Source organism: Sebastes fasciatus, chromosome 1 (assembly GCF_043250625.1).
Source record: "Sebastes fasciatus isolate fSebFas1 chromosome 1, fSebFas1.pri, whole genome shotgun sequence".
Taxonomy (NCBI): Eukaryota; Metazoa; Chordata; class Actinopteri; order Perciformes; family Sebastidae; genus Sebastes; species Sebastes fasciatus.
Window position 1 is genome coordinate 44884909 of NC_133795.1, and position 144179 is coordinate 45029087.

At 44.9% G+C, this 144179-nt stretch overlaps 2 protein-coding genes and 1 long non-coding RNA gene across 4 annotated transcripts; all 3 read right to left on the minus strand.

Moving 5' to 3' along the window:
- Nucleotides 1-9843: 9843 nt before the first annotated feature.
- Nucleotides 9844-22365, minus strand: LOC141771737 (uncharacterized). Its single transcript, XM_074642623.1, has 15 exons — nt 21750-22365; nt 21307-21532; nt 17587-17690; nt 17225-17497; nt 16980-17073; nt 16726-16793; nt 16513-16578; nt 16161-16313; nt 15990-16055; nt 15747-15878; nt 15528-15590; nt 15265-15345; nt 15061-15150; nt 13658-14867; nt 9844-9881 (listed from the first exon to the last, which is right to left on the minus strand). The coding sequence occupies exons 1-15, from the start codon at nt 21825-21827 to the stop codon at nt 9844-9846; spliced, it is 2742 nt and encodes a 913-aa protein (XP_074498724.1). The 5' UTR covers nt 21828-22365.
- Nucleotides 22366-22669: 304 nt separating this feature from the next.
- On the minus strand, nt 22670-87458 carry LOC141776075 (uncharacterized). 2 transcript variants are annotated; one of them, XM_074649706.1, is made up of 7 exons: nt 87172-87458; nt 86948-87051; nt 86586-86858; nt 86341-86434; nt 86087-86154; nt 85874-85939; nt 22670-22890 (listed from the first exon to the last, which is right to left on the minus strand). In XM_074649706.1, the coding sequence occupies exons 1-7, from the start codon at nt 87278-87280 to the stop codon at nt 22876-22878; spliced, it is 729 nt and encodes a 242-aa protein (XP_074505807.1). In that variant the 5' UTR covers nt 87281-87458; the 3' UTR covers nt 22670-22875. The 2 variants fall into 2 exon arrangements, with proteins under 2 accessions (XP_074505807.1, XP_074505806.1); XM_074649705.1 differs by having other exon boundaries at nt 22670-22922.
- Nucleotides 87459-110162: 22704 nt separating this feature from the next.
- Nucleotides 110163-111895, minus strand: LOC141778260 (uncharacterized). The gene is made up of 3 exons (XR_012596027.1): nt 111680-111895; nt 110450-110558; nt 110163-110329 (listed from the first exon to the last, which is right to left on the minus strand). It is a non-coding gene; the product is annotated as an uncharacterized LOC141778260 (long non-coding RNA).
- Nucleotides 111896-144179: the final 32284 nt, after the last annotated feature.

The window sequence follows — 144179 nt, forward strand, 5'->3', positions numbered from 1 at the left end:
GGCTATGAGTATATTTTTTCATATACATGTCATCAGTACTGGAGCAACATCATACCTGAGAGATTTGGGGCAGATCGGACTATGTACAGTTGAGTTACAATAACTGGCGAATGGCTCAAAATGGCCGCCACGCCACGGTCCGCTCGTTAAGTGAACGCTCACCATTTTAATAACTTTTCATCCTCAAGGTCTTGAGATGGTCCTGACCAAATATCAACTCGATATGATCAAATCTGTAGGAGGAGTTCGTTAGAGTACGCGGCCAATAAAACGCAAAAATTGGGAAAATCGTACATAAAATCCAATATGGCCGACTTCTGGGTGAGCGGGGCTAATGAAACCCAATGAGGAATATGTTTCAAATGATAATTTGGGGCAGATCGAACTCTGTACAGTTGAGTTAGGGTTAACCCACTCTCTGCTGAGTGATATGACACATCCCACAAGACTCTACTATAAACGGTTCATGAGATATGAAAGGGGGCGGGGCTAACGTCTTGGGGCGGGGCTATGAGTATATTTTTTCATATACATGTCATCAGTACTGGAGCAACATCATACCTGAGAGATTTGGGGCAGATCGGACTATGTACAGTTGAGTTACAATAACTGGCGAATGGCTCAAAATGGCCGCCACGCCACGGTCCGCTCGTTAAGTGAACGCTCACCATTTTAATAACTTTTCATCCTCAAGGTCTTGAGATGGTCCTGACCAAATATCAACTCGATCTGATCAAATCTGTAGGAGGAGTTCGTTAAAGTACGCGGCCAATAAAACGCAAAAATTACATAAAAATCCAATATGGCCGACTTCTGGGTGGGCGGGGCTAATGAAACCCAATGAGGAATATGTTTCAAATGATGAGTGGGATATGCATACCAAATTTCATGAATATCGGATCAACTTTGACAAAGTTAAAATTTCAACGCGTTAGGGGGCGCTATAGAGCCGAATAAAAACACACTGGGCCTAATGGCTATGCAGTTACATAAAGTTCACAGGTGTCTATCATTTTGCCAAATTTTATGAGATTCCGAGTACCTAAAGGTATGTTCAAAATCTGAAAGACATAAGGGGGCGCTAGAGAGCCAACATGCCACGCCCAAGCAAAATTTCACCACTAAAATTAAGTAATTACTAGTTTGGATGTGTGTGTAAAGTTTCATAAATTTTTGTGCATCCTAAAGTCTTCAAATATGCGTTCGTAAATTCTAAAATCACGCAGGAAGTCCAACATGGCTGACTTCCTGTTTGCCGGAGAAATCTCAAAATCATTTAATCCAGGTATGAGGGCGTGAGCAATGACATACTTGAATTTCGTGAAGATCGAAGAAACTTTCTCGGAAAAACTGCGTACGTTAGGGGGCGCTATGGAGCCCCCTGGAGACACCCGAGCCCAGTCACTCCAGAACATTGAATTTCCCACCAGTTCTGACGCATACTCCACTTTTCGTGAGTTTTGGGGATGGCTAAGGTCGTCAAAAACGCGTTCTTGCAGCGGAAAAAGAATAACGAGAGCTGCACGCAGCTATGAAAGGGCCCTCGCCCCTGCTCGCGGGTCGGGGTTGCTGGCGGGACGCCGACCGACGCGGCCGGGCACCGCGAAACCAAAACTCTGACGAGCGCCACGACGCCTGCCGCAAGGCTCTACGACAAGCGGTTCACGAGTTATGAAGGGGGGCGTGGCTAATGTGTAGGGGGCGGGCATAACTTTCACCAATGAAACAGGCACTCTCTGCTGAGTGATATGACACTTCCCACAAGACTCTACGACAAACGGATCATGAGTTATGAAAGGGGGCGGGGCTAATGTGTAGGGGGCGGGCATAACTTTCACCAATGAAACAGGCACTCTCTGCTGAGTGATATGACACTTCCCACAAGACTCTACTACAAACGGATCATGAGATATGAAAGGGGGCGGGGCTAATGTGTAGGGGGCGGGCATAACTTTCACCAATGAAACAGGCACTCTCTGCTGAGTGATATGACACTTCCCACAAGACTCTACTACAAACGGATCATGAGATATGAAAGGGGGCGGGGCTAATGTGTAGGGGGCGCGGCTACCCTTAACAAATAAAACAGGAACTCTCTGCTGAGTGATATGACACATCCCACAAGACTCTACTATAAACGGTTCATGAGATATGAAAGGGGGCGGGGCTAACGTCTTAGGGCGGGGCTATGAGTATAATTTTTCATATACATATCCTCAAGACTGTACCACCATCATACCTGAGAAATCTGGGGCAGATCGGACTATGTACAGTTGAGTTACAATAACTCCCTGTTTCATGGCGAATGGCTCAAAATGGCCGCCACGCCACGGTCCGCTCGTTAAGTGAACGCTCACCATTTTAATAACTTTTCATCCTCGAGGTCTTGAGATGGTCCTGACCAAATATCAACTCGATCTGATCAAATCTGTAGGAGGAGTTTGTTAAAGTACGCGGTCAATAAAACGCAAAAATGGCATAAAAATCCAATATGGCCGACTTCTGGGTGGGCGGAGCTAATGAAACCCAATGAGGAATATGTTTCAAATGATGACTGGGATATGCATGCCAAATTTCATGAATATCGGATCAACTTTGACAAAGTTAAAATTTCAACGCGTTAGGGGGCGCTATAGAGCCGAATAAAAACACACTGAGCCTAATGGCTATGCAGTTACATAAAGTTCACAGGTGTCTATCATTTTGCCAAATTTTATGAGATTCCGAGCACCTAAAGGTATGTTCAAAATCTGAAAGACATAAGGGGGCGCTAGAGAGCCAACATGCCACGCCCAAGCAAAATTTCGCCACTAAAATTAAGTAATTACTAGTTTGGATGTGTGTGTAAAGTTTCATAAATTTTTGTGCATCCTAAAGTCTTCAAATATGCGTTCGTAAATTCTAAAATCACGCAGGAAGTCCAACATGGCTGACTTCCTGTTTGCCGAAGAAATCTCAAAATCATTTAATCCAGGTATGAGGGCGTGAGCAACGACATACTTGAATTTCGTGAAGATCGAAGAAACTTTCTCGGAAAAACTGCGTACGTTAGGGGGCGCTATGGAGCCCCCTGGAGACACCCGAGCCCAGTCACTCCAGAACATTGAATTTCCCACCAGTTCTGACGCATACTCCACTTTTCGTGAGTTTTGGGGATGGCTAAGGTCGTCAAAAACGCATTCTTGCAGCGGAAAAATAATAATAACGAGAGCTGCACGCAGCTATGAAAGGGCCCTCGCCCCTGCTCGCGGGTCGGGGTTGCTGGCGGGACGCCGACCGACGCGAAACCGAAACTCTGACGAGCGCCACGACGCCTGCCGCAAGGCTCTACGACAAGCGGTTCGCGAGTTATGAAGGGGGGCGTGGCTAATGTGTAGGGGGCGGGCATAACATTCACCAATGAAACAGGCACTCTCTGCTGAGTGATATGACACTTCCCACAAGACTCTACTACAAACGGTTCATGAGATATGAAAGGGGGCGGGGCTAATGTGTAGGGGGCGGGCATAACATTTACCAATGAAACATGAACTCTCTGCTGAGTGATATGACACTTCCCACAAGACTCTACTACAAACGGATCATGAGTTATGAAGGGGGGCGTGGCTAATGTTGGGGAATTTGGGGAAGATTGGACAATGTATCGTCAATTTACAACAACTTCCTGTTTTCTGTGGGCGCTATGTCAGTAGTATCTTAAGTCCTTTGTGATGAAAAGTTATCCAAAGAAATGTGTTGTTTGGGAAGTGTAGGATGAGCCTTAACAATAAACAAGGACACTGTAGGGAGTCGAACCCCATCCCTGTAAACAGAGAGTCCATCACCAGTGTCTTTTGCTTTTTGTGGCTAAATTGTTAGAAAAAGCAAAACCTGCATTACATTTATCAATGTTTAGCGTTTTTAAAATTCTTTTTAGAATGCACAATAGGCATGGGATCGAAAATAATTTGACTTATAGACAAGCTATTGTAATGCAGGACAATACATAAAGTAGATGTGTTAATTTGTTAGAATACTAACTATGTGATTGTAGTTGGACTAGCTCTATTTGTTATGTTTGTAAGTGAACATATGTGTAAAGTGCTTTACAGAAACATTGGGACAAAATGCAAAAGAACATTAAGAAATAATTAACAGTTATAAAAACATTAAAGATTAGAAAATAAAAACATGCTAAAAATAAAAGCTAGGATAGTAGCTAAAACAGATCATTATCTGGTTTAATTAAAGGTTTCTGGGAGCTTGTTCCAGATATTGAACATTCATGAGTCATAGAAACTGAATGTATTCATTATGTAAATCCTATAATATGTTGCGGATTAGAAATCCAGACAACAGTTGTGCATCAACTCGACAGGGATGAAGGCAACATTTGCATGTCGCCTCTTCCTATTTCAACTGTCAATACACAACTAAAATTACCTCTCCCTTTCTCAACCGTCTAAATATAACCCAAATTATTGGACACCATCTTACTCCTATAATATGTTGCGGATTAGAAATCCAGACAACAGTTATGCATCAACTCGACAGGGATGAAGGCAACATTTGCATGTCGCCTCTTCCTATTTCAACTGTCAATACACAACTAAAATTACCTCTCCCTTTCTCAACCGTCTAAATATAACCCAAATTATTGGACACCATCTTACTCCTATAATATGTTGCGGATTAGAAATCCAGACAACAGTTATGCATCAACTCGACAGGGATGAAGGCAACATTTGCATGTCGCCTCTTCCTATTTCAACTGTCAATACACAACTAAAATTACCTCTCCCTTTCTCAACCGTCTAAATATAACCCAAATTATTGGACACCATCTTACTCCTATAATATGTTGCGGATTAGAAATCCAGACAACAGTTATGCATCAACTCGACAGGGATGAAGGCAACATTTGCATGTCGCCTCTTCCTATTTCAACTGTCAATACACAACTAAAATTACCTCTCCCTTTCTCAACCGTCTAAATATAACCCAAATTATTGGACACCATCTTACTCCTATAATATGTTGCGGATTAGAAATCCAGACAACAGTTATGCATCAACTCGACAGGGATGAAGGCAACATTTGCATGTCGCCTCTTCCTATTTCAACTGTCAATACACAACCAAAATTACCTCTCCCTTTCTCAACCGTCTAAATATAACCCAAATTATTGGACACCATCTTACTCCTATAATATGTTGCGGATTAGAAATCCAGACAACAGTTATGCATCAACTCGACAGGGATGAAGGCAACATTTGCATGTCGCCTCTTCCTATTTCAACTGTCAATACACAACTAAAATTACCTCTCCCTTTCTCAACCGTCTAAATATAACCCAAATTATTGGACACCATCTTACTCCTATAATATGTTGCGGATTAGAAATCCAGACAACAGTTATGCATCAACTCGACAGGGATGAAGGCAACATTTGCATGTCGCCTCTTCCTATTTCAACTGTCAATACACAACTAAAATTACCTCTCCCTTTCTCAACCGTCTAAATATAACCCAAATTATTGGACACCATCTTACTCCTATAATATGTTGCGGATTAGAAATCCAGACAACAGTTATGCATCAACTCGACAGGGATGAAGGCAACATTTGCATGTCGCCTCTTCCTATTTCAACTGTCAATACACAACTAAAATTACCTCTCCCTTTCTCAACCGTCTAAATATAACCCAAATTATTGGACACCATCTTACTCCTATAATATGTTGCGGATTAGAAATCCAGACAACAGTTATGCATCAACTCGACAGGGATGAAGGCAACATTTGCATGTCGCCTCTTCCTATTTCAACTGTCAATACACAACTAAAATTACCTCTCCCTTTCTCAACCGTCTAAATATAACCCAAATTATTGGACACCATCTTACTCCTATAATATGTTGCGGATTAGAAATCCAGACAACAGTTATGCATCAACTCGACAGGGATGAAGGCAACATTTGCATGTCGCCTCTTCCTATTTCAACTGTCAATACACAACCAAAATTACCTCTCCCTTTCTCAACCGTCTAAATATAACCCAAATTATTGGACACCATCTTACTCCTATAATATGTTGCGGATTAGAAATCCAGACAACAGTTATGCATCAACTCGACAGGGATGAAGGCAACATTTGCATGTCGCCTCTTCCTATTTCAACTGTCAATACACAACTAAAATTACCTCTCCCTTTCTCAACCGTCTAAATATAACCCAAATTATTGGACACCATCTTACTCCTATAATATGTTGCGGATTAGAAATCCAGACAACAGTTATGCATCAACTCGACAGGGATGAAGGCAACATTTGCATGTCGCCTCTTCCTATTTCAACTGTCAATACACAACTAAAATTACCTCTCCCTTTCTCAACCGTCTAAATATAACCCAAATTATTGGACACCATCTTACTCCTATAATATGTTGCGGATTAGAAATCCAGACAACAGTTATGCATCAACTCGACAGGGATGAAGGCAACATTTGCATGTCGCCTCTTCCTATTTCAACTGTCAATACACAACTAAAATTACCTCTCCCTTTCTCAACCGTCTAAATATAACCCAAATTATTGGACACCATCTTACTCCTATAATATGTTGCGGATTAGAAATCCAGACAACAGTTATGCATCAACTCGACAGGGATGAAGGCAACATTTGCATGTCGCCTCTTCCTATTTCAACTGTCAATACACAACTAAAATTACCTCTCCCTTTCTCAACCGTCTAAATATAACCCAAATTATTGGACACCATCTTACTCCTATAATATGTTGCGGATTAGAAATCCAGACAACAGTTATGCATCAACTCGACAGGGATGAAGGCAACATTTGCATGTCGCCTCTTCCTATTTCAACTGTCAATACACAACCAAAATTACCTCTCCCTTTCTCAACCGTCTAAATATAACCCAAATTATTGGACACCATCTTACTCCTATAATATGTTGCGGATTAGAAATCCAGACAACAGTTATGCATCAACTCAACAGGGATGAAGGCAACATTTGCATGTCGCCTCTTCCTATTTCAACTGTCAATACGCAACTAAAATTACCTCTCCCTATCCTAAGTTAAAGGTCAGTCATGTTTGTGAAATGTACAATGAATGGCTTCATGTGTACTGAAATAAATAGGCACAACCTGTGTGTCACTATTATAATGGCTTGTGAATTTTATGTAGACATGATCAATCAATGTTCCACATTCTGTAGTGGGTTCTGTGACTGTCTGCATGTATCCTAAACTTGCCATGAAAGTTGACATTGACAATGACTTCAGTTCGTCGTGGTTGAAGTCTCCCAAAATTACAACATTGTCAGATGTCGAATGCAGAATGTCGCACAGCTGTTTCACATTCTTTTTGAATAAAGACAGCGGATATGTGGGTGGCCGGTAAAGCACCGCTACAATCATGTCTTCTCTGATGAAATGACAGCATATGCATTCTAGATTAACATTTGGTGTAGCAATGATTTTGTACTCCAAATGTTCCAGACAATAAATGCCAACACCTCCATGTTGCATTTCTTTGAATGATTTCAAAGTAGTGTCGTCTGTGTTGTATGCATAGCAACGTGGAGCGCTATGGAAAGTATACTTTTCAATAACAGTTTGGCTATCTGGTACACTTGCAGGTAGCCAAGTTTCTGTCACTGCAATACAACTGACACTACACGGCTGGACTGAAACTCTTAAGTCAGGCAAATGTCCACGTAAACTTTGCACATTGACTAGGAATGCTGTCAATAATTGACCTTTGTTTGCTAGCGTATTAGCTGAGGAAACAAATTTTGGCATTTGTGTAATGGAACTGTGAATGTTGTCTCTGCAATAAATTGCTTTCGCTGCAAAATCTTGGATGGTCAACCCAGTTAGTGTTTTGACACGGCTTAAAGCAACATATGCCTGACCTGCAGCAAAAATCTTCTTAAGCGAAACCACAGCTTCATCAACAGTTAAACCCTGCACTTTGTGTACTGTGCAAGCCCATGCTAATTTTAATGGGAATTGCCTACGTGACCCTCCCTTACTGCTAACCCTTTCTGTCTCCATATAAATTGGAGTAGCCAACCTATTTTCACTAGGTACTCGTTTAGACTGCCTTCTTTTTCGGCCTACATTTTCCTCATCAAAGTGCACTAACACAGCGCCGGCAACGGCATTGTTAACATTTGTGACAAGGTCGACTACAACCCCACAAACTCCATTAACCAATCCGTCAGACACATCGATGTTCTTCACCAACATCACACGTGCACCCTTTCCTAACATCAATTTTTGGGGTAAACAAGAACTGTACACCTTTGAGAAGTGCCCCCTTTTCAGCTCGAGACGTCCCGACGATTTATTCTTCTCAAAGTCCTGAGCCTCTAGACAAATGAGGTCTGGGCAGCACACATCCAACTGTTTGATATTGTGCTCATCCACTTGTGCATTTGTGGGGAAAATATGCAATGCAGAAGAGCCAACCCCAGTTTCACATTTTCTCAGCAAGTCAACATCACTAGCTTCAAGCAATGTGCCCTTAGCATGTGTACGCAACCTGTTGAGAAGTTCTGCGAAAGTAGAATTTTGCTGACGAACAATAGTCGTCAACTCAACGACAGCAAAATTGCCATTCCACAAATCAGTGGGAGTATTCTCCAAATACAATGGCTTTCCCCTTACCGGGCTCAGTTGGAAGAAGTCTCCTACTGCTATGATGCATACCTTACCAAAAGGCGAATGGTCACCAGTCTGCTTAATCTGTCTAAGCCTACCGTGAACATAAGCCAGCAAGTTATGGTCTACCATGGAAATCTCGTCAATTACCAATATCTGCAAATCAGATAAAGAAGCACGTATGGTATTGACTTTTTCCTCCCCTAAAGGCGTGTACGGTAGCTTCACATCTATTCCTATCGAGAAAGTGCTGTGGATTGTGCCAGCTCCTAAATTATATGCAGCAATCCCAGTTGGAGCAGTCAACAACATAGTGACTCTGTCCGGTGCACTCGCTACTTGCGACAGCAACCTAGTTGCTTCATAGTGAATAGCCCTAATCAGATGCGTCTTGCCTGTCCCAGCACCTCCTGTAATAAATACACGGAAAGGTTCTGGCTTCTGGCCACCGACTTTCTGAAGGCACCACTGTCTGACTTGATAAAAAACATCCCGTTGCTCGTCATTGAGAGATCGGAGTAGATTTAGTGCATCAGATCTGGGCATAACACAAACATGTGCCTCATACTGATTGAACTTATCACTACTCACGGCCAAGTCTGGAATAACATCAACATGTTCATTATCCACTTCTGGTTGCTCTCGAATTTCCTGTGCACATTCCAACTGCTCTAGCTGTTGCTCAGGGCACATTTCACACCACGCATCCTCAAGACCACCTGTGCCATTGAATACATTCTCAGCATGAGCAATGTCTTCGCCTTCCTTTTCGTACTTTTGCCTGTTGACATCAACTACAGCCTTAACATTTTCAACAATGCCATTGAATGTACACTGACCATTGTGATAATATTGTTCAAAAGTTTGATAGGCTGTTGGTTTCAAGTCAACATCCAAACGATAAGGTAGGAAAAGTTGCAAAATGCTTTGGAAGTATTTCTCAGAGTCGGAGTCTGGTTTGAAGCGCGCATATCGCACAACTGCTGGCTGCGTCTTCGTCCTCTTCCTAACAAAACCTAAATCCTTCCCCAGCTGGATTTTTTCTGTCGCCTTCTCCGTCTTGGCTAAAACCCGATACTCTGACACAAAAGTAGCTAAACACATCTCATTGAAGACGTTCTCCTCCGGCCTGGCTTTATAACGATCAACATGACTCGTCATCCACATATCCTGCTCACTGAGGTCCTTTGTCTGTGCTTTCTGCTGAAGTACCTTCAGGGGCAAACTCAAACGCGTAGAATTGTCTCCCGTAGGTATAAACATAACCTTACGAGAACATTCCTTGAGATGCATATTTGTCACCCTGTATACTGCCTCTTGTGCACACACATCGCGGTTGTGTAAATACACACTGCCCAACTTTTTCAAAGTGGCTTTGGCATCTGTATTACCTTGCTTAACCTCATTCTGAGCATTACTTAACAATAAGCCCATCTGACGTTCAGCTTTGGATATGTACGAAATAATGTACACAATGCAAGCATATGCGTCTACAATATATTGTATGTCCATGTTTGCATTCCAAGCCTTAAGCAGGTCTCTGTTGTATGGATTTACCCACACATCGGTAACTTCGCGTTTCAACACAACCTCAGATTTCTTAACTATGCATTCATATGCCGATTCAAACTTCTGCTGGTCAATACCTAGACTGTCAAACAACTGTGACACTGTAGTAAAGGCAGACTTTTCATCAGTTAATGCACATTTAACTGAAGACATTAGTTTACGAGCCTGCTCTTTGGTCAATTTCTCATGTTGTACAGAACAAGAACATGCATTGTCTGTACAATCACAAGTTTTCCCTGCAACATCTGCATCACTGACTCTGGGAATAAATGTGCGCTCACTAGGTGGTCTTGGGAAATTGAATCGGCATACCGTATTCTTCTTCCTGCACGTCTTTGAATGTCTCCTGCTATGCATTTGTACAGTTGAGACTATTTCAAGAAGTTCCTCATCATCATGTGGTAGTTCACATGTGATATATTTGTCAACAAATGTAACTACATCCTCATCACTCTGTCTATCAACTTGAGGGCTGTTTTCTATCCAGAAAATGGCATGAATGTGAGGACTCCCTCTCTGCTGAAACTCAACACGATAGAAATAATCTACCACTTTCCCTATTGGTTGACTAGGTGAAAATATGACATCCTTCAAAAAGGTATGCCATCTGTAGTCAAACATGCGAGCAGCAGTAACAGGGTTGCGTCGCAAAAGATCACATTTGGCTGCCCAGTCTAAATCTGCAGGATTCTCAATTCTACCCTCTTGATGCAACATACAACTTAACAAATTCCCCCATCTCATATCAGCTGATGAGAAAGAACAGAAGAAAGTAGGCAGACCGATCTGTCTTACCATTGCAAACAAATCCTTTTGGATCCCAGACCAAAAAGCAGGGGTGCCTCGAATTGGCTTCATAAACCTATATCCCTCATCATTCTGAAAGAATTGTTGCAAAGACTGGTTGTTATTCAGCATGGCAGCTGAGACTTTAGATGTACTATTCAAACTATGCCCCTTGCGTAAAGCTATTGAAATGTTGGATGAAACCTGATCCACTTCACTCATGTATTGGGCGTAGAAAATATATTCCAAATTTGTACCAAACCTGCCGTCGGCATTCAAGATGCGATTATTAACATAGCGTGACAAAGTCAATCTATTGTTACGGAAGTCATGATACGTAGGACTTCCCAACGGGAATAAAGTTGGGAAACTTTTTGCCTCATTAGTTTTATCTTGGAGGACTTGAACAGGGTTGTTACCCTCAGCAGGTGCAACATTTAAATTGTTGTCAAAGTGATCTAATATCTCCTGCCCTATGTCTATTGGCTGAAGGCATGTATCCATGAACATGCCATGTGATTGGCGATCATGTAAATTGTCTGCTTCAGCACTTGCCTCCCCTTCAGCATCCACATGCACAGCTTCATCGTTGTCTTGTTCAAAATCATTTAGCCAATCATTATTGAATGCTATATCTGCATAATATGGATTGGTCTTCTGCAAGTACAGCAAAGCTTGTCTAACATGATCTATATTGACATATTGATATTCGTAGTGTCCTTTATATGTCAATTTGCGTTTCAACTTCACACGCAAGAGAGAAACATCTGCGTCAGTCCTTGGTAAAACATCCGTTGTGCTAACAATATTGGATGGAACACAAGTGACTGGTCCATGAACGCCATTTTGTGCACCTTTAGGCAAGGCCAACATCTTCATAAAAGGAATGTGTAACGCAATCAAATGCTGTTCTAAACTATTAAGACAACTCAGCTCTGGAGGAATAGGATACAAATGCAAGTTATTAGCAATGCTCTCTGCTGGCATTGCACCTCGACGCAACTTAACATTGCAACAATGACAAATCCATAACTGACCTCTTGATGATTCTAACCACTTGCAAGGTACCTCACAATTAGTACACTTGTGCAAATAATCTTCTGTAATACACCTCTTGGCTACCGAAGAACTCTCCTTCTGCTGCAAGTAACTATCCTTGATACAAAGTCGTACTTGGTGCTGGAAAAGCAACCTATGACAAACGCAACATACATAGTCCGGACCACTTCTTACCTTCTCCTGAAACTCTCGCAACACAAAATCAAAGCTTTTCTTTCTCTCTTTGATTTCAATCGATTTCCGCCTATTAGCTGTTTTCAATGACAATCTGTGTTGCTCATCTACAGCATATTTATTAATGCTGGCTTTACGAAGAGACAACCTGTGCTCCTCATTCACAGCATATTTGTTGATGCTGGCTTTACGAGCAGACAACCTGTGCTTCTCATTAATAGCATATTTGTGGACGCTGGCTTTACGAGCAGACAACCTGTGCTTCTCATTAATAGCATATTTGTGGACGCTTGCTTTACGTGTAGACAACCTGTGCTTCTCATTAATAGCATATTTGTGGACGCTTGCTTTACGTGTAGACAACCTGTGCTTCTCATTAATAGCATATTTGTGGACGCTTGCTTTACGTGTAGACAACCTGTGCTTCTCATTAATAGCATATTTGTGGACGCTTGCTTTACGTGTAGACAACCTGTGCTTCTCATTAATAGCATATTTGTGGACGCTTGCTTTACATTTAGCCAATTTATGCTCCTCATCTACAGCATATTTCTGTGTACTGCTTTCCCTTAACTTCAAACCGTATGCGTCATTATCATAATATCTTTTTTTACATGCTTTTTGTTGCTTCTCTTTGTTAGATGCATCACGTTTATATTGCACCTTTATAGTTAAACGTTTCTTTGTAATAATATACTTAGATTTCTGGTAATAAGTAGATGGCTTTTTATCTGAATGAAAACTCTTTCTGTCTGTGGTCGCTAAATCAGACATACTGCCAATGTTGCTACAAGAGTCCAAATGTCTCCTTTTGCTTCCATATGTGTCCTCCCATTCATCTAAATCAGCAACATGCTTCCGTTTTGATGACATTCCACTGCCCTGATCAGCAACTGAACCTTCACTGAGGTCAATCATTTCAACACAACTGCTTCTATCACTCCTGGTTTGCATTGGTTTGAGCTGTTCTCGAATCGTACACAGATTATAGCAACCGGAATGCTGTTTTACACACACAACTGATTCATAATGATTCTGATTCTGATGCAGTAAATAAATTCCCTGCTCAGAAACTTGCTTGCCCATACATCTGTACTTCAACCACTTGCCACTAGAGTGTGTGTAGATATCTACACCCAGAAGGTTTGCTGCAGCCTGGATTTCCACCTCAGTTGCCCAGCTACCAACAAAATTCATTCTGGACTTGTTGATATAATCTGTCAACGAGCTGTAGTCCCTTCTTATCAAACTACCAAACAACAATTCGTTTTGCACCATGTGCTTCACGATTGCAAGCCTAAACTTGCGATGGGGTTTCTGGTTGCCACACACCGCTTGTGACAGAGCCCTAAAAAAACAATTGCCATCACCAACAATTTTGTCTGTACTGCATGGCTCACCCAAAGCACCGTATGATCCAGAGGGTACTTCACCTTGTTTCTCAAACGCAACATTTAACTGTTTGCACAATGTCTGAGAAACGTCTTTGGATAACACATTAAATTGAAAGCCTGTCATTGGGAATCCAATAACAGAACTGTCAACACAACAGACATCATCATCATCACTGACATCAACACTGACATCAACTACACCAGCATCAGATTCAGACTTGAATGTAAATGTGCTGTTAGATGAGGCCAATTGCTGCCTGTCCACCATGTCATCACTGACAACTACACCAGCATCAGATTCAAACTTGAATGTAAATGTGTTGCTAGATGAGGCCAATTGCTGCCTGTCCACCATGTCATCACTGAAATCAAGTACACCAGCATCAGATTCAAACTTGAATGTAAATGTGTTGCTAGATGAGGCCAATTGCTGCCTGTCCACCATGTCACCACTGACATCAAGTACACCAGCATCAGATTCAAACTCCACCATTGGATTCACAACAAGTCCTGTAATTTCAAATGGCCTCATGTCTGTGACTGCTTGTTTGCAAGGAGTCCAACTGTAGATAAGGGCACACACAGCATCTACTGTGGGGCGGTAGAAAACACTACTTTTGCCAGAATCGGTGGCCATGCCGAATGTGTTTCGTGCATGCGAGTCAAAAACAATATACTGTCCATCTTGACAAAAAATAGCACACGTCTTCCCATGTGCTGTAAAGAAACAGCGATCGTGTGATGCAAATACTTTCTTCAGGCCATCACTTAAGCTATAAGCAAATCCCTGGGTGAGAAGACTTCCTTCGTGAACATTCAAGTCTCCAGCTATAGGTTCACTGTATCGCAAGCCATATGGACGTCCTCTGTATGTGCATTTTTCTGGCAAGTCAGTTATCATGAGATATCCATTCTCTGACTTGTCAGATATCATGTCTTGTGTGTCAAGGAAAGAGTACAAATAGTTCCCTGCAATAACAACTTTGTCCAGCAGTTGAGAAGTCCATGTCACAACATTTTTCCCTTCATGCATGATCATAGCCGCCAAAGACATTGCTACACATTGCGTTCCTGCATTTTTACCAAAGCGAACATCTCCTTGATGGAAAGACCCTTTAACAAAACGATAATGATCTGTTTTTGCGTTTTCAACACCATCGCTCTTACCTTTGACGGATCTTGGTGTGCGCCGCATACGAACACCCGTCTCCGGCATCTACAATAAATGGGAAAAGATATATTCAGCAAAATAACATTGAAGTGTTGTTTTAAATTAGAATTTAAAGTACATTAACAATGACAAAGAAATAGCTTTGCATGGACCATTAAAAAAATAAAAATTCAAAAATTAAAAAAAATTGACATTTTTTATATTATTATTATTTATTATTCACACAAAGAGCATCTACCTCCTCAGGCTCAGGCTCAGGCTCAGGCTCAGGCACAGGCACGGCAGGGGATCGCCTTGCAGACACCTCCACGCTGGGTGTTGCCTTCACCTAGAAAAATACAGCAAAAGAAAAACAATTAAAGAATTGAATTTATACTACATTAACAATGGCAATGACATAGCTTTGAATGCACCATTAAAAACAAAAACATTTGTGATATACCTCGTCCGGAACCACCGCTTGGAGAGAACTGGTAGATGCGATCCTGGAAGGCACCTCCACAAAACTCGTTGCTGCCTCAACCTAGGCAAAAAAAAAAATTCAATGAACTTCACAAACAAAATATAACCATGTACCATTCATTGTTTCAGTTTACTATATACTACAAACGTATGCAAAAACATTGTCGCTGTTCTGCGACTCAAATTGTACAAGAAACAATTCCAAACAACACATACTGTATATGCATAGCAAAAAACACAAACCTGACGCTTTGCCAGGGTTCTCTGGGAGGCAGCAGCCCTCTGCTGATGTCCCACAGTCGGTTTCTAATGTAAGAAAAACAAGATTAGCTTTATGAAGCCATATTTGGGGTATAGCTCCATTTACACAACATAAACAGTCTTGACTCTTATTAATTTAGGAACAAGGAAACACTTTATAATTAGGCCTCAACCAACTGACAGAATTTGCATGCAAATTACCTTTTTGGGTTGTGGAACAGTACCCTCCACAGGGCTGGGAAGATGCGATGGAACAAGTTTGTCCATCGCATCCAACATGGCACTGCTAAACCTGACGGGTGTTAGCGGGATGAAACAGTCCCTCAGAACTGCCTGTGAAATAAAAATGCAGAAAGACTACTGTAGACAATTTGTCTTGTCAAAAAGCAACAATCAAACATATCCTAATCATTTAAGTTAAAGCATAATACAAATGTAACAAACCTGCTGCTGGACCATCCTCTTTCTGGGTGCACCATGTGATGGCTCAAGAAGCCCAGGTTGGCTCCTCTGTAATGACAAATAGCATAGATTGTATTAAAACAGGTACCCTTTGATCATTACTACGGTAAACTCTTTAGGAAATATCACTCCTTTCAAAAAGTCTCAACATACCTTCCCGCCCTGTCCAACAAGTGTCCAATCGTAAGGGTTCAGTCGACGTGGAACCTTGACCTCCCCCTTCACGACGACAGTTGGAGTGAACCTTGGCGGCGATGGTCTGGGAGAAACCTGTGGTGCGGGTGCTGGTGCTGGGCAGCACAGTTGCTGATAACAACAAAAATAATAATTGTATTTATGTAGCAGGTATTAAAAACATTTACAATGTGCTTCACATATACAAGAAAACACACACATACAATAAAACTGTACCTACATAACACAAGATACATAGACAAGAATAAAAGCACACTATCAAGATATACAAAAGGAGAGGCAAATAGAGAGCATTTATAAAAAGGCTAACCTTGTAAGCAGCACCCCACAGTACATCCACAAGGATCTCCATTCCACCACGATCACTCAGGTGAATCTACAAAAACAAGCGCTAATTAATTTACAAAACAGATATTTTGCTCTCAATATGTATCTGCCATGAACTGAACTTGTAATATCAACTACAAAGAAGTGTACATAAAACTTTTACATTCGCCATGTCACAACAACATATTCTACTTACGCCATCTCCAGCCCACAGGTCAAGGCGGTGTAACGGAAAGTACTCGACCATGGAATAGTACTTCATGCCTAAAAAAAAAAGAAAACATCAGGAATTATTGAAATATCCGTACACAAATCTTAACTCTGTTTTTTGAAAATTACAAAACCACAATGACTTTTATGGAAATCATATGTATTCAATCAGTTTTTCTAAGAAGATATAACCCCTTACACATGTAACTGTACTTAAACTAAAATCTTTCATTAACATACCCATCCGTGCCGCCACGCGACGAAACTCCTGACGCATGAAGTCCTGCAGGGCCACCTCGACGTTAAGACGTGGAGGGAAGTCCAGAACAAAAACCTGGTACAAAGCAATCATTACATTATTATTATTTTTGACCAAATGTCAAACCCATTAAAACAAATAAACATTATTCTACAACAGCTCATACAACCACATTAATCCTAGTATCAGATACAATAATAATAAATGCAATGAAAAATAAGCCTACGTTAGGACAGCGCTCGGAGACAGTGGCCAGGAGCTTGCCAAAGTCTGCCCCTGCCTCCTCGATAGTCCGGCTCGAGGTGAGGTTGTTGCTGGGAGCCATGACACAGACTGCGTCGGGTGTCCGAGGCAGAACAGTATGCACCACCTCGGTCCTCAACACAGCCGCACAGGCCCCGGGCGTGGACATGGCACCGAAGGAGAGCCCTCCCTCCGGCATCTTCACAAACCCATCTACGATGGCACGTAGATGGGATGCTCCAACAAGCAGAACAAACTGGAACAACAGAAGGGATTTGTTTAGAATGAAAATCAAATTCCTCAGATCAAAGCATTTGTTCATAAAGTCAAAATTAATAATTCTACCTTCTTGTCTGGAGACTTGGCTGGAATGACCAATTTGTGCTTCCGCCCAGTGAAGGGGGAAATTGGCCACTTGAGCACAGCGTGACGGTAACCTGTACCGCGGCCTATTTATAAACAGACAAAGACACCAAGATAAAAGTTAATGGACCTTTAAAAATCATAAATTATCATGCAACGACAATAGACACCTTAAACATTTAACGAAAAAATGTTTGGCTACTTACGTGCTGGACTGGCGGTGCCAGGCTCCTGAGGTGGGAAAGCCACAGTGCGTCGCTCGGCCATCCGCATCTTGGCAGCCTCAGAACGCCGGTACGACTTGCCGCGAGGCATCTAAAAGTATGTAGGCACAACTGATTAATAATGACATTACAAGAAACTTTTAGCCTACAATTATATCTTTAGACACCAACTATAGCTAAGCAATAAATCATTTTTGAACACAAGTATACTCAAATTTGATGCATCAACCAAGAAAACCGTATTGCAGGCTGAAAAAAGCAAATATACACAACCAGGCCTTCAGTTAACAACACAGGCAGCGCCGTGTCTGCTAAGCTAACGCTAAGCTAGCGGTAGCTTAGCATCACATTCTGAATGCAACAGCTTACAAAAAGCAAATATACACAACCAGGCCTTCAACACAACCAGGCCTTCAGTTAACAACACAGGCAGCGCCGTGTCTGCTAAGCTAACGCTAAGCTAGCGGTAGCTTAGCATCACATTCTGAATGCAACAGCTTACAAAAAGCAAATATACACAACCAGGCCTTCAACACAACCAGGCCTTCAGTTAACAACACAGGCAGCGCCGTGTCTGCTAAGCTAACGCTAAGCTAGCGGTAGCTTAGCATCACATTCTGAATGCAACAGCTTACAAAAAGCAAATATACACAACCAGGCCTTCAACACAACCAGGCCTTCAGTTAACAACACAGGCAGCGTCGTGTCTGCTAAGCTAACGTTAAGCTAGCGGTAGCTTAGCATCACATTCTGAATGCAACAGCTTACAAAAAGCAAATATACACAACCAGGCCTTCAACACAACCAGGCCTTCAGTTAACAACACAGGCAGCGCCGTGTCTGCTAAGCTAACGCTAAGCTAGCGGTAGCTTAGCATCACATTCTGAATGCAACAGCTTACAAAAAGCAAATATACACAACCAGGCCTTCACAGCTAACAACACAGATGCTAACGTAGCACAGATGCTAACGTAGCACAAACACTGTAGAAAAAACGCAGAACCGTGGCTGCTAAGCGCTAAGCTAACGCTAAGCTAACGCTAAGCTAGCGAGGCAAAACTGTCGGTTAAGTTGAGAAAACTTTTCTTTTAACTCTAAACTATGAAAGAAGTACTTTAACCGCTTTAACTCTACATGTTGACTGTAATAATGCATTACTCTGAATAAAAACTCTGTTGTAAGTCTCCATACAGGTTCAGGTTTGAAAGCTGAGAGCAGCAGCCAACGGCGTGAAAACGCTCGTCCAATCAGGAGCCGAGTTCTTTGTTTAGCTAAGTTAGCTCTTAGCTCCGTTTAGCAAACAGGCCTCCTGGCTAACAGCTAACTAACGTTATAGTAACAGCACGACGAGACGTGCGAAGCAATAGTTGTTTACATACATACATACATACATACATATACAACTTTACATAACTTTACATGCACATTTTGTTACAGAAATACAGAAGTTAGCATGCTAACAAGCTAGCCACGGCATCATAACTTACCGTAGTACAGACGTCGGAAAGGAGCTAAATTAGCTCAGGGGTCAGTCGGTCAAAAGTCGGTCAAAAGTCGGTCTCTCACTTTCACTCGTTCAGTCTTTCACTCGTTCACTCTTTCAGTCTTACACTCGTGTAGTCTCAGTCTCTCTCTGTGTCTCTCGTTCTCTCTCTGTCTCGATAGATAGCTGTTTCTGGAAGTATGTCTCTGTCTCTGTCTCTCTCTCTCTGGTCTCTGGTCTCTGCACTGAGCAAATGGGACGAAGCAAATTCCGCGGCCTCTTTTTATACTAGAGCCGGATTCTGCCCGCAAGCGGAAGTTGTCAAAATAAAAGTCATTTCCGGTTGCGGTTCAGTACATGGAATCCTGTGATTTATTAATGGATTTAATTATAAAGGATTAACTGCATTTGAATGTATGTAATAACTCGTAAATAACTCAAAGGCAGTGATTACAGACAAAAATACTAAAATAAACAAAACCTAGCTCTTAAACCTACGTACCCCTCTTAGTGTCAGGCTGCTTCACTGACGGTGTGAGAAGGAGAGATACTGCAGGTCCCTTCTGCTGCTGCTCAGAGCTACAGTTAACACAGATTATAACTAGATGGTGAATCAGAAGACAACTAAACTATAAAACCTTTAATCTGTGATCTGTTTTCACTCCGGTATAAAACTCCAGTGATGCTGAGAGGTAAAGTTATCAGATCAGTCTGATCGGCAGCAGCGTCCAATCAGTAACTGATATCCAATAAGGGGGCGTGTCGGTCGGCAAGATAGACTTCCCAGGAGTGCCCACTGTTTTTACTGTCTACTCGGTTTGTAGCTTAGTATTTGGAGCTACAGAGAGCGCACCTATAGTTGTTGACAATGTTCACATTATTGCAGCAACACTTTGTTTTATGAGTCAAAAGGAAACCACACCCTCAAAAGTCCAGTCTCCAGAGTAATCAATGCTACATACTGCCACCTAGTGACATTAAAAAAACACAACAGCACATAAAATTTGCTGCCTAAGGATGCAAATACATTTCAGTCTAAACTGACAATAAAGTTGTATAGTATCATTTAAGATGAACAGCCTGAACCCTGCCAGAGGTAAAATTTAACTCATAAAATAATTTTTTTGTGGCTGTCACAGTACTGTCAATAAAATCATCACTGAAATTAGATAAGTTTATTACCGTTGGTGTACCAAAGCCAGCGATCATGTCGTATTAACTCTAGGTGGAGAACATCAATACATGATATGAAATCATACTTTTTGTCTGCGTGTATGCTGTTTACTGTGCAACTGTCTGACTCTTGCAGCCAAAATCACTATCTGCTGATATTTCTGAAGATGTAGAGAAATAGCATCTCAAATGTGTGGTAGACGATTTCTGGACATACAGCATGATGCTAGCTTTGGGAAGAAATCCATCTGTTATTTACAATATATAATGTACATAATGTTCAATAACTATTACTTCTCTCTGTATCTTCCTCCTCCCTTTTATTATAAAGTATGGAAACGCTTAATCCATGGAGAAATACACCCAGCCTGCATTCAGAAACTGTGCCTTTGAAGACAACAAAAAAAACACATGAAACAAATGAACAACATAAAAAATTTATTAACAAATATCGAAAAAAACAATTTAAAATTTATTCTCCTTCTTCTCCTTCTTCTCCCCCTCCTTCTCCTCCTCCTCTTCCTCCTCCTTCTCCTCCTCCTCCTCCTCTTCCTCCTCCTCCTCCATCTGTACAGACGCATCTGCCACTTCTGCACAAACGTAGACAAAAATACAAACACATTAAATGTGACATTGCCTTTTTTTCAAATTATTTGATAACACAATCAAACACAAAATATATTGACACTTTTTCTGGGGTGCAGCTCAAAAACAAATCAGATTAACACTGTAATATTATTACACAACCATAACGTTAGTTATATCTTTGACAACATGCAAACTAAAACTAAACATCAACTTACTAAACATCTATTTACTTACCGTCGCGCTCGAAGCAGGCCGAGGCCTGCGCCACCTCTGACTCCAGGAGGGAGCTCGCCAGTTTGGCCTTCGTGGCCTTGAGCTCCCTCTGGAGCAGCGACGCCTTGCGGTCCGCCGACCGCAACCGACGGACTTTCCGCACCAGGACCTCCATGGTCTGCGCATTGATGCGCAGGCTCTCCCTACGGAGGTCCTGGCGCGTCACCGCCGGATCTCCACATTTGTACTGTAAACAAAAGAATAAATGTACATATCAATCACATGAACAACTATTAGGCTTAAAATGCAAATTTCCTGCTTAAAAAGGTCAGAACAAATCATCATTACCACTCCTACATTAGTTAAAATTACCACAAATTAAATAGTGACATTCTTATACATGTGACATAAACGTATAAAAGACGAGTAATAACAACACAAATACCACTACATGTAATACTTACTGTGAAAAGTTGGAGGGCCTGCCTCACGGCCTCCACCTCTGGGTCATTTATTGTTGGGAATTTTGTGGGGCTGTCCATTTTCTGAAGAACAAAATTACACAGTACACAGTCAATCAACTAAACACAACCTTCAGCCAGGTCAGCCATCAGGAATTATGGGCAGGGAGACAGACTTTCCAAATTGGGCTAATGCTACTATTCCATCATACACTGATCTTAATTATTGTGTATTTGAATGAGTTTGCCTGCCTGATTTTAAACATGTAGCTAGTGAATTCTTGTAAAGTAGAATCAGGCTTCTAGTGTGTTATAGCCCACACAGTCTGTAATAGTTATTAATATTTAAAACCACGTCTATTCCTGACAGATCAGAACTTTTCTAATTTAGAGTCATAGACTTTATTTATTTTCTATTTATTGACACCTTCACTGTGGTTTATCAAGACATGCCACAATGATGGTTGCACTTTAGCTAGCTAATCCTAAAAGTGCAATGTCATCCTTTGTCATAATGGCATTATAGCAGATGAATAGATGTCTGACCCACGGTGAAATATAGTCTGGTCCGTGGGATAAAACACAGGACCGCGTGTAAAAACACACGCTATAAAACACTATAGAAAAAAATTGCTAGCTAGCTAACTAGTGTGTTTTTCACAGGACCTTATGTAAAAAACCCACTAGTTAGCTAGCACGGTACTTCGTGTGTTGTTAGCATCTGTGCTACGTTAGCATCTGTGCTACGTTAGCATCTGTGCTACATTAGCATCTGTGTTGTTGACTGTGAAGGCCTGTTTGTGTATATTTGCTTTTTTTAAGCTGGTGCTAGCGTGCTAGCTAGTGTGTTTTTCGCAGGACCGCATGTAAAAAAAACACTAGCTAGCTAGCTAGCTAGTTAATCCTACCATTATCTGTATGTGCATCCCTAATAAATGCATTCCTGAAACTGGCAGTAACACAGTGGGAAAACAAAGCCATAATCTCTTAACAACAACAACAAACACATAATAAAAATATAAACTAGTATAAAAACAATATACTCACGAATTCTGTGAAGCTCTGTCTTCTGTTGGTCATCTGCTATGATCTGTCTGGACCAACTCGCCACACCCAACCTTGACTGACGTCACCTGCAGCGCCCCTTGTGGATTGCAGTCGATATGACTGATATTGCTGTTTTGAACAACTATTTGATTAAGTCTATATAAATATGTATTTCATTTAAAAAAAATAATCTGATCTGTCATGTTTGTTTTGTATCATAATGTCATTGGTGTCACTGCAGTGTAATTGCATAGCTAACTTGCATCTTTATATCCTGAAATCAACTGTATTTCTTTCTGGATGATGCATCATTTTTGGCTGTTGTATCAGTTTTCATCAGTTACCATAACTATCTATAACGGAGCTTATAGTACATTTATATTTAGTTTAACTTTCATATATTACACATCCTACAACCACCAGCAATCTACAGTTGTAAACTTCAGGGTTACTAACCAATTCCAAAGTTGAGCCTATCTGACCATCTGAGTGCTTAAGATTCTGTAAAAAGTCTGTGTTGTGCCACGCCCCCTTTCATAACTCATGAACGGTTATTCCTACAGTCTTCTGGGAGGTGTCATATCACTCAGCAGAGAGTCCCTGTTTCATTGGTGAAGGTTATCACCGCCCCCTACACATTAGCTACGACAAACGGTTCACGAGTTATGAAGGGGGGCGTGGCTAATGTGTAGGGGGCGGGCATAACATTTACCAATGAAACAGGCACTCTCTGCTGAGTGATATGACACCTCCCGCAAGACTCTACGACAAACGGTTCCTGAGTTATGAAAGGGGGCGGGGCTAATGTGTAGGGGGCGGGCATAACATTTACCAATGAAACATGAACTCTCTGCTGAGTGATATGACACTTCCCACAAGACTCTACGACAAACGGATCATGAGTTATGAAAGGGGGCGGGGCTAATGTGTAGGGGGCGTGCATAACATTCACCAATGAAACAGGAACTCTCTGCTGAGTGATATGACACTTCCCACAAGACTCTACTACAAATGGTTCATGAGATATGAAAGGGGGCGGGGCTAATGTGTAGGGGGCGGGCATAACATTTACCAATGAAACATGAACTCTCTGCTGAGTGATATGATACTTCCCTCAAGACTCTACTACAAACGGTTCATGAGATATGAAAGGGGGCGGGGCTAATGTGTAGGGGGCGGGCATAACATTTACCAATGAAACAGGCACTCTCTGCTGAGTGATATGACACCTCCCGCAAGACTCTACGACAAACGGTTCATGAGTTATGAAAGGGGGCGGGGCTAATGTGTAGGGGGCGGGGCTGCCCTTAACGAATAAAACAGGAACTCTCTGCTGAGTGATATGACACCTCCCATAAGCCTGTACGACAAACGGTTCATGAGTTATGAAAGGGGGCGGGGCTAACGTCTTAGGGCGGGGCTATGAGTATAATTTTTCATATACATGTCCTCAAGACTGTACCACCATCATACCTGAGAAATCTGGGGCAGATCGGACTATGTACAGTTGAGTTACAATAACTCCCTGTTTCATGGCGAATGGCTCAAAATGGCCGCCACGCCACGGTCCGCTCGTTAAGTGAACACTCACCATTTTAATAACTTTTCATCTTCAAGGTCTTGAGATGGTCCTGACCAAATTTCAAATCGATATGATCAAATCTGTAGGAGGAGTTCGTTAAAGTACGCGGCCAATAAAACGCAAAAATGACATCAAAATCCAATATGGCCGACTTCTGGGTGGGCGGGGCTAATGAAACCCAATGAGGAATATGTTTCAAATGATGAGTGGGATATGCATACCAAATTTCATGAATATCGGATCAACTTTGTCAAAGTTAAAATTTCAACGCGTTAGGGGGCGCTATAGAGCCGTATAAAAACAAACTGAGCCTAATGGCTATGCAGTTACATAAAGTTCACAGGTGTCTATCATTTTGCCAAATTTTATGAGATTCCGAGTACCTAAAGGTATGTTCAAAATCTGAAAGACATAAGGGGGCGCTAGAGAGCCAACATGCCACGCCCAAGGAAAATTTCACCACTAAAATTAAGTAATTACTAGTTTGGATGTGTGTGTAAAGTTTCATAAATTTTTGTGCATCCTAAAGTCTTCAAATATGCGTTCGTAAATTCTAAAATCACGCAGGAAGTCCAACATGGCTGACTTCCTGTTTGCCGGAGAAATCTCAAAATCATTTAATCCAGGTATGAGGGCGTGAGCAATGACATACTTGAATTTCGTGAAGATCGAAGAAACTTTCTCTGAAAAACTGCGTACTCTAGGGGGCGCTATGGAGCCCCCTGGAGACACCCGAGCCCAGTCACTCCAGAACATTGAATTTCCCACCAGTTCTGACGCATACTCCACTTTTCGTGAGTTTTGGGGATGGCTAAGGTCGTCAAAAACGCGATCTAGTGGCAGAAAAAGAATAATAACGAGAGCTGCACGCAGCTATGAAAGGGCCCTCGCCCCTGCTCGCGGGTCGGGGTTGCTGGCGGGACGCCGACCGACGCGAAACCAAAACTCTGACGAGCGCCACGACGCCTGCCGCAAGGCTCTACGACAAGCGGTTCACGAGTTATGAAGGGGGGCGTGGCTAATGTGTAGGGGGCGGGCATAACATTCACCAATGAAACAGGAACTCTCTGCTGAGTTATATGACACTTCCCACAAGACTCTACGACAAACGGATCACGAGTTATGAAAGGGGGCGGGGCTAATGTGTAGGGGGCGGGCATAACCTTCACCAATGAAACAGGCACTCTCTGCTGAGTGATATGACACATCCCACAAGACTTTACTACAAACGGTTCATGAGATATGAAAGGGGGCGGGGCTAATGTGTAGGGGGCGGGCATAACATTTACCAATGAAACATGAACTCTCTGCTGAGTGATATGACACTTCCCACAAGACTCTACGACAAACGGATCATGAGTTATGAAAGGGGGCGGGGCTAATGTGTAGGGGGCGTGCATAACATTCACCAATGAAACAGGAACTCTCTGCTGAGTGATATGACACTTCCCACAAGACTCTACTACAAATGGTTCATGAGATATGAAAGGGGGCGGGGCTAATGTGTAGGGGGCGGGCATAACATTTACCAATGAAACATGAACTCTCTGCTGAGTGATATGACACTTCCCTCAAGACTCTACTACAAACGGTTCATGAGATATGAAAGGGGGCGGGGCTAATGTGTAGGGGGCGGGCATAACATTTACCAATGAAACAGGCACTCTCTGCTGAGTGATATGACACCTCCCGCAAGACTCTACGACAAACGGTTCATGAGTTATGAAAGGGGGCGGGGCTAATGTGTAGGGGGCGGGGCTGCCCTTAACGAATAAAACAGGAACTCTCTGCTGAGTGATATGACACCTCCCATAAGCCTGTACGACAAACGGTTCATGAGTTATGAAAGGGGGCGGGGCTAACGTCTTAGGGCGGGGCTATGAGTATAATTTTTCATATACATGTCCTCAAGACTGTACCACCATCATACCTGAGAAATCTGGGGCAGATCGGACTATGTACAGTTGAGTTACAATAACTCCCTGTTTCATGGCGAATGGCTCAAAATGGCCGCCACGCCACGGTCCGCTCGTTAAGTGAACACTCACCATTTTAATAACTTTTCATCTTCAAGGTCTTGAGATGGTCCTGACCAAATTTCAAATCGATATGATCAAATCTGTAGGAGGAGTTCGTTAAAGTACGCGGCCAATAAAACGCAAAAATGACATCAAAATCCAATATGGCCGACTTCTGGGTGGGCGGGGCTAATGAAACCCAATGAGGAATATGTTTCAAATGATGAGTGGGATATGCATACCAAATTTCATGAATATCGGATCAACTTTGACAAAGTTAAAATTTCAACGCGTTAGGGGGCGCTATAGAGCCGTATAAAAACAAACTGAGCCTAATGGCTATGCAGTTACATAAAGTTCACAGGTGTCTATCATTTTGCCAAATTTTATGAGATTCCGAGTACCTAAAGGTATGTTCAAAATCTGAAAGACATAAGGGGGCGCTAGAGAGCCAACATGCCACGCCCAAGGAAAATTTCACCACTAAAATTAAGTAATTACTAGTTTGGATGTGTGTGTAAAGTTTCATAAATTTTTGTGCATCCTAAAGTCTTCAAATATGCGTTCGTAAATTCTAAAATCACGCAGGAAGTCCAACATGGCTGACTTCCTGTTTGCCGGAGAAATCTCAAAATCATTTAATCCAGGTATGAGGGCGTGAGCAATGACATACTTGAATTTCGTGAAGATCGAAGAAACTTTCTCTGAAAAACTGCGTACTCTAGGGGGCGCTATGGAGCCCCCTGGAGACACCCGAGCCCAGTCACTCCAGAACATTGAATTTCCCACCAGTTCTGACGCATACTCCACTTTTCGTGAGTTTTGGGGATGGCTAAGGTCGTCAAAAACGCGATCTAGTGGCAGAAAAAGAATAATAACGAGAGCTGCACGCAGCTATGAAAGGGCCCTCGCCCCTGCGTGCATGTCGGGGGAATGCGCACGTCCGAGAACCCGCTGTCGTGCATTCCCATGAAAGTCGGAAACTGCACGCAACAGTTAGAGTGAATTTTCTGCTTGGAGCGTGTGGCGCTGTAAATGACGGTTCACGAGTTATGAAGGGGGGCGTGGCTAATGTGTAGGGGGCGGGCATAACATTTACCAATGAAACAGGCACTCTCTGCTGAGTGATATGACACTTCCCACAAGACTCTACTACAAACGGTTCATGAGATATGAAAGGGGGCGGGGCTAATGTGTAGGGGGCGGGCATAACATTTACCAATGAAACATGAACTCTCTGCTGAGTGATATGACACTTCCCACAAGACTCTACTACAAACGGTTCATGAGATATGAAAGGGGGCGGGGCTAATGTGTAGGGGGCGGGCATAACATTTACCAATGAAACATGAACTCTCTGCTGAGTGATATGACACTTCCCACAAGACTCTACTACAAACGGATCATGAGTTATGAAAGGGGGCGGGGCTAATGTGTAGGGGGCGGGCATAACATTTACCAATGAAACAGGCACTCTCTGCTGAGTGATATGACACCTCCCGCAAGACTCTACGACAAACGGTTCATGAGATATGAAAGGGGGCGGGGCTAACGTCTTGGGGCGGGGCTATGAGTATAATTTTTCATATACATGTCCTCAAGACTGTACCACCATCATACCTGAGAAATCTGGGGCAGATCGGACTATGTACAGTTGAGTTACAATAACTCCCTGTTTCATGGCGAATGGCTCAAAATGGCCGCCACGCCACGGTCCGCTCGTTAAGTGAACACTCACCATTTTAATAACTTTTCATCTTCAAGGTCTTGAGATGGTCCTGACCAAATTTCAAATCGATATGATCAAATCTGTAGGAGGAGTTCGTTAAAGTACGCGGCCAATAAAACGCAAAAATGACATCAAAATCCAATATGGCCGACTTCTGGGTGGGCGGGGCTAATGAAACCCAATGAGGAATATGTTTCAAATGATGAGTGGGATATGCATACCAAATTTCATGAATATCGGATCAACTTTGACAAAGTTAAAATTTCAACGCGTTAGGGGGCGCTATAGAGCCGTATAAAAACAAACTGAGCCTAATGGCTATGCAGTTACATAAAGTTCACAGGTGTCTATCATTTTGCCAAATTTTATGAGATTCCGAGTACCTAAAGGTATGTTCAAAATCTGAAAGACATAAGGGGGCGCTAGAGAGCCAACATGCCACGCCCAAGGAAAATTTCACCACTAAAATTAAGTAATTACTAGTTTGGATGTGTGTGTAAAGTTTCATAAATTTTTGTGCATCCTAAAGTCTTCAAATATGCGTTCGTAAATTCTAAAATCACGCAGGAAGTCCAACATGGCTGACTTCCTGTTTGCCGGAGAAATCTCAAAATCATTTAATCCAGGTATGAGGGCGTGAGCAATGACATACTTGAATTTCGTGAAGATCGAAGAAACTTTCTCTGAAAAACTGCGTACTCTAGGGGGCGCTATGGAGCCCCCTGGAGACACCCGAGCCCAGTCACTCCAGAACATTGAATTTCCCACCAGTTCTGACGCATACTCCACTTTTCGTGAGTTTTGGGGATGGCTAAGGTCGTCAAAAACGCGATCTAGTGGCAGAAAAAGAATAATAATAATAATAATAATAATAATCTGCAGAAAAACAATAGGTTCCTTGCACTTCGTGCCAGGACACCGTTGGGTCCTGGCACTTTCGTGCTCGGGCCCTAATAATCTGCAGAAAAACAATAGGTTCCTTGCACTTCGTGCCAGGACACCGTTGGGTCCTGGCACTTTCGTGCTCGGGCCCTAATAATAATAATAATAATAATCTGCAGAAAAACAATAGGTTCCTTGCACTTCGTGCCAGGACACCGTTGGGTCCTGGCACTTTCGTGCTCGGGCCCTAACGAGAGCTGCACGCAGCTATGAAAGGGCCCTCGCCCCTGCTCGCGGGTCGGGGTTGCTGGCGGGACGCCGACCGACGCGGCCGGGCACCGCGAAACCGAAACTCTGACGAGCGCCACGACGCCTGCCGCAAGGCTCTACGACAAGCGGTTCGCGAGTTATGAAGGGGGGCGTGGCTAATGTGTAGGGGGCGGGCATAACATTCACCAATGAAACATGAACTCTCTGCTGAGTGATATGACACTTCCCTCAAGACTCTACTACAAACGGTTCATGAGTTATGAAAGGGGGCGGAGCTAATGTGTAGGGGGCGGGGCTACCCTTAACCAATAAAACAGGAACTCTCTATTGAGTGATATGACACCTCCCGCAAGACTCTACGACAAACGGTTCATGAGTTATGAAAGGGGGCGGGGATAATGTGTAGGGGGCGGGGCTACCCTTAACCAATAAAACAAGAACTCTCTGCTGAGTGATATGACACATCCCACAAGACTCTACGACAAACGGTTCATGAGTTATGAAAGGGGGCGGGGCTAATGTGTAGGGGGTGGGGCTACCCTTAACGAATAAAACAGGAACTCTCTGCTGAGTGATATGACACCTCTCGCAAGACTCTACGACAAACGGTTCATGAGTTATGAAAGGGGGCGGGGCTAACGTCTTAGGGCGGGGCTATGAGTATAATTTTTCATATACATGTCCTCAAGACTGTACCACCATCATACCTGAGAAATCTGGGGCAGATCGGACTATGTACAGTTGAGTTAGGGTTTACCCACTCTCTGCTGAGTGATATGACACATCCCACAAGACTCTACTATAAACGGTTCATGAGATATGAAAGGGGGCGGGGCTAACGTCTTGGGGCGGGGCTATGAGTATATTTTTTCATATACATGTCATCAGTACTGGAGCAACATCATACCTGAGAGATTTGGGGCAGATCGGACTATGTACAGTTGAGTTACAATAACTGGCGAATGGCTCAAAATGGCCGCCACGCCACGGTCCGCTCATTAAGTGAACGCTCACCATTTTAATAACTTTTCATCCTCAAGGTCTTGAGATGGTCCTGACCAAATATCAACTCGATCTGATCAAATCTGTAGGAGGAGTTCGTTAAAGTACGCGGCCAATAAAACGCAAAAATGACATCAAAATCCAATATGGCCGACTTCTGGGTGGGCGGGGCTAATGAAACCCAATGAGGAATATGTTTCAAATGATGAGTGGGATATGCATACCAAATTTCATGAATATCGGATCAACTTTGACAAAGTTAAAATTTCAACGCGTTAGGGGGCGCTATAGAGCCGTATAAAAACAAACTGAGCCTAATGGCTATGCAGTTACATAAAGTTCACAGGTGTCTATCATGTTGCCAAATTTCATGCGTCTACGAGTATGCCAAGGTATACGAATGGATGTTCAAAGGCAAAAAGGACATAAGGGGGCGCTAGAGAGCCAACATGCCACGCCCAAAAAAAATTTCACCACTGAATCAAAGGGATTACCTGTTTGGATGTGCGTGTAAAGTTTCATGAGATTTGGTGCATCCTAAAGTCCTCAAAAATGTGTTCGTAAATTTTAAAATCACGCAGGAAGTCCAACGTGGCTGACTTCCTGTTGGCCGAAAAAATCTCAAAAATATTTAATGTGCCATTGAAGATGTGAGCAATGACATACTTAAATTTCGTGAAGATCGAAGTAACTTTTTCTGGAAACCTGCTTTCTATAGGGGGCGCTATCGAGCCCGCTGGTGCACCCGAGCCCAATCACTACAGAATATTGCAATTTTCGCCACTTCTGACGCATATTCCAATTCTGGTGAGTTTTGGGGATGGCTAAGGTCGTCAAAAACGCGTTCTTGCAGCAGAAAAAGAATAATAACGAGAGCTGCACGCAGCTATGAAAGGGCCCTCGCCCCTGCTCGCGGGTCGGGGTTGCTGGCGGGACGCCGACCGACGCGAAACCGAAACTCTGACGAGCGCCACGACACCTGCCGCAAGGCTCTACGACAAGCGGTTCACGAGTTATGAAGGGGGGCGTGGCTAATGTGTAGGGGGCGGGCATAACATTCACCAATGAAACAGGCACTCTCTGCTGAGTGATATGACACCTCCCATAAGCCTGTACGACAAACGGTTCATGAGATATGAAAGGGGGCGGGGCTAATGTGTAGGGGGCGGGCATAACATTTACCAATGAAACATGAACTCTCTGCTGAGTGATATGACACTTCCCTCAAGACTCTACTACAAACGGTTCATGAGTTATGAAAGGGGGCGGAGCTAATGTGTAGGGGGCGGGGCTACCCTTAACCAATAAAACAGGAACTCTCTGCTGAGTGATATGACACCTCCCGCAAGACTCTACGACAAACGGTTCATGAGTTATGAAAGGGGGCGGGGCTAATGTGTAGGGGGCGGGGCTACCCTTAACAAATAAAACAGGAACTCTCTGCTGAGTGATATGACACATCCCATAAGCCTGTACGACAAACGGTTCATGAGATATGAAAGGGGGCGGGGCTAACGTCTTGGGGCGGGGCTATGAGTATATTTTTTCATATACATGTCATCAGTACTGGAGCAACATCATACCTGAGAGATTTGGGGCAGATCGGACTATGTACAGTTGAGTTACAATAACTGGCGAATGGCTCAAAATGGCCGCCACGCCACGGTCCGCTCGTTAAGTGAACGCTCACCATTTTAATAACTTTTCATCCTCAAGGTCTTGAGATGGTCCTGACCAAATATCAACTCGATATGATCAAATCTGTAGGAGGAGTTCGTTAGAGTACGCGGCCAATAAAACTCAAAAATTGGGAAAATCGTACATAAAATCCAATATGGCCGACTTCTGGGTGGGCGGAGCTAATGAAACCCAATGAGGAATATGTTTCAAATGATAATTTGGGGCAGATCGAACTATGTACAGTTGAGTTAGGGTTAACCCACTCTCTGCTGAGTGATATGACACATCCCACAAGACTCTACTATAAACGGTTCATGAGATATGAAAGGGGGCGGGGCTAACGTCTTGGGGCGGGGCTATGAGTATAATTTTTCATATACATGTCCTCAAGACTGTACCACCATCATACCTGAGAAATCTGGGTCAGATCGGACTATGTACAGTTGAGTTACAATAACTCCCTGTTTCATGGCGAATGGCTCAAAATGGCCGCCACGCCACGGTCCGCTCGTTAACTGAACGCTCACCATTTTAATAACTTTTCATCCTCAAGGTATTAAGATGGTCCTGACCAAATTTCAAATCGTTATGATCAAATCTGTAGGAGGAGTTCGTTAAAGTACGCGGCCAATAAAACGCAAAAATGACATAAAAATCCAATATGGCCGACTTCTGGGTGGGCGGAGCTAATGAAACCCAATTTGGAATATGTTTCAAATGATGAGTGGGATATGCATACCAAATTTCATGAGTATCGGATGAACTTTGACAAAGTTACGATTTCAACGCGCTAGGGGGCGCTATGGAGCCAGCTGGCGACGCCCGTTCCGAAACACTACAGAACATTGCAATTTTCGCCACTCCCGACGCATGTTCCAATTTTCGTGAGTTTTTGGGGATGGGAAAGGCCTCAAAAACGCGATCTCGCAGCAGAAAAATAATAATAACGAGAGCTGCACGCAGCTATGAAAGGGCCCTCGCCCCTGCTCGCGGGTCGGGGTTGCTGGCGGGACGCCGACCGACGCGAAACCGAAACTCTGACGAGCGCCACGACGCCTGCCGCAAGGCTCTACGACAAGCGGTTCACGAGTTATGAAGGGGGGCGTGGCTAATGTGTAGGGGGCGGGCATAACATTCACCAATGAAACAGGAACTCTCTGCTGAGTTATATGACACTTCCCACAAGACTCTACGACAAACGGATCATGAGTTATGAAAGGGGGCGGGGCTAATGTGTAGGGGGCGGGCATAACCTTCACCAATGAAACAGGCACTCTCTGCTGAGTGATATGACACCTCCCGCAAGACTCTACGACAAACGGTTCATGAGTTATGAAAGGGGGCGGGGCTAATGTGTAGGGGGCGGGCATAACATTTACCAATGAAACAGGCACTCTCTGCTGAGTGATATGACACCTCCCGCAAGACTCTACTACAAACGGTTCATGAGTTATGAAAGGGGGCGGAGCTAATGTGTAGGGGGCGGGGCTACCCTTAACCAATAAAACAGGAACTCTCTGCTGAGTGATATGACACCTCCCGCAAGACTCTACGACAAACGGTTCATGAGTTATGAAAGGGGGCGGGGCTAATGTGTAGGGGGCGGGGCTACCCTTAACCAATAAAACATGAACTCTCTGCTGAGTGATATGACACATCCCACAAGACTCTACGACAAACGGTTCATGAGTTATGAAAGGGGGCGGGGCTAATGTGTAGGGGGTGGGGCTACCCTTAACGAATAAAACAGGAACTCTCTGCTGAGTGATATGACATCTCCCGCAAGACTCTACGACAAACGGTTCATGAGTTATGAAAGGGGGCGGGGCTAATGTGTAGGGGGCGGGCATAACTTTCACCAATGAAACAGGCACTCTCTGCTGAGTGATATGACACCTCCCATAAGCCTGTACGACAAACGGTTCATGAGTTATGAAAGGGGGCGGGGCTAACGTCTTAGGGCGGGGCTATGAGTATAATTTTTCATATACATGTCTTCAAGACTGTACCACCATCATACCTGAGAAATCTGGGGCAGATCGGACTATGTACAGTTGAGTTAGGGTTTACCCACTCTCTGCTGAGTGATATAACACATCCCACAAGACTCTACTATAAACGGTTCATGAGATATGAAAGGGGGCGGGGCTAACATCTTGGGGCGGGGCTATGAGTATATTTTTTCATATACATGTCATCAGTACTGGAGCAACATCATACCTGAGAGATTTGGGGCAGATCGGACTATGTACAGTTGAGTTACAATAACTGGCGAATGGCTCAAAATGGCCGCCACGCCACGGTCCGCTCGTTAAGTGAACACTCACCATTTTAATAACTTTTCATCCTCGAGGTCTTGAGATGGTCCTGACCAAATTTCAAATCGATATGATCAAATCTGTAGGAGGAGTTCGTTAAAGTACGCGGCCAATAAAACGAAAAAATTGGGAAAATCGTACATAAAATCCAATATGGCCGACTTCTGGGTGGGCGGGGCTAATGAAACCCAATGAGGAATATGTTTCAAATGATGAGTGGGATATGCATACCAAATTTCGTGAATATCGGATCAACTTTGACAAAGTTAAAATTTCAACGCGTTAGGGGGCGCTATAGAGCCGTATAAAAACAAACTGAGCCTAATGGCTATGCAGTTACATAAAGTTCACAGGTGTCTATCATGTTGCCAAATTTCATGCGTCTACGAGTATGCCAAGGTATACGAATGGATGTTCAAAGGCAAAAAGGACATAAGAGGGCGCTAGAGAGCCAACATGCCACGCCCAAAAAAAATTTCACCACTGAATCAAAGGGATTACCTGTTTGGATGTGCGTGTAAAGTTTCATGAGATTTGGTGCATCCTAAAGTCCTCAAAAATGTGTTCGTAAATTTTAAAATCACGCAGGAAGTCCAACGTGGCTGACTTCCTGTTGGCCGAAAAAATCTCAAAAATATTTAATGTGCCATTGAAGATGTGAGCAATGACATACTTAAATTTCGTGAAGATCGAAGTAACTTTTTCTGGAAACCTGCTTTCTATAGGGGGCGCTATCGAGCCCGCTGGTGCACCCGAGCCCAATCACTACAGAATATTGCAATTTTCGCCACTTCTGACGCATATTCCAATTCTGGTGAGTTTTGGGGATGGCTAAGGTCGTCAAAAACGCGTTCTTGCAGCAGAAAAAGAATAATAACGAGAGCTGCACGCAGCTATGAAAGGGCCCTCGCCCCTGCTCGCGGGTCGGGGTTGCTGGCGGGACGCCGACCGACGCGGCCGGGCACCGCGAAACCGAAACTCTGACGAGCGCCACGACGCCTGCCGCAAGGCTCTACGACAAGCGGTTCACGAGTTATGAAGGGGGGCGTGGCTAATGTGTAGGGGGCGGGCATAACATTCACCAATGAAACAGGAACTCTCTGCTGAGTTATATGACACTTCCCACAAGACTCTACGACAAACGGATCATAAGTTATGAAAGGGGGCGGGGCTAATGTGTAGGGGGCGGGCATAACCTTAACCAATGAAACAGGCACTCTCTGCTGAGTGATATGACACTTCCCACAAGACTCTACTACAAACGGATCATGAGTTATGAAAGGGGGCGGGGCTAATGTGTAGGGGGCGGGCATAACATTTACCGATGAAACAGGCACTCTCTGCTGAGTGATATGACACCTCCCGCAAGACTCTACGACAAACGGTTCATGAGTTATGAAAGGGGGCGGGGCTAATGTGTAGGGGGCGGGGCTACCCTTAACAAATAAAACAGGAACTCTCTGCTGAGTGATATGACACATCCCACAAGACTCTACTATAAACGGTTCATGAGATATGAAAGGGGGCGGGGCTAACGTCTTAGGGCGGGGCTATGAGTATAATTTTTCATATACATATCCTCAAGACTGTACCACCATCATACCTGAGAAATCTGGGGCAGATCGGACTATGTACAGTTGAGTTACAATAACTCCCTGTTTCATGGCGAATGGCTCAAAATGGCCGCCACGCCACGGTCCGCTCGTTAAGTGAACGCTCACCATTTTAATAACTTTTCATCCTCGAGGTCTTGAGATGGTCCTGACCAAATATCAACTCGATCTGATCAAATCTGTAGGAGGAGTTTGTTAAAGTACGCGGCCAATAAAACGCAAAAATGACATAAAAATCCAATATGGCCGACTTCTGGGTGGGCGGAGCTAATGAAACCCAATGAGGAATATGTTTCAAATGATGACTGGGATATGCATACCAAATTTCATGAATATCGGATCAACTTTGACAAAGTTAAAATTTCAACGCGTTAGGGGGCGCTATAGAGCCGAATAAAAACACACTGAGCCTAATGGCTATGCAGTTACATAAAGTTCACAGGTGTCTATCATTTTGCCAAATTTTATGAGATTCCGAGTACCTAAAGGTATGTTCAAAATCTGAAAGACATAAGGGGGCGCTAGAGAGCCAACATGCCACGCCCAAGCAAAATTTCGCCACTAAAATTAAGTAATTACTAGTTTGGATGTGTGTGTAAAGTTTCATAAATTTTTGTGCATCCTAAAGTCTTCAAATATGCGTTCGTAAATTCTAAAATCACGCAGGAAGTCCAACATGGCTGACTTCCTGTTTGCCGAAGAAATCTCAAAATCATTTAATCCAGGTATGAGGGCGTGAGCAACGACATACTTGAATTTCGTGAAGATCGAAGAAACTTTCTCGGAAAAACTGCGTACGTTAGGGGGCGCTATGGAGCCCCCTGGAGACACCCGAGCCCAGTCACTCCAGAACATTGAATTTCCCACCAGTTCTGACGCATACTCCACTTTTCGTGAGTTTTGGGGATGGCTAAGGTCGTCAAAAACGCGTTCTTGCAGCGGAAAAATAATAATAACGAGAGCTGCACGCAGCTATGAAAGGGCCCTCGCCCCTGCTCGCGGGTCGGGGTTGCTGGCGGGACGCCGACCGACGCGAAACCGAAACTCTGACGAGCGCCACGACGCCTGCCGCAAGGCTCTACGACAAGCGGTTCACGAGTTATGAAGGGGGGCGTGGCTAATGTGTAGGGGGCGGGCATAACATTCACCAATGAAACAGGAACTCTCTGCTGAGTTATATGACACTTCCCACAAGACTCTACGACAAACGGATCATGAGTTATGAAAGGGGGCGGGGCTAATGTGGAGGGGGCGGGGCTACCCGTAAGCAATGAAACAGGCACTCTCTGCTGAGTGATATGACACCTCCCGCAAGACTCTACGACAAACGGTTCATGAGTTATGAAAGGGGGCGGGGCTAATGTGTAGGGGGCGGGGCTACCCTTAACCAATGAAACAGGCACTCTCTGCTGAGTGATATGACACCTCCCGCAAGACTCTACGACAAACGGTTCATGAGTTATGAAAGGGGGCGGGGCTAATGTGTAGGGGGCGGGGCTGCCCTTAACGAATAAAACAGGAACTCTCTGCTGAGTGATATGACACCTCCCATAAGCCTGTACGACAAACGGTTCATGAGATATGAAAGGGGGCGGGGCTACCGTCTTAGGGCGGGGCTATGAGTATAATTTTTCATATACATGTCCTCAAGACTGTACCACCATCATACCTGAGAAATCTGGGGCAGATCGGACTATGTACAGTTGAGTTACAATAACTCCCTGTTTCATGGCGAATGGCTCAAAATGGCCGCCACGCCACGGTCCGCTCGTTAAGTGAACACTCACCATTTTAATAACTTTTCATCCTCAAGGTCTTGAGATGGTCCTGACCAAATTTCAAATCGATATGATCAAATCTGTAGGAGGAGTTCGTTAGAGTACGCGGCCAATAAAACGCAAAAATTGGGAAAATCGTACATAAAATCCAATATGGCCGACTTCTGGGTGGGCGGAGCTCATTGAGTATGAGTATATTTTTTCATATACATGTCATCAGTACTGGAGCAACATCATACCTGAGAGATTTGGGGCAGATCGGACTATGTACAGTTGAGTTACAATAACTGGCGAATGGCTCAAAATGGCCGCCACGCCACGGTCCGCTCGTTAAGTGAACGCTCACCATTTTAATAACTTTTCATCCTCAAGGTCTTGAGATGGTCCTGACCAAATATCAACTCGATCTGATCAAATCTGTAGGAGGAGTTCGTTAAAGTACGCGGCCAATAAAACGCAAAAATGACATAAAAATCCAATATGGCCGACTTCTGGGTGGGCGGGGCTAATGAAACCCAATGAGGAATATGTTTCAAATGATGAGTGGGATATGCATACCAAATTTCATGAATATCGGATCAACTTTGACAAAGTTAAAATTTCAACGCGTTAGGGGGCGCTAGAGAGCCGAATAAAAACACACTGATCCTAATGGCTATGCAGTTACATAAAGTTCACAGGTGTCTATCATTTTGCCAAATTTTATGAGATTCCGAGTACCTAAAGGTATGTTCAAAATCTGAAAGACATAAGGGGGCGCTAGAGAGCCAACATGCCACGCCCAAGCAAAATTTCACCACTAAAATTAAGTAATTACTAGTTTGGATGTGTGTGTAAAGTTTCATAAATTTTTGTGCATCCTAAAGTCTTCAAATATGCGTTCGTAAATTCTAAAATCACGCAGGAAGTCCAACATGGCTGACTTCCTGTTTGCCGGAGAAATCTCAAAATCATTTAATCCAGGTATGAGGGCGCGAGCAACGACATACTTGAATTTCGTGAAGATCGAAGAAACTTTCTCGGAAAAACTGCGTACGTTAGGGGGCGCTATGGAGCCCCCTGGAGACACCCGAGCCCGGTCACTCCAGAACATTGAATTTCCCACCAGTTCTGACGCATACTCCACTTTTCGTGAGTTTTGGGGATGGCTAAGGTCGTCAAAAACGCGATCTTGCAGCGGAAAAATAATAATAACGAGAGCTGCACGCAGCTATGAAAGGGCCCTCGCCCCTGCTCGCGGGTCGGGGTTGCTGGCGGGACGCCGACCGACGCGAAACCAAAACTCTGACGAGCGCCACGACGCCTGCCGCAAGGCTCTACGACAAGCGGTTCACGAGTTATGAAGGGGGGCGTGGCTAATGTGTAGGGGGCGGGCATAACATTCACCAATGAAACAGGAACTCTCTGCTGAGTTATATGACACTTCCCACAAGACTCTACGACAAACGGATCACGAGTTATGAAAGGGGGCGGGGCTAATGTGTAGGGGGCGGGCATAACCTTCACCAATGAAACAGGCACTCTCTGCTGAGTGATATGACACATCCCACAAGACTCTACTACAAACGGTTCATGAGATATGAAAGGGGGCGGGGCTAATGTGTAGGGGGCGGGCATAACATTTACCAATGAAACATGAACTCTCTGCTGAGTGATATGACACTTCCCACAAGACTCTACGACAAACGGATCATGAGTTATGAAAGGGGGCGGGGCTAATGTGTAGGGGGCGTGCATAACATTCACCAATGAAACAGGAACTCTCTGCTGAGTGATATGACACTTCCCACAAGACTCTACTACAAATGGTTCATGAGATATGAAAGGGGGCGGGGCTAATGTGTAGGGGGCGGGCATAACATTTACCAATGAAACATGAACTCTCTGCTGAGTGATATGACACTTCCCTCAAGACTCTACTACAAACGGTTCATGAGATATGAAAGGGGGCGGGGCTAATGTGTAGGGGGCGGGCATAACATTTACCAATGAAACAGGCACTCTCTGCTGAGTGATATGACACCTCCCGCAAGACTCTACGACAAACGGTTCATGAGTTATGAAAGGGGGCGGGGCTAATGTGTAGGGGGCGGGGCTGCCCTTAACGAATAAAACAGGAACTCTCTGCTGAGTGATATGACACCTCCCATAAGCCTGTACGACAAACGGTTCATGAGTTATGAAAGGGGGCGGGGCTAACGTCTTAGGGCGGGGCTATGAGTATAATTTTTCATATACATGTCCTCAAGACTGTACCACCATCATACCTGAGAAATCTGGGGCAGATCGGACTATGTACAGTTGAGTTACAATAACTCCCTGTTTCATGGCGAATGGCTCAAAATGGCCGCCACGCCACGGTCCGCTCGTTAAGTGAACACTCACCATTTTAATAACTTTTCATCTTCAAGGTCTTGAGATGGTCCTGACCAAATTTCAAATCGATATGATCAAATCTGTAGGAGGAGTTCGTTAAAGTACGCGGCCAATAAAACGCAAAAATGACATCAAAATCCAATATGGCCGACTTCTGGGTGGGCGGGGCTAATGAAACCCAATGAGGAATATGTTTCAAATGATGAGTGGGATATGCATACCAAATTTCATGAATATCGGATCAACTTTGACAAAGTTAAAATTTCAACGCGTTAGGGGGCGCTAGAGAGCCGAATAAAAACACACCGAGCCTAATGGCTATGCAGTTACATAAAGTTCACAGGTGTCTATCATTTTACCAAATTTTATGAGATTCCGAGTACCTAAAGGTATGTTCAAAATCTGAAAGACATAAGGGGGCGCTAGAGAGCCAACATGCCACGCCCAAGCAAAATTTCACCACTAAAATTAAGTAATTACTAGTTTGGATGTGTGTGTAAAGTTTCATAAATTTTTGTGCATCCTAAAGTCTTCAAATATACGTTCGTAAATTCTAAAATCACGCAGGAAGTCCAACATGGCTGACTTCCTGTTTGCCGGAGAAATCTCAAAATCATTTAATCCAGGTATGAGGGCGTGAGCAACGACATACTTGAATTTCGTGAAGATCGAAGAAACTTTCTCTGAAAAACTGCGTACTCTAGGGGGCGCTATGGAGCCCCCTGGAGACACCCGAGCCCAGTCACTCCAGAACATTGAATTTCCCACCAGTTCTGACGCATACTCCACTTTTCGTGAGTTTTGGGGATGGCTAAGGTCGTCAAAAACGCGTTCTTGCAGCGGAAAAATAATAATAATAATAATAATAATAATAATAATCTGCAGAAAAACAATAGGTTCCTTGCACTTCGTGCCAGGACACCGTTGGGTCCTGGCACTTTCGTGCTCGGGCCCTAATAATACTGACAAAAACAATAGGTTCCTTGCACTTCGTGCCAGGACACCGTTGGGTCCTGGCACTTTCGTGCTCGGGCCCTAATAATAATAATCTGCAGAAAAACAATAGGTTCCTTGCACTTCGTGCCAGGACACCGTTGGGTCCTGGCACTTTCGTGCTCGGGCCCTAATAATAATAATCTGCAGAAAAACAATAGGTTCCTTGCACTTCGTGCCAGGACACCGTTGGGTCCTGGCACTTTCGTGCTCGGGCCCTAACGAGAGCTGCACGCAGCTATGAAAGGGCCCTCGCCCCTGCTCGCGGGTCGGGGTTGCTGGCGGGACGCCGACCGACGCGAAACCAAAACTCTGACGAGAGCCACGACGCCTGCCGCAAGGCTCTACGACAAGCGGTTCACGAGTTATGAAGGGGGGCGTGGCTAATGTGTAGGGGGCGGGCATAACATTCACCAATGAAACAGGAACTCTCTGCTGAGTTATATGACACTTCCCACAAGACTCTACGACAAACGGATCATGAGTGATGAAAGGGGGCGGGGCTAATGTGTAGGGGGCGGGCATAACCTTCACCAATGAAACATGAACTCTCTGCTGAGTGATATGACACCTCCCGCAAGACTCTACTACAAACGGTTCATGAGTTATGAAAGGGGGCGGGGCTAATGTGTAGGGGGCGGGCATAACATTCACCAATGAAACAGGCACTCTCTGCTGAGTGATATGACACTTCCCGCAAGACTCTACTACAAACGGATCATGAGTTATGAAAGGGGGCGGGGCTAATGTGTAGGGGGCGGGCATAACATTTACCAATGAAACAGGCACTCTCTGCTGAGTGATATGACACTTCCCACAAGACTCTACGACAAACGGATCATGAGATATGAAAGGGGGCGGGGCTAATGTGTAGGGGGCGGGCATAACATTTACCAATGAAACATGAACTCTCTGCTGAGTGATATGACACTTCCCACAAGACTCTACTATAAACGGTTCATGAGATATAAAAGGGGGCGGGGCTAACGTCTTAGGGTGGGGCTATGAGTATAATTTTTCATATACATGCCATCAGTACTGGAGCACCATCATACCTGAGAAATCTGGGGCAGATCGAACTATGTACAGTTGAGTTAGGGTTAACCCACTCTCTGCTGAGTGATATGACACATCCCACAAGACTCTACTATAAACGGTTCATGAGATATGAAAGGGGGCGGGGCTAACGTCTTAGGGCGGGGCTATGAGTATAATTTTTCATATACATGTCCTCAAGACTGTACCACCATCATACCTGAGAAATCTGGGGCAGATCGGACTATGTACAGTTGAGTTACAATAACTCCCTGTTTCATGGCGAATGGCTCAAAATGGCCGCCACGCCACGGTCCGCTCGTTAAGTGAACACTCACCATTTTAATAACTTTTCATCTTCAAGGTCTTGAGATGGTCCTGACCAAATTTCAAATCGATATGATCAAATCTGTAGGAGGAGTTCGTTAAAGTACGCGGCCAATAAAACGCAAAAATGACATCAAAATCCAATATGGCCGACTTCTGGGTGGGCGGGGCTAATGAAACCCAATGAGGAATATGTTTCAAATGATGAGTGGGATATGCATACCAAATTTCATGAATATCGGATCAACTTTGACAAAGTTAAAATTTCAACGCGTTAGGGGGCGCTATAGAGCCGTATAAAAACAAACTGAGCCTAATGGCTATGCAGTTACATAAAGTTCACAGGTGTCTATCATTTTGCCAAATTTTATGAGATTCCGAGTACCTAAAGGTATGTTCAAAATCTGAAAGACATAAGGGGGCGCTAGAGAGCCAACATGCCACGCCCAAGGAAAATTTCACCACTAAAATTAAGTAATTACTAGTTTGGATGTGTGTGTAAAGTTTCATAAATTTTTGTGCATCCTAAAGTCTTCAAATATGCGTTCGTAAATTCTAAAATCACGCAGGAAGTCCAACATGGCTGACTTCCTGTTTGCCGGAGAAATCTCAAAATCATTTAATCCAGGTATGAGGGCGTGAGCAATGACATACTTGAATTTCGTGAAGATCGAAGAAACTTTCTCTGAAAAACTGCGTACTCTAGGGGGCGCTATGGAGCCCCCTGGAGACACCCGAGCCCAGTCACTCCAGAACATTGAATTTCCCACCAGTTCTGACGCATACTCCACTTTTCGTGAGTTTTGGGGATGGCTAAGGTCGTCAAAAACGCGATCTAGTGGCAGAAAAAGAATAATAACGAGAGCTGCAAGCAGCTATGAAAGGGCCCTCGCCCCTGCTCGCGGGTCGGGGTTGCTGGCGGGACGCCGACCGACGCGAAACCGAAACTCTGACGAGCGCCACGACGCCTGCCGCAAGGCTCTACGACAAGCGGTTCACGAGTTATGAAGGGGGGCGTGGCTAATGTGTAGGGGGCGGGCATAACATTCACCAATGAAACAGGCACTCTCTGCTGATTGATATGACACTTCCCACAAGACTCTACGACAAACGGATCATGAGTTATGAAAGGGGGCGGGGCTAATGTGTAGGGGGCGGGCATAACCTTCACCAATGAAACAGGCACTCTCTGCTGAGTGATATGACACATCCCACAAGACTCTACTACAAACGGTTCATGAGATATGAAAGGGGGCGGGGCTAATGTGTAGGCGGCGGGCATAACATTTACCAATGAAACAGGAACTCTCTGCTGAGTGATATGACACTTCCCACAAGACTCTACTACAAACGGATCATGAGTTATGAAAGGGGGCGGGGCTAATGTGTAGGGGGCGGGCATAACATTCACCAATGAAACAGGCACTCTCTGCTGAGTGATATGACACTTCCCACAAGACTCTACTACAAACGGATCATGAGTTATGAAAGGGGGCGGGGCTAACGTGTAGGGGGCGGGCATAACATTCACCAATGAAACAGGCACTCTCTGCTGAGTGATATGACACCTCCCGCAAGACTCTACGACAAACGGTTCATGAGATATGAAAGGGGGCGGGGCTAACGTCTTGGGGCGGGGCTATGAGTATAATTTTTCATATACATGTCCTCAAGACTGTACCACCATCATACCTGAGAAATCTGGGGCAGATCGGACTATGTACAGTTGAGTTACAATAACTCCCTGTTTCATGGCGAATGGCTCAAAATGGCCGCCACGCCACGGTCCGCTCGTTAAGTGAACACTCACCATTTTAATAACTTTTCATCTTCAAGGTCTTGAGATGGTCCTGACCAAATTTCAAATCGATATGATCAAATCTGTAGGAGGAGTTCGTTAAAGTACGCGGCCAATAAAACGAAAAAATTGGGAAAATCGTACATAAAATCCAAAATGGCCGACTTCTGGGTGGGCGGGGCTAATGAAACCCAATGAGGAATATGTTTCAAATGATGAGTGGGATATGCATACCAAATTTCGTGAATATCGGATCAACTTTGACAAAGTTAAAATTTCAACGCGTTAGGGGGCGCTATAGAGCCGTATAAAAACAAACTGAGCCTAATGGCTATGCAGTTACATAAAGTTCACAGGTGTCTATCATGTTGCCAAATTTCATGCGTCTACGAGTATGCCAAGGTATACGAATGGATGTTCAAAGGCAAAAAGGACATAAGGGGGCGCTAGAGAGCCAACATGCCACGCCCAAAAAAAATTTCACCACTGAATCAAAGGGATTACCTGTTTGGATGTGCGTGTAAAGTTTCATGAGATTTGGTGCATCCTAAAGTCCTCAAAAATGTGTTCGTAAATTTTAAAATCACGCAGGAAGTCCAACGTGGCTGACTTCCTGTTGGCCGAAAAAATCTCAAAAATATTTAATGTGCCATTGAAGATGTGAGCAATGACATACTTAAATTTCGTGAAGATCGAAGTAACTTTTTCTGGAAACCTGCTTTCTATAGGGGGCGCTATCGAGCCCGCTGGTGCACCCGAGCCCAATCACTACAGAATATTGCAATTTTCGCCACTTCTGACGCATATTCCAATTTTCATGAGTTTTTGGGGATGGAAAAGGTCCCAAAAACGCGATCTCGCAGCAGAAAAAGAATAATAACGAGAGCTGCACGCAGCTATGAAAGGGCCCTCGCCCCTGCTCGCGGGTCGGGGTTGCTGGCGGGACGCCGACCGACGCGAAACCGAAACTCTGACGAGCGCCACGACGCCTGCCGCAAGGCTCTACGACAAGCGGTTCACGAGTTATGAAGGGGGGCGTGGCTAATGTGTAGGGGGCGGGCATAACATTCACCAATGAAACAGGAACTCTCTGCTGAGTTATATGACACTTCCCACAAGACTCTACGACAAACGGATCATGAGTTATGAAAGGGGGCGGGGCTAATGTGTAGGGGGCGGGCATAACCTTCACCAATGAAACAGGCACTCTCTGCTGAGTGATATGACACATCCCACAAGACTCTACTACAAACGGTTCATGAGATATGAAAGGGGGCGGGGCTAATGTGTAGGGGGCGGGCATAACATTTACCAATGAAACATGAACTCTCTGCTGAGTGATATGACACTTCCCACAAGACTCTACTACAAACGGTTCATGAGATATGAAAGGGGGCGGGGCTAATGTGTAGGGGGCGGGGCTACCCTTAACGAATAAAACAGGAACTCTCTGCTGAGTGATATGACACCTCCCATAAGCCTGTACGACAAACGGTTCATGAGATATGAAAGGGGGCGGGGCTAATGTGTAGGGGGCGGGCATAACATTTACCAATGAATCATGAACTCTCTGCTGAGTGATATGACACTTCCCACAAGACTCTACTATAAACGGTTCATGAGATATAAAAGGGGGCGGGGCTAACGTCTTAGGGTGGGGCTATGAGTATAATTTTTCATATACATGCCATCAGTACTGGAGCACCATCATACCTGAGAAATCTGGGGCAGATCGAACTATGTACAGTTGAGTTAGGGTTAACCCACTCTCTGCTGAGTGATATGACACATCCCACAAGACTCTACTATAAACGGTTCATGAGATATGAAAGGGGGCGGGGCTAACGTCTTAGGGCGGGGCTATGAGTATAATTTTTCATATACATGTCCTCAAGACTGTACCACCATCATACCTGAGAAATCTGGGGCAGATCGGACTATGTACAGTTGAGTTACAATAACTGGCGAATGGCTCAAAATGGCCGCCACGCCACGGTCCGCTCGTTAAGTGAACGCTCACCATTTTAATAACTTTTCATCCTCGAGGTCTTGAGATGGTCCTGACCAAATATCAACTCGATCTGATCAAATCTGTAGGAGGAGTTCGTTAAAGTACGCGGCCAATAAAACGCAAAAATGACATCAAAATCCAATATGGCCGACTTCTGGGTGGGCGGGGCTAATGAAACCCAATGAGGAATATGTTTCAAATGATGAGTGGGATATGCATACCAAATTTCATGAATATCGGATCAACTTTGACAAAGTTAAAATTTCAACGCGTTAGGGGGCGCTATAGAGCCGTATAAAAACAAACTGAGCCTAATGGCTATGCAGTTACATAAAGTTCACAGGTGTCTATCATTTTGCCAAATTTTATGAGATTCCGAGTACCTAAAGGTATGTTCAAAATCTGAAAGACATAAGGGGGCGCTAGAGAGCCAACATGCCACGCCCAAGCAAAATTTCACCACTAAAATTAAGTAATTACTAGTTTGGATGTGTGTGTAAAGTTTCATACATTTTTGTGCATCCTAAAGTCTTCAAATATGCGTTCGTACATTTTAAAAAAACGCAGGAAGTCCAACATGGCTGACTTCCTGTTTGCCGGAGAAATCTCAAAATCATTTAATCCAGGTATGAGGGCGTGAGCAACGACATACTTGAATTTCGTGAAGATCGAAGAAACTTTCTCGGAAAAACTGCGTACGTTAGGGGGCGCTATGGAGCCCCCTGGAGACACCCGAGCCCAGTCACTCCAGAACATTGAATTTCCCACCAGTTCTGACGCATACTCCACTTTTCGTGAGTTTTGGGGATGGCTAAGGTCGTCAAAAACGCGATCTTGCAGCGGAAAAATAATAATAACGAGAGCTGCACGCAGCTATGAAAGGGCCCTCGCCCCTGCTCGCGGGTCGGGGTTGCTGGCGGGACGCCGACCGACGCGAAACCGAAACTCTGACGAGCGCCACGACGCCTGCCGCAAGGCTCTACGACAAGCGGTTCGCGAGTTATGAAGGGGGGCGTGGCTAATGTGTAGGGGGCGGGCATAACATTCACCAATGAAACAGGAACTCTCTGCTGAGTTATATGACACTTCCCACAAGACTCTACGACAAACCGATCATGAGTTATGAAAGGGGGCGGGGCTAATGTGTAGGGGGCGGGCATAACCTTCACCAATGAAACAGGCACTCTCTGCTGAGTGATATGACACATCCCACAAGACTCTACTACAAACGGTTCATGAGATATGAAAGGGGGCGGGGCTAATGTGTAGGGGGCGGGCATAACATTTACCAATGAAACAGGAACTCTCTGCTGAGTGATATGACACTTCCCACAAGACTCTACGACAAACGGTTCATGAGATATGAAAGGGGGCGGGGCTAACGTCTTGGGGCGGGGCTATGAGTATAATTTTTCATATACATGTCCTCAAGACTGTACCACCATCATACCTGAGAAATCTGGGGCAGATCGGACTATGTACAGTTGAGTTACAATAACTCCCTGTTTCATGGCGAATGGCTCAAAATGGCCGCCACGCCACGGTCCGCTCGTTAAGTGAACACTCACCATTTTAATAACTTTTCATCTTCAAGGTCTTGAGATGGTCCTGACCAAATTTCAAATCGATATGATCAAATCTGTAGGAGGAGTTCGTTAAAGTACGCGGCCAATAAAACGCAAAAATGACATAAAAATCCAATATGGCCGACTTCTGGGTGGGCGGGGCTAATGAAACCCAATGAGGAATATGTTTCAAATGATGAGTGGGATATGCATACCAAATTTCATGAATATCGGATCAACTTTGACAAAGTTAAAATTTCAACGCGTTAGGGGGCGCTAGAGAGCCAAATAAAAACACACTGAGCCTAATGGCTATGCAGTTACATAAAGTTCACAGGTGTCTATCATTTTGCCAAATTTTATGAGATTCCGAGTACCTAAAGGTATGTTCAAAATCTGAAAGACATAAGGGGGCGCTAGAGAGCCAACATGCCACGCCCAAGCAAAATTTCACCACTAAAATTAAGTAATTACTAGTTTGGATGTGTGTGTAAAGTTTCATAAATTTTTGGGCATCCTAAAGTCTTCAAATATGCGTTCGTAAATTCTAAAATCACGCAGGAAGTCCAACATGGCTGACTTCCTGTTTGCCGAAGAAATCTCAAAATCATTTAATCCAGGTATGAGGGCGTGAGCAACGACATACTTGAATTTCGTGAAGATCGAAGAAACTTTCTCGGAAAAACTGCGTACGTTAGGGGGCGCTATGGAGCCCCCTGGAGACACCCGAGCCCAGTCACTCCAGAACATTGAATTTCCCACCAGTTCTGACGCATACTCCACTTTTCGTGAGTTTTGGGGATGGCTAAGGTCGTCAAAAACGCGTTCTTGCAGCGGAAAAATAATAATAACGAGAGCTGCACGCAGCTATGAAAGGGCCCTCGCCCCTGCTCGCGGGTCGGGGTTGCTGGCGGGACGCCGACCGACGCGAAACCAAAACTCTGACGAGCGCCACGACGCCTGCCGCAAGGCTCTACGACAAGCGGTTCACGAGTTATGAAGGGGGGCGTGGCTAATGTGTAGGGGGCGGGCATAACATTCACCAATGAAACAGGAACTCTCTGCTGAGTTATATGACACTTCCCACAAGACTCTACGACAAACGGATCACGAGTTATGAAAGGGGGCGGGGCTAATGTGTAGGGGGCGGGCATAACCTTCACCAATGAAACAGGCACTCTCTGCTGAGTGATATGACACATCCCACAAGACTCTACTACAAACGGTTCATGAGATATGAAAGGGGGCGGGGCTAATGTGTAGGGGGCGGGCATAACATTTACCAATGAAACATGAACTCTCTGCTGAGTGATATGACACTTCCCACAAGACTCTACGACAAACGGATCATGAGTTATGAAAGGGGGCGGGGCTAATGTGTAGGGGGCGTGCATAACATTCACCAATGAAACAGGAACTCTCTGCTGAGTGATATGACACTTCCCACAAGACTCTACTACAAATGGTTCATGAGATATGAAAGGGGGCGGGGCTAATGTGTAGGGGGCGGGCATAACATTTACCAATGAAACATGAACTCTCTGCTGAGTGATATGACACTTCCCTCAAGACTCTACTACAAACGGTTCATGAGATATGAAAGGGGGCGGGGCTAATGTGTAGGGGGCGGGCATAACATTTACCAATGAAACAGGCACTCTCTGCTGAGTGATATGACACCTCCCGCAAGACTCTACGACAAACGGTTCATGAGTTATGAAAGGGGGCGGGGCTAATGTGTAGGGGGCGGGGCTGCCCTTAACGAATAAAACAGGAACTCTCTGCTGAGTGATATGACACCTCCCATAAGCCTGTACGACAAACGGTTCATGAGTTATGAAAGGGGGCGGGGCTAACGTCTTAGGGCGGGGCTATGAGTATAATTTTTCATATACATGTCCTCAAGACTGTACCACCATCATACCTGAGAAATCTGGGGCAGATCGGACTATGTACAGTTGAGTTACAATAACTCCCTGTTTCATGGCGAATGGCTCAAAATGGCCGCCACGCCACGGTCCGCTCGTTAAGTGAACACTCACCATTTTAATAACTTTTCATCTTCAAGGTCTTGAGATGGTCCTGACCAAATTTCAAATCGATATGATCAAATCTGTAGGAGGAGTTCGTTAAAGTACGCGGCCAATAAAACGCAAAAATGACATCAAAATCCAATATGGCCGACTTCTGGGTGGGCGGGGCTAATGAAACCCAATGAGGAATATGTTTCAAATGATGAGTGGGATATGCATACCAAATTTCATGAATATCGGATCAACTTTGACAAAGTTAAAATTTCAACGCGTTAGGGGGCGCTATAGAGCCGTATAAAAACAAACTGAGCCTAATGGCTATGCAGTTACATAAAGTTCACAGGTGTCTATCATTTTGCCAAATTTTATGAGATTCCGAGTACCTAAAGGTATGTTCAAAATCTGAAAGACATAAGGGGGCGCTAGAGAGCCAACATGCCACGCCCAAGGAAAATTTCACCACTAAAATTAAGTAATTACTAGTTTGGATGTGTGTGTAAAGTTTCATAAATTTTTGTGCATCCTAAAGTCTTCAAATATGCGTTCGTAAATTCTAAAATCACGCAGGAAGTCCAACATGGCTGACTTCCTGTTTGCCGGAGAAATCTCAAAATCATTTAATCCAGGTATGAGGGCGTGAGCAATGACATACTTGAATTTCGTGAAGATCGAAGAAACTTTCTCTGAAAAACTGCGTACTCTAGGGGGCGCTATGGAGCCCCCTGGAGACACCCGAGCCCAGTCACTCCAGAACATTGAATTTCCCACCAGTTCTGACGCATACTCCACTTTTCGTGAGTTTTGGGGATGGCTAAGGTCGTCAAAAACGCGATCTAGTGGCAGAAAAAGAATAATAATAATAACGAGAGCTGCACGCAGCTATGAAAGGGCCCTCGCCCCTGCTCGCGGGTCGGGGTTGCTGGCGGGACGCCGACCGACGCGAAACTGAAACTCTGACGAGCGCCACGACGCCTGCCGCAAGGCTCTACGACAAGCGGTTCGCGAGTTATGAAGGGGGGCGTGGCTAATGTGTAGGGGGCGGGCATAACATTCACCAATGAAACAGGAACTCTCTGCTGAGTTATATGACACTTCCCACAAGACTCTACGACAAACGGTTCATGAGATATGAAAGGGGGCGGGGCTAATGTGTAGGGGGCGGGCATAACCTTCACCAATGAAACAGGAACTCTCTGCTGAGTGATATGACACTTCCCACAAGACTCTACGACAAATGGTTCATGAGTTATAAAAGGGGGCGGGGCTAATGTGTAGGGGGCGGGGCTACCCTTAACCAATAAAACAGGAACTCTCTGCTGAGTAATATGACACATCCCACAAGACTCTACTACAAACGGATCATGAGTTATGAAAGGGGGCGGGGCTAATGTGTAGGGGGCGGGCATAACATTTACCAATGAAACATGAACTCTCTGCTGAGTGATATGACACTTCCCTCAAGACTCTACTACAAACGGTTCATGAGATATGAAAGGGGGCGGGGCTAATGTGTAGGGGGCGGGCATAACATTTACCAATGAAACATGAACTCTCTGCTGAGTGATATGACACTTCCCACAAGACTCTACTACAAACGGATCATTAGTTATGAAAGGGGGCGGGGCTAATGTGTAGGGGGTGGGCATAACATTTACCAATGAAACAGGCACTCTCTGCTGAGTGATATGACACCTCCCGCAAGACTCTACGACAAACGGTTCATGAGTTATGAAAGGGGGCGGGGCTAATGTGTAGGGGGCGGGGCTACCCTTAACAAATAAAACAGGAACTCTCTGCTGAGTGATATGACACTTCCCACAAGACTCTACTATAAACGGTTCATGAGATATGAAAGGGGGCGGGGCTAACGTCTTAGGGCGGGGCTATGAGTATAATTTTTAATATACATGTCCTCAAGACTGTACCACCATCATACCTGAGAAATCTGGGGCAGATCGGACTATGTACAGTTGAGTTAGGGTTAACCCACTCTCTGCTGAGTGATATGACACATCCCACAAGACTCTACTATAAACGGTTCATGAGATATGAAAGGGGGCGGGGCTAACGTCTTAGGGCGGGGCTATGAGTATAATTTTTCATATACATGTCCTCAAGACTGTACCACCATCATACCTGAGAAATCTGGGGCAGATCGGACTATGAACAGTTGAGTTACAATAACTGGCGAATGGCTCAAAATGGCCGCCACGCCACGGTCCGCTCGTTAAGTGAACACTCACCATTTTAATAACTTTTCATCTTCAAGGTCTTGAGATGGTCCTGACCAAATTTCAAATCGATATGATCAAATCTGTAGGAGGAGTTCGTTAAAGTACGCGGCCAATAAAACGCAAAAATGACATCAAAATCCAATATGGCCGACTTCTGGGTGGGCGGAGCTCATTGAGTATGAGTATATTTTTTCATATACATGTCATCAGTACTGGAGCAACATCATACCTGAGAGATTTGGGGCAGATCGGACTATGTACAGTTGAGTTACAATAACTGGCGAATGGCTCAAAATGGCCGCCACGCCACGGTCCGCTCGTTAAGTGAACGCTCACCATTTTAATAACTTTTCATCCTCGAGGTCTTGAGATGGTCCTGACCAAATATCAACTCGATATGATCAAATCTGTAGGAGGAGTTCGTTAAAGTACGCGTCCAATAAAACGCAAAAATGACATAAAAATCCAATATGGCCGACTTCTGGGTGGGCGGAGCTAATGAAACCCAATGAGGAATATGTTTCAAATGATGAGTGGGATATGCATACCAAATTTCATGAATATCGGATCAACTTTGACAAAGTTAAAATTTCAACGCGTTAGGGGGCGCTATAGAGCCGAATAAAAACACACTGAGCCTAATGGCTATGCAGTTACATAAAGTTCACAGGTGTCTATCATTTTGCCAAATTTTATGAGATTCCGAGTACCTAAAGGTATGTTCAAAATCTGAAAGACATAAGGGGGCGCTAGAGAGCCAACATGCCACGCCCAAGCAAAATTTCACCACTAAAATTAAGTAATTACTAGTTTGGATTTGTGTGTAAAGTTTCATAAATTTTTGTGCATCCTAAAGTCTTCAAATATGCGTTCGTAAATTCTAAAATCACGCAGGAAGTCCAACATGGCTGACTTCCTGTTTGCCGGAGAAATCTCAAAATCATTTAATCCAGGTATGAGGGCGTGAGCAACGACATACTTGAATTTCGTGAAGATCGAAGAAACTTTCTCTGAAAAACTGCGTACTCTAGGGGGCGCTATGGAGCCCCCTGGAGACACCCGAGCCCAGTCACTCCAGAACATTGAATTTCCCACCAGTTCTGACGCATACTCCACTTTTCGTGAGTTTTGGGGATGGCTAAGGTCGTCAAAAACGCGATCTAGTGGCAGAAAAAGAATAATAATAATAATAATAATAATAATCTGCAGAAAAACAATAGGTTCCTTGCACTTCGTGCCAGGACACCGTTGGGTCCTGGCACTTTCGTGCTCGGGCCCTAATAATAATAATAATCTGCAGAAAAACAATAGGTTCCTTGCACTTCGTGCCAGGACACCGTTGGGTCCTGGCACTTTCGTGCTCGGGCCCTAATAATAATAATAATCTGCAGAAAAACAATAGGTTCCTTGCACTTCGTGCCAGGACACCGTTGGGTCCTGGCACTTTCGTGCTCGGGCCCTAATAATCTGCAGAAAAACAATAGGTTCCTTGCACTTCGTGCCAGGACACCGTTGGGTCCTGGCACTTTCGTGCTCGGGCCCTAATAATAATAATAATAATCTGCAGAAAAACAATAGGTTCCTTGCACTTCGTGCCAGGACACCGTTGGGTCCTGGCACTTTCGTGCTCGGGCCCTAATAACGAGAGCTGCACGCAGCTATGAAAGGGCCCTCGCCCCTGCTCGCGGGTCGGGGTTGCTGGCGGGACGCCGACCGACGCGGCCGGGCACCGCGAAACCGAAACTCTGACGAGCGCCACGACACCTCCCGCAAGACTCTACTACAAACGGTTCATGAGATATGAAAGGGGGCGGAGCTAATGTGTAGGGGGCGGGCATAACATTCACCAATGAAACAGGAACTCTCTGCTGAGTTATATGACACTTCCCACAAGACTCTACGACAAACGGATCATGAGTTATGAAAGGGGGCGTGGCTAATGTGTAGGGGGCGGGCATAACATTCACCAATGAAACAGGAACTCTCTGCTGAGTTATATGACACTTCCCACAAGACTCTACGACAAACGGATCATGAGTTATGAAAGGGGGCGGGGCTAATGTGTAGGAGGCGGGCATAACCTTCACCAATGAAACAGGCACTCTCTGCTGAGTGATATGACACATCCCACAAGACTCTACTACAAACGGTTCATGAGATATGAAAGGGGGCGGGGCTAATGTGTAGGGGGCGGGCATAACATTTACCAATGAAACAGGCACTCTCTGCTGAGTGATATGACACCTCCCGCAAGACTCTACGACAAACGGTTCATGAGTTATGAAAGGGGGCGGGGCTAATGTGTAGGGGGCGGGGCTACCATTAACGAATAAAAGAGGAACTCTCTGCTGAGTGATATGACACCTCCCATAAGCCTGTACGACAAACGGTTCATGAGATATGAAAGGGGGCGGGGCTAACGTCTTGGGGCGGGGCTATGAGTATATTTTTTCATATACATGTCATCAGTACTGGAGCAACATCATACCTGAGAGATTTGGGGCAGATCGGACTATGTACAGTTGAGTTACAATAACTGGCGAATGGCTCAAAATGGCCGCCACGCCACGGTCCGCTCGTTAAGTGAACGCTCACCATTTTAATAACTTTTCATCCTCGAGGTCTTGAGATGGTCCTGACCAAATATCAACTCGATCTGATCAAATCTGTAGGAGGAGTTCGTTAAAGTACGCGGCCAATAAAACGCAAAAATGACATAAAAATCCAATATGGCCGACTTCTGGGTGGGCGGGGCTAATGAAACCCAATGAGGAATATGTTTCAAATGATGAGTGGGATATGCATACCAAATTTCATGAATATCGGATCAACTTTGACAAAGTTAAAATTTCAACACGTTAGGGGGCGCTATAGAGCCGAATAAAAACACACTGGGCCTAATGGCTATGCAGTTACATAAAGTTCACAGGTGTCTATCATTTTGCCAAATTTTATGAGATTCCGAGTACCTAAAGGTATGTTCAAAATCTGAAAGACATAAGGGGGCGCTAGAGAGCCAACATGCCACGCCCAAGCAAAATTTCACCACTAAAATTAAGTAATTACTAGTTTGGATGTGTGTGTAAAGTTTCATAAATTTTTGTGCATCCTAAAGTCTTCAAATATGCGTTCGTAAATTCTAAAATCACGCAGGAAGTCCAACATGGCTGACTTCCTGTTTGCCGAAGAAATCTCAAAATCATTTAATCCAGGTATGAGGGCGTGAGCAACGACATACTTGAATTTCGTGAAGATCGAAGAAACTTTCTCGGAAAAACTGCGTACGTTAGGGGGCGCTATGGAGCCCCCTGGAGACACCCGAGCCCAGTCACTCCAGAACATTGAATTTCCCACCAGTTCTGACGCATACTCCACTTTTCGTGAGTTTTGGGGATGGCTAAGGTCGTCAAAAACGCGATCTAGTGGCAGAAAAAGAATAATAATAATAATAATAATAATAATCTGCAGAAAAACAATAGGTTCCTTGCACTTCGTGCCAGGACACCGTTGGGTCCTGGCACTTTCGTGCTCGGGCCCTAATAATAATAATAATCTGCAGAAAAACAATAGGTTCCTTGCACTTCGTGCCAGGACACCGTTGGGTCCTGGCACTTTCGTGCTCGGGCCCTAATAATAATAATAATCTGCAGAAAAACAATAGGTTCCTTGCACTTCGTGCCAGGACACCGTTGGGTCCTGGCACTTTCGTGCTCGGGCCCTAATAATCTGCAGAAAAACAATAGGTTCCTTGCACTTCGTGCCAGGACACCGTTGGGTCCTGGCACTTTCGTGCTCGGGCCCTAATAATAATAATAATAATCTGCAGAAAAACAATAGGTTCCTTGCACTTCGTGCCAGGACACCGTTGGGTCCTGGCACTTTCGTGCTCGGGCCCTAATAACGAGAGCTGCACGCAGCTATGAAAGGGCCCTCGCCCCTGCTCGCGGGTCGGGGTTGCTGGCGGGACGCCGACCGACGCGGCCGGGCACCGCGAAACCGAAACTCTGACGAGCGCCACGACACCTCCCGCAAGACTCTACTACAAACGGTTCATGAGATATGAAAGGGGGCGGAGCTAATGTGTAGGGGGCGGGCATAACATTCACCAATGAAACAGGAACTCTCTGCTGAGTTATATGACACTTCCCACAAGACTCTACGACAAACGGATCATGAGTTATGAAAGGGGGCGTGGCTAATGTGTAGGGGGCGGGCATAACATTCACCAATGAAACAGGAACTCTCTGCTGAGTTATATGACACTTCCCACAAGACTCTACGACAAACGGATCATGAGTTATGAAAGGGGGCGGGGCTAATGTGTAGGAGGCGGGCATAACCTTCACCAATGAAACAGGCACTCTCTGCTGAGTGATATGACACATCCCACAAGACTCTACTACAAACGGTTCATGAGATATGAAAGGGGGCGGGGCTAATGTGTAGGGGGCGGGCATAACATTTACCAATGAAACAGGCACTCTCTGCTGAGTGATATGACACCTCCCGCAAGACTCTACGACAAACGGTTCATGAGTTATGAAAGGGGGCGGGGCTAATGTGTAGGGGGCGGGGCTACCATTAACGAATAAAAGAGGAACTCTCTGCTGAGTGATATGACACCTCCCATAAGCCTGTACGACAAACGGTTCATGAGATATGAAAGGGGGCGGGGCTAACGTCTTGGGGCGGGGCTATGAGTATATTTTTTCATATACATGTCATCAGTACTGGAGCAACATCATACCTGAGAGATTTGGGGCAGATCGGACTATGTACAGTTGAGTTACAATAACTGGCGAATGGCTCAAAATGGCCGCCACGCCACGGTCCGCTCGTTAAGTGAACGCTCACCATTTTAATAACTTTTCATCCTCGAGGTCTTGAGATGGTCCTGACCAAATATCAACTCGATCTGATCAAATCTGTAGGAGGAGTTCGTTAAAGTACGCGGCCAATAAAACGCAAAAATGACATAAAAATCCAATATGGCCGACTTCTGGGTGGGCGGGGCTAATGAAACCCAATGAGGAATATGTTTCAAATGATGAGTGGGATATGCATACCAAATTTCATGAATATCGGATCAACTTTGACAAAGTTAAAATTTCAACACGTTAGGGGGCGCTATAGAGCCGAATAAAAACACACTGGGCCTAATGGCTATGCAGTTACATAAAGTTCACAGGTGTCTATCATTTTGCCAAATTTTATGAGATTCCGAGTACCTAAAGGTATGTTCAAAATCTGAAAGACATAAGGGGGCGCTAGAGAGCCAACATGCCACGCCCAAGCAAAATTTCACCACTAAAATTAAGTAATTACTAGTTTGGATGTGTGTGTAAAGTTTCATAAATTTTTGTGCATCCTAAAGTCTTCAAATATGCGTTCGTAAATTCTAAAATCACGCAGGAAGTCCAACATGGCTGACTTCCTGTTTGCCGAAGAAATCTCAAAATCATTTAATCCAGGTATGAGGGCGTGAGCAACGACATACTTGAATTTCGTGAAGATCGAAGAAACTTTCTCGGAAAAACTGCGTACGTTAGGGGGCGCTATGGAGCCCCCTGGAGACACCCGAGCCCAGTCACTCCAGAACATTGAATTTCCCACCAGTTCTGACGCATACTCCACTTTTCGTGAGTTTTGGGGATGGCTAAGGTCGTCAAAAACGCGTTCTTGCAGCGGAAAAATAATAATAACGAGAGCTGCACGCAGCTATGAAAGGGCCCTCGCCCCTGCTCGCGGGTCGGGGTTGCTGGCGGGACGCCGACCGACGCGAAACCGAAACTCTGACGAGCGCCACGACGCCTGCCGCAAGGCTCTACGACAAGCGGTTCGCGAGTTATGAAGGGGGGCGTGGCTAATGTGTAGGGGGCGGGCATAACATTCACCAATGAAACAGGAACTCTCTGCTGAGTTATATGACACTTCCCACAAGACTCTACGACAAACGGATCATGAGTTATGAAAGGGGGCGGGGCTAATGTGTAGGGGGCGGGCATAACCTTCACCAATGAAATAGGCACTCTCTGCTGAGTGATATGACACCTCCCGCAAGACTCTACTACAAACGGTTCATGAGTTATGAAAGGGGGCGGGGCTAATGTGTAGGGGGCGGGGCTACCCTTAACAAATAAAACAGGAACTCTCTGCTGAGTGATATGACACATCCCACAAGACTCTACTATAAACGGATCATGAGTTATGAAAGGGGGCGGGGCTAATGTGTAGGGGGCGGGCATAACATTTACCAATGAAACAGGCACTCTCTGCTGAGTGATATGACACCTCCCGCAAGACTCTACGACAAACGGTTCATGAGATATGAAAGGGGGCGGGGCTAACGTCTTGGGGCGGGGCTATGAGTATAATTTTTCATATACATGTCCTCAAGACTGTACCACCATCATACCTGAGAAATCTGGGGCAGATCGGACTATGTACAGTTGAGTTACAATAACTCCCTGTTTCATGGCGAATGGCTCAAAATGGCCGCCACGCCACGGTCCGCTCGTTAAGTGAACACTCACCATTTTAATAACTTTTCATCCTCAAGGTCTTGAGATGGTCCTGACCAAATTTCAAATCGATATGATCAAATCTGTAGGAGGAGTTCGTTAGAGTACGCGGCCAATAAAACGCAAAAATTGGGAAAATCGTACATAAAATCCAATATGGCCGACTTCTGGGTGGGCGGAGCTCATTGAGTATGAGTATATTTTTTCATATACATGTCATCAGTACTGGAGCAACATCATACCTGAGAGATTTGGGGCAGATTGGACTATGTACAGTTGAGTTACAATAACTGGCGAATGGCTCAAAATGGCCGCCACGCCACGGTCCGCTCGTTAAGTGAACGCTCACCATTTTAATAACTTTTCATCCTCGAGGTCTTGAGATGGTCCTGACCAAATATCAACTCGATCCGATCAAATCTGTAGGAGGAGTTCGTTAAAGTACGCGGCCAATAAAACGCAAAAATGACATAAAAATCCAATATGGCCGACTTCTGGGTGGGCGGAGCTAATGAAACCCAATGAGGAATATGTTTCAAATAATGAGTGGGATATGCATACCAAATTTCATGAATATCGGATCAACTTTGACAAAGTTAAAATTTCAACGCGTTAGGGGGCGCTATAGAGCCGAATAAAAACACACTGGGCCTAATGGCTATGCAGTTACATAAAGTTCACAGGTGTCTATCATTTTGCCAAATTTTATGAGATTCCGAGCACCTAAAGGTATGTTCAAAATCTGAAAGACATAAGGGGGCGCTAGAGAGCCAACATGCCACGCCCAAGCAAAATTTCACCTCTAAAATTAAGTAATTACTAGTTTAGATGTGTGTGTAAAGTTTCATAAATTTTTGTGCATCCTAAAGTCTTCAAATATGCGTTCGTAAATTCTAAAATCACGCAGGAAGTCCAACATGGCTGACTTCCTGTTTGCCGGAGAAATCTCAAAATCATTTAATCCAGGTATGAGGGCGCGAGCAACGACATACTTGAATTTCGTGAAGATCGAAGAAACTTTCTCGGAAAAACTGCGTACGTTAGGGGGCGCTATGGAGCCCCCTGGAGACACCCGAGCCCAGTCACTCCAGAACATTGAATTTCCCACCAGTTCTGACGCATACTCCACTTTTCGTGAGTTTTGGGGATGGCTAAGGTCGTCAAAAACGCGATCTTGCAGCGGAAAAATAATAATAACGAGAGCTGCACGCAGCTATGAAAGGGCCCTCGCCCCTGCTCGCGGGTCGGGGTTGCTGGCGGGACGCCGACCGACGCGAAACCGAAACTCTGACGAGCGCCACGACGCCTGCCGCAAGCTCTACGACAAGCGGTTCGCGAGTTATGAAGGGGGGCGGGGCTAATGTGTAGGGGGCGGGCATAACATTTACCAATGAAACATGAACTCTCTGCTGAGTGATATGACACTTCCCACAAGACTCTACGACAAACGGATCATGAGTTATGAAAGGGGGCGGGGCTAATGTGTAGAGGGCGGGCATAACCTTCACCAATGAAACAGGCACTCTCTGCTGAGTGATATGACACTTCCCGCAAGACTCTACTACAAACGGATCATGAGTTATGAAAGGGGGCGGGGCTAATGTGTAGGGGGCGGGCATAACATTTACCAATGAAACATGAACTCTCTGCTGAGTGATATGACACTTCCCACAAGACTCTACGACAAACGGATCATGAGTTATGAAAGGGGGCGGGGCTAATGTGTAGGGGGCGGGCATAACATTTACCAATGAAACAGGCACTCTCTGCTGAGTGATATGACACCTCCAGCAAGACTCTACGACAAACGGTTCATGAGTTATGAAAGGGGGCGGGGCTAATGTGTAGGGGGCGGGGCTACCCTTAACCAATAAAACAGGAACTCTCTGCTGAGTGATATGACACCTCCCATAAGCCTGTACGACAAACGGTTCATGAGATATGAAAGGGGGCGGGGCTAACGTCTTAGGGCGGGGCTATGAGTATAATTTTTCATATACATGTCCTCAAGACTGTACCAACATCATACCTGAGAAATCTGGGGCAGATCGGACTATGTACAGTTGAGTTAGGGTTTACCCACTCTCTGCTGAGTGATATGACACATCCCACAAGACTCTACTATAAACGGTTCATGAGATATGAAAGGGGGCGGGGCTAACGTCTTGGGGCGGGGCTATGAGTATATTTTTTCATATACATGTCATCAGTACTGGAGCAACATCATACCTGAGAGATTTGGGGCAGATCGGACTATGTACAGTTGAGTTACAATAACTGGCGAATGGCTCAAAATGGCCGCCACGCCACGGTCCGCTCGTTAAGTGAACTCTCACCATTTTAATAACTTTTCATCCTCGAGGTCTTGAGATGGTCCTGACCAAATTTCAAATCGATATGATCAAATCTGTAGGAGGAGTTCGTTAAAGTACGCGGCCAATAAAACGAAAAAATTGGGAAAATCGTACATAAAATCCAATATGGCCGACTTCTGGGTGGGCGGGGCTAATGAAACCCAATGAGGAATATGTTTCAAATGATGAGTGGGATATGCATACCAAATTTCGTGAATATCGGATCAACTTTGACAAAGTTAAAATTTCAACGCGTTAGGGGGCGCTATAGAGCCGTATAAAAACAAACTGAGCCTAATGGCTATGCAGTTACATAAAGTTCACAGGTGTCTATCATGTTGCCAAATTTCATGCGTCTACGAGTATGCCAAGGTATACGAATGGATGTTCAAAGGCAAAAAGGACATAAGGGGGCGCTAGAGAGCCAATATGCCACGCCCAAAAAAAATTTCACCACTGAATCAAAGGGATTACCTGTTTGGATGTGTGTGTAAAGTTTCATGAGATTTGGTGCATCCTAAAGTCCTCAAAAATGTGTTCGTAAATTTTAAAATCACGCAGGAAGTCCAACGTGGCTGACTTCCTGTTGGCCGAAAAAATCTCAAAAATATTTAATGTGCCATTGAAGATGTGAGCAATGACATACTTAAATTTCGTGAAGATCGAAGTAACTTTTTCTGGAAACCTGCTTTCTATAGGGGGCGCTATCGAGCCCGCTGGTGCACCCGAGCCCAATCACTACAGAATATTGCAATTTTCGCCACTTCTGACGCATATTCCAATTCTGGTGAGTTTTGGGGATGGCTAAGGTCGTCAAAAACGCGTTCTTGCAGCAGAAAAAGAATAATAACGAGAGCTGCACGCAGCTATGAAAGGGCCCTCGCCCCTGCTCGCGGGTCGGGGTTGCTGGCGGGACGCCGACCGACGCGAAACCGAAACTCTGACGAGAGCCACGACGCCTGCCGCAAGGCTCTACGACAAGCGGTTCACGAGTTATGAAGGGGGGCGTGGCTAATGTGTAGGGGGCGGGCATAACATTCACCAATGAAACAGGAACTCTCTGCTGAGTTATATGACACTTCCCGCAAGACTCTACGACAAACGGATCATGAGTGATGAAAGGGGGCGGGGCTAATGTGTAGGGGGCGGGCATAACCTTCACCAATGAAACATGAACTCTCTGCTGAGTGATATGACACCTCCCGCAAGACTCTACTACAAACGGTTCATGAGTTATGAAAGGGGGCGGGGCTAATGTGTAGGGGGCGGGCATAACATTCACCAATGAAACAGGCACTCTCTGCTGAGTGATATGACACTTCCCGCAAGACTCTACGACAAACGGTTCATGAGTTATGAAAGGGGGCGGGGCTAATGTGTAGGGGGCGGGCATAACATTTACCAATGAAACAGGAACTCTCTGCTGAGTGATATGACACTTCCCACAAGACTCTACTACAAACAGATCATGAGTTATGAAAGGGGGCGGGGCTAATGTGTAGGGGGCGGGCATAACATTTACCAATGAAACAGGCACTCTCTGCTGAGTGATATGACACTTCCCACAAGACTCTACGACAAACGGATCATGAGATATGAAAGGGGGCGGGGCTAATGTGTAGGGGGCGGGCATAACATTTACCAATGAAACATGAACTCTCTGCTGAGTGATATGACACTTCCCACAAGACTCTACTATAAACGGTTCATGAGATATAAAAGGGGGCGGGGCTAACGTCTTAGGGTGGGGCTATGAGTATAATTTTTCATATACATGCCATCAGTACTGGAGCACCATCATACCTGAGAAATCTGGGGCAGATCGAACTATGTACAGTTGAGTTAGGGTTAACCCACTCTCTGCTGAGTGATATGACACATCCCACAAGACTCTACTATAAACGGTTCATGAGATATGAAAGGGGGCGGGGCTAACGTCTTAGGGCGGGGCTATGAGTATAATTTTTCATATACATGTCCTCAAGACTGTACCACCATCATACCTGAGAAATCTGGGGCAGATCGGACTATGTACAGTTGAGTTAGGGTTAACCCACTCTCTGCTGAGTGATATGACACCTCCCATAAGCCTGTACGACAAACGGTTCATGAGATATGAAAGGGGGCGGGGCTAATGTGTAGGGGGCGGGCATAACATTTACCAATGAAACATGAACTCTCTGCTGAGTGATATGACACTTCCCTCAAGACTCTACTACAAACGGTTCATGAGTTATGAAAGGGGGCGGAGCTAATGTGTAGGGGGCGGGGCTACCCTTAACCAATAAAACAGGAACTCTCTGCTGAGTGATATGACACCTCCCGCAAGACTCTACGACAAACGGTTCATGAGTTATGAAAGGGGGCGGGGCTAATGTGTAGGGGGCGGGGCTACCCTTAACCAATAAAACATGAACTCTCTGCTGAGTGATATGACACATCCCACAAGACTCTACGACAAACGGTTCATGAGTTATGAAAGGGGGCGGGGCTAATGTGTAGGGGGCGGGCATAACTTTCACCAATGAAACAGGCACTCTCTGCTGAGTGATATGACACCTCCCATAAGCCTGTACGACAAACGGTTCATGAGTTATGAAAGGGGGCGGGGCTAACGTCTTAGGGCGGGGCTATGAGTATAATTTTTCATATACATGTCCTCAAGACTGTACCACCATCATACCTGAGAAATCTGGGGCAGATCGGACTATGTACAGTTGAGTTAGGGTTTACCCACTCTCTGCTGAGTGATATGACACATCCCACAAGACTCTACTATAAACGGTTCATGAGATATGAAAGGGGGCGGGGCTAACGTCTTGGGGCGGGGCTATGAGTATATTTTTTCATATACATGTCATCAGTACTGGAGCAACATCATACCTGAGAGATTTGGGGCAGATCGGACTATGTACAGTTGAGTTACAATAACTGGCGAATGGCTCAAAATGGCCGCCACGCCACGGTCCGCTCGTTAAGTGAACGCTCACCATTTTAATAACTTTTCATCCTCGAGGTCTTGAGATGGTCCTGACCAAATTTCAAATCGATATGATCAAATCTGTAGGAGGAGTTCGTTAAAGTACGCGGCCAATAAAACGAAAAAATTGGGAAAATCGTACATAAAATCCAATATGGCCGACTTCTGGGTGGGCGGGGCTAATGAAACCCAATGAGGAATATGTTTCAAATGATGAGTGGGATATGCATACCAAATTTCGTGAATATCGGATCAACTTTGACAAAGTTAAAATTTCAACGCGTTAGGGGGCGCTATAGAGCCGGCTAAACACACTGAGCCTAATGGCTATGCAGTTACATAAAGTTCACAGGTGTCTATCACGTTGCCAAATTTCATGCGTCTACGAGTATGCCAAGGCATACGAATGGATGTTCAAAGGCAAAAAGGACATAAGGGGGCGCTAGAGAGCCAACATGCCACGCCCAAAAAAAATTTCACCACTGAATCAAAGGGATTACCTGTTTGGATGTGCGTGTAAAGTTTCATGAGATTTGGTGCATCCTAAAGTCCTCAAAAATGTGTTCGTAAATTTTAAAATCACGCAGGAAGTCCAACGTGGCTGACTTCCTGTTGGCCGAAAAAATCTCAAAAATATTTAATGTGCCATTGAAGATGTGAGCAATGACATACGTAAATTTCGTGAAGATCGAAGTAACTTTTTCTGGAAACCTGCTTTCTATAGGGGGCGCTATCGAGCCCGCTGGTGCACCCGAGCCCAATCACTACAGAATATTGCAATTTTCGCCACTTCTGACGCATATTCCAATTTTCATGAGTTTTTGGGGATGGAAAAGGTCCCAAAAACGCGATCTCGCAGCAGAAAAAGAATAATAACGAGAGCTGCACGCAGCTATGAAAGGGCCCTCGCCCCTGCTCGCGGGTCGGGGTTGCTGGCGGGACGCCGACCGACGCGAAACCAAAACTCTGACGAGAGCCACGACGCCTGCCGCAAGGCTCTACGACAAGCGGTTCACGAGTTATGAAGGGGGGCGTGGCTAATGTGTAGGGGGCGGGCATAACATTCACCAATGAAACAGGAACTCTCTGCTGAGTTATATGACACTTCCCACAAGACTCTACGACAAACGGATCATGAGTGATGAAAGGGGGCGGGGCTAATGTGTAGGGGGCGGGCATAACCTTCACCAATGAAACATGAACTCTCTGCTGAGTGATATGACACCTCCCGCAAGACTCTACTACAAACGGTTCATGAGTTATGAAAGGGGGCGGGGCTAATGTGTAGGGGGCGGGCATAACATTCACCAATGAAACAGGCACTCTCTGCTGAGTGATATGACACTTCCCGCAAGACTCTACGACAAACGGTTCATGAGTTATGAAAGGGGGCGGGGCTAATGTGTAGGGGGCGGGCATAACATTTACCAATGAAACAGGAACTCTCTGCTGAGTGATATGACACTTCCCACAAGACTCTACGACAAACGGATCATGAGATATGAAAGGGGGCGGGGCTAATGTGTAGGGGGCGGGCATAACATTTACCAATGAAACATGAACTCTCTGCTGAGTGATATGACACTTCCCACAAGACTCTACTATAAACGGTTCATGAGATATAAAAGGGGGCGGGGCTAACGTCTTAGGGTGGGGCTATGAGTATAATTTTTCATATACATGCCATCAGTACTGGAGCACCATCATACCTGAGAAATCTGGGGCAGATCGAACTATGTACAGTTGAGTTAGGGTTAACCCACTCTCTGCTGAGTGATATGACACATCCCACAAGACTCTACTATAAACGGTTCATGAGATATGAAAGGGGGCGGGGCTAACGTCTTAGGGCGGGGCTATGAGTATAATTTTTCATATACATGTCCTCAAGACTGTACCACCATCATACCTGAGAAATCTGGGGCAGATCGGACTATGTACAGTTGAGTTACAATAACTGGCGAATGGCTCAAAATGGCCGCCACGCCACGGTCCGCTCGTTAAGTGAACGCTCACCATTTTAATAACTTTTCATCCTCAAGGTCTTGAGATGGTCCTGACCAAATATCAACTCGATCTGATCAAATCTGTAGGAGGAGTTCGTTAAAGTACGCGGCCAATAAAACGCAAAAATGACATCAAAATCCAATATGGCCGACTTCTGGGTGGGCGGGGCTAATGAAACCCAATGAGGAATATGTTTCAAATGATGAGTGGGATATGCATACCAAATTTCATGAATATCGGATCAACTTTGACAAAGTTAAAATTTCAACGCGTTAGGGGGCGCTATAGAGCCGTATAAAAACAAACTGAGCCTAATGGCTATGCAGTTACATAAAGTTCACAGGTGTCTATCATGTTGCCAAATTTCATGCGTCTACGAGTATGCCAAGGTATACGAATGGATGTTCAAAGGCAAAAAGGACATAAGGGGGCGCTAGAGAGCCAACATGCCACGCCCAAAAAAAATTTCACCACTGAATCAAAGGGATTACCTGTTTGGATGTGCGTGTAAAGTTTCATGAGATTTGGTGCATCGTAAAGTCCTCAAAAATGTGTTCGTAAATTTTAAAATCACGCAGGAAGTCCAACGTGGCTGACTTCCTGTTGGCCGAAAAAATCTCAAAAATATTTAATGTGCCATTGAAGATGTGAGCAATGACATACTTAAATTTCGTGAAGATCGAAGTAACTTTTTCTGGAAACCTGCTTTCTATAGGGGGCGCTATCGAGCCCGCTGGTGCACCCGAGCCCAATCACTACAGAATATTGCAATTTTCGCCACTTCTGACGCATATTCCAATTCTGGTGAGTTTTGGGGATGGCTAAGGTCGTCAAAAACGCGTTCTTGCAGCAGAAAAAGAATAATAACGAGAGCTGCACGCAGCTATGAAAGGGCCCTCGCCCCTGCTCGCGGGTCGGGGTTGCTGGCGGGACGCCGACCGACGCGAAACCGAAACTCTGACGAGCGCCACGACGCCTGCCGCAAGGCTCTACGACAAGCGGTTCGCGAGTTATGAAGGGGGGCGTGGCTAATGTGTAGGGGGCGGGCATAACATTCACCAATGAAACAGGAACTCTCTGCTGAGTTATATGACACTTCCCACAAGACTCTACGACAAACGGATCATGAGTTATGAAAGGGGGCGGGGCTAATGTGTAGGGGGCGGGCATAACCTTCACCAATGAAACAGGCACTCTCTGCTGAGTGATATGACACATCCCACAAGACTCTACTACAAACGGTTCATGAGATATGAAAGGGGGCGGGGCTAATGTGTAGGGGGCGGGCATAACATTTACCAATGAAACATGAACTCTCTGCTGAGTGATATGACACTTCCCACAAGACTCTACTACAAACGGTTCATGAGATATGAAAGGGGGCGGGGCTAATGTGTAGGGGGCGGGGCTACCCTTAACGAATAAAACAGGAACTCTCTGCTGAGTGATATGACACCTCCCATAAGCCTGTACGACAAACGGTTCATGAGATATGAAAGGGGGCGGGGCTAATGTGTAGGGGGCGGGCATAACATTTACCAATGAATCATGAACTCTCTGCTGAGTGATATGACACTTCCCACAAGACTCTACTATAAACGGTTCATGAGATATAAAAGGGGGCGGGGCTAACGTCTTAGGGTGGGGCTATGAGTATAATTTTTCATATACATGCCATCAGTACTGGAGCACCATCATACCTGAGAAATCTGGGGCAGATCGAACTATGTACAGTTGAGTTAGGGTTAACCCACTCTCTGCTGAGTGATATGACACATCCCACAAGACTCTACTATAAACGGTTCATGAGATATGAAAGGGGGCGGGGCTAACGTCTTAGGGCGGGGCTATGAGTATAATTTTTCATATACATGTCCTCAAGACTGTACCACCATCATACCTGAGAAATCTGGGGCAGATCGGACTATGTACAGTTGAGTTACAATAACTGGCGAATGGCTCAAAATGGCCGCCACGCCACGGTCCGCTCGTTAAGTGAACGCTCACCATTTTAATAACTTTTCATCCTCGAGGTCTTGAGATGGTCCTGACCAAATATCAACTCGATCTGATCAAATCTGTAGGAGGAGTTCGTTAAAGTACGCGGCCAATAAAACGCAAAAATGACATCAAAATCCAATATGGCCGACTTCTGGGTGGGCGGGGCTAATGAAACCCAATGAGGAATATGTTTCAAATGATGAGTGGGATATGCATACCAAATTTCATGAATATCGGATCAACTTTGACAAAGTTAAAATTTCAACACGTTAGGGGGCGCTATAGAGCCGTATAAAAACAAACTGAGCCTAATGGCTATGCAGTTACATAAAGTTCACAGGTGTCTATCATTTTGCCAAATTTTATGAGATTCCGAGTACCTAAAGGTATGTTCAAAATCTGAAAGACATAAGGGGGCGCTAGAGAGCCAACATGCCACGCCCAAGCAAAATTTCACCACTAAAATTAAGTAATTACTAGTTTGGATGTGTGTGTAAAGTTTCATACATTTTTGTGCATCCTAAAGTCTTCAAATATGCGTTCGTACATTTTAAAAAAACGCAGGAAGTCCAACATGGCTGACTTCCTGTTTGCCGGAGAAATCTCAAAATCATTTAATCCAGGTATGAGGGCGTGAGCAACGACATACTTGAATTTCGTGAAGATCGAAGAAACTTTCTCGGAAAAACTGCGTACGTTAGGGGGCGCTATGGAGCCCCCTGGAGACACCCGAGCCCAGTCACTCCAGAACATTGAATTTCCCACCAGTTCTGACGCATACTCCACTTTTCGTGAGTTTTGGGGATGGCTAAGGTCGTCAAAAACGCGATCTTGCAGCGGAAAAATAATAATAATAATCTGCAGAAAAACAATAGGTTCCTTGCACTTCGTGCCAGGACACCGTTGGGTCCTGGCACTTTCGTGCTCGGGCCCTAATAATACTGACAAAAACAATAGGTTCCTTGCACTTCGTGCCAGGACACCGTTGGGTCCTGGCACTTTCGTGCTCGGGCCCTAACGAGAGCTGCACGCAGCTATGAAAGGGCCCTCGCCCCCGCTCGCGGGTCGGGGTTGCTGGCGGGAGGCCGACCGACGCGAAACCAAAACTCTGACGAGCGCCACGATGCCTGCCGCAAGGCTCTACGACAAGCGGTTCGCGAGTTATGAAAGGGGGCGGGGCTAATGTGTAGGGGGCGGGCATAACTTTCACCAATGAAACAGGCACTCTCTGCTGAGTTATATGACACTTCCCACAAGACTCTACTACAAACGGATCATGAGTTATGAAAGGGGGCGGGGCTAATGTGTAGGGGGCGAGGCTACCCGTAAGCAATGAAACAGGCACTCTCTGCTGAGTGATATGACACCTCCCGCAAGACTCTACGACAAACGGTTCATGAGTTATGAAAGGGGGCGGGGCTAATGTGTAGGGGGCGGGGCTACCCTTAACCAATGAAACAGGCACTCTCTGCTGAGTGATATGACACCTCCCGCAAGACTCTACGACAAACGGTTCATGAGTTATGAAAGGGGGCGGGGCTAATGTGTAGGGGGCGGGGCTACCCTTAACCAATGAAACAGGCATTCTCTGCTGAGTGATATGACACCTCCCGCAAGACTCTACGACAAACGGTTCATGAGTTATGAAAGGGGGCGGGGCTAATGTGTAGGGGGCGGGGCTACCCTTAACCAATGAAACAGGCACTCTCTGCTGAGTGATATGACACATCCCACAAGACTCTACTATAAACGGTTCATGAGATATGAAAGGGGGCGGGGCTAACGTCTTAGGGCGGGGCTATGAGTATAATTTTTCATATACATGTCCTCAAGACTGTACCACCATCATACCTGAGAAATCTGGGTCAGATCGGACTATGTACAGTTGAGTTACAATAACTCCCTGTTTCATGGCGAATGGCTCAAAATGGCCGCCACGCCACGGTCCGCTCGTTAACTGAACGCTCACCATTTTAATAACTTTTCATCCTCAAGGTATTAAGATGGTCCTGACCAAATTTCAAATCGTTATGATCAAATCTGTAGGAGGAGTTCGTTAAAGTACGCGGCCAATAAAACGCAAAAATGACATAAAAATCCAATATGGCCGACTTCTGGGTGGGCGGAGCTAATGAAACCCAATTTGGAATATGTTTCAAATGATGAGTGGGATATGCATACCAAATTTCATGAGTATCGGATGAACTTTGACAAAGTTACGATTTCAACGCGCTAGGGGGCGCTATGGAGCCAGCTGGCGACGCCCGTTCCGAAACACTACAGAACATTGCAATTTTCGCCACTCCCGACGCATGTTCCAATTTTCGTGAGTTTTTGGGGATGGGAAAGGCCTCAAAAACGCGATCTCGCAGCAGAAAAATAATAATAATAACGAGAGCTGCACGCAGCTATGAAAGGGCCCTCGCCCCTGCTCGCGGGTCGGGGTTGCTGGCGGGACGCCGACCGACGCGAAACCAAAACTCTGACGAGCGCCACGACGCCTGCCGCAAGGCTCTACGACAAGCGGTTCACGAGTTATGAAGGGGGGCGTGGCTAATGTGTAGGGGGCGGGCATAACATTCACCAATGAAACAGGAACTCTCTGCTGAGTTATATGACACTTCCCACAAGACTCTACGACAAACGGATCACGAGTTATGAAAGGGGGCGGGGCTAATGTGTAGGGGGCGGGCATAACCTTCACCAATGAAACAGGCACTCTCTGCTGAGTGATATGACACATCCCACAAGACTCTACTACAAACGGTTCATGAGATATGAAAGGGGGCGGGGCTAATGTGTAGGGGGCGGGCATAACATTTACCAATGAAACATGAACTCTCTGCTGAGTGATATGACACTTCCCACAAGACTCTACGACAAACGGATCATGAGTTATGAAAGGGGGCGGGGCTAATGTGTAGGGGGCGTGCATAACATTCACCAATGAAACAGGAACTCTCTGCTGAGTGATATGACACTTCCCACAAGACTCTACTACAAATGGTTCATGAGATATGAAAGGGGGCGGGGCTAATGTGTAGGGGGCGGGCATAACATTTACCAATGAAACATGAACTCTCTGCTGAGTGATATGACACTTCCCTCAAGACTCTACTACAAACGGTTCATGAGATATGAAAGGGGGCGGGGCTAATGTGTAGGGGGCGGGCATAACATTTACCAATGAAACAGGCACTCTCTGCTGAGTGATATGACACCTCCCGCAAGACTCTACGACAAACGGTTCATGAGTTATGAAAGGGGGCGGGGCTAATGTGTAGGGGGCGGGGCTGCCCTTAACGAATAAAACAGGAACTCTCTGCTGAGTGATATGACACCTCCCATAAGCCTGTACGACAAACGGTTCATGAGTTATGAAAGGGGGCGGGGCTAACGTCTTAGGGCGGGGCTATGAGTATAATTTTTCATATACATGTCCTCAAGACTGTACCACCATCATACCTGAGAAATCTGGGGCAGATCGGACTATGTACAGTTGAGTTACAATAACTCCCTGTTTCATGGCGAATGGCTCAAAATGGCCGCCACGCCACGGTCCGCTCGTTAAGTGAACACTCACCATTTTAATAACTTTTCATCTTCAAGGTCTTGAGATGGTCCTGACCAAATTTCAAATCGATATGATCAAATCTGTAGGAGGAGTTCGTTAAAGTACGCGGCCAATAAAACGCAAAAATGACATCAAAATCCAATATGGCCGACTTCTGGGTGGGCGGGGCTAATGAAACCCAATGAGGAATATGTTTCAAATGATGAGTGGGATATGCATACCAAATTTCATGAATATCGGATCAACTTTGACAAAGTTAAAATTTCAACGCGTTAGGGGGCGCTAGAGAGCCGAATAAAAACACACCGAGCCTAATGGCTATGCAGTTACATAAAGTTCACAGGTGTCTATCATTTTACCAAATTTTATGAGATTCCGAGTACCTAAAGGTATGTTCAAAATCTGAAAGACATAAGGGGGCGCTAGAGAGCCAACATGCCACGCCCAAGCAAAATTTCACCACTAAAATTAAGTAATTACTAGTTTGGATGTGTGTGTAAAGTTTCATAAATTTTTGTGCATCCTAAAGTCTTCAAATATACGTTCGTAAATTCTAAAATCACGCAGGAAGTCCAACATGGCTGACTTCCTGTTTGCCGGAGAAATCTCAAAATCATTTAATCCAGGTATGAGGGCGTGAGCAACGACATACTTGAATTTCGTGAAGATCGAAGAAACTTTCTCTGAAAAACTGCGTACTCTAGGGGGCGCTATGGAGCCCCCTGGAGACACCCGAGCCCAGTCACTCCAGAACATTGAATTTCCCACCAGTTCTGACGCATACTCCACTTTTCGTGAGTTTTGGGGATGGCTAAGGTCGTCAAAAACGCGTTCTTGCAGCGGAAAAATAATAATAACGAGAGCTGCACGCAGCTATGAAAGGGCCCTCGCCCCTGCTCGCGGGGTCGGGGTTGCTGGCGGGACGCCGACCGACGCGAAACCAAAACTCTGACGAGCGCCACGACGCCTGCCGCAAGGCTCTACGACAAGCGGTTCACGAGTTATGAAGGGGGGCGTGGCTAATGTGTAGGGGGCGGGCATAACATTCACCAATGAAACAGGAACTCTCTGCTGAGTTATATGACACTTCCCACAAGACTCTACGACAAACGGATCACGAGTTATGAAAGGGGGCGGGGCTAATGTGTAGGGGGCGGGCATAACCTTCACCAATGAAACAGGCACTCTCTGCTGAGTGATATGACACATCCCACAAGACTCTACTACAAACGGTTCATGAGATATGAAAGGGGGCGGGGCTAATGTGTAGGGGGCGGGCATAACATTTACCAATGAAACATGAACTCTCTGCTGAGTGATATGACACTTCCCACAAGACTCTACGACAAACGGATCATGAGTTATGAAAGGGGGCGGGGCTAATGTGTAGGGGGCGTGCATAACATTCACCAATGAAACAGGAACTCTCTGCTGAGTGATATGACACTTCCCACAAGACTCTACTACAAATGGTTCATGAGATATGAAAGGGGGCGGGGCTAATGTGTAGGGGGCGGGCATAACATTTACCAATGAAACATGAACTCTCTGCTGAGTGATATGACACTTCCCTCAAGACTCTACTACAAACGGTTCATGAGATATGAAAGGGGGCGGGGCTAATGTGTAGGGGGCGGGCATAACATTTACCAATGAAACAGGCACTCTCTGCTGAGTGATATGACACCTCCCACAAGACTCTACGACAAACGGTTCATGAGTTATGAAAGGGGGCGGGGCTAATGTGTAGGGGGCGGGGCTGCCCTTAACGAATAAAACAGGAACTCTCTGCTGAGTGATATGACACCTCCCATAAGCCTGTACGACAAACGGTTCATGAGTTATGAAAGGGGGCGGGGCTAACGTCTTAGGGCGGGGCTATGAGTATAATTTTTCATATACATGTCCTCAAGACTGTACCACCATCATACCTGAGAAATCTGGGGCAGATCGGACTATGTACAGTTGAGTTACAATAACTCCCTGTTTCATGGCGAATGGCTCAAAATGGCCGCCACGCCACGGTCCGCTCGTTAAGTGAACACTCACCATTTTAATAACTTTTCATCTTCAAGGTCTTGAGATGGTCCTGACCAAATTTCAAATCGATATGATCAAATCTGTAGGAGGAGTTCGTTAAAGTACGCGGCCAATAAAACGCAAAAATGACATCAAAATCCAATATGGCCGACTTCTGGGTGGGCGGGGCTAATGAAACCCAATGAGGAATATGTTTCAAATGATGAGTGGGATATGCATACCAAATTTCATGAATATCGGATCAACTTTGACAAAGTTAAAATTTCAACGCGTTAGGGGGCGCTATAGAGCCGTATAAAAACAAACTGAGCCTAATGGCTATGCAGTTACATAAAGTTCACAGGTGTCTATCATTTTGCCAAATTTTATGAGATTCCGAGTACCTAAAGGTATGTTCAAAATCTGAAAGACATAAGGGGGCGCTAGAGAGCCAACATGCCACGCCCAAGGAAAATTTCACCACTAAAATTAAGTAATTACTAGTTTGGATGTGTGTGTAAAGTTTCATAAATTTTTGTGCATCCTAAAGTCTTCAAATATGCGTTCGTAAATTCTAAAATCACGCAGGAAGTCCAACATGGCTGACTTCCTGTTTGCCGGAGAAATCTCAAAATCATTTAATCCAGGTATGAGGGCGTGAGCAATGACATACTTGAATTTCGTGAAGATCGAAGAAACTTTCTCTGAAAAACTGCGTACTCTAGGGGGCGCTATGGAGCCCCCTGGAGACACCCGAGCCCAGTCACTCCAGAACATTGAATTTCCCACCAGTTCTGACGCATACTCCACTTTTCGTGAGTTTTGGGGATGGCTAAGGTCGTCAAAAACGCGATCTAGTGGCAGAAAAAGAATAATAATAATAATAATAATCTGCAGAAAAACAATAGGTTCCTTGCACTTCGTGCCAGGACACCGTTGGGTCCTGGCACTTTCGTGCTCGGGCCCTAATAATAATAACGAGAGCTGCACGCAGCTATGAAAGGGCCCTCGCCCCTGCTCGCGGGTCGGGGTTGCTGGCGGGACGCCGACCGACGCGAAACCGAAACTCTGACGAGCGCCACGACGCCTGCCGCAAGGCTCTACGACAAGCGGTTCGCGAGTTATGAAGGGGGTCGTGGCTAATGTGTAGGGGGCGGGCATAACATTCACCAATGAAACAGGCACTCTCTGCTGAGTGATATGACACTTCCCACAAGACTCTACTACAAACGGTTCATGAGATATGAAAGGGGGCGGGGCTAATGTGTAGGGGGCGGGCATAACATTTACCAATGAAACATGAACTCTCTGCTGAGTGATATGACACTTCCCACAAGACTCTACTACAAACGGATCATGAGTTATGAAGGGGGGCGTGGCTAATGTTGGGGAATTTGGGGAAGATTGGACAATGTATCGTCAATTTACAACAACTTCCTGTTTTCTGTGGGCGCTATGTCAGTAGTATCTTAAGTCCTTTGTGATGAAAAGTTATCCAAAGAAATGTGTTGTTTGGGAAGTGTAGGATGAGCCTTAACAATAAACAAGGACACTGTAGGGAGTCGAACCCCATCCCTGTAAACAGAGAGTCCATCACCAGTGTCTTTTGCTTTTTGTGGCTAAATTGTTAGAAAAAGCAAAACCTGCATTACATTTATCAATGTTTAGCGTTTTTAAAATTCTTTTTAGAATGCACAATAGGCATGGGATCGAAAATAATTTGACTTATAGACAAGCTATTGTAATGCAGGACAATACATAAAGTAGATGTGTTAATTTGTTAGAATACTAACTATGTGATTGTAGTTGGACTAGCTCTATTTGTTATGTTTGTAAGTGAACATATGTGTAAAGTGCTTTACAGAAACATTGGGACAAAATGCAAAAGAACATTAAGAAATAATTAACAGTTATAAAAACATTAAAGATTAGAAAATAAAAACATGCTAAAAATAAAAGCTAGGATAGTAGCTAAAACAGATCATTATCTGGTTTAATTAAAGGTTTCTGGGAGCTTGTTCCAGATATTGAACATTCATGAGTCATAGAAACTGAATGTATTCATTATGTAAATCCTATAATATGTTGCGGATTAGAAATCCAGACAACAGTTGTGCATCAACTCGACAGGGATGAAGGCAACATTTGCATGTCGCCTCTTCCTATTTCAACTGTCAATACACAACTAAAATTACCTCTCCCTTTCTCAACCGTCTAAATATAACCCAAATTATTGGACACCATCTTACTCCTATAATATGTTGCGGATTAGAAATCCAGACAACAGTTATGCATCAACTCGACAGGGATGAAGGCAACATTTGCATGTCGCCTCTTCCTATTTCAACTGTCAATACACAACTAAAATTACCTCTCCCTTTCTCAACCGTCTAAATATAACCCAAATTATTGGACACCATCTTACTCCTATAATATGTTGCGGATTAGAAATCCAGACAACAGTTATGCATCAACTCGACAGGGATGAAGGCAACATTTGCATGTCGCCTCTTCCTATTTCAACTGTCAATACACAACTAAAATTACCTCTCCCTTTCTCAACCGTCTAAATATAACCCAAATTATTGGACACCATCTTACTCCTATAATATGTTGCGGATTAGAAATCCAGACAACAGTTATGCATCAACTCGACAGGGATGAAGGCAACATTTGCATGTCGCCTCTTCCTATTTCAACTGTCAATACACAACCAAAATTACCTCTCCCTTTCTCAACCGTCTAAATATAACCCAAATTATTGGACACCATCTTACTCCTATAATATGTTGCGGATTAGAAATCCAGACAACAGTTATGCATCAACTCGACAGGGATGAAGGCAACATTTGCATGTCGCCTCTTCCTATTTCAACTGTCAATACACAACTAAAATTACCTCTCCCTTTCTCAACCGTCTAAATATAACCCAAATTATTGGACACCATCTTACTCCTATAATATGTTGCGGATTAGAAATCCAGACAACAGTTATGCATCAACTCGACAGGGATGAAGGCAACATTTGCATGTCGCCTCTTCCTATTTCAACTGTCAATACACAACCAAAATTACCTCTCCCTTTCTCAACCGTCTAAATATAACCCAAATTATTGGACACCATCTTACTCCTATAATATGTTGCGGATTAGAAATCCAGACAACAGTTATGCATCAACTCAACAGGGATGAAGGCAACATTTGCATGTCGCCTCTTCCTATTTCAACTGTCAATACGCAACTAAAATTACCTCTCCCTATCCTAAGTTAAAGGTCAGTCATGTTTGTGAAATGTACAATGAATGGCTTCATGTGTACTGAAATAAATAGGCACAACCTGTGTGTCACTATTATAATGGCTTGTGAATTTTATGTAGACATGATCAATCAATGTTCCACATTCTGTAGTGGGTTCTGTGACTGTCTGCATGTATCCTAAACTTGCCATGAAAGTTGACATTGACAATGACTTCAGTTCGTCGTGGTTGAAGTCTCCCAAAATTACAACATTGTCAGATGTCGAATGCAGAATGTCGCACAGCTGTTTCACATTCTTTTTGAATAAAGACAGCGGATATGTGGGTGGCCGGTAAAGCACCGCTACAATCATGTCTTCTCTGATGAAATGACAGCATATGCATTCTAGATTAACATTTGGTGTAGCAATGATTTTGTACTCCAAATGTTCCAGACAATAAATGCCAACACCTCCATGTTGCATTTCTTTGAATGATTTCAAAGTAGTGTCGTCTGTGTTGTATGCATAGCAACGTGGAGCGCTATGGAAAGTATACTTTTCAATAACAGTTTGGCTATCTGGTACACTTGCAGGTAGCCAAGTTTCTGTCACTGCAATACAACTGACACTACACGGCTGGACTGAAACTCTTAAGTCAGGCAAATGTCCACGTAAACTTTGCACATTGACTAGGAATGCTGTCAATAATTGACCTTTGTTTGCTAGCGTATTAGCTGAGGAAACAAATTTTGGCATTTGTGTAACGGAACTGTGAATGTTGTCTCTGCAATAAATTGCTTTCGCTGCAAAATCTTGGATGGTCAACCCAGTTAGTGTTTTGACACGGCTTAAAGCAACATATGCCTGACCTGCAGCAAAAATCTTCTTAAGCGAAACCACAGCTTCATCAACAGTTAAACCCTGCACTTTGTGTACTGTGCAAGCCCATGCTAATTTTAATGGGAATTGCCTACGTGACCCTCCCTTACTGCTAACCCTTTCTGTCTCCATATAAATTGGAGTAGCCAACCTATTTTCACTAGGTACTCGTTTAGACTGCCTTCTTTTTCGGCCTACATTTTCCTCATCAAAGTGCACTAACACAGCGCCGGCAACGGCATTGTTAACATTTGTGACAAGGTCGACTACAACCCCACAAACTCCATTAACCAATCCGTCAGACACATCGATGTTCTTCACCAACATCACACGTGCACCCTTTCCTAACATCAATTTTTGGGGTAAACAAGAACTGTACACCTTTGAGAAGTGCCCCCTTTTCAGCTCGAGACGTCCCGACGATTTATTCTTCTCAAAGTCCTGAGCCTCTAGACAAATGAGGTCTGGGCAGCACACATCCAACTGTTTGATATTGTGCTCATCCACTTGTGCATTTGTGGGGAAAATATGCAATGCAGAAGAGCCAACCCCAGTTTCACATTTTCTCAGCAAGTCAACATCACTAGCTTCAAGCAATGTGCCCTTAGCATGTGTACGCAACCTGTTGAGAAGTTCTGCGAAAGTAGAATTTTGCTGACGAACAATAGTCGTCAACTCAACGACAGCAAAATTGCCATTCCACAAATCAGTGGGAGTATTCTCCAAATACAATGGCTTTCCCCTTACCGGGCTCAGTTGGAAGAAGTCTCCTACTGCTATGATGCATACCTTACCAAAAGGCGAATGGTCACCAGTCTGCTTAATCTGTCTAAGCCTACCGTGAACATAAGCCAGCAAGTTATGGTCTACCATGGAAATCTCGTCAATTACCAATATCTGCAAATCAGATAAAGAAGCACGTATGGTATTGACTTTTTCCTCCCCTAAAGGCGTGTACGGTAGCTTCACATCTATTCCTATCGAGAAAGTGCTGTGGATTGTGCCAGCTCCTAAATTATATGCAGCAATCCCAGTTGGAGCAGTCAACAACATAGTGACTCTGTCCGGTGCACTCGCTACTTGCGACAGCAACCTAGTTGCTTCATAGTGAATAGCCCTAATCAGATGCGTCTTGCCTGTCCCAGCACCTCCTGTAATAAATACACGGAAAGGTTCTGGCTTCTGGCCACCGACTTTCTGAAGGCACCACTGTCTGACTTGATAAAAAACATCCCGTTGCTCGTCATTGAGAGATCGGAGTAGATTTAGTGCATCAGATCTGGGCATAACACAAACATGTGCCTCATACTGATTGAACTTATCACTACTCACGGCCAAGTCTGGAATAACATCAACATGTTCATTATCCACTTCTGGTTGCTCTCGAATTTCCTGTGCACATTCCAACTGCTCTAGCTGTTGCTCAGGGCACATTTCACACCACGCATCCTCAAGACCACCTGTGCCATTGAATACATTCTCAGCATGAGCAATGTCTTCGCCTTCCTTTTCGTACTTTTGCCTGTTGACATCAACTACAGCCTTAACATTTTCAACAATGCCATTGAATGTACACTGACCATTGTGATAATATTGTTCAAAAGTTTGATAGGCTGTTGGTTTCAAGTCAACATCCAAACGATAAGGTAGGAAAAGTTGCAAAATGCTTTGGAAGTATTTCTCAGAGTCGGAGTCTGGTTTGAAGCGCGCATATCGCACAACTGCTGGCTGCGTCTTCGTCCTCTTCCTAACAAAACCTAAATCCTTCCCCAGCTGGATTTTTTCTGTCGCCTTCTCCGTCTTGGCTAAAACCCGATACTCTGACACAAAAGTAGCTAAACACATCTCATTGAAGACGTTCTCCTCCGGCCTGGCTTTATAACGATCAACATGACTCGTCATCCACATATCCTGCTCACTGAGGTCCTTTGTCTGTGCTTTCTGCTGAAGTACCTTCAGGGGCAAACTCAAACGCGTAGAATTGTCTCCCGTAGGTATAAACATAACCTTACGAGAACATTCCTTGAGATGCATATTTGTCACCCTGTATACTGCCTCTTGTGCACACACATCGCGGTTGTGTAAATACACACTGCCCAACTTTTTCAAAGTGGCTTTGGCATCTGTATTACCTTGCTTAACCTCATTCTGAGCATTACTTAACAATAAGCCCATCTGACGTTCAGCTTTGGATATGTACGAAATAATGTACACAATGCAAGCATATGCGTCTACAATATATTGTATGTCCATGTTTGCATTCCAAGCCTTAAGCAGGTCTCTGTTGTATGGATTTACCCACACATCGGTAACTTCGCGTTTCAACACAACCTCAGATTTCTTAACTATGCATTCATATGCCGATTCAAACTTCTGCTGGTCAATACCTAGACTGTCAAACAACTGTGACACTGTAGTAAAGGCAGACTTTTCATCAGTTAATGCACATTTAACTGAAGACATTAGTTTACGAGCCTGCTCTTTGGTCAATTTCTCATGTTGTACAGAACAAGAACATGCATTGTCTGTACAATCACAAGTTTTCCCTGCAACATCTGCATCACTGACTCTGGGAATAAATGTGCGCTCACTAGGTGGTCTTGGGAAATTGAATCGGCATACCGTATTCTTCTTCCTGCACGTCTTTGAATGTCTCCTGCTATGCATTTGTACAGTTGAGACTATTTCAAGAAGTTCCTCATCATCATGTGGTAGTTCACATGTGATATATTTGTCAACAAATGTAACTACATCCTCATCACTCTGTCTATCAACTTGAGGGCTGTTTTCTATCCAGAAAATGGCGTGAATGTGAGGACTCCCTCTCTGCTGAAACTCAACACGATAGAAATAATCTACCACTTTCCCTATTGGTTGACTAGGTGAAAATATGACATCCTTCAAAAAGGTATGCCATCTGTAGTCAAACATGCGAGCAGCAGTAACAGGGTTGCGTCGCAAAAGATCACATTTGGCTGGCCAGTCTAAATCTGCAGGATTCTCAATTCTACCCTCTTGATGCAACATACAACTTAACAAATTCCCCCATCTCATATCAGCTGATGAGAAAGAACAGAAGAAAGTAGGCAGACCGATCTGTCTTACCATTGCAAACAAATCCTTTTGGATCCCAGACCAAAAAGCAGGGGTGCCTCGAATTGGCTTCATAAACCTATATCCCTCATCATTCTGAAAGAATTGTTGCAAAGACTGGTTGTTATTCAGCATGGCAGCTGAGACTTTAGATGTACTATTCAAACTATGCCCCTTGCGTAAAGCTATTGAAATGTTGGATGAAACCTGATCCACTTCACTCATGTATTGGGCGTAGAAAATATATTCCAAATTTGTACCAAACCTGCCGTCGGCATTCAAGATGCGATTATTAACATAGCGTGACAAAGTCAATCTATTGTTACGGAAGTCATGATACGTAGGACTTCCCAACGGGAATAAAGTTGGGAAACTTTTTGCCTCATTAGTTTTATCTTGGAGGACTTGAACAGGGTTGTTACCCTCAGCAGGTGCAACATTTAAATTGTTGTCAAAGTGATCTAATATCTCCTGCCCTATGTCTATTGGCTGAAGGCATGTATCCATGAACATGCCATGTGATTGGCGATCATGTAAATTGTCTGCTTCAGCACTTGCCTCCCCTTCAGCATCCACATGCACAGCTTCATCGTTGTCTTGTTCAAAATCATTTAGCCAATCATTATTGAATGCTATATCTGCATAATATGGATTGGTCTTCTGCAAGTACAGCAAAGCTTGTCTAACATGATCTATATTGACATATTGATATTCGTAGTGTCCTTTATATGTCAATTTGCGTTTCAACTTCACACGCAAGAGAGAAACATCTGCGTCAGTCCTTGGTAAAACATCCGTTGTGCTAACAATATTGGATGGAACACAAGTGACTGGTCCATGAACGCCATTTTGTGCACCTTTAGGCAAGGCCAACATCTTCATAAAAGGAATGTGTAACGCAATCAAATGCTGTTCTAAACTATTAAGACAACTCAGCTCTGGAGGAATAGGATACAAATGCAAGTTATTAGCAATGCTCTCTGCTGGCATTGCACCTCGACGCAACTTAACATTGCAACAATGACAAATCCATAACTGACCTCTTGATGATTCTAACCACTTGCAAGGTACCTCACAATTAGTACACTTGTGCAAATAATCTTCTGTAATACACCTCTTGGCTACCGAAGAACTCTCCTTCTGCTGCAAGTAACTATCCTTGATACAAAGTCGTACTTGGTGCTGGAAAAGCAACCTATGACAAACGCAACATACATAGTCCGGACCACTTCTTACCTTCTCCTGAAACTCTCGCAACACAAAATCAAAGCTTTTCTTTCTCTCTTTGATTTCAATCGATTTCCGCCTATTAGCTGTTTTCAATGACAATCTGTGTTGCTCATCTACAGCATATTTATTAATGCTGGCTTTACGAACATCCAGTCTGTGTTGCTCATCTACAGCATATTTGTTAATGCTGGCTTTACGAAGAGACAACCTGTGCTTCTCATTAATTGCATATTTTTCAACGCTAGCTTTACATTTAGCCAATTTATGCTTCTCATTTACAGCATATTTTTGCTTACTGTTTTCCCTCAATTTCAAACCATATGCTTCATTAGTATAATATTTTTTACGAGATGCCCTTTGTTTTTTCTTCTTGTTAGATGAATCATCTTCATATTTCATCTTTAAAGACAATCGTTTCTGTTTATGAATATAAGTAGAATCCTGTCCATAAGTACATCTTTTTGGTTCAGAAGGAATACTACTTCTGTCTACAACGGTGTCATCGCATTCATCTGAATCAGCAACATGCTTCCGTTTTGATGACATTCCACTGCCCCGATCAGCAACTGAACCTTCAGATTCACTGAGGTCAATCATTTCAACACAACTGCTTCTATCACTCCTGGTTTGCATTGGTTTGAGCTGTTCTCGAATCGTACACAGATTGTAGCAACCGGAATGCTGTTTTACACACACAACTGAATCATAATGATTCTGATTCTGATGCAGCAAATAAATTCCCTGCTCAGAAACTTGCTTGCCCATACATCTGTACTTCAACCACTTGCCACTAGAGTGTGTGTAGATATCTACACCCAGAAGGTTTGCTGCAGCCTGGATTTCCACCTCAGTTGCCCAGCTACCAACAAAATTCATTCTGGACTTGTTGATATAATCTGTCAACGAGCTGTAGTCCCTTCTTATCAAACTACCAAACAACAATTCGTTTTGCACCATGTGCTTCACGATTGCAAGCCTAAACTTGCGATGGGGTTTCTGGTTGCCACACACCGCTTGTGACAGAGCCCTAAAAAAACAATTGCCATCACCAACAATTTTGTCTGTAGTGCATGGCTCACCCAAAGCACCGTATGATCCAGAGGGTACTTCACCTTGTTTCTCAAACGCAACATTTAACTGTTTGCACAATGTCTGAGAAACGTCTTTGGATAACACATTAAATTGAAAGCCTGTCATTGGGAATCCAATAACAGAACTGTCAACACAACAGACATCATCATCATCACTGACATCAACACTGACATCAACTACACCAGCATCAGATTCAGACTTGAATGTAAATGTGCTGTTAGATGAGGCCAATTGCTGCCTGTCCACCATGTCATCACTGACAACTACACCAGCATCAGATTCAAACTTGAATGTAAATGTGTTGCTAGATGAGGCCAATTGCTGCCTGTCCACCATGTCATCACTGAAATCAAGTACACCAGCATCAGATTCAAACTTGAATGTAAATGTGTTGCTAGATGAGGCCAATTGCTGCCTGTCCACCATGTCACCACTGACATCAAGTACACCAGCATCAGATTCAAACTCCACCATTGGATTCACAACAAGTCCTGTAATTTCAAATGGCCTCATGTCTGTGACTGCTTGTTTGCAAGGAGTCCAACTGTAGATAAGGGCACACACAGCATCTACTGTGGGGCGGTAGAAAACACTACTTTTGCCAGAATCGGTGGCCATGCCGAATGTGTTTCGTGCATGCGAGTCAAAAACAATATACTGTCCATCTTGACAAAAAATAGCACACGTCTTCCCATGTGCTGTAAAGAAACAGCGATCGTGTGATGCAAATACTTTCTTCAGGCCATCACTTAAGCTATAAGCAAATCCCTGGGTGAGAAGACTTCCTTCGTGAACATTCAAGTCTCCAGCTATAGGTTCACTGTATCGCAAGCCATATGGACGTCCTCTGTATGTGCATTTTTCTGGCAAGTCAGTTATCATGAGATATCCATTCTCTGACTTGTCAGATATCATGTCTTGTGTGTCAAGGAAAGAGTACAAATAGTTCCCTGCAATAACAACTTTGTCCAGCAGTTGAGAAGTCCATGTCACAACATTTTTCCCTTCATGCATGATCATAGCCGCCAAAGACATTGCTACACATTGCGTTCCTGCATTTTTACCAAAGCGAACATCTCCTTGATGGAAAGACCCTTTAACAAAACGATAATGATCTGTTTTTGCGTTTTCAACACCATCGCTCTTACCTTTGACGGATCTTGGTGTGCGCCGCATACGAACACCCGTCTCCGGCATCTACAATAAATGGGAAAAGATATATTCAGCAAAATAACATTGAAGTGTTGTTTTAAATTAGAATTTAAAGTACATTAACAATGACAAAGAAATAGCTTTGCATGGACCATTAAAAAAATAAAAATTAAAAAATTAAAAAAAATTGACATTTTTTATATTATTATTATTTATTATTCACACAAAGAGCATCTACCTCCTCAGGCTCAGGCTCAGGCTCAGGCTCAGGCTCAGGCACAGGCACGGCAGGGGATCGCCTTGCAGACACCTCCACGCTGGGTGTTGCCTTCACCTAGAAAAATACAGCAAAAGAAAAACAATTAAAGAATTGAATTTATACTACATTAACAATGGCAATGACATAGCTTTGAATGCACCATTAAAAACAAAAACATTTGTGATATACCTCGTCCGGAACCACCGCTTGGAGAGAACTGGTAGATGCGATCCTGGAAGGCACCTCCACAAAACTCGTTGCTGCCTCAACCTAGGCAAAAAAAAAAATTCAATGAACTTCACAAACAAAATATAACCATGTACCATTCATTGTTTCAGTTTACTATATACTACAAACGTATGCAAAAACATTGTCGCTGTTCTGCGACTCAAATTGTACAAGAAACAATTCCAAACAACACATACTGTATATGCATAGCAAAAAACACAAACCTGACGCTTTGCCAGGGTTCTCTGGGAGGCAGCAGCCCTCTGCTGATGTCCCACAGTCGGTTTCTAATGTAAGAAAAACAAGATTAGCTTTATGAAGCCATATTTGGGGTATAGCTCCATTTACACAACATAAACAGTCTTGACTCTTATTAATTTAGGAACAAGGAAACACTTTATAATTAGGCCTCAACCAACTGACAGAATTTGCATGCAAATTACCTTTTTGGGTTGTGGAACAGTACCCTCCACAGGGCTGGGAAGATGCGATGGAACAAGTTTGTCCATCGCATCCAACATGGCACTGCTAAACCTGACGGGTGTTAGCGGGATGAAACAGTCCCTCAGAACTGCCTGTGAAATAAAAATGCAGAAAGACTACTGTAGACAATTTGTCTTGTCAAAAAGCAACAATCAAACATATCCTAATCATTTAAGTTAAAGCATAATACAAATGTAACAAACCTGCTGCTGGACCATCCTCTTTCTGGGTGCACCATGTGATGGCTCAAGAAGCCCAGGTTGGCTCCTCTGTAATGACAAATAGCATAGATTGTATTAAAACAGGTACCCTTTGATCATTACTACGGTAAACTCTTTAGGAAATATCACTCCTTTCAAAAAGTCTCAACATACCTTCCCGCCCTGTCCAACAAGTGTCCAATCGTAAGGGTTCAGTCGACGTGGAACCTTGACCTCCCCCTTCACGACGACAGTTGGAGTGAACCTTGGCGGCGATGGTCTGGGAGAAACCTGTGGTGCGGGTGCTGGTGCTGGGCAGCACAGTTGCTGATAACAACAAAAAAAATAATTGTATTTATGTAGCAGGTATTAAAAACATTTACAATGTGCTTCACATATACAAGAAAACACACACATACAATAAAACTGTACCTACATAACACAAGATACATAGACAAGAATAAAAGCACACTATCAAGATATACAAAAGGAGAGGCAAATAGAGAGCATTTATAAAAAGGCTAACCTTGTAAGCAGCACCCCACAGTACATCCACAAGGATCTCCATTCCACCACGATCACTCAGGTGAATCTACAAAAACAAGCGCTAATTAATTTACAAAACAGATATTTTGCTCTCAATATGTATCTGCCATGAACTGAACTTGTAATATCAACTACAAAGAAGTGTACATAAAACTTTTACATTCGCCATGTCACAACAACATATTCTACTTACGCCATCTCCAGCCCACAGGTCAAGGCGGTGTAACGGAAAGTACTCGACCATGGAATAGTACTTCATGCCTAAAAAAAAAAGAAAACATCAGGAATTATTGAAATATCCGTACACAAATCTTAACTCTGTTTTTTGAAAATTACAAAACCACAATGACTTTTATGGAAATCATATGTATTCAATCAGTTTTTCTAAGAAGATATAACCCCTTACACATGTAACTGTACTTAAACTAAAATCTTTCATTAACATACCCATCCGTGCCGCCACGCGACGAAACTCCTGACGCATGAAGTCCTGCAGGGCCACCTCGACGTTAAGACGTGGAGGGAAGTCCAGAACAAAAACCTGGTACAAAGCAATCATTACATTATTATTATTTTTGACCAAATGTCAAACCCATTAAAACAAATAAACATTATTCTACAACAGCTCATACAACCACATTAATCCTAGTACCAGATACAATAATAATAAATGCAATGAAAAATAAGCCTACGTTAGGACAGCGCTCGGAGACAGTGGCCAGGAGCTTGCCAAAGTCTGCCCCTGCCTCCTCGATAGTCCGGCTCGAGGTGAGGTTGTTGCTGGGAGCCATGACACAGACTGCGTCGGGTGTCCGAGGCAGAACAGTATGCACCACCTCGGTCCTCAACACAGCCGCACAGGCCCCGGGCGTGGACATGGCACCGAAGGAGAGCCCTCCCTCCGGCATCTTCACAAACCCATCTACGATGGCACGTAGATGGGATGCTCCAACAAGCAGAACAAACTGGAACAACAGAAGGGATTTGTTTAGAATGAAAATCAAATTCCTCAGATCAAAGCATTTGTTCATAAAGTCAAAATTAATAATTCTACCTTCTTGTCTGGAGACTTGGCTGGAATGACCAATTTGTGCTTCCGCCCAGTGAAGGGGGAAATTGGCCACTTGAGCACAGCGTGACGGTAACCTGTACCGCGGCCTATTTATAAACAGACAAAGACACCAAGATAAAAGTTAATGGACCTTTAAAAATCATAAATTATCATGCAACGACAATAGACACCTTAAACATTTAACGAAAAAATGTTTGGCTACTTACGTGCTGGACTGGCGGTGCCAGGCTCCTGAGGTGGGAAAGCCACAGTGCGTCGCTCGGCCATCCGCATCTTGGCAGCCTCAGAACGCCGGTACGACTTGCCGCGAGGCATCTAAAAGTATGTAGGCACAACTGATTAATAATGACATTACAAGAAACTTTTAGCCTACAATTATATCTTTAGACACCAACTATAGCTAAGCAATAAATCATTTTTGAACACAAGTATACTCAAATTTGATGCATCAACCAAGAAAACCGTATTGCAGGCTGAAAAAAGCAAATATACACAACCAGGCCTTCACAGCTAACACAGGCAGCACAGTGGCTGCTAAGCTAGCGGTAGCTTAGCATCACATTCTGAATGCAACAGCTTAAAAATAGCAAATATACACAACCAGGCCTTCACAGCTAACAACACAGGCAGCACAGTGGCTGCTAAGCTAGCGGTAGCTTAGCATCACATTCTGAATGCAACAGCTTAAAAATAGCAAATATACACAACCAGGCCTTCACAGCTAACAACACAGGCAGCACAGTGGCTGCTAAGCTAGCGGTAGCTTAGCATCACATTCTGAATGCAACAGCTTAAAAATAGCAAATATACACAACCAGGCCTTCACAGCTAACAACACAGGCAGCACAGTGGCTGCTAAGCTAGCGGTAGCTTAGCATCACATTCTGAATGCAACAGCTTAAAAATAGCAAATATACACAACCAGGCCTTCACAGCTAACAACACAGGCAGCACAGTGGCTGCTAAGCTAGCGGTAGCTTAGCATCACATTCTGAATGCAACAGCTTAAAAATAGCAAATATACACAACCAGGCCTTCACAGCTAACAACACAGGCAGCACAGTGGCTGCTAAGCTAGCGGTAGCTTAGCATCACATTCTGAATGCAACAGCTTAAAAATAGCAAATATACACAACCAGGCCTTCACAGCTAACAACACAGGCAGCACAGTGGCTGCTAAGCTAGCGGTAGCTTAGCATCACATTCTGAATGCAACAGCTTAAAAATAGCAAATATACACAACCAGGCCTTCACAGCTAACAACACAGGCAGCACAGTGGCTGCTAAGCTAGCGGTAGCTTAGCATCACATTCTGAATGCAACAGCTTACAAAAAGCAAATATACACAACCAGGCCTTCAACACAACCAGGCCTTCAGTTAACAACACAGGCAGCACCGTGTCTGCTAAGCTAACGCTAAGCTAGCGGTAGCTTAGCATCACATTCTGAATGCAACAGCTTACAAAAAGCAAATATACACAACCAGGCCTTCACAGCTAACAACACAGATGCTAACGTAGCACAGATGCTAACGTAGCACAAACACACTGACGCTAAGCTAGCGAGGCAAAACTGTCGGTTAAGTTGAGAAAACTTTTCTTTTAACTCTAAACTATGAAAGAAGTACTTTAACCGCTTTAACTCTACATGTTGACTGTAATAATGCATTACTCTGAATAAAAACTCTGTTGTAAGTCTCCATACAGGTTCAGGTTTGAAAGCTGAGAGCAGCAGCCAACGGCGTGAAAACGCTCGTCCAATCAGGAGCCGAGTTCTTTGTTTAGCTAAGTTAGCTCTTAGCTCCGTTTAGCAAACAGGCCTCCTCCATAACAGCTAACTAACGTTATAGTAACAGCACGACGAGACGTGCGAAGCAATAGTTGTTTACATACATACATACATATATAACTTTACATAACTTTACATGCACATTTTGTTACAGAAATACAGAAGTTAGCATGCTAACAAGCTAGCCACGGCATCATAACTTACCGTGGTACAGACGTCGGAAAGGAGCTAAATTAGCTCAGGGGTCAGTCGGTCAAAAGTCGGTCAAAAGTCGGTCTCTCACTTTCACTCGTTCAGTCTTTCACTCGTTCACTCTTTCAGTCTTACACTCGTGTAGTCTCAGTCTCTCTCTGTGTCTCTCGTTCTCTCTCTGTCTCGATAGATAGCTGTTTCTGGAAGTATGTCTCTGGTCTCTGGTCTCTGGTCTCTGGTCTCTGCACTGAGCAAATGGGAAGAAGTAAAGGCTGCGGCCTCTTTTTATACTAGAGCCGGATTCTGCCCGCAAGCGGAAGTTGTCAAAATAAAAGTCATTTCCGGTTGCGGTTCAGTACATGGAATCCTGTGATTTATTAATGGATTTAATTATAAAGGATTAACTGCATTTGAATGTATGTAATAACTCGTAAATAACTCAAAGGCAGTGATTACAGACAAAAATACTAAAATAAATAAAACCTAGCTCTTAAACCTACCTACCCCTCTTAGTGTCAGGCTGCTTCACTGACGGTGTGAGAAGGAGAGATACTGCAGGTCCCTTCTGCTGCTGCTCAGAGCTACAGTTAACACAGATTATAACTAGATGGTGAATCAGAAGACAACTAAACTATAAAACCTTTAATCTGTGATCTGTTTTCACTCCGGTATAAAACTCCAGTGATGCTGAGAGGTAAAGTTATCAGATCAGTCTGATCGGCAGCAGCGTCCAATCAGTAACTGATATCCAATAAGGGGGCGTGTCGGTCGGCAAGATAGACTTCCCAGGAGTGCCCACTGTTTTTACTGTCTACTCGGTTTGTAGCTTAGTATTTGGAGCTACAGAGAGCGCACCTATAGTTGTTGACAATGTTCACATTATTGCAGCAACACTTTGTTTTATGAGTCAAAAGGAAACCACACCCTCAAAAGTCCAGTCTCCAGAGTAATCAATGCTAAATACTGCCACCTAGTGACATTAAAAAAACACAACAGCACATAAAATTAGCTGCCTAAGGATGCAAATACATTTCAGTCTAAACTGACAATAAAGTTGTATAGTATCATTTAAGATGAACAGCCTGAACCCTGCCACTGAGGTAAAATTTAACTCATAAAATAATTTTTTTGTGGCTGTCACAGTACTGTCAATAAAATCATCACTGAAATTAGATAAGTTTATTACCGTTGGTGTACCAAAGCCAGCGATCATGTCGTATTAACTCTAGATGGAGAACATCAATACATGATATGAAATCATACTTTTTGTCTGCGTGTATGCTGTTTACTGTGCAACTGTCTGACTCTTGCAGCCAAAATCACTATCTGCTGATATTTCTGAAGATGTAGAGAAATAGCATCTCAAATGTGTGGTAGACGATTTCTGGACATACAGCATGATGCTAGCTTTGGGAAGAAATCCATCTGTTATTTACAATATATAATGTACATAATGTTCAATAACTATTACTTCTCTCTGTATCTTCCTCCTCCCTTTTATTATAAAGTATGGAAACGCTTAATCCATGGAGAAATACACCCAGCCTGCATTCAGAAACTGTGCCTTTGAAGAAAACAAAAAAAACACATGAAACAAATGAACAACATAAAAAATTTATTTACAAATATAGAAAAAAACAATTTAAAATTAATTCTCCTTCTTCTCCTTCTTCTCCTCCTCCTCCTCCTTTTCCTCCTCCTCCTCCTCCTTCTCCTCCTCCTCATCCATCTGTACAAACGCATCTGCCACTTCTGCACAAACGTAGACAAAAATACAAAAACATTAAATGTGACATTGCCTTTTTATCAAATTATTTGATAACACAATCAAACACAAAATATATTGACACTTTTTCTGGGGTGCAGCTCAAAAACAAATCAGATTAACACTGTAATATTATTACACAACCATAACGTTAGTTATATCTTTGACAACATGCAAACTAAAACAAGCGGTTCACGAGTTATGAAGGGGGGCGTGGCTAATGTGTAGGGGGCGGGCATAACATTCACCAATGAAACAGGAACTCTCTGCTGAGTGATATGACACTTCCCACAAGACTCTACGACAAACGGATCATGAGTTATGAAAGGGGCGGGGCTAATGTGTAGGGGGCGGGCATAACATTCACCAATGAAACAGGAACTCTCTGCTGAGTTATCTGACACTTCCCACAAGACTCTACTACAAACGGTTCATGAGATATGAAAGGGGGCGGGGCTAATGTGTAGGGGGCGGGCATAACATTTACCAATGAAACAGGAACTCTCTGCTGAGTGATATGACACTTCCCACAAGACTCTACTACAAACGGATCATGAGTTATGAAAGGGGGCGGGGCTAATGTGTAGGGGGCGGGCATAACATTCACCAATGAAACAGGAACTCTCTGCTGAGTTATCTGACACTTCCCGCAAGACTCTACGACAAACGGTTCATGAGTTATGAAAGGGGGCGGGGCTAATGTGTAGGGGGCGGGCATAACATTTACCAATGAAACAGGCACTCTCTGCTGAGTGATATGACACCTCCCGCAAGACTCTACGACAAACGGTTCATGAGCTATGAAAGGGGGCGGGGCTAATGTGTAGGGGGCGGGGCTACCCTTAACCAATAAAACAGGAACTCTCTGCTGAGTGATATGACACATCCCACAAGACTCTACTATAAACGGTTCATGAGATATGAAAGGGGGCGGGGCTAACGTCTTAGGGCGGGGCTATGAGTATAATTTTTCATATACATGTCCTCAAGACTGTACCACCATCATACCTGAGAAATCTGGGGCAGATCGGACTATGTACAGTTGAGTTAGGGTTAACCCACTCTCTGCTGAGTGATATGACACCTCCCATAAGCCTGTACGACAAACGGTTCATGAGATATGAAAGGGGGCGGGGCTAATGTGTAGGGGGCGGGCATAACATTTACCAATGAAACATGAACTCTCTGCTGAGTGATATGACACTTCCCTCAAGACTCTACTACAAACGGTTCATGAGTTATGAAAGGGGGCGGAGCTAATGTGTAGGGGGCGGGGCTACCCTTAACCAATAAAACAGGAACTCTCTGCTGAGTGATATGACACCTCCCGCAAGACTCTACGACAAACGGTTCATGAGTTATGAAAGGGGGCGGGGCTAATGTGTAGGGGGCGGGGCTACCCTTAACCAATAAAACATGAACTCTCTGCTGAGTGATATGACACATCCCACAAGACTCTACGACAAACGGTTCATGAGTTATGAAAGGGGGCGGGGCTAATGTGTAGGGGGCGGGGCTACCCTTAACGAATAAAACAGGAACTCTCTGCTGAGTGATATGACACCTCCCATAAGCCTGTACGACAAACGGTTCATGAGATATGAAAGGGGGCGGGGCTAATGTGTAGGGGGCGGGCATAACATTTACCAATGAATCATGAACTCTCTGCTGAGTGATATGACACTTCCCACAAGACTCTACTATAAACGGTTCATGAGATATGAAAGGGGGCGGGGCTAACGTCTTAGGGCGGGGCTAAGAGTATAATTTTTCATATACATGTCCTCAAGACTGTACCACCATCATACCTGAGAAATCTGGGGCAGATCGGACTATGAACAGTTGAGTTACAATAACTGGCGAATGGCTCAAAATGGCCGCCACGCCACGGTCCGCTCGTTAAGTGAACACTCACCATTTTAATAACTTTTCATCCTCGAGGTCTTGAGATGGTCCTGACCAAATTTCAAATCGATATGATCAAATCTGTAGGAGGAGTTCGTTAAAGTACGCGGCCAATAAAACGAAAAAATTGGGAAAATCGTACATAAAATCCAATATGGCCGACTTCTGGGTGGGCGGGGCTAATGAAACCCAATGAGGAATATGTTTCAAATGATGAGTGGGATATGCATACCAAATTTCGTGAATATCGGATCAACTTTGACAAAGTTAAAATTTCAACGCGTTAGGGGGCGCTATAGAGCCGGCTAAACACACTGAGCCTAATGGCTATGCAGTTACATAAAGTTCACAGGTGTCTATCACGTTGCCAAATTTCATGCGTCTACGAGTATGCCAAGGCATACGAATGGATGTTCAAAGGCAAAAAGGACATAAGGGGGCGCTAGAGAGCCAACATGCCACGCCCAAAAAAAATTTCACCACTGAATCAAAGGGATTACCTGTTTGGATGTGCGTGTAAAGTTTCATGAGATTTGGTGCATCCTAAAGTCCTCAAAAATGTGTTCGTAAATTTTAAAATCACGCAGGAAGTCCAACGTGGCTGACTTCCTGTTGGCCGAAAAAATCTCAAAAATATTTAATGTGCCATTGAAGATGTGAGCAATGACATACGTAAATTTCGTGAAGATCGAAGTAACTTTTTCTGGAAACCTGCTTTCTATAGGGGGCGCTATCGAGCCCGCTGGTGCACCCGAGCCCAATCACTACAGAATATTGCAATTTTCGCCACTTCTGACGCATATTCCAATTTTCATGAGTTTTTGGGGATGGAAAAGGTCCCAAAAACGCGATCTCGCAGCAGAAAAAGAATAATAATAATCTGCAGAAAAACAATAGGTTCCTTGCACTTCGTGCCAGGACACCGTTGGGTCCTGGCACTTTCGTGCTCGGGCCCTAACGAGAGCTGCACGCAGCTATGAAAGGGCCCTCGCCCCTGCTCGCGGGTCGGGGTTGCTGGCGGGACGCCGACCGACGCGAAACCGAAACTCTGACGAGCGCCACGACGCCTGCCGCAAGGCTCTACGACAAGCGGTTCGCGAGTTATGAAGGGGGGCGTGGCTAATGTGTAGGGGGCGGGCATAACATTCACCAATAAAACAGGAACTCTCTGCTGAGTGATATGACACTTCCCACAAGACTCTACGACAAACAGATCATGAGTTATGAAAGGGGGCGGGGCTATTGTGTAGGGGGCGGGCATAACATTCACCAATGAAACAGGCACTCTCTGCTGAGTGATATGACACTTCCCACAAGACTCTACGACAAACGGATCATGAGTTATGAAAGGGGGCGGGGCTAATGTGTAGGGGGCGGGCATAACCTTCACCAATGAAACAGGCACTCTCTGCTGAGTGATATGACACATCCCGCAAGATTCTACGACAAACGGTTCATGAGATATGAAAGGGGGCGGGGCTAATGTGTAGGGGGCGGGCATAACATTTACCAATGAAACAGGCACTCTCTGCTGAGTGATATGACACTTCCCACAAGACTCTACTACAAATGGTTCATGAGATATGAAAGGGGGCGGGGCTAATGTGTAGGGGGCGGGCATAACATTTACCAATGAAACATGAACTCTCTGCTGAGTGATATGACACTTCCCTCAAGACTCTACTACAAACGGTTCATGAGATATGAAAGGGGGCGGGGCTAATGTGTAGGGGGCGGGCATAACATTTACCAATGAAACAGGCACTCTCTGCTGAGTGATATGACACCTCCCGCAAGACTCTACGACAAACGGTTCATGAGTTATGAAAGGGGGCGGGGCTAATGTGTAGGGGGCGGGGCTGCCCTTAACGAATAAAACAGGAACTCTCTGCTGAGTGATATGACACCTCCCATAAGCCTGTACGACAAACGGTTCATGAGTTATGAAAGGGGGCGGGGCTAACGTCTTAGGGCGGGGCTATGAGTATAATTTTTCATATACATGTCCTCAAGACTGTACCACCATCATACCTGAGAAATCTGGGGCAGATCGGACTATGTACAGTTGAGTTACAATAACTGCCGAATGGCTCAAAATGGCCGCCACGCCACGGTCCGCTCGTTAAGTGAACCCTCACCATTTTAATAACTTTTCATCCTCAAGGTCTTGAGATGGTCCTGACCAAATTTCAAATCGATATGATCAAACCTGTAGGAGGAGTTCGTTAGAGTACGCGGCCAATAAAACGCAAAAATTGGGAAAATCGTACATAAAATCCAATATGGCCGACTTCTGGGTGGGCGGAGCTCATTGAGTATGAGTATATTTTTTCATATACATGTCATCAGTACTGGAGCAACATCATACCTGAGAGATTTGGGGCAGATCGGACTATGTACAGTTGAGTTACAATAACTGGCGAATGGCTCAAAATGGCCGCCACGCCACGGTCCGCTCGTTAAGTGAACGCTCACCATTTTAATAACTTTTCATCCTCGAGGTCTTGAGATGGTCCTGACCAAATTTCAAATCGATATGATCAAATCTGTAGGAGGAGTTCGTTAAAGTACGCGGCCAATAAAACGCAAAAATGACATAAAAATCCAATATGGCCGACTTCTGGGTGGGCGGGGCTAATGAAACCCAATGAGGAATATGTTTCAAATGATGAGTGGGATATGCATACCAAATTTCGTGAATATCGGATCAACTTTGACAAAGTTAAAATTTCAACGCGTTAGGGGGCGCTATAGAGCCGAATAAAAACACACTGAGCCTAATGGCTATGCAGTTACATAAAGTTCACAGGTGTCTATCATTTTGCCAAATTTTATGAGATTCCGAGCACCTAAAGGTATGTTCAAAATCTGAAAGACATAAGGGGGCGCTAGAGAGCCAACATGCCACGCCCAAGCAAAATTTCACCACTAAAATTAAGTAATTACTAGTTTGGATGTGTGTGTAAAGTTTCATAAATTTTTGTGCATCCTAAAGTCTTCAAATATGCGTTCGTAAATTCTAAAATCACGCAGGAAGTCCAACATGGCTGACTTCCTGTTTGCCGAAGAAATCTCAAAATCATTTAATCCAGGTATGAGGGCGCGAGCAACGACATACTTGAATTTCGTGAAGATCAAAGAAACTTTCTCGGAAAAACTGCGTACGTTAGGGGGCGCTATGGAGCCCCCTGGAGACACCCGAGCCCAGTCACTCCAGAACATTGAATTTCCCACCAGTTCTGACGCATACTCCACTTTTCGTGAGTTTTGGGGATGGCTAAGGTCGTCAAAAACGCGATCTTGCAGCGGAAAAATAATAATAATAATACTGACAAAAACAATAGGTTCCTTGCACTTCGTGCCAGGACACCGTTGGGTCCTGGCACTTTCGTGCTCGGGCCCTAATAATAACGAGAGCTGCACGCAGCTATGAAAGGGCCCTCGCCCCTGCTCGCGGGTCGGGGTTGCTGGCGGGACGCCGACCGACGCGGCCGGGCACCGCGAAACCGAAACTCTGACGAGCGCCACGACGCCTGCCGCAAGGCTCTACGACAAGCGGTTCACGAGTTATGAAGGGGGGCGTGGCTAATGTGTAGGGGGCGGGCATAACATTCACCAATGAAACAGGAACTCTCTGCTGAGTTATATGACACTTCCCACAAGACTCTACGACAAACGGATCATGAGTTATGAAAGGGGGCGGGGCTAATGTGTAGGGGGCGGGCATAACCTTCACCAATGAAACAGGCACTCTCTGCTGAGTGATATGACACCTCCCATAAGCCTGTACGACAAACGGTTCATGAGATATGAAAGGGGGCGGGGCTAATGTGTAGGGGGCGGGCATAACATTTACCAATGAAACATGAACTCTCTGCTGAGTGATATGACACTTCCCACAAGACTCTACTACAAACGATTCATGAGATATGAAAGGGGGCGGGGCTAATGTGTAGGGGGCGGGCATAACCTTCACCAATGAAACAGGAACTCTCTGCTGAGTGATATGACACTTCCCATAAGCCTGTACGACAAATGGTTCATGAGTTATGAAAGGGGGCGGGGCTAATGTGTAGGGGGCGGGGCTACCCTTAACCAATAAAACAGGAACTCTCTGCTGAGTGATATAACACCTCCCGCAAGACTCTACTACAAACGGATCATGAGATATGAAAGGGGGCGGGGCTAATGTGTAGGGGGCGGGCATAACATTTACCAATGAAACATGAACTCTCTGCTGAGTGATATGACACTTCCCACAAGACTCTACTACAAACGGATCATGAGTTATGAAAGGGGGCGGGGCTAATGTGTAGGGGGCGGGCATAACATTTACCAATGAAACAGGCACTCTCTGCTGAGTGATATGACACGTCCCGCAAGACTCTACGACAAACGGTTCATGAGTTATGAAAGGGGGCGGGGCTAATGTGTAGGGGGCGGGGCTACCCTTAACAAATAAAACAGGAACTCTCTGCTGAGTGATATGACACTTCCCACAAGACTCTACTATAAACGGTTCATGAGATATGAAAGGGGGCGGGGCTAACGTCTTAGGGCGGGGCTATGAGTATAATTTTTCATATACATGTCCTCAAGACTGTACCACCATCATACCTGAGAAATCTGGGGCAGATCGGACTATGTACAGTTGAGTTACAATAACTGCCGAATGGCTCAAAATGGCCGCCACGCCACGGTCCGCTCGTTAAGTGAACACTCACCATTTTAATAACTTTTCATCCTCAAGGTCTTGAGATGGTCCTGACCAAATTTCAAATCGATATGATCAAACCTGTAGGAGGAGTTCGTTAGAGTACGCGGCCAATAAAACGCAAAAATTGGGAAAATCGTACATAAAATCCAACATGGCCGACTTCTGGGTGGGCGGAGCTCATTGAGTATGAGTATATTTTTTCATATACATGTCATCAGTACTGGAGCAACATCATACCTGAGAGATTTGGGGCAGATCGGACTATGTACAGTTGAGTTACAATAACTGGCGAATGGCTCAAAATGGCCGCCACGCCACGGTCCGCTCGTTAAGTGAACGCTCACCATTTTAATAACTTTTCATCCTCGAGGTCTTGAGATGGTCCTGACCAAATTTCAAATCGATATGATCAAATCTGTAGGAGGAGTTCGTTAAAGTACGCGGCCAATAAAACGCAAAAATGACATAAAAATCCAATATGGCCGACTTCTGGGTGGGCGGGGCTAATGAAACCCAATGAGGAATATGTTTCAAATGATGAGTGGGATATGCATACCAAATTTCATGAATATCGGATCAACTTTGACAAAGTTAAAATTTCAACGCGTTAGGGGGCGCTAGAGAGCCGAATAAAAACACACTGAGCCTAATGGCTATGCAGTTACATAAAGTTCACAGGTGTCTATCATTTTGCCAAATTTTATGAGATTCCGAGTACCTAAAGGTATGTTCAAAATCTGAAAGACATAAGGGGGCGCTAGAGAGCCAACATGCCACGCCCAAGCAAAATTTCACCACTAAAATTAAGTAATTACTAGTTTGGATGTGTATGTAAAGTTTCATAAATTTTTGTGCATCCTAAAGTCTTCAAATATGCGTTCGTAAATTCTAAAATCACGCAGGAAGTCCAACATGGCTGACTTCCTGTTTGCCGGAGAAATCTCAAAATCATTTAATCCAGGTATGAGGGCGCGAGCAACGACATACTTGAATTTCGTGAAGATCGAAGAAACTTTCTCGGAAAAACTGCGTACGTTAGGGGGCGCTATGGAGCCCCCTGGAGACACCCGAGCCCAGTCACTCCAGAACATTGAATTTCCCACCAGTTCTGACGCATACTCCACTTTTCGTGAGTTTTGGGGATGGCTAAGGTCGTCAAAAACGCGATCTTGCAGCGGAAAAATAATAATAATAATACTGACAAAAACAATAGGTTCCTTGCACTTCGTGCCAGGACACCGTTGGGTCCTGGCACTTTCGTGCTCGGGCCCTAATAATCTGCAGAAAAACAATAGGTTCCTTGCACTTCGTGCCAGGACACCGTTGGGTCCTGGCACTTTCGTGCTCGGGCCCTAATAATAATAATCTGCAGAAAAACAATAGGTTCCTTGCACTTCGTGCCAGGACACCGTTGGGTCCTGGCACTTTCGTGCTCGGGCCCTAATAATCTGCAGAAAAACAATAGGTTCCTTGCACTTCGTGCCAGGACACCGTTGGGTCCTGGCACTTTCGTGCTCGGGCCCTAACGAGAGCTGCACGCAGCTATGAAAGGGCCCTCGCCTCTGCTCGCGGGTCGGGGTTGCTGGCGGGACGCCGACCGACGCGAAACCGAAACTCTGACGAGCGCCACGGCGCCTGCCGCAAGGCTCTACGACAAGCGGTTCACGAGTTATGAAGGGGGGCGTGGCTAATGTGTAGGGGGCGGGCATAACATTTACCAATGAAACAGGCACTCTCTGCTGAGTGATATGACACCTCCCGCAAGACTCTACTACAAACGGTTCATGAGTTATGAAAGGGGGCGGGGCTAATGTGTAGGGGGCGGGCATAACATTCACGAATGAAACAGGCACTCTCTGCTGAGTGATATGACACTTCCCGCAAGACTCTACGACAAACGGTTCATGAGTTATGAAAGGGGGCGGGGCTAATGTGTAGGGGGCGGGCATAACATTTACCAATGAAACAGGCACTCTCTGCTGATTGATATGACACTTCCCACAAGACTCTACGACAAACGGATCATGAGATATGAAAGGGGGCGGGGCTAATGTGTAGGGGGCGGGCATAACATTTACCAATGAAACATGAACTCTCTGCTGAGTGATATGACACTTCCCACAAGACTCTACTATAAACGGTTCATGAGATATAAAAGGGGGCGGGGCTAACGTCTTAGGGTGGGGCTATGAGTATAATTTTTCATATACATGCCATCAGTACTGGAGCACCATCATACCTGAGAAATCTGGGGCAGATCGAACTATGTACAGTTGAGTTAGGGTTAACCCACTCTCTGCTGAGTGATATGACACATCCCACAAGACTCTACTATAAACGGTTCATGAGATATGAAAGGGGGCGGGGCTAACGTCTTAGGGCGGGGCTATGAGTATAATTTTTCATATACATGTCCTCAAGACTGTACCACCATCATACCTGAGAAATCTGGGGCAGATCGGACTATGTACAGTTGAGTTACAATAACTGGCGAATGGCTCAAAATGGCCGCCACGCCACGGTCCGCTCGTTAAGTGAACGCTCACCATTTTAATAACTTTTCATCCTCAAGGTCTTGAGATGGTCCTGACCAAATATCAACTCGATCTGATCAAATCTGTAGGAGGAGTTCGTTAAAGTACGCGGCCAATAAAACGCAAAAATGACATCAAAATCCAATATGGCCGACTTCTGGGTGGGCGGGGCTAATGAAACCCAATGAGGAATATGTTTCAAATGATGAGTGGGATATGCATACCAAATTTCGTGAATATCGGATCAACTTTGACAAAGTTAAAATTTCAACGCGTTAGGGGGCGCTATAGAGCCGTATAAAAACAAACTGAGCCTAATGGCTATGCAGTTACATAAAGTTCACAGGTGTCTATCATGTTGCCAAATTTCATGCGTCTACGAGTATGCCAAGGTATACGAATGGATGTTCAAAGGCAAAAAGGACATAAGGGGGCGCTAGAGAGCCAACATGCCACGCCCAAAAAAAATTTCACCACTGAATCAAAGGGATTACCTGTTTGGATGTGCGTGTAAAGTTTCATGAGATTTGGTGCATCCTAAAGTCCTCAAAAATGTGTTCGTAAATTTTAAAATCACGCAGGAAGTCCAACGTGGCTGACTTCCTGTTGGCCGAAAAAATCTCAAAAATATTTAATGTGCCATTGAAGATGTGAGCAATGACATACTTAAATTTCGTGAAGATCGAAGTAACTTTTTCTGGAAACCTGCTTTCTATAGGGGGCGCTATCGAGCCCGCTGGTGCACCCGAGCCCAATCACTACAGAATATTGCAATTTTCGCCACTTCTGACGCATATTCCAATTCTGGTGAGTTTTGGGGATGGCTAAGGTCGTCAAAAACGCGTTCTTGCAGCAGAAAAAGAATAATAACGAGAGCTGCACGCAGCTATGAAAGGGCCCTCGCCCCTGCTCGCGGGTCGGGGTTGCTGGCGGGACGCCGACCGACGTGAAACCGAAACTCTGACGAGCGCCACGACGCCTGCCGCAAGGCTCTACGACAAGCGGTTCACGAGTTATGAAGGGGGGCGTGGCTAATGTGTAGGGGGCGGGCATAACATTCACCAATGAAACAGGAACTCTCTGCTGAGTTATATGACACTTCCCACAAGACTCTACGACAAACGGATCATGAGTTATGAAAGGGGGCGGGGCTAATGTGTAGGGGGCGGGCATAACCTTCACCAATGAAACAGGCACTCTCTGCTGAGTGATATGACACATCCCGCAAGACTCTACGACAAACGGTTCATGAGATATGAAAGGGGGCGGGGCTAATGTGTAGGGGGCGGGGCTACCCTTATCGAATAAAACAGGAACTCTCTGCTGAGTGATATGACACCTCCCATAAGCCTGTACGACAAACGGTTCATGAGATATGAAAGGGGGCGGGGCTAACGTCTTAGGGCGGGGCTATGAGTATAATTTTTCATATACATGTCCTCAAGACTGTACCACCATCATACCTGAGAAATCTGGGGCAGATCGGACTATGTACAGTTGAGTTAGGGTTAACCCACTCTCTGCTGAGTGATATGACACATCCCACAAGACTCTACTATAAACGGTTCTTGAGATATGAAAGGGGGCGGGGCTAACGTCTTAGGGCGGGGCTATGAGTATAATTTTTCATATACATGTCCTCAAGACTGTACCACCATCATACCTGAGAAATCTGGGGCAGATCGGACTATGAACAGTTGAGTTACAATAACTGGCGAATGGCTCAAAATGGCCGCCACGCCACGGTCCGCTCGTTAAGTGAACACTCACCATTTTAATAACTTTTCATCCTCGAGGTCTTGAGATGGTCCTGACCAAATTTCAAATCGATATGATCAAATCTGTAGGAGGAGTTCGTTAAAGTACGCGGCCAATAAAACGAAAAAATTGGGAAAATCGTACATAAAATCCAATATGGCCGACTTCTGGGTGGGCGGGGCTAATGAAACCCAATGAGGAATATGTTTCAAATGATGAGTGGGATATGCATACCAAATTTCGTGAATATCGGATCAACATTGACAAAGTTAAAATTTCAACGCGTTAGGGGGCGCTATAGAGCCGGCTAAACACACTGAGCCTAATGGCTATGCAGTTACATAAAGTTCACAGGTGTCTATCACGTTGCCAAATTTCATGCGTCTACGAGTATGCCAAGGCATACGAATGGATGTTCAAAGGCAAAAAGGACATAAGGGGGCGCTAGAGAGCCAACATGCCACGCCCAAAAAAAATTTCACCACTGAATTAAAGGGATTACCTGTTTGGATGTGCGTGTAAAGTTTCATGAGATTTGGTGCATCCTAAAGTCCTCAAAAATGTGTTCGTAAATTTTAAAATCACGCAGGAAGTCCAACGTGGCTGACTTCCTGTTGGCCGAAAAAATCTCAAAAATATTTAATGTGCCATTGAAGATGTGAGCAATGACATACGTAAATTTCGTGAAGATCGAAGTAACTTTTTCTGGAAACCTGCTTTCTATAGGGGGCGCTATCGAGCCCGCTGGTGCACCCGAGCCCAATCACTACAGAATATTGCAATTTTCGCCACTTCTGACGCATATTCCAATTTTCATGAGTTTTTGGGGATGGAAAAGGTCCCAAAAACGCGATCTCGCAGCAGAAAAAGAATAATAATAATAATAATCTGCAGAAAAACAATAGGTTCCTTGCACTTCGTGCCAGGACACCGTTGGGTCCTGGCACTTTCGTGCTCGGGCCCTAACGAGAGCTGCACGCAGCTATGAAAGGGCCCTCGCCCCTGCTCGCGGGTCGGGGTTGCTGGCGGGACGCCGACCGACGCGGCCGGGCACCGCGAAACCGAAACTCTGACGAGCGCCACGACGCCTGCCGCAAGGCTCTACGACAAGCGGTTCACGAGTTATGAAGGGGGGCGTGGCTAATGTGTAGGGGGCGGGCATAACATTCACCAATGAAACAGGCACTCTCTGCTGAGTGATATGACACTTTCCACAAGACTCTACTACAAACGGATCATGAGTTATGAAAGGGGGCGTGGCTAATGTGTAGGGGGCGGGCATAACATTCACCAATGAAACAGGCACTCTCTGCTGAGTGATATGACACTTCCCACAAGACTCTACTACAAACGGATCATGAGATATGAAAGGGGGCGTGGCTAATGTGTAGGGGGCGGTCATAACATTCACCAATGAAACAGGCACTCTCTGCTGAGTGATATGACACTTCCCACAAGACTCTACTACAAACGGATCATGAGTTATGAAAGGGGGCGGGGCTAATGTGTAGGGGGCGGGCATAACATTTACCAATGAAACAGGAACTCTCTGCTGAGTGATATGACACCTCCCGCAAGACTCTACGACAAACGGTTCATGAGTTATGAAAGGGGGCGGGGCTAATGTGTAGGGGGCGGGGCTGCCCTTAACGAATAAAACAGGAACTCTCTGCTGAGTGATATGACACCTCCCATAAGCCTGTACGACAAACGGTTCATGAGATATGAAAGGGGGCGGGGCTACCGTCTTAGGGCGGGGCTATGAGTATAATTTTTCATATACATGTCCTCAAGACTGTACCACCATCATACCTGAGAAATCTGGGGCAGATCGGACTATGTACAGTTGAGTTACAATAACTCCCTGTTTCATGGCGAATGGCTCAAAATGGCCGCCACGCCACGGTCCGCTCGTTAAGTGAACACTCACCATTTTAATAACTTTTCATCCTCAAGGTCTTGAGATGGTCCTGACCAAATTTCAAATCGATATGATCAAATCTGTAGGAGGAGTTCGTTAGAGTACGCGGCCAATAAAACGCAAAAATTGGGAAAATCGTACATAAAATCCAATATGGCCGACTTCTGGGTGGGCGGAGCTCATTGAGTATGAGTATATTTTTTCATATACATGTCATCAGTACTGGAGCAACATCATACCTGAGAGATTTGGGGCAGATCGGACTATGTACAGTTGAGTTACAATAACTGGCGAATGGCTCAAAATGGCCGCCACGCCATGGTCCGCTCGTTAAGTGAACGCTCACCATTTTAATAACTTTTCATCCTCGAGGTCTTGAGATGGTCCTGACCAAATTTCAAATCGATCTGATCAAATTTGTAGGAGGAGTTCGTTAAAGTACGCGGCCAATAAAACGCAAAAATGACATAAAAATCCAATATGGCCGACTTCTGGGTGGGCGGGGCTAATGAAACCCAATGAGGAATATGTTTCAAATGATGAGTGGGATATGCATACCAAATTTCATGAATATCGGATCAACTTTGACAAAGTTAAAATTTCAACGCGTTAGGGGGCGCTAGAGAGCCGAATAAAAACACACTGATCCTAATGGCTATGCAGTTACATAAAGTTCACAGGTGTCTATCATTTTGCCAAATTTTATGAGATTCCGAGTACCTAAAGGTATGTTCAAAATCTGAAAGACATAAGGGGGCGATAGAGAGCCAACATGCCACGCCCAAGCAAAATTTCACCACTAAAATTAAGTAATTACTAGTTTGGATGTGTGTGTAAAGTTTCATAAATTTTTGTGCATCCTAAAGTCTTCAAATATGCGTTCGTAAATTCTAAAATCACGCAGGAAGTCCAACATGGCTGACTTCCTGTTTGCCGGAGAAATCTCAAAATCATTTAATCCAGGTATGAGGGCGCGAGCAACGACATACTTGAATTTCGTGAAGATCGAAGAAACTTTCTCGGAAAAACTGCGTACGTTAGGGGGCGCTATGGAGCCCCCTGGAGACACCCGAGCCCGGTCACTCCAGAACATTGAATTTCCCACCAGTTCTGACGCATACTCCACTTTTCGTGAGTTTTGGGGATGGCTAAGGTCGTCAAAAACGCGATCTTGCAGCGGAAAAATAATAATAACGAGAGCTGCACGCAGCTATGAAAGGGCCCTCGCCCCTGCTCGCGGGTCGGGGTTGCTGGCGGGACGCCGACCGACGCGAAACCGAAACTCTGACGAGCGCCACGACGCCTGCCGCAAGGCTCTACGACAAGCGGTTCGCGAGTTATGAAGGGGGGCGTGGCTAATGTGTAGGGGGCGGGCATAACATTCACCAATGAAACAGGAACTCTCTGCTGAGTTATATGACACTTCCCACAAGACTCTACGACAAACGGATCATGAGTTATGAAAGGGGGTGGGGCTAATGTGTAGGGGGCGGGCATAACTTTCACCAATGAAACAGGCACTCTCTGCTGAGTGATATGACACCTCCCGCAAGACTCTACGACAAAAGGTTCATGAGTTATGAAAGGGGGCGGAGCTAATGTGTAGGGGGCGGGGCTACCCTTCACCAATGAAACAGGCACTCTCTGCTGAGTGATATGACACATCCCACAAGACTCTACTACAAACGGTTCATGAGATATGAAAGGGGGCGGGGCTAATGTGTAGGGGGCGGGCATAACATTTACCAATGAAACAGGCACTCTCTGCTGAGTGATATGACACCTCCCGCAAGACTCTACGACAAACGGTTCATGAGTTATGAAAGGGGGCGGGGCTAATGTGTAGGGGGCGGGGCTACCCTTAACAAATAAAACAGGAACTCTCTGCTGAGTGATATGACACATCCCACAAGACTCTACTATAAACGGTTCATGAGATATGAAAGGGGGCGGGGCTAACGTCTTAGGGCGGGGCTATGAGTATAATTTTTCATATACATGTCCTCAAGACTGTACCACCATCATACCTGAGAAATCTGGGGCAGATCGGACTATGTACAGTTGAGTTACAATAACTCCCTGTTTCATGGCGAATTGCTCAAAATGGCCGCCACGCCACGGTCCGCTCGTTAAGTGAACGCTCACCATTTTAATAACTTTTCATCCTCGAGGTCTTGAGATGGTCCTGACCAAATATCAACTCGATCTGATCAAATCTGTAGGAGGAGTTCGTTAAAGTACGCGGCCAATAAAACGCAAAAATGACATCAAAATCCAATATGGCCGACTTCTGGGTGGGCGGGGCTAATGAAACCCAATGAGGAATATGTTTCAAATGATGAGTGGGATATGCATACCAAATTTCATGAATATCGGATCAACTTTGACAAAGTTAAAATTTCAACGCGTTAGGGGGCGCTATAGAGCCGTATAAAAACAAACTGAGCCTAATGGCTATGCAGTTACATAAAGTTCACAGGTGTCTATCATTTTGCCAAATTTTATGAGATTCCGAGTACCTAAAGGTATGTTCAAAATCTGAAAGACATAAGGGGGCGCTAGAGAGCCAACATGCCACGCCCAAGCAAAATTTCACCACTAAAATTAAGTAATTACTAGTTTGGATGTGTGTGTAAAGTTTCATACATTTTTGTGCATCCTAAAGTCTTCAAATATGCGTTCGTACATTTTAAAAAAACGCAGGAAGTCCAACATGGCTGACTTCCTGTTTGCCGGAGAAATCTCAAAATCATTTAATCCAGGTATGAGGGCGTGAGCAACGACATACTTGAATTTCGTGAAGATCGAAGAAACTTTCTCGGAAAAACTGCGTACGTTAGGGGGCGCTATGGAGCCCCCTGGAGACACCCGAGCCCAGTCACTCCAGAACATTGAATTTCCCACCAGTTCTGACGCATACTCCACTTTTCGTGAGTTTTGGGGATGGCTAAGGTCGTCAAAAACGCGTTCTTGCAGCGGAAAAATAATAATAACGAGAGCTGCACGCAGCTATGAAAGGGCCCTCGCCCCTGCTCGCGGGTCGGGGTTGCTGGCGGGACGCCGACCGACGCGAAACCAAAACTCTGACGAGAGCCACGACGCCTGCCGCAAGGCTCTACGACAAGCGGTTCACGAGTTATGAAGGGGGGCGTGGCTAATGTGTAGGGGGCGGGCATAACATTCACCAATGAAACAGGAACTCTCTGCTGAGTTATATGACACTTCCCACAAGACTCTACGACAAACGGATCATGAGTGATGAAAGGGGGCGGGGCTAATGTGTAGGGGGCGGGCATAACCTTCACCAATGAAACATGAACTCTCTGCTGAGTGATATGACACCTCCCGCAAGACTCTACTACAAACGGTTCATGAGTTATGAAAGGGGGCGGGGCTAATGTGTAGGGGGCGGGCATAACATTCACCAATGAAACAGGCACTCTCTGCTGAGTGATATGACACTTCCCGCAAGACTCTACGACAAACGGTTCATGAGTTATGAAAGGGGGCGGGGCTAATGTGTAGGGGGCGGGCATAACATTTACCAATGAAACAGGAACTCTCTGCTGAGTGATATGACACTTCCCACAAGACTCTACGACAAACGGATCATGAGATATGAAAGGGGGCGGGGCTAATGTGTAGGGGGCGGGCATAACATTTACCAATGAAACATGAACTCTCTGCTGAGTGATATGACACTTCCCACAAGACTCTACTATAAACGGTTCATGAGATATAAAAGGGGGCGGGGCTAACGTCTTAGGGTGGGGCTATGAGTATAATTTTTCATATACATGCCATCAGTACTGGAGCACCATCATACCTGAGAAATCTGGGGCAGATCGAACTATGTACAGTTGAGTTAGGGTTAACCCACTCTCTGCTGAGTGATATGACACATCCCACAAGACTCTACTATAAACGGTTCATGAGATATGAAAGGGGGCGGGGCTAACGTCTTAGGGCGGGGCTATGAGTATAATTTTTCATATACATGTCCTCAAGACTGTACCACCATCATACCTGAGAAATCTGGGGCAGATCGGACTATGTACAGTTGAGTTACAATAACTGGCGAATGGCTCAAAATGGCCGCCACGCCACGGTCCGCTCGTTAAGTGAACGCTCACCATTTTAATAACTTTTCATCCTCAAGGTCTTGAGATGGTCCTGACCAAATATCAACTCGATCTGATCAAATCTGTAGGAGGAGTTCGTTAAAGTACGCGGCCAATAAAACGCAAAAATGACATCAAAATCCAATATGGCCGACTTCTGGGTGGGCGGGGCTAATGAAACCCAATGAGGAATATGTTTCAAATGATGAGTGGGATATGCATACCAAATTTCATGAATATCGGATCAACTTTGACAAAGTTAAAATTTCAACGCGTTAGGGGGCGCTATAGAGCCGTATAAAAACAAACTGAGCCTAATGGCTATGCAGTTACATAAAGTTCACAGGTGTCTATCATGTTGCCAAATTTCATGCGTCTACGAGTATGCCAAGGTATACGAATGGATGTTCAAAGGCAAAAAGGACATAAGGGGGCGCTAGAGAGCCAACATGCCACGCCCAAAAAAAATTTCACCACTGAATCAAAGGGATTACCTGTTTGGATGTGCGTGTAAAGTTTCATGAGATTTGGTGCATCGTAAAGTCCTCAAAAATGTGTTCGTAAATTTTAAAATCACGCAGGAAGTCCAACGTGGCTGACTTCCTGTTGGCCGAAAAAATCTCAAAAATATTTAATGTGCCATTGAAGATGTGAGCAATGACATACTTAAATTTCGTGAAGATCGAAGTAACTTTTTCTGGAAACCTGCTTTCTATAGGGGGCGCTATCGAGCCCGCTGGTGCACCCGAGCCCAATCACTACAGAATATTGCAATTTTCGCCACTTCTGACGCATATTCCAATTCTGGTGAGTTTTGGGGATGGCTAAGGTCGTCAAAAACGCGTTCTTGCAGCAGAAAAAGAATAATAACGAGAGCTGCACGCAGCTATGAAAGGGCCCTCGCCCCTGCTCGCGGGTCGGGGTTGCTGGCGGGACGCCGACCGACGCGAAACCGAAACTCTGACGAGCGCCACGACGCCTGCCGCAAGGCTCTACGACAAGCGGTTCGCGAGTTATGAAGGGGGGCGTGGCTAATGTTGGGGAATTTGGGGAAGATTGGACAATGTATCGTCAATTTACAACAACTTCCTGTTTTCTGTGGGCGCTATGTCAGTAGTATCTTAAGTCCTTTGTGATGAAAAGTTATCCAAAGAAATGTGTTGTTTGGGAAGTGTAGGATGAGCCTTAACAATAAACAAGGACACTGTAGGGAGTCGAACCCCATCCCTGTAAACAGAGAGTCCATCACCAGTGTCTTTTGCTTTTTGTGGCTAAATTGTTAGAAAAAGCAAAACCTGCATTACATTTATCAATGTTTAGCGTTTTTACAATTCTTTTTAGAATGCACAATAGGCATGGGATCGAAAATAATTTGACTTATAGACAAGCTATTGTAATGCAGGACAATACATAAAGTAGATGTGTTAATTTGTTAGAATACTAACTATGTGATTGTAGTTGGACTAGCTCTATTTGTTATGTTTGTAAGTGAACATATGTGTAAAGTGCTTTACAGAAACATTGGGACAAAATGCAAAAGAACATTAAGAAATAATTAACAGTTATAAAAACATTAAAGATTAGAAAATAAAAACATGCTAAAAATAAAAGCTAGGATAGTAGCTAAAACAGATCATTATCTGGTCATCTGGTTATCATTAAAGGTTTCTGGGAGCTTGTTCCAGATATTGAACATTCATGAGTCATAGAAACTGAATGTATTCATTATGTAAATCCTATAATATGTTGCGGATTAGAAATCCAGACAACAGTTGTGCATCAACTCGACAGGGATGAAGGCAACATTTGCATGTCACCTCTTCCTATTTCAACTGTCAATACACAACCAAAATTACCTCTCCCTTTCTCAACCGTCTAAATATAACCCAAATTATTGGACACCATCTTACTCCTATAATATGTTGCGGATTAGAAATCCAGACAACAGTTATGCATCAACTCGACAGGGATGAAGGCAACATTTGCATGTCGCCTCTTCCTATTTCAACTGTCAATACACAACTAAAATTACCTCTCCCTTTCTCAACCGTCTAAATATAACCCAAATTATTGGACACCATCTTACTCCTATAATATGTTGCGGATTAGAAATCCAGACAACAGTTATGCATCAACTCGACAGGGATGAAGGCAACATTTGCATGTCACCTCTTCCTATTTCAACTGTCAATACACAACCAAAATTACCTCTCCCTTTCTCAACCGTCTAAATATAACCCAAATTATTGGACACCATCTTACTCCTATAATATGTTGCGGATTAGAAATCCAGACAACAGTTATGCATCAACTCGACAGGGATGAAGGCAACATTTGCATGTCACCTCTTCCTATTTCAACTGTCAATACACAACTAAAATTACCTCTCCCTTTCTCAACCGTCTAAATATAACCCAAATTATTGGACACCATCTTACTCCTATAATATGTTGCGGATTAGAAATCCAGACAACAGTTATGCATCAACTCGACAGGGATGAAGGCACAAATTCCTCAGATCAAAGCATTTGTTCATAAAGTCAAAATTAATAATTCTACCTTCTTGTCTGGAGACTTGGCTGGAATGACCAATTTGTGCTTCCGCCCAGTGAAGGGGGAAATTGGCCAATCGAGCACAGTGTGACGGTAACCTGTACCGCGGCCTATTTATAAACAGACAAAGACACCAAGATAAAAGTTAATGGACCTTTAAAAATCATAAATTATCATGCAACGACAATAGACACCTTAAACATTTAACGAAAAAATGTTTGGCTACTTACGTGCTGAACTGGCGGTGCCAGACTGCTGAGGTGGGAAAGCCACAGTGCGTCGCTCGGCCATCCGCATCTTGGCAGCCTCAGAACGCCGGTACGACTTGCCGCGAGGCATCTAAAAGTATGTAGGCACAACTGATTAATAATGACATTACAAGAAACTTTTAGCCTACAATTATATCTTTAGATACCAACTATAGCTAAGCAATAAATCATTTTTGAACACAAGTATACTCAAATTTGATGCATCAACCAAGAAAACCGTATTGCAGGCTGAAAAAAGCAAATATACACAACCAGGCCTTCACAGCTAACAACACAGGCAGCACAGTGGCTGCTAAGCTAGCGGTAGCTTAGCATCACATTCTGAATGCAACAGCTTACAAAAAGCAAATATACACAACCAGGCCTTCAACACAACCAGGCCTTCAGTTAACAACACAGGCAGCGCCGTGTCTGCTAAGCTAACGCTAAGCTAGCGGTAGCTTAGCATCACATTCTGAATGCAACAGCTTACAAAAAGCAAATATACACAACCAGGCCTTCAACACAACCAGGCCTTCAGTTAACAACACAGGCAGCGCCGTGTCTGCTAAGCTAACGCTAAGCTAGCGGTAGCTTAGCATCACATTCTGAATGCAACAGCTTACAAAAAGCAAATATACACAACCAGGCCTTCACAGCTAACAACACAGATGCTAACGTAGCACAGATGCTAACGTAGCACAAACACTGTAGAAAAAACGCAGAACCGTGGCTGCTAAGCGCTAAGCTAACGCTAAGCTAACGCTAAGCTAGCGAGGCAAAACTGTCGGTTAAGTTGAGAAAACTTTTCTTTTAACTCTAAACTATGAAAGAAGTACTTTAACCGCTTTAACTCTACATGTTGACTGTAATAATGCATTACTCTGAATAAAAACTCTGTTGTAAGTCTCCATACAGGTTCAGGTTTGAAAGCTGAGAGCAGCAGCCAACGGCGGGAAAACGCTCGTCCAATCAGGAGCCGAGTTCTTTGTTTAGCTAAGTTAGCTCTTAGCTCCGTTTAGCAAACAGGCCTCCTGGCTAACAGCTAACTAACGTTATAGTAACAGCACGACGAGACGTGCGAAGCAATAGTTGTTTACATACATACATACATACATACATATACAACTTTACATAACTTTACATGCACATTTTGTTACAGAAATACAGAAGTTAGCATGCTAACAAGCTAGCCACGGCATCATAACTTACCGTAGTACAGACGTCGGAAAGGAGCTAAATTAGCTCAGGGGTCAGTCGGTCAAAAGTCGGTCAAAAGTCGGTCTCTCACTTTCACTCGTTCAGTCTTTCACTCGTTCACTCTTTCAGTCTTACACTCGTGTAGTCTCAGTCTCTCTCTGTGTCTCTCGTTCTCTCTCTGTCTCGATAGATAGCTGTTTCTGGAAGTATGTCTCTGTCTCTGTCTCTCTCTCTCTCTGGTCTCTGGTCTCTGCACTGAGCAAATGGGACGAAGCAAATTCCGCGGCCTCTTTTTATACTAGAGCCGGATTCTGCCCGCAAGCGGAAGTTGTCAAAATAAAAGTCATTTCCGGTTGCGGTTCAGTACATGGAATCCTGTGATTTATTAATGGATTTAATTATAAAGGATTAACTGCATTTGAATGTATGTAATAACTCGTAAATAACTCAAAGGCAGTGATTACAGACAAAAATACTAAAATAAACAAGACCTAGCTCTTAAACCTACGTACCCCTCTTAGTGTCAGGCTGCTTCACTGACGGTGTGAGAAGGAGAGATACTGCAGGTCCCTTCTGCTGCTGCTCAGAGCTACAGTTAACACAGATTATAACTAGATGGTGAATCAGAAGACAACTAAACTATAAAACCTTTAATCTGTGATCTGTTTTCACTCCGGTATAAAACTCCAGTGATGCTGAGAGGTAAAGTTATCAGATCAGTCTGATCGGCAGCAGCGTCCAATCAGTAACTGATATCCAATAAGGGGGCGTGTCGGTCGGCAAGATAGACTTCCCAGGAGTGCCCACTGTTTTTACTGTCTACTCGGTTTGTAGCTTAGTATTTGGAGCTACAGAGAGCGCACCTATAGTTGTTGACAATGTTCACATTATTGCAGCAACACTTTGTTTTATGAGTCAAAAGGAAACCACACCCTCAAAAGTCCAGTCTCCAGAGTAATCAATGCTAAATACTGCCACCTAGTGACATTAAAAAAACACAACAGCACATAAAATTAGCTGCCTAAGGATGCAAATACATTTCAGTCTAAACTGACAATAAAGTTGTATAGTATCATTTAAGATGAACAGCCTGAACCCTGCCACTGAGGTAAAATTTAACTCATAAAATCATTTTTTTGTGGCTGTCACAGTACTGTCAATAAAATCATCACTGAAATTAGATAAGTTTATTACCGTTGGTGTACCAAAGCCAGCGATCATGTCGTATTAACTCTAGATGGAGAACATCAATACATGATATGAAATCATACTTTTTGTCTGCGTGTATGCTGTTTACTGTGCAACTGTCTGACTCTTGCAGCCAAAATCACTATCTGCTGATATTTCTGAAGATGTAGAGAAATAGCATCTCAAATGTGTGGTAGACGATTTCTGGACATACAGCATGATGCTAGCTTTGGGAAGAAATCCATCTGTTATTTACAATATATAATGTACATAATGTTCAATAACTATTACTTCTCTCTGTATCTTCCTCCTCCCTTTTATTATAAAGTATGGAAACGCTTAATCCATGGAGAAATACACCCAGCCTGCATTCAGAAACTGTGCCTTTGAAGAAAACAAAAAAAACACATGAAACAAATGAACAACATAAAAAATTTATTTACAAATATAGAAAAAAACAATTTAAAATTTATTCTCCTTCTTCTCCTTCATCTCCTCCTCCTCCTCCTTCTCCTCCTCCTCCTCCTTCTCCTCCTCCTCCTTCTCCTCCTCCTCCTCCATCTGTACAGACGCATCTGCCACTTCTGCACAAACGTAGACAAAAATACAAACACATTAAATGTGACATTGCCTTTTTTTCAAATTATTTGATAACACAATCAAACACAAAATATATTGACACTTTTTCTGGGGTGCAGCTCAAAAACAAATCAGATTAACACTGTAATATTATTACACAACCATAACGTTAGTTATATCTTTGACAACATGCAAACTAAAACTAAACATCAACTTACTAAACATCTATTTACTTACCGTCGCGCTCGAAGCAGGCCGAGGCCTGCGCCACCTCTGACTCCAGGAGGGAGCTCGCCAGTTTGGCCTTCGTGGCCTTGAGCTCCCTCTGGAGCAGCGACGCCTTGCGGTCCGCCGACCGCAACCGACGGACTTTCCGCACCAGGACCTCCATGGTCTGCGCATTGATGCGCAGGCTCTCCCTACGGAGGTCCTGGCGCGTCACCGCCGGATCTCCACATTTGTACTGTAAACAAAAGAATAAATGTACATATCAATCACATGAACAACTATTAGGCTTAAAATGCAAATTTCCTGCTTAAAAAGGTCAGAACAAATCATCATTACCACTCCTACATTAGTTAAAATTACCACAAATTAAATAGTGACATTCTTATACATGTGACATAAACGTATAAAAGACGAGTAATAACAACACAAATACCACTACATGTAATACTTACTGTGAAAAGTTGGAGGGCCTGCCTCACGGCCTCCACCTCTGGGTCATTTATTGTTGGGAATTTTGTGGGGCTGTCCATTTTCTGAAGAACAAAATTACACAGTACACAGTCAATCAACTAAACACAACCTTCAGCCAGGTCAGCCATCAGGAATTATGGGCAGGGAGACAGACTTTCCAAATTGGGCTAATGCTACTATTCCATCATACACTGATCTTAATTATTGTGTATTTGAATGAGTTTGCCTGCCTGATTTTAAACATGTAGCTAGTGAATTCTTGTAAAGTAGAATCAGGCTTCTAGTGTGTTATAGCCCACACAGTCTGTAATAGTTATTAATATTTAAAACCACGTCTATTCCTGACAGATCAGAACTTTTCTAATTTAGAGTCATAGACTTTATTTATTTTCTATTTATTGACACCTTCACTGTGGTTTATCAAGACATGCCACAATGATGGTTGCACTTTAGCTAGCTAATCCTAAAAGTGCAATGTCATCCTTTGTCATAATGGCATTATAGCAGATGAATAGATGTCTGACCCACGGTGAAATATAGTCTGGTCCGTGGGATAAAACACAGGACCGCGTGTAAAAACACACGCTATAAAACACTATAGAAAAAAATTGCTAGCTAGCTAACTAGTGTGTTTTTCACAGGACCTTATGTAAAAAACCCACTAGTTAGCTAGCACAGTGCTTCGTGTGTTGTTAGCATCTGTGCTACGTTAGCATCTGTGCTACGTTAGCATCTGTGCTACGTTAGCATCTGTGTTGTTGACTGTGAAGGCCTGTTTGTGTATATTTGCTTTTTTTAAGCTGGTGCTAGCGTGCTAGCTAGTGTGTTTTTCGCAGGACCGCATGTAAAAAAAACACTAGCTAGCTAGCTAGCTAGTTAATCCTACCATTATCTGTATGTGCATCCCTAATAAATGCATTCCTGAAACTGGCAGTAACACAGTGGGAAAACAAAGCCATAATCTCTTAACAACAACAACAAACACATAATAAAAATATAAACTAGTATAAAAACAATATACTCACGAATTCTGTGAAGCTCTGTCTTCTGTTGGTCATCTGCTATGATCTGTCTGGACCAACTCGCCACACCCAACCTTGACTGACGTCACCTGCAGCGCCCCTTGTGGATTGCAGTCGATATGACTGATATTGCTGTTTTGAACAACTATTTGATTAAGTCTATATAAATATGTATTTCATTTAAAAAAAATAATCTGATCTGTCATGTTTGTTTTGTATCATAATGTCATTGGTGTCACTGCAGTGTAATTGCATAGCTAACTTGCATCTTTATATCCTGAAATCAACTGTATTTCTTTCTGGATGATGCATCATTTTTGGCTGTTGTATCAGTTTTCATCAGTTACCATAACTATCTATAACGGAGCTTATAGTACATTTATATTTAGTTTAACTTTCATATATTACACATCCTACAACCACCAGCAATCTACAGTTGTAAACTTCAGGGTTACTAACCAATTCCAAAGTTGAGCCTATCTGACCATCTGAGTGCTTAAGATTCTGTAAAAAGTCTGTGTTGTGCCACGCCCCCTTTCATAACTCATGAACGGTTATTCCTACAGTCTTCTGGGAGGTGTCATATCACTCAGCAGAGAGTCCCTGTTTCATTGGTGAAGGTTATCACCGCCCCCTACACATTAGCTACGACAAACGGTTCACGAGTTATGAAGGGGGGCGTGGCTAATGTGTAGGGGGCGGGCATAACATTTACCAATGAAACAGGCACTCTCTGCTGAGTGATATGACACCTCCCGCAAGACTCTACGACAAACGGTTCCTGAGTTATGAAAGGGGGCGGGGCTAATGTGTAGGGGGCGGGCATAACATTTACCAATGAAACATGAACTCTCTGCTGAGTGATATGACACTTCCCACAAGACTCTACGACAAACGGATCATGAGTTATGAAAGGGGGCGGGGCTAATGTGTAGGGGGCGTGCATAACATTCACCAATGAAACAGGAACTCTCTGCTGAGTGATATGACACTTCCCACAAGACTCTACTACAAATGGTTCATGAGATATGAAAGGGGGCGGGGCTAATGTGTAGGGGGCGGGCATAACATTTACCAATGAAACATGAACTCTCTGCTGAGTGATATGACACTTCCCTCAAGACTCTACTACAAACGGTTCATGAGATATGAAAGGGGGCGGGGCTAATGTGTAGGGGGCGGGCATAACATTTACCAATGAAACAGGCACTCTCTGCTGAGTGATATGACACCTCCCGCAAGACTCTACGACAAACGGTTCATGAGTTATGAAAGGGGGCGGGGCTAATGTGTAGGGGGCGGGGCTGCCCTTAACGAATAAAACAGGAACTCTCTGCTGAGTGATATGACACCTCCCATAAGCCTGTACGACAAACGGTTCATGAGTTATGAAAGGGGGCGGGGCTAACGTCTTAGGGCGGGGCTATGAGTATAATTTTTCATATACATGTCCTCAAGACTGTACCACCATCATACCTGAGAAATCTGGGGCAGATCGGACTATGTACAGTTGAGTTACAATAACTCCCTGTTTCATGGCGAATGGCTCAAAATGGCCGCCACGCCACGGTCCGCTCGTTAAGTGAACACTCACCATTTTAATAACTTTTCATCTTCAAGGTCTTGAGATGGTCCTGACCAAATTTCAAATCGATATGATCAAATCTGTAGGAGGAGTTCGTTAAAGTACGCGGCCAATAAAACGCAAAAATGACATCAAAATCCAATATGGCCGACTTCTGGGTGGGCGGGGCTAATGAAACCCAATGAGGAATATGTTTCAAATGATGAGTGGGATATGCATACCAAATTTCATGAATATCGGATCAACTTTGACAAAGTTAAAATTTCAACGCGTTAGGGGGCGCTAGAGAGCCGAATAAAAACACACCGAGCCTAATGGCTATGCAGTTACATAAAGTTCACAGGTGTCTATCATTTTACCAAATTTTATGAGATTCCGAGTACCTAAAGGTATGTTCAAAATCTGAAAGACATAAGGGGGCGCTAGAGAGCCAACATGCCACGCCCAAGCAAAATTTCACCACTAAAATTAAGTAATTACTAGTTTGGATGTGTGTGTAAAGTTTCATAAATTTTTGTGCATCCTAAAGTCTTCAAATATACGTTCGTAAATTCTAAAATCACGCAGGAAGTCCAACATGGCTGACTTCCTGTTTGCCGGAGAAATCTCAAAATCATTTAATCCAGGTATGAGGGCGTGAGCAACGACATACTTGAATTTCGTGAAGATCGAAGAAACTTTCTCTGAAAAACTGCGTACTCTAGGGGGCGCTATGGAGCCCCCTGGAGACACCCGAGCCCAGTCACTCCAGAACATTGAATTTCCCACCAGTTCTGACGCATACTCCACTTTTCGTGAGTTTTGGGGATGGCTAAGGTCGTCAAAAACGCGTTCTTGCAGCGGAAAAATAATAATAATAATAATAATAATAATAATAATCTGCAGAAAAACAATAGGTTCCTTGCACTTCGTGCCAGGACACCGTTGGGTCCTGGCACTTTCGTGCTCGGGCCCTAATAATAACGAGAGCTGCACGCAGCTATGAAAGGGCCCTCGCCCCTGCTCGCGGGTCGGGGTTGCTGGCGGGACGCCGACCGACGCGGCCGGGCACCGCGAAACCAAAACTCTGACGAGCGCCACGACGCCTGCCGCAAGGCTCTACGACAAGCGGTTCACGAGTTATGAAGGGGGGCGTGGCTAATGTGTAGGGGGCGGGCATAACTTTCACCAATGAAACAGGCACTCTCTGCTGAGTGATATGACACTTCCCACAAGACTCTACGACAAACGGATCATGAGTTATGAAAGGGGGCGGGGCTAATGTGTAGGGGGCGGGCATAACTTTCACCAATGAAACAGGCACTCTCTGCTGAGTGATATGACACTTCCCACAAGACTCTACTACAAACGGATCATGAGATATGAAAGGGGGCGGGGCTAATGTGTAGGGGGCGGGCATAACTTTCACCAATGAAACAGGCACTCTCTGCTGAGTGATATGACACTTCCCACAAGACTCTACTACAAACGGATCATGAGATATGAAAGGGGGCGGGGCTAATGTGTAGGGGGCGGGCATAACATTTACCAATGAAACATGAACTCTCTGCTGAGTGATATGACACTTCCCACAAGACTCTACTACAAACGGTTCATGAGATATGAAAGGGGGCGGGGCTAATGTGTAGGGGGCGGGCATAACATTTACCAATGAAACATGAACTCTCTGCTGAGTGATATGACACTTCCCACAAGACTCTACTACAAACGGATCACGAGTTCTGAAAGGGGGCGGGGCTAATGTGTAGGGGGCGGGCATAACATTTACCAATGAAACAGGCACTCTCTGCTGAGTGATATGACACTTCCCACAAGACTCTACGACAAACGGATCATGAGTTATGAAAGGGGGCGGGGCTAATGTGTAGGGGGCGTGCATAACATTCACCAATGAAACAGGAACTCTCTGCTGAGTGATATGACACTTCCCACAAGACTCTACTACAAACGGTTCATGAGATATGAAAGGGGGCGGGGCTAATGTGTAGGGGGCGGGCATAACATTTACCAATGAAACATGAACTCTCTGCTGAGTGATATGACACTTCCCTCAAGACTCTACTACAAACGGTTCATGAGATATGAAAGGGGGCGGGGCTAATGTGTAGGGGGCGGGCATAACATTTACCAATGAAACAGGCACTCTCTGCTGAGTGATATGACACCTCCCGCAAGACTCTACGACAAACGGTTCATGAGTTATGAAAGGGGGCGGGGCTAATGTGTAGGGGGCGGGGCTGCCCTTAACGAATAAAACAGGAACTCTCTGCTGAGTGATATGACACCTCCCATAAGCCTGTACGACAAACGGTTCATGAGTTATGAAAGGGGGCGGGGCTAACGTCTTAGGGCGGGGCTATGAGTATAATTTTTCATATACATGTCCTCAAGACTGTACCACCATCATACCTGAGAAATCTGGGGCAGATCGGACTATGTACAGTTGAGTTACAATAACTGCCGAATGGCTCAAAATGGCCGCCACGCCACGGTCCGCTCGTTAAGTGAACACTCACCATTTTAATAACTTTTCATCCTCAAGGTCTTGAGATGGTCCTGACCAAATTTCAAATCGATATGATCAAACCTGTAGGAGGAGTTCGTTAGAGTACGCGGCCAATAAAACGCAAAAATTGGGAAAATCGTACATAAAATCCAATATGGCCGACTTCTGGGTGGGCGGAGCTCATTGAGTATGAGTATATTTTTTCATATACATGTCATCAGTACTGGAGCAACATCATACCTGAGAGATTTGGGGCAGATCGGACTATGTACAGTTGAGTTACAATAACTGGCGAATGGCTCAAAATGGCCGCCACGCCACGGACCGCTCGTTAAGTGAACGCTCACCATTTTAATAACTTTTCATCCTCGAGGTCTTGAGATGGTCCTGACCAAATTTCAAATCGATATGATCAAATCTGTAGGAGGAGTTCGTTAAAGTACGCGGCCAATAAAACGCAAAAATGACATAAAAATCCAATATGGCCGACTTCTGGGTGGGCGGGGCTAATGAAACCCAATGAGGAATATGTTTCAAATGATGAGTGGGATATGCATACCAAATTTCGTGAATATCGGATCAACTTTGACAAAGTTAAAATTTCAACGCGTTAGGGGGCGCTATAGAGCCGAATAAAAACACACTGAGCCTAATGGCTATGCAGTTACATAAAGTTCACAGGTGTCTATCATTTTGCCAAATTTTATGAGATTCCGAGCACCTAAAGGTATGTTCAAAATCTGAAAGACATAAGGGGGCGCTAGAGAGCCAACATGCCACGCCCAAGCAAAATTTCACCACTAAAATTAAGTAATTACCAGTTTGGATGTGTGTGTAAAGTTTCATAAATTTTTGTGCATCCTAAATTCTTCAAATATGCGTTCGTAAATTCTAAAATCACGCAGGAAGTCCAACATGGCTGACTTCCTGTTTGCCGAAGAAATCTCAAAATCATTTAATCCAGGTATGAGGGCGCGAGCAACGACATACTTGAATTTCGTGAAGATCGAAGAAACTTTCTCTGAAAAACTGCGTACTCTAGGGGGCGCTATGGAGCCCCCTGGAGACACCCGAGCCCAGTCACTCCAGAACATTGAATTTCCCACCAGTTCTGACGCATACTCCACTTTTCGTGAGTTTTGGGGATGGCTAAGGTCGTCAAAAACGCGATCTAGTGGCAGAAAAAGAATAATAATAATCTGCAGAAAAACAATAGGTTCCTTGCACTTCGTGCCAGGACACCGTTGGGTCCTGGCACTTTCGTGCTCGGGCCCTAATAATCTGCAGAAAAACAATAGGTTCCTTGCACTTCGTGCCAGGACACCGTTGGGTCCTGGCACTTTCGTGCTCGGGCCCTAATAATAATAATAATCTGCAGAAAAACAATAGGTTCCTTGCACTTCGTGCCAGGACACCGTTGGGTCCTGGCACTTTCGTGCTCGGGCCCTAATAATACTGACAAAAACAATAGGTTCCTTGCACTTCGTGCCAGGACACCGTTGGGTCCTGGCACTTTCGTGCTCGGGCCCTAATAATAATAATAATCTGCAGAAAAACAATAGGTTCCTTGCACTTCGTGCCAGGACACCGTTGGGTCCTGGCACTTTCGTGCTCGGGCCCTAATAATACTGACAAAAACAATAGGTTCCTTGCACTTCGTGCCAGGACACCGTTGGGTCCTGGCACTTTCGTGCTCGGGCCCTAATAACGAGAGCTGCACGCAGCTATGAAAGGGCCCTCGCCCCTGCTCGCGGGTCGGGGTTGCTGGCGGGACGCCGACCGACGCGAAACCGAAACTCTGACGAGCGCCACGACGCCTGCCGCAAGGCTCTACGACAAGCGGTTCGCGAGTTATGAAGGGGGGCGTGGCTAATGTGTAGGGGGCGGGCATAACATTCACCAATGAAACAGGAACTCTCTGCTGAGTTATATGACACTTCCCACAAGACTCTACGACAAACGGATCATGAGTGATGAAAGGGGGCGGGGCTAATGTGTAGGGGGCGGGCATAACCTTCACCAATGAAACATGAACTCTCTGCTGAGTGATATGACACCTCCCGCAAGACTCTACTACAAACGGTTCATGAGTTATGAAAGGGGGCGGGGCTAATGTGTAGGGGGCGGGCATAACATTCACCAATGAAACAGGCACTCTCTGCTGAGTGATATGACACTTCCCGCAAGACTCTACTACAAACGGATCATGAGTTATGAAAGGGGGCGGGGCTAATGTGTAGGGGGCGGGCATAACATTTACCAATGAAACAGGCACTCTCTGCTGAGTGATATGACACTTCCCACAAGACTCTACGACAAACGGATCATGAGATATGAAAGGGGGCGGGGCTAATGTGTAGGGGGCGGGCATAACATTTACCAATGAAACATGAACTCTCTGCTGAGTGATATGACACTTCCCACAAGACTCTACTATAAACGGTTCATGAGATATAAAAGGGGGCGGGGCTAACGTCTTAGGGTGGGGCTATGAGTATAATTTTTCATATACATGCCATCAGTACTGGAGCACCATCATACCTGAGAAATCTGGGGCAGATCGAACTATGTACAGTTGAGTTAGGGTTAACCCACTCTCTGCTGAGTGATATGACACATCCCACAAGACTCTACTATAAACGGTTCATGAGATATGAAAGGGGGCGGGGCTAACGTCTTAGGGCGGGGCTATGAGTATAATTTTTCATATACATGTCCTCAAGACTGTACCACCATCATACCTGAGAAATCTGGGGCAGATCGGACTATGTACAGTTGAGTTACAATAACTCCCTGTTTCATGGCGAATGGCTCAAAATGGCCGCCACGCCACGGTCCGCTCGTTAAGTGAACACTCACCATTTTAATAACTTTTCATCTTCAAGGTCTTGAGATGGTCCTGACCAAATTTCAAATCGATATGATCAAATCTGTAGGAGGAGTTCGTTAAAGTACGCGGCCAATAAAACGCAAAAATGACATCAAAATCCAATATGGCCGACTTCTGGGTGGGCGGGGCTAATGAAACCCAATGAGGAATATGTTTCAAATGATGAGTGGGATATGCATACCAAATTTCATGAATATCGGATCAACTTTGACAAAGTTAAAATTTCAACGCGTTAGGGGGCGCTATAGAGCCGTATAAAAACAAACTGAGCCTAATGGCTATGCAGTTACATAAAGTTCACAGGTGTCTATCATTTTGCCAAATTTTATGAGATTCCGAGTACCTAAAGGTATGTTCAAAATCTGAAAGACATAAGGGGGCGCTAGAGAGCCAACATGCCACGCCCAAGGAAAATTTCACCACTAAAATTAAGTAATTACTAGTTTGGATGTGTGTGTAAAGTTTCATAAATTTTTGTGCATCCTAAAGTCTTCAAATATGCGTTCGTAAATTCTAAAATCACGCAGGAAGTCCAACATGGCTGACTTCCTGTTTGCCGGAGAAATCTCAAAATCATTTAATCCAGGTATGAGGGCGTGAGCAATGACATACTTGAATTTCGTGAAGATCGAAGAAACTTTCTCTGAAAAACTGCGTACTCTAGGGGGCGCTATGGAGCCCCCTGGAGACACCCGAGCCCAGTCACTCCAGAACATTGAATTTCCCACCAGTTCTGACGCATACTCCACTTTTCGTGAGTTTTGGGGATGGCTAAGGTCGTCAAAAACGCGATCTAGTGGCAGAAAAAGAATAATAACGAGAGCTGCAAGCAGCTATGAAAGGGCCCTCGCCCCTGCTCGCGGGTCGGGGTTGCTGGCGGGACGCCGACCGACGCGAAACCGAAACTCTGACGAGCGCCACGACGCCTGCCGCAAGGCTCTACGACAAGCGGTTCACGAGTTATGAAGGGGGGCGTGGCTAATGTGTAGGGGGCGGGCATAACATTCACCAATGAAACAGGCACTCTCTGCTGATTGATATGACACTTCCCACAAGACTCTACGACAAACGGATCATGAGTTATGAAAGGGGGCGGGGCTAATGTGTAGGGGGCGGGCATAACCTTCACCAATGAAACAGGCACTCTCTGCTGAGTGATATGACACATCCCACAAGACTCTACTACAAACGGTTCATGAGATATGAAAGGGGGCGGGGCTAATGTGTAGGCGGCGGGCATAACATTTACCAATGAAACAGGAACTCTCTGCTGAGTGATATGACACTTCCCACAAGACTCTACTACAAACGGATCATGAGTTATGAAAGGGGGCGGGGCTAATGTGTAGGGGGCGGGCATAACATTCACCAATGAAACAGGCACTCTCTGCTGAGTGATATGACACTTCCCACAAGACTCTACTACAAACGGATCATGAGTTATGAAAGGGGGCGGGGCTAACGTGTAGGGGGCGGGCATAACATTCACCAATGAAACAGGCACTCTCTGCTGAGTGATATGACACCTCCCGCAAGACTCTACGACAAACGGTTCATGAGATATGAAAGGGGGCGGGGCTAACGTCTTGGGGCGGGGCTATGAGTATAATTTTTCATATACATGTCCTCAAGACTGTACCACCATCATACCTGAGAAATCTGGGGCAGATCGGACTATGTACAGTTGAGTTACAATAACTCCCTGTTTCATGGCGAATGGCTCAAAATGGCCGCCACGCCACGGTCCGCTCGTTAAGTGAACACTCACCATTTTAATAACTTTTCATCTTCAAGGTCTTGAGATGGTCCTGACCAAATTTCAAATCGATATGATCAAATCTGTAGGAGGAGTTCGTTAAAGTACGCGGCCAATAAAACGAAAAAATTGGGAAAATCGTACATAAAATCCAAAATGGCCGACTTCTGGGTGGGCGGGGCTAATGAAACCCAATGAGGAATATGTTTCAAATGATGAGTGGGATATGCATACCAAATTTCGTGAATATCGGATCAACTTTGACAAAGTTAAAATTTCAACGCGTTAGGGGGCGCTATAGAGCCGTATAAAAACAAACTGAGCCTAATGGCTATGCAGTTACATAAAGTTCACAGGTGTCTATCATGTTGCCAAATTTCATGCGTCTACGAGTATGCCAAGGTATACGAATGGATGTTCAAAGGCAAAAAGGACATAAGGGGGCGCTAGAGAGCCAACATGCCACGCCCAAAAAAAATTTCACCACTGAATCAAAGGGATTACCTGTTTGGATGTGCGTGTAAAGTTTCATGAGATTTGGTGCATCCTAAAGTCCTCAAAAATGTGTTCGTAAATTTTAAAATCACGCAGGAAGTCCAACGTGGCTGACTTCCTGTTGGCCGAAAAAATCTCAAAAATATTTAATGTGCCATTGAAGATGTGAGCAATGACATACTTAAATTTCGTGAAGATCGAAGTAACTTTTTCTGGAAACCTGCTTTCTATAGGGGGCGCTATCGAGCCCGCTGGTGCACCCGAGCCCAATCACTACAGAATATTGCAATTTTCGCCACTTCTGACGCATATTCCAATTTTCATGAGTTTTTGGGGATGGAAAAGGTCCCAAAAACGCGATCTCGCAGCAGAAAAAGAATAATAACGAGAGCTGCACGCAGCTATGAAAGGGCCCTCGCCCCTGCTCGCGGGTCGGGGTTGCTGGCGGGACGCCGACCGACGCGAAACCGAAACTCTGACGAGCGCCACGACGCCTGCCGCAAGGCTCTACGACAAGCGGTTCACGAGTTATGAAGGGGGGCGTGGCTAATGTGTAGGGGGCGGGCATAACATTCACCAATGAAACAGGAACTCTCTGCTGAGTTATATGACACTTCCCACAAGACTCTACGACAAACGGATCATGAGTTATGAAAGGGGGCGGGGCTAATGTGTAGGGGGCGGGCATAACCTTCACCAATGAAACAGGCACTCTCTGCTGAGTGATATGACACATCCCACAAGACTCTACTACAAACGGTTCATGAGATATGAAAGGGGGCGGGGCTAATGTGTAGGGGGCGGGCATAACATTTACCAATGAAACATGAACTCTCTGCTGAGTGATATGACACTTCCCACAAGACTCTACTACAAACGGTTCATGAGATATGAAAGGGGGCGGGGCTAATGTGTAGGGGGCGGGGCTACCCTTAACGAATAAAACAGGAACTCTCTGCTGAGTGATATGACACCTCCCATAAGCCTGTACGACAAACGGTTCATGAGATATGAAAGGGGGCGGGGCTAATGTGTAGGGGGCGGGCATAACATTTACCAATGAATCATGAACTCTCTGCTGAGTGATATGACACTTCCCACAAGACTCTACTATAAACGGTTCATGAGATATAAAAGGGGGCGGGGCTAACGTCTTAGGGTGGGGCTATGAGTATAATTTTTCATATACATGCCATCAGTACTGGAGCACCATCATACCTGAGAAATCTGGGGCAGATCGAACTATGTACAGTTGAGTTAGGGTTAACCCACTCTCTGCTGAGTGATATGACACATCCCACAAGACTCTACTATAAACGGTTCATGAGATATGAAAGGGGGCGGGGCTAACGTCTTAGGGCGGGGCTATGAGTATAATTTTTCATATACATGTCCTCAAGACTGTACCACCATCATACCTGAGAAATCTGGGGCAGATCGGACTATGTACAGTTGAGTTACAATAACTGGCGAATGGCTCAAAATGGCCGCCACGCCACGGTCCGCTCGTTAAGTGAACGCTCACCATTTTAATAACTTTTCATCCTCGAGGTCTTGAGATGGTCCTGACCAAATATCAACTCGATCTGATCAAATCTGTAGGAGGAGTTCGTTAAAGTACGCGGCCAATAAAACGCAAAAATGACATCAAAATCCAATATGGCCGACTTCTGGGTGGGCGGGGCTAATGAAACCCAATGAGGAATATGTTTCAAATGATGAGTGGGATATGCATACCAAATTTCATGAATATCGGATCAACTTTGACAAAGTTAAAATTTCAACGCGTTAGGGGGCGCTATAGAGCCGTATAAAAACAAACTGAGCCTAATGGCTATGCAGTTACATAAAGTTCACAGGTGTCTATCATTTTGCCAAATTTTATGAGATTCCGAGTACCTAAAGGTATGTTCAAAATCTGAAAGACATAAGGGGGCGCTAGAGAGCCAACATGCCACGCCCAAGCAAAATTTCACCACTAAAATTAAGTAATTACTAGTTTGGATGTGTGTGTAAAGTTTCATACATTTTTGTGCATCCTAAAGTCTTCAAATATGCGTTCGTACATTTTAAAAAAACGCAGGAAGTCCAACATGGCTGACTTCCTGTTTGCCGGAGAAATCTCAAAATCATTTAATCCAGGTATGAGGGCGTGAGCAACGACATACTTGAATTTCGTGAAGATCGAAGAAACTTTCTCGGAAAAACTGCGTACGTTAGGGGGCGCTATGGAGCCCCCTGGAGACACCCGAGCCCAGTCACTCCAGAACATTGAATTTCCCACCAGTTCTGACGCATACTCCACTTTTCGTGAGTTTTGGGGATGGCTAAGGTCGTCAAAAACGCGATCTTGCAGCGGAAAAATAATAATAACGAGAGCTGCACGCAGCTATGAAAGGGCCCTCGCCCCTGCTCGCGGGTCGGGGTTGCTGGCGGGACGCCGACCGACGCGAAACCGAAACTCTGACGAGCGCCACGACGCCTGCCGCAAGGCTCTACGACAAGCGGTTCGCGAGTTATGAAGGGGGGCGTGGCTAATGTGTAGGGGGCGGGCATAACATTCACCAATGAAACAGGAACTCTCTGCTGAGTTATATGACACTTCCCACAAGACTCTACGACAAACCGATCATGAGTTATGAAAGGGGGCGGGGCTAATGTGTAGGGGGCGGGCATAACCTTCACCAATGAAACAGGCACTCTCTGCTGAGTGATATGACACATCCCACAAGACTCTACTACAAACGGTTCATGAGATATGAAAGGGGGCGGGGCTAATGTGTAGGGGGCGGGCATAACATTTACCAATGAAACAGGAACTCTCTGCTGAGTGATATGACACTTCCCACAAGACTCTACGACAAACGGTTCATGAGATATGAAAGGGGGCGGGGCTAACGTCTTGGGGCGGGGCTATGAGTATAATTTTTCATATACATGTCCTCAAGACTGTACCACCATCATACCTGAGAAATCTGGGGCAGATCGGACTATGTACAGTTGAGTTACAATAACTCCCTGTTTCATGGCGAATGGCTCAAAATGGCCGCCACGCCACGGTCCGCTCGTTAAGTGAACACTCACCATTTTAATAACTTTTCATCTTCAAGGTCTTGAGATGGTCCTGACCAAATTTCAAATCGATATGATCAAATCTGTAGGAGGAGTTCGTTAAAGTACGCGGCCAATAAAACGCAAAAATGACATAAAAATCCAATATGGCCGACTTCTGGGTGGGCGGGGCTAATGAAACCCAATGAGGAATATGTTTCAAATGATGAGTGGGATATGCATACCAAATTTCATGAATATCGGATCAACTTTGACAAAGTTAAAATTTCAACGCGTTAGGGGGCGCTAGAGAGCCAAATAAAAACACACTGAGCCTAATGGCTATGCAGTTACATAAAGTTCACAGGTGTCTATCATTTTGCCAAATTTTATGAGATTCCGAGTACCTAAAGGTATGTTCAAAATCTGAAAGACATAAGGGGGCGCTAGAGAGCCAACATGCCACGCCCAAGCAAAATTTCACCACTAAAATTAAGTAATTACTAGTTTGGATGTGTGTGTAAAGTTTCATAAATTTTTGGGCATCCTAAAGTCTTCAAATATGCGTTCGTAAATTCTAAAATCACGCAGGAAGTCCAACATGGCTGACTTCCTGTTTGCCGAAGAAATCTCAAAATCATTTAATCCAGGTATGAGGGCGTGAGCAACGACATACTTGAATTTCGTGAAGATCGAAGAAACTTTCTCGGAAAAACTGCGTACGTTAGGGGGCGCTATGGAGCCCCCTGGAGACACCCGAGCCCAGTCACTCCAGAACATTGAATTTCCCACCAGTTCTGACGCATACTCCACTTTTCGTGAGTTTTGGGGATGGCTAAGGTCGTCAAAAACGCGTTCTTGCAGCGGAAAAATAATAATAACGAGAGCTGCACGCAGCTATGAAAGGGCCCTCGCCCCTGCTCGCGGGTCGGGGTTGCTGGCGGGACGCCGACCGACGCTGCCGGGCACCGCGAAACCGAAACTCTGACGAGCGCCACGACGCCTGCCGCAAGGCTCTACGACAAGCGGTTCACGAGTTATGAAGGGGGGCGTGGCTAATGTGTAGGGGGCGGGCATAACATTCACCAATGAAACAGGAACTCTCTGCTGAGTTATATGACACTTCCCACAAGACTCTACGACAAACGGATCATGAGTTATGAAAGGGGGCGGGGCTAATGTGTAGGGGGCGGGCATAACTTTCACCAATGAAACAGGCACTCTCTGCTGAGTGATATGACACCTCCCATAAGCCTGTTCGACAAACGGTTCATGAGATATGAAAGGGGGCGGGGCTAATGTGTAGGGGGCGGGCATAACATTTACCAATGAAACATGAACTCTCTGCTGAGTGATATGACACTTCCCTCAAGACTCTACTACAAACGGTTCATGAGTTATGAAAGGGGGCGGAGCTAATGTGTAGGGGGCGGGGCTACCCTTAACCAATAAAACAGGAACTCTCTGCTGAGTGATATGACACCTCCCGCAAGACTCTACGACAAACGGTTCATGAGTTATGAAAGGGGGCGGGGCTAATGTGTAGGGGGCGGGGCTACCCTTAACCAATAAAACATGAACTCTCTGCTGAGTGATATGACACATCCCGCAAGACTCTACGACAAACGGTTCATGATTTATGAAAGGGGGCGGGGCTAATGTGTAGGGGGTGGGGCTACCCTTAACGAATAAAACAGGAACTCTCTGCTGAGTGATATGACACCTCCCGCAAGACTCTACGACAAACGGTTCATGAGTTATGAAAGGGGGCGGGGCTAATGTGTAGGGGGCGGGGCTGCCCTTAACGAATAAAACAGGAACTCTCTGCTGAGTGATATGACACCTCCCATAAGCCTGTACGACAAACGGTTCATGAGTTATGAAAGGGGGCGGGGCTAACGTCTTAGGGCGGGGCTATGAGTATAATTTTTCATATACATGTCCTCAAGACTGTACCACCATCATACCTGAGAAATCTGGGGCAGATCGGACTATGTACAGTTGAGTTACAATAACTCCCTGTTTCATGGCGAATGGCTCAAAATGGCCGCCACGCCACGGTCCGCTCGTTAAGTGAACACTCACCATTTTAATAACTTTTCATCTTCAAGGTCTTGAGATGGTCCTGACCAAATTTCAAATCGATATGATCAAATCTGTAGGAGGAGTTCGTTAAAGTACGCGGCCAATAAAACGCAAAAATGACATCAAAATCCAATATGGCCGACTTCTGGGTGGGCGGGGCTAATGAAACCCAATGAGGAATATGTTTCAAATGATGAGTGGGATATGCATACCAAATTTCATGAATATCGGATCAACTTTGACAAAGTTAAAATTTCAACGCGTTAGGGGGCGCTAGAGAGCCGAATAAAAACACACCGAGCCTAATGGCTATGCAGTTACATAAAGTTCACAGGTGTCTATCATTTTACCAAATTTTATGAGATTCCGAGTACCTAAAGGTATGTTCAAAATCTGAAAGACATAAGGGGGCGCTAGAGAGCCAACATGCCACGCCCAAGCAAAATTTCACCACTAAAATTAAGTAATTACTAGTTTGGATGTGTGTGTAAAGTTTCATAAATTTTTGTGCATCCTAAAGTCTTCAAATATACGTTCGTAAATTCTAAAATCACGCAGGAAGTCCAACATGGCTGACTTCCTGTTTGCCGGAGAAATCTCAAAATCATTTAATCCAGGTATGAGGGCGTGAGCAACGACATACTTGAATTTCGTGAAGATCGAAGAAACTTTCTCTGAAAAACTGCGTACTCTAGGGGGCGCTATGGAGCCCCCTGGAGACACCCGAGCCCAGTCACTCCAGAACATTGAATTTCCCACCAGTTCTGACGCATACTCCACTTTTCGTGAGTTTTGGGGATGGCTAAGGTCGTCAAAAACGCGTTCTTGCAGCGGAAAAATAATAATAATAATAATAATAATAATAATAATCTGCAGAAAAACAATAGGTTCCTTGCACTTCGTGCCAGGACACCGTTGGGTCCTGGCACTTTCGTGCTCGGGCCCTAATAATAATAATAATCTGCAGAAAAACAATAGGTTCCTTGCACTTCGTGCCAGGACACCGTTGGGTCCTGGCACTTTCGTGCTCGGGCCCTAATAATCTGCAGAAAAACAATAGGTTCCTTGCACTTCGTGCCAGGACACCGTTGGGTCCTGGCACTTTCGTGCTCGGGCCCTAATAATAATAATAATAATCTGCAGAAAAACAATAGGTTCCTTGCACTTCGTGCCAGGACACCGTTGGGTCCTGGCACTTTCGTGCTCGGGCCCTAATAACGAGAGCTGCACGCAGCTATGAAAGGGCCCTCGCCCCTGCTCGCGGGTCGGGGTTGCTGGCGGGACGCCGACCGACGCGGCCGGGCACCGCGAAACCGAAACTCTGACGAGCGCCACGACACCTCCCGCAAGACTCTACTACAAACGGTTCATGAGATATGAAAGGGGGCGGAGCTAATGTGTAGGGGGCGGGCATAACATTCACCAATGAAACAGGAACTCTCTGCTGAGTTATATGACACTTCCCACAAGACTCTACGACAAACGGATCATGAGTTATGAAAGGGGGCGTGGCTAATGTGTAGGGGGCGGGCATAACATTCACCAATGAAACAGGAACTCTCTGCTGAGTTATATGACACTTCCCACAAGACTCTACGACAAACGGATCATGAGTTATGAAAGGGGGCGGGGCTAATGTGTAGGAGGCGGGCATAACCTTCACCAATGAAACAGGCACTCTCTGCTGAGTGATATGACACATCCCACAAGACTCTACTACAAACGGTTCATGAGATATGAAAGGGGGCGGGGCTAATGTGTAGGGGGCGGGCATAACATTTACCAATGAAACAGGCACTCTCTGCTGAGTGATATGACACCTCCCGCAAGACTCTACGACAAACGGTTCATGAGTTATGAAAGGGGGCGGGGCTAATGTGTAGGGGGCGGGGCTACCATTAACGAATAAAAGAGGAACTCTCTGCTGAGTGATATGACACCTCCCATAAGCCTGTACGACAAACGGTTCATGAGATATGAAAGGGGGCGGGGCTAACGTCTTGGGGCGGGGCTATGAGTATATTTTTTCATATACATGTCATCAGTACTGGAGCAACATCATACCTGAGAGATTTGGGGCAGATCGGACTATGTACAGTTGAGTTACAATAACTGGCGAATGGCTCAAAATGGCCGCCACGCCACGGTCCGCTCGTTAAGTGAACGCTCACCATTTTAATAACTTTTCATCCTCGAGGTCTTGAGATGGTCCTGACCAAATATCAACTCGATCTGATCAAATCTGTAGGAGGAGTTCGTTAAAGTACGCGGCCAATAAAACGCAAAAATGACATAAAAATCCAATATGGCCGACTTCTGGGTGGGCGGGGCTAATGAAACCCAATGAGGAATATGTTTCAAATGATGAGTGGGATATGCATACCAAATTTCATGAATATCGGATCAACTTTGACAAAGTTAAAATTTCAACACGTTAGGGGGCGCTATAGAGCCGAATAAAAACACACTGGGCCTAATGGCTATGCAGTTACATAAAGTTCACAGGTGTCTATCATTTTGCCAAATTTTATGAGATTCCGAGTACCTAAAGGTATGTTCAAAATCTGAAAGACATAAGGGGGCGCTAGAGAGCCAACATGCCACGCCCAAGCAAAATTTCACCACTAAAATTAAGTAATTACTAGTTTGGATGTGTGTGTAAAGTTTCATAAATTTTTGTGCATCCTAAAGTCTTCAAATATGCGTTCGTAAATTCTAAAATCACGCAGGAAGTCCAACATGGCTGACTTCCTGTTTGCCGAAGAAATCTCAAAATCATTTAATCCAGGTATGAGGGCGTGAGCAACGACATACTTGAATTTCGTGAAGATCGAAGAAACTTTCTCGGAAAAACTGCGTACGTTAGGGGGCGCTATGGAGCCCCCTGGAGACACCCGAGCCCAGTCACTCCAGAACATTGAATTTCCCACCAGTTCTGACGCATACTCCACTTTTCGTGAGTTTTGGGGATGGCTAAGGTCGTCAAAAACGCGTTCTTGCAGCGGAAAAATAATAATAACGAGAGCTGCACGCAGCTATGAAAGGGCCCTCGCCCCTGCTCGCGGGTCGGGGTTGCTGGCGGGACGCCGACCGACGCGAAACCGAAACTCTGACGAGCGCCACGACGCCTGCCGCAAGGCTCTACGACAAGCGGTTCGCGAGTTATGAAGGGGGGCGTGGCTAATGTGTAGGGGGCGGGCATAACATTCACCAATGAAACAGGAACTCTCTGCTGAGTTATATGACACTTCCCACAAGACTCTACGACAAACGGATCATGAGTTATGAAAGGGGGCGGGGCTAATGTGTAGGGGGCGGGCATAACCTTCACCAATGAAATAGGCACTCTCTGCTGAGTGATATGACACCTCCCGCAAGACTCTACTACAAACGGTTCATGAGTTATGAAAGGGGGCGGGGCTAATGTGTAGGGGGCGGGGCTACCCTTAACAAATAAAACAGGAACTCTCTGCTGAGTGATATGACACATCCCACAAGACTCTACTATAAACGGATCATGAGTTATGAAAGGGGGCGGGGCTAATGTGTAGGGGGCGGGCATAACATTTACCAATGAAACAGGCACTCTCTGCTGAGTGATATGACACCTCCCGCAAGACTCTACGACAAACGGTTCATGAGATATGAAAGGGGGCGGGGCTAACGTCTTGGGGCGGGGCTCTGAGTATAATTTTTCATATACATGTCCTCAAGACTGTACCACCATCATACCTGAGAAATCTGGGGCAGATCGGACTATGTACAGTTGAGTTACAATAACTCCCTGTTTCATGGCGAATGGCTCAAAATGGCCGCCACGCCACGGTCCGCTCGTTAAGTGAACACTCACCATTTTAATAACTTTTCATCCTCAAGGTCTTGAGATGGTCCTGACCAAATTTCAAATCGATATGATCAAATCTGTAGGAGGAGTTCGTTAGAGTACGCGGCCAATAAAACGCAAAAATTGGGAAAATCGTACATAAAATCCAATATGGCCGACTTCTGGGTGGGCGGAGCTCATTGAGTATGAGTATATTTTTTCATATACATGTCATCAGTACTGGAGCAACATCATACCTGAGAGATTTGGGGCAGATTGGACTATGTACAGTTGAGTTACAATAACTGGCGAATGGCTCAAAATGGCCGCCACGCCACGGTCCGCTCGTTAAGTGAACGCTCACCATTTTAATAACTTTTCATCCTCGAGGTCTTGAGATGGTCCTGACCAAATATCAACTCGATCCGATCAAATCTGTAGGAGGAGTTCGTTAAAGTACGCGGCCAATAAAACGCAAAAATGACATAAAAATCCAATATGGCCGACTTCTGGGTGGGCGGAGCTAATGAAACCCAATGAGGAATATGTTTCAAATAATGAGTGGGATATGCATACCAAATTTCATGAATATCGGATCAACTTTGACAAAGTTAAAATTTCAACGCGTTAGGGGGCGCTATAGAGCCGAATAAAAACACACTGGGCCTAATGGCTATGCAGTTACATAAAGTTCACAGGTGTCTATCATTTTGCCAAATTTTATGAGATTCCGAGCACCTAAAGGTATGTTCAAAATCTGAAAGACATAAGGGGGCGCTAGAGAGCCAACATGCCACGCCCAAGCAAAATTTCACCTCTAAAATTAAGTAATTACTAGTTTAGATGTGTGTGTAAAGTTTCATAAATTTTTGTGCATCCTAAAGTCTTCAAATATGCGTTCGTAAATTCTAAAATCACGCAGGAAGTCCAACATGGCTGACTTCCTGTTTGCCGGAGAAATCTCAAAATCATTTAATCCAGGTATGAGGGCGCGAGCAACGACATACTTGAATTTCGTGAAGATCGAAGAAACTTTCTCGGAAAAACTGCGTACGTTAGGGGGCGCTATGGAGCCCCCTGGAGACACCCGAGCCCAGTCACTCCAGAACATTGAATTTCCCACCAGTTCTGACGCATACTCCACTTTTCGTGAGTTTTGGGGATGGCTAAGGTCGTCAAAAACGCGATCTTGCAGCGGAAAAATAATAATAACGAGAGCTGCACGCAGCTATGAAAGGGCCCTCGCCCCTGCTCGCGGGTCGGGGTTGCTGGCGGGACGCCGACCGACGCGAAACCGAAACTCTGACGAGCGCCACGACGCCTGCCGCAAGCTCTACGACAAGCGGTTCGCGAGTTATGAAGGGGGGCGGGGCTAATGTGTAGGGGGCGGGCATAACATTTACCAATGAAACATGAACTCTCTGCTGAGTGATATGACACTTCCCACAAGACTCTACGACAAACGGATCATGAGTTATGAAAGGGGGCGGGGCTAATGTGTAGAGGGCGGGCATAACCTTCACCAATGAAACAGGCACTCTCTGCTGAGTGATATGACACTTCCCGCAAGACTCTACTACAAACGGATCATGAGTTATGAAAGGGGGCGGGGCTAATGTGTAGGGGGCGGGCATAACATTTACCAATGAAACATGAACTCTCTGCTGAGTGATATGACACTTCCCACAAGACTCTACGACAAACGGATCATGAGTTATGAAAGGGGGCGGGGCTAATGTGTAGGGGGCGGGCATAACATTTACCAATGAAACAGGCACTCTCTGCTGAGTGATATGACACCTCCAGCAAGACTCTACGACAAACGGTTCATGAGTTATGAAAGGGGGCGGGGCTAATGTGTAGGGGGCGGGGCTACCCTTAACCAATAAAACAGGAACTCTCTGCTGAGTGATATGACACCTCCCATAAGCCTGTACGACAAACGGTTCATGAGATATGAAAGGGGGCGGGGCTAACGTCTTAGGGCGGGGCTATGAGTATAATTTTTCATATACATGTCCTCAAGACTGTACCAACATCATACCTGAGAAATCTGGGGCAGATCGGACTATGTACAGTTGAGTTAGGGTTTACCCACTCTCTGCTGAGTGATATGACACATCCCACAAGACTCTACTATAAACGGTTCATGAGATATGAAAGGGGGCGGGGCTAACGTCTTGGGGCGGGGCTATGAGTATATTTTTTCATATACATGTCATCAGTACTGGAGCAACATCATACCTGAGAGATTTGGGGCAGATCGGACTATGTACAGTTGAGTTACAATAACTGGCGAATGGCTCAAAATGGCCGCCACGCCACGGTCCGCTCGTTAAGTGAACTCTCACCATTTTAATAACTTTTCATCCTCGAGGTCTTGAGATGGTCCTGACCAAATTTCAAATCGATATGATCAAATCTGTAGGAGGAGTTCGTTAAAGTACGCGGCCAATAAAACGAAAAAATTGGGAAAATCGTACATAAAATCCAATATGGCCGACTTCTGGGTGGGCGGGGCTAATGAAACCCAATGAGGAATATGTTTCAAATGATGAGTGGGATATGCATACCAAATTTCGTGAATATCGGATCAACTTTGACAAAGTTAAAATTTCAACGCGTTAGGGGGCGCTATAGAGCCGTATAAAAACAAACTGAGCCTAATGGCTATGCAGTTACATAAAGTTCACAGGTGTCTATCATGTTGCCAAATTTCATGCGTCTACGAGTATGCCAAGGTATACGAATGGATGTTCAAAGGCAAAAAGGACATAAGGGGGCGCTAGAGAGCCAATATGCCACGCCCAAAAAAAATTTCACCACTGAATCAAAGGGATTACCTGTTTGGATGTGTGTGTAAAGTTTCATGAGATTTGGTGCATCCTAAAGTCCTCAAAAATGTGTTCGTAAATTTTAAAATCACGCAGGAAGTCCAACGTGGCTGACTTCCTGTTGGCCGAAAAAATCTCAAAAATATTTAATGTGCCATTGAAGATGTGAGCAATGACATACTTAAATTTCGTGAAGATCGAAGTAACTTTTTCTGGAAACCTGCTTTCTATAGGGGGCGCTATCGAGCCCGCTGGTGCACCCGAGCCCAATCACTACAGAATATTGCAATTTTCGCCACTTCTGACGCATATTCCAATTCTGGTGAGTTTTGGGGATGGCTAAGGTCGTCAAAAACGCGTTCTTGCAGCAGAAAAAGAATAATAACGAGAGCTGCACGCAGCTATGAAAGGGCCCTCGCCCCTGCTCGCGGGTCGGGGTTGCTGGCGGGACGCCGACCGACGCGAAACCGAAACTCTGACGAGAGCCACGACGCCTGCCGCAAGGCTCTACGACAAGCGGTTCACGAGTTATGAAGGGGGGCGTGGCTAATGTGTAGGGGGCGGGCATAACATTCACCAATGAAACAGGAACTCTCTGCTGAGTTATATGACACTTCCCGCAAGACTCTACGACAAACGGATCATGAGTGATGAAAGGGGGCGGGGCTAATGTGTAGGGGGCGGGCATAACCTTCACCAATGAAACATGAACTCTCTGCTGAGTGATATGACACCTCCCGCAAGACTCTACTACAAACGGTTCATGAGTTATGAAAGGGGGCGGGGCTAATGTGTAGGGGGCGGGCATAACATTCACCAATGAAACAGGCACTCTCTGCTGAGTGATATGACACTTCCCGCAAGACTCTACGACAAACGGTTCATGAGTTATGAAAGGGGGCGGGGCTAATGTGTAGGGGGCGGGCATAACATTTACCAATGAAACAGGAACTCTCTGCTGAGTGATATGACACTTCCCACAAGACTCTACTACAAACAGATCATGAGTTATGAAAGGGGGCGGGGCTAATGTGTAGGGGGCGGGCATAACATTTACCAATGAAACAGGCACTCTCTGCTGAGTGATATGACACTTCCCACAAGACTCTACGACAAACGGATCATGAGATATGAAAGGGGGCGGGGCTAATGTGTAGGGGGCGGGCATAACATTTACCAATGAAACATGAACTCTCTGCTGAGTGATATGACACTTCCCACAAGACTCTACTATAAACGGTTCATGAGATATAAAAGGGGGCGGGGCTAACGTCTTAGGGTGGGGCTATGAGTATAATTTTTCATATACATGCCATCAGTACTGGAGCACCATCATACCTGAGAAATCTGGGGCAGATCGAACTATGTACAGTTGAGTTAGGGTTAACCCACTCTCTGCTGAGTGATATGACACATCCCACAAGACTCTACTATAAACGGTTCATGAGATATGAAAGGGGGCGGGGCTAACGTCTTAGGGCGGGGCTATGAGTATAATTTTTCATATACATGTCCTCAAGACTGTACCACCATCATACCTGAGAAATCTGGGGCAGATCGGACTATGTACAGTTGAGTTAGGGTTAACCCACTCTCTGCTGAGTGATATGACACCTCCCATAAGCCTGTACGACAAACGGTTCATGAGATATGAAAGGGGGCGGGGCTAATGTGTAGGGGGCGGGCATAACATTTACCAATGAAACATGAACTCTCTGCTGAGTGATATGACACTTCCCTCAAGACTCTACTACAAACGGTTCATGAGTTATGAAAGGGGGCGGAGCTAATGTGTAGGGGGCGGGGCTACCCTTAACCAATAAAACAGGAACTCTCTGCTGAGTGATATGACACCTCCCGCAAGACTCTACGACAAACGGTTCATGAGTTATGAAAGGGGGCGGGGCTAATGTGTAGGGGGCGGGGCTACCCTTAACCAATAAAACATGAACTCTCTGCTGAGTGATATGACACATCCCACAAGACTCTACGACAAACGGTTCATGAGTTATGAAAGGGGGCGGGGCTAATGTGTAGGGGGCGGGCATAACTTTCACCAATGAAACAGGCACTCTCTGCTGAGTGATATGACACCTCCCATAAGCCTGTACGACAAACGGTTCATGAGTTATGAAAGGGGGCGGGGCTAACGTCTTAGGGCGGGGCTATGAGTATAATTTTTCATATACATGTCCTCAAGACTGTACCACCATCATACCTGAGAAATCTGGGGCAGATCGGACTATGTACAGTTGAGTTAGGGTTTACCCACTCTCTGCTGAGTGATATGACACATCCCACAAGACTCTACTATAAACGGTTCATGAGATATGAAAGGGGGCGGGGCTAACGTCTTGGGGCGGGGCTATGAGTATATTTTTTCATATACATGTCATCAGTACTGGAGCAACATCATACCTGAGAGATTTGGGGCAGATCGGACTATGTACAGTTGAGTTACAATAACTGGCGAATGGCTCAAAATGGCCGCCACGCCACGGTCCGCTCGTTAAGTGAACGCTCACCATTTTAATAACTTTTCATCCTCGAGGTCTTGAGATGGTCCTGACCAAATTTCAAATCGATATGATCAAATCTGTAGGAGGAGTTCGTTAAAGTACGCGGCCAATAAAACGAAAAAATTGGGAAAATCGTACATAAAATCCAATATGGCCGACTTCTGGGTGGGCGGGGCTAATGAAACCCAATGAGGAATATGTTTCAAATGATGAGTGGGATATGCATACCAAATTTCGTGAATATCGGATCAACTTTGACAAAGTTAAAATTTCAACGCGTTAGGGGGCGCTATAGAGCCGGCTAAACACACTGAGCCTAATGGCTATGCAGTTACATAAAGTTCACAGGTGTCTATCACGTTGCCAAATTTCATGCGTCTACGAGTATGCCAAGGCATACGAATGGATGTTCAAAGGCAAAAAGGACATAAGGGGGCGCTAGAGAGCCAACATGCCACGCCCAAAAAAAATTTCACCACTGAATCAAAGGGATTACCTGTTTGGATGTGCGTGTAAAGTTTCATGAGATTTGGTGCATCCTAAAGTCCTCAAAAATGTGTTCGTAAATTTTAAAATCACGCAGGAAGTCCAACGTGGCTGACTTCCTGTTGGCCGAAAAAATCTCAAAAATATTTAATGTGCCATTGAAGATGTGAGCAATGACATACGTAAATTTCGTGAAGATCGAAGTAACTTTTTCTGGAAACCTGCTTTCTATAGGGGGCGCTATCGAGCCCGCTGGTGCACCCGAGCCCAATCACTACAGAATATTGCAATTTTCGCCACTTCTGACGCATATTCCAATTTTCATGAGTTTTTGGGGATGGAAAAGGTCCCAAAAACGCGATCTCGCAGCAGAAAAAGAATAATAACGAGAGCTGCACGCAGCTATGAAAGGGCCCTCGCCCCTGCTCGCGGGTCGGGGTTGCTGGCGGGACGCCGACCGACGCGAAACCAAAACTCTGACGAGAGCCACGACGCCTGCCGCAAGGCTCTACGACAAGCGGTTCACGAGTTATGAAGGGGGGCGTGGCTAATGTGTAGGGGGCGGGCATAACATTCACCAATGAAACAGGAACTCTCTGCTGAGTTATATGACACTTCCCACAAGACTCTACGACAAACGGATCATGAGTGATGAAAGGGGGCGGGGCTAATGTGTAGGGGGCGGGCATAACCTTCACCAATGAAACATGAACTCTCTGCTGAGTGATATGACACCTCCCGCAAGACTCTACTACAAACGGTTCATGAGTTATGAAAGGGGGCGGGGCTAATGTGTAGGGGGCGGGCATAACATTCACCAATGAAACAGGCACTCTCTGCTGAGTGATATGACACTTCCCGCAAGACTCTACGACAAACGGTTCATGAGTTATGAAAGGGGGCGGGGCTAATGTGTAGGGGGCGGGCATAACATTTACCAATGAAACAGGAACTCTCTGCTGAGTGATATGACACTTCCCACAAGACTCTACGACAAACGGATCATGAGATATGAAAGGGGGCGGGGCTAATGTGTAGGGGGCGGGCATAACATTTACCAATGAAACATGAACTCTCTGCTGAGTGATATGACACTTCCCACAAGACTCTACTATAAACGGTTCATGAGATATAAAAGGGGGCGGGGCTAACGTCTTAGGGTGGGGCTATGAGTATAATTTTTCATATACATGCCATCAGTACTGGAGCACCATCATACCTGAGAAATCTGGGGCAGATCGAACTATGTACAGTTGAGTTAGGGTTAACCCACTCTCTGCTGAGTGATATGACACATCCCACAAGACTCTACTATAAACGGTTCATGAGATATGAAAGGGGGCGGGGCTAACGTCTTAGGGCGGGGCTATGAGTATAATTTTTCATATACATGTCCTCAAGACTGTACCACCATCATACCTGAGAAATCTGGGGCAGATCGGACTATGTACAGTTGAGTTACAATAACTGGCGAATGGCTCAAAATGGCCGCCACGCCACGGTCCGCTCGTTAAGTGAACGCTCACCATTTTAATAACTTTTCATCCTCAAGGTCTTGAGATGGTCCTGACCAAATATCAACTCGATCTGATCAAATCTGTAGGAGGAGTTCGTTAAAGTACGCGGCCAATAAAACGCAAAAATGACATCAAAATCCAATATGGCCGACTTCTGGGTGGGCGGGGCTAATGAAACCCAATGAGGAATATGTTTCAAATGATGAGTGGGATATGCATACCAAATTTCATGAATATCGGATCAACTTTGACAAAGTTAAAATTTCAACGCGTTAGGGGGCGCTATAGAGCCGTATAAAAACAAACTGAGCCTAATGGCTATGCAGTTACATAAAGTTCACAGGTGTCTATCATGTTGCCAAATTTCATGCGTCTACGAGTATGCCAAGGTATACGAATGGATGTTCAAAGGCAAAAAGGACATAAGGGGGCGCTAGAGAGCCAACATGCCACGCCCAAAAAAAATTTCACCACTGAATCAAAGGGATTACCTGTTTGGATGTGCGTGTAAAGTTTCATGAGATTTGGTGCATCGTAAAGTCCTCAAAAATGTGTTCGTAAATTTTAAAATCACGCAGGAAGTCCAACGTGGCTGACTTCCTGTTGGCCGAAAAAATCTCAAAAATATTTAATGTGCCATTGAAGATGTGAGCAATGACATACTTAAATTTCGTGAAGATCGAAGTAACTTTTTCTGGAAACCTGCTTTCTATAGGGGGCGCTATCGAGCCCGCTGGTGCACCCGAGCCCAATCACTACAGAATATTGCAATTTTCGCCACTTCTGACGCATATTCCAATTCTGGTGAGTTTTGGGGATGGCTAAGGTCGTCAAAAACGCGTTCTTGCAGCAGAAAAAGAATAATAACGAGAGCTGCACGCAGCTATGAAAGGGCCCTCGCCCCCGCTCGCGGGTCGGGGTTGCTGGCGGGACGCCGACCGACGCGAAACCGAAACTCTGACGAGCGCCACGACGCCTGCCGCAAGGCTCTACGACAAGCGGTTCGCGAGTTATGAAAGGGGGCGGGGCTAATGTGTAGGGGGCGGGCATAACATTCACCAATGAAACAGGCACTCTCTGCTGAGTTATATGACACTTCCCACAAGACTCTACTACAAACGGATCATGAGTTATGAAAGGGGGCGGGGCTAATGTGTAGGGGGCGGGGCTACCCGTAAGCAATGAAACAGGCACTCTCTGCTGAGTGATATGACACCTCCCGCAAGACTCTACGACAAACGGTTCATGAGTTATGAAAGGGGGCGGGGCTAATGTGTAGGGGGCGGGGCTACCCTTAACCAATGAAACAGGCACTCTCTGCTGAGTGATATGACACCTCCCGCAAGACTCTACGACAAACGGTTCATGAGTTATGAAAGGGGGCGGGGCTAATGTGTAGGGGGCGGGGCTACCCTTAACCAATGAAACAGGAACTCTCTGCTGAGTGATATGACACATCCCACAAGACTCTACTATAAACGGTTCATGAGATATGAAAGGGGGCGGGGCTAACGTCTTAGGGCGGGGCTATGAGTATAATTTTTCATATACATGTCCTCAAGACTGTACCACCATCATACCTGAGAAATCTGGGTCAGATCGGACTATGTACAGTTGAGTTACAATAACTCCCTGTTTCATGGCGAATGGCTCAAAATGGCCGCCACGCCACGGTCCGCTCGTTAACTGAACGCTCACCATTTTAATAACTTTTCATCCTCAAGGTATTAAGATGGTCCTGACCAAATTTCAAATCGTTATGATCAAATCTGTAGGAGGAGTTCGTTAAAGTACGCGGCCAATAAAACGCAAAAATGACATAAAAATCCAATATGGCCGACTTCTGGGTGGGCGGAGCTAATGAAACCCAATTTGGAATATGTTTCAAATGATGAGTGGGATATGCATACCAAATTTCATGAGTATCGGATGAACTTTGACAAAGTTACGATTTCAACGCGCTAGGGGGCGCTATGGAGCCAGCTGGCGACGCCCGTTCCGAAACACTACAGAACATTGCAATTTTCGCCACTCCCGACGCATGTTCCAATTTTCGTGAGTTTTTGGGGATGGGAAAGGCCTCAAAAACGCGATCTCGCAGCAGAAAAATAATAATAACGAGAGCTGCACGCAGCTATGAAAGGGCCCTCGCCCCTGCTCGCGGGTCGGGGTTTCTGGCTGGACGCCGACCGACGCGAAACCGAAACTCTGACGAGTGCCACGACGCCTGCCGCAAGGCTCTACGACAAGCGGTTCGCGAGTTATGAAGGGGGGCGTGGCTAATGTGTAGGGGGCGGGCATAACATTCACCAATGAAACAGGCACTCTCTGCTGAGTGATATGACACATCCCACAAGACTCTACGACAAACGGTTCATGAGATATGAAAGGGGGTGGGGCTAATGTGTAGGGGGCGGGCATAACATTCACCAATGAAACAGGCACTCTCTGGTGAGTGATATGACACATCCCACAAGACTCTACGACAAACGGATCATGAGTTATGAAAGGGGGCGGGGCTAATGTGTAGGGGGCGGGCATAACATTCACCAATGAAACATGAACTCTCTGCTGAGTGATATGACACATCCCACAAGACTCTACGACAAACGGATCATGAGTTATGAAAGGGGGTTGGGCTAATGTGTAGGGGGCGGGCATAACATTTACCAATGAAACAGGCACTCTGTGCTGAGTGATATGACACTTCCCACAAGACTCTACGACAAACGGATCATGAGTTATGAAAGGGGGCGGGGCGAATGTGTAGGGGGCGGGGCTACCCTTAACCAATAAAACAGGAACTCTCTGCTGAGTGATATGACACCTCCCATAAGCCTGTACGACAAACGGTTCATGAGATATGAAAGGGGGCGGAGCTAACGTCTTAGGGCGGGGCTATGAGTATAATTTTTCATATACATGTCCTCAAGACTGTACCACCATCATACCTGAGAAATCTGGGGCAGATCGGACTATGTACAGTTGAGTTACAATAACTCCCTGTTTCATGGCGAATGGCTCAAAATGGCCGCCACACCACGGTCCGCTCGTTAAGTGAACACTCACCATTTTAATAACTTTTCATCCTCAAGGTCTTGAGATGGTCCTGACCAAATTTCAAATCGATATGATCAAATCTGTAGGAGGAGTTCGTTAGAGTACGCGGCCAATAAAACGCAAAAATTGGGAAAATCGTACATAAAATCCAATATGGCCGACTTCTGGGTGGGCGGAGCTCATTGAGTATGAGTATATTTTTTCATATACATGTCATCAGTACTGGAGCAACATCATACCTGAGAGATTTGGGGCAGATCGGACTATGTACAGTTGAGTTACAATAACTGGCGAATGGCTCAAAATGGCCGCCACGCCACGGTCCGCTCGTTAAGTGAACGCTCACCATTTTAATAACTTTTCATCCTCGAGGTCTTGAGATGGTCCTGACCAAATTTCAAATCGATATGATCAAAT

Coding starts and splice junctions, on each gene's coding strand:
- LOC141771737 (XM_074642623.1), bottom strand. CDS start 21,827: ATGGACAGCCCCACAAAATTCCCAACAATAAATGACCCAGAGGTGGAG. Junction 17,498..17,586: donor CCAAGTCTCCAGACAAGAAG/GTAGAATTATTA, acceptor CTGTTGTTCCAG/TTTGTTCTGCTTGTTGGAGC. Junction 14,868..15,060: donor CTGAGCCTGAGCCTGAGGAG/GTAGATGCTCTT, acceptor CATTTATTGTAG/ATGCCGGAGACGGGTGTTCG.
- LOC141776075 (XM_074649705.1), bottom strand. CDS start 87,280: ATGCCTCGCGGCAAGTCGTACCGGCGTTCTGAGGCTGCCAAGATGCGG. Junction 87,052..87,171: donor TGGCACCGCCAGTCCAGCAC/GTAAGTAGCCAA, acceptor GTTTATAAATAG/GCCGCGGTACAGGTTACCGT. Junction 86,155..86,340: donor TCGCGTGGCGGCACGGATGG/GTATGTTAATGA, acceptor TTTTTTTTTTAG/GCATGAAGTACTATTCCATG.